We start from the raw sequence: 144,179 nt of genomic DNA, 5'->3' as shown, positions 1-144,179 counted from the left end.
AAACGATGAATAGTTTTTTTTTCGCTAAGACAACGTATACGTTTAATTACAACAATTTTTAAGACGTTTTAAACATTCAACATTCCGACGTTGATTCAACACGGAATCAACGTCGGAAAACTATTCATCACGGGCTAGCCGGGTCACGCACTCAAGGATTTTCGCCACGCAAATACAAAACAAAAACATGCTGTTTTTGTTTTGTATGTGCATGCGAAATTCCTTGCGCGCGTGACCCGGCTAGCCTGTGCTATTCATCGTATAGCAGTATAAATCAAATTTCACCAAACCTTTAGAAAAGTCGTTGACAAAATATTTTGCCGATGGAGGTAATAACGACGCTTATAAATTACGAAAAGTTGAAGTTTACCTCTATGGCTTGGAATAAAGTGATTTTCTAAAGCGATAGCAACCGTTTCAGTAGCCGTTGGGCAAAAAACAGTTCGAATTAACAGTGTTGCGTTCGAGTTATATAGAGCCATTTATTATTGCGTGGGAACGGACCAAGCAAATCCATTCGAGTTAACCATGTGTTCGCTATATCCGAGGGCGAGTTATCCATGTTTCACTGTATTTACTTTTGCCAGGTTTGCTTCAAAATTAACTTGTTAATTTTGAGAAAATAGTGAATATCTCAGCAAATTCAAAGTAGTTCACTACTTTTGAACACCCACTGTATATCACATATATGTATTTTCAATTATCATGAAACTTTATTATTACAGATATAAATAATTGTTGTCTCATCACCGAAATAGGTTCACTTCAGAATATGGCATCTGCAGGGCCAAGTGGTCATCAGCAAACAGACTGCATCTCTCATGGCATTCGGTAAGACGTGATATTGTATCAAATCATCAAAACGTATACAAGGGACTTATCCTTCGTTTTTTTTTCTGACGTCATTTTATCGTTGTCGGCCATCTTTATGGACAACTTTTATCGTTAATACACGAAGCTTTTGCAATGAATTTTGAAAACGTTGCTTTTGTTTGCAATTTTTTTATTATATTATCAAAACCACACCAATAAATACTATTAAATAAAAGAATAACGATCGTTTTTACAAATATGGTGACTTTTTCTTGAATGTGCAGACGACTTGATGACGTAAAAAAAACAATGGATACCTTTATTTTAGGAATAACACAATATTGAGGAGTTACAAAGGTCAGCGAGTGAATTAAAGGCAGCTTTAATGTTATTAAAATTTTTTAATGAAATTGAGGCGTGTCAAGTAATAAATTTTGTATATTGATATAACAAACTAGAGTTTTATTTTGTAAAATTACAAAGCACAAATTTTTGTACTAATTATATGTCTGATAAAATGTTTGCTTCTGGGTAGCTCCCATTGTATCTTTGTACCATTGTTCATATGCTAATGATCACAGTTTAGCAAATTTATTCCAATTTGTTTACATTAGTGAGACTAAAATGAAAAATGTTACTTTGTTCCGTGAACTTTCAAGGAAACGAATAAAAATTTTTGTGTTTTGGCTGTTAGTTATGAAAAACGGTTTTTCTCTTTTTTTCATAGTTCTTTCACATGTACAATGATATGAAATCTTATCCAAATGTATATTGCTTTGCTAGTAGATAGTTCATAGTGACTACATGTACTCTGTGGTTTTACCAAATGATTGATTGAACAAAGTTTCCTAATCTACCTTGATAGTTATAGTAGATTTAGCGTTAGGATTGTTAGTGTTGTTACTCTTTTTAATTTTAACTATAATCTGACATCACAAATAAGTATTATTTGTGGACATGAAGGGGGACTTCATTTGGACTGGAATGGTTCAAGTAAAGTCACATCTCTACATATGAAGGTCATTTGTTCTGATATACCGTTTGTTTGCAATGCTATTTGCCAAAATCTTTCTAACAATGAATGAAAGAGATAAGGTGCTCGATCTCGCTCAGTTCGGGATTATTTGTTACTAGTTTTAGTGAAAATGAAACCGGAAACAGTTGAAGTCCAGTAAAATAGTTAAAAATACATGCTAAACTTAGTTTTAAGTGTGTGTTTAGTAAGCTAAATTTATTGAAGTTAAATTCAACACTTATGTTACACATCTGCCTTGAAGGTAAGAACTCCCTACAGTATGTACTGCACATAGTACATTTCAGCGTTCCCTTTTATTGCAGATCATAACCACTAAATACACTAAAGTTACTGTAGGTAACCCATAGTTACTAAGGTCAACATGCTACTTTGTTACTAATTTTAATATCTACAGTACCTATATAAAATGTTGACGATTTTTCTTAGGGAGTGTTTGCATTAGATTATTACTATGGGCTCATTACTATTACCCCACTATACCAAATTTTCGCCTTACGATGCAACACTTGAACGAATTAAAATTTTATGGCTAGGGTCCTCTGTATCAGGAGGGTCACTATATCTTGGAGCACATATTCCTATAAGAATACCAGTTAGAGATGATATTGCACAACAGTTTAGTAGGTTTTATCAGAAAATATCGATATTTTTCTATCATTTGATATATACGAGGCAATATTTGCTTCAAAGATAACCGTATTAAAATTATAGTAATATAAGTAACATCATTGGTTTATTACATTATATGATTGGCTATTAAAATTATGAGGTTGAAATTTGTTTGTTAGATGGTATTTGGTTGGTCAGTGAGTAGGTGGGAGTACATTTTACTTAGCTGTATATTATTTCCATTGGTTGAGGGTTACGAGCATCGATTTTGCCCTGAGTAGTTGAACAACATGCCATGCCAAATACTACACTAGTATATTTTTTCTGGATCCTTTTCCTTATCTGGTAGTAATATACTTTCTATCTCAGACAAACGCAGCTGTTTTGTGTTGAGAGGGATATAAAGTTTATAGTGATATATAACACAATTGAGCTGAATATTTTTAACCGTGTTTCACTAGGGTACATCCAGAGACACGATGTCCGGACAGAGCTTTTAGTATGCTTTCTGTGGAGAAAGAATTTAAAAAGACAAAGAAAATCAAATCGATAGGTCCAGGAGTTCCTATCACTTCTGATAACGTAAGTACAGCTCGTATCACTTGTTTAGCAAAGGTTCCCCAGTCTGATATCTTCATACATGGTGGTGAGGGTTGCATGTATGATTGTCTAGCATTCAAAATCAACTTACACAAGATATCAGAAGTTATCGGTGCAGTGGATCCCTTGATACAGCGGACTTTCGCCATACGATTTCAGTTCATTCCAGTGTTAGCATCGTAAGGCAAATCCTGTTTAGAGGGATATAGAAACCCACATTTTGTATACAGAACATTGTATATACAGATACCCTCAGGATTTTAAGTTGTTCCAGTGTTGGCATCACATGGTGAAAAAATTGTAATTGTATAATGCAAACTTCTCCTGGTAAAGATCGTCCAAAATTTTATATAAGCGCTGTATATATTACAAATTAGTAACAAAATACAGTCAAACATGGATAACTCGAACTTCACGGGACCGAGCGAAAGTGTTCGAATTATCAGAGCGTTCAAGTTATCAGAGCATTGTCACAAGTCCATGCATTTACTTATTTATTAGTAGATGCATGTACATATACAAACTATAATATAAATCAAAAGCACAAATGGCTTGTTTCAAATTAAATGCTTCTAATGTAAAGTTTGAAACGTTTTTATCAAAAAGTATAGAGATTTTTCTATCACTTGAGATTGGTTTGTTGTTTGAGGTGATGTTATTGCCAGGACGCTTTTTAGATTGACATTGGCAAAACTTGATCGTTGTTGAAATGCTCAAAAGAAAGGACATCTTTTTCTTTTGAGCGTTTTACCCACGATCAATTTTGCCGATTTTTCTTGAAGTTTATGCAAAGATTACCTCACTTTACCTTGCTTCCGAAGGGTGATCGCTAAGCGGATGTTTGGTATAAATCAAATTTCACCAAACCTTTAGAAAAGTCGTTGACAAAAATATTTTACCGATGGTGGTAATAACGATGCTTATGAATTACGAAAAGTTAAGGTTTACCTCTATGGCTTGGAATAAAGTGATTTTCTAAAGCGATAACAACCGTTTTGGTAGCCGTTGGGCAAAAAACAGTTCGAGTTAACAGTGTTGAGTTCGAGTTATCTATAGCAATTTATTATTATGTGGGAACGGACCAAAGAAAACGTTCGAATTAACCATGTGTTCGAGCTATCCATGGGTGAGTTATCCATGTTTGACTGTAGTATGTTAACCGTAGTAACTATAGTTACCGACAGTAACTTTATTATATTTAGGGGTTATGAGCCCCAATAAAATGTAATGCAGTATGTACCGTGGGAGTTCTTACCTTCGAGTAACCCATCGGTTTCTGTCTTCGCTTTCACTATAACTTTTGGTAGGCCTGTTTAAGAAAAAATTTCAATCTGATTCGGCAAAAAAGTCCGAACGCTACTGTTTTCGTAACGAAGTAGATTTTTGTTAGCAGGTAGTAAAGGGAAGTTGTATGACCACTAACCTGTTTGAAGGGATTGCAACTCCAACTTTGCTACAGGTTTAAAGGGAATATATTACCTTTTTACACACGAAAATTGCCGAACTGGGAGAAATCTGTCATCGTCTTTCTTTCAGACGTTATGAGTATATTTTCGGCGAACAGCATTTTGGTGTCTTTGTTATTTTGACATACACGTGCGTAATAAGCGCATTACGGCTGGCAAAATTTGAACTCAGACGAAAATTTTGTTGAATTCGTATGGTGAAATAAGATTCGCATGATGAGGTGAAAAATCATCACATTCCACTTCGTAAGGTGAAAAAATCGTACATCAGGGTAATCGTATCCTGAGGGTGCACTGTACATACAAAAACTTGTAACAAAATAATACGTTAACTTCAGTAACTATAGTTACCTACAGTAACTTAGTGTATTTATTGGTATATGATCTGCAAGAAAATGTAACATAATGTACTATGTGCAGTACGTATCGTGGGGAGTTCTTACCTTTGAGACAGACATAAAATATAAGTTCCTATCTTCAAGGCAGATGTGTAACATAAACGTTGAATTTAACTTAAATGAATTTAGCTTACTAAACACATACTTTAAGCTAAGTTTTAGTATGTATTTTTAACTATTTTACTGGACTTCAACTGTTTCTGGTTTCATTTTCACTAAAATTAGTAACAAATAATCCCGAACTGAGCGAGATCGAGCACCTTATCTCTTTCATTCGTTGTTGGAAAGATTTTGGCAAATAGCATTGCAAACAAACGGTATATCAGAACAAATGACCTTCATATGTAGAGATGTGACTTTACTTGAACCATTCCAGTCCAAATGAAGTCCCCCTTCATGTCCGCAAGTAATACTAATTTGTGATGTCAGATTATAGTTAAAATTAAAACGAGTAACAACACTGACAATCCTAACTCTAAATCTACTATAACTATCAAGGTAGATTAGGAAACTTTGTTCAATCAATCATTTGGTAAAACCACAGAGTACATGTAGTCACTATGAACTATCTACTAGCAAAGCAATATACATTTGGATAAGATTTCATATCATTGCAGATGTATAACATAAACGTTGAATTTAACTTAAATGAATTTAGCTTACTAAACGCATACATAAAGCCAAGTTTCAGAATACATGTAGTTTTAGCTATTTTACTGAACTTCAACTTTTTCACCACTAAAATTCTACCACCTATCTGTTTCTGGTTTCCTTTTCACAACAACCACTAATGAATTGCACCGAATTGAGCGAGATCAAGCATTTTATTTCTTTCATTCGTTGTTGGAGGGATTTTGGCGAATAGCATATCAGCATATTTGTGATTCCGAGGTAGTCAGCACACCGACCGCCAAATTTTGAATTTCAAGAAGATTTTCATTGATTTTGTATGCCGAAAAATATTTCATATGGAAATGGTAAAAATCCGCGTGTTTTACATAGCAGGGCAAAAAAATCGTATAGCAGGGTCAATCGTACCCGAGGACGCACTGTATTTCTCTATCATTAGTGATTGTTTTTTATGTTTGAGGTGATCTGACTGCCAGGGTATTTCAAGATTGAAATCGACAAAACTTGATCACGTTAAAAATGCTCAGAAGGAGTACGTGCGAAATGATGTCACTAGTTGCTATGGTTGCGATAGACGATATCAGCTATTGTGTTCAAGTTACAGCATTACACATCTCTATTCTGTCAGTCTCTATGGAATTCAGGGTTGCACTTGTGATCGGAGCGGTTAACCGCTATTCGTTTTGTCAATTTTAATCTTGAAACATCCTGGCTGACAGACCACCTCAAACATATTCTATCATTTCGCAAGTGAAAGAAAAATACCGATACCTTTTGATAAAATCTACTAAAATTTTTGTGCAATTTTATCTTTAAGCCTGGCGTGTCCGGGATTTCATTCGTTTTTATTCAAATAGTCCGCAGGTGGATGTTTAAGAGTCTGGTTTTCAGAAACCTGATGGGGGTTTGAGAACAAATATTTATGGCAATCTGGCAGAGAGCACACAGCATATGTGTGTGAAGGTAGGATGAAATCGGGCTAGAAATATTGAAATACACACACAAATGGCAAAGTGGATGTATTAATATTGATATAGGCAAGGGTGAATAAATAGTTGAAACTATAGTGCAGATGAGATTCGACACTACATGCAGGTGAAAATTGTATACATTTGACAGTGCCTGCAGGTGAAAATTGCATCCATTTGACAATGCCTGCAGGTGAAAATTGTATACATTTGACACTGCCTGCAGGTGAAAATTGTATACATTTGATTCTGCCTGCAGGTAAAAGTTGCATACATTTGAAAATTGTATGCATTTGACACTGCCTGCAGGTAAAAATTGTATGCATTTGACACTGCCTGCAAGTGAAAATTGTATCAATTTGACACTGCCTGCAGGTGAAAATTGTATACATTTGACACTGCCTGCAGGAGAAAATTTTGAGTGTATTGTAAAGGAAACTGGTAGTTCCCTTTATCCTCCACTAGGCAGTCAAACAACTACACTGAGTGTTAAGTGCCAATGAAATATATATTTACTAAATAAATATATAAATGTACATGCATGGCAGGCAATAAACCGCATTTGAATCATGCAGAGATAGTGCACATACCACTCTGCCAAAACGATCAATCCTTTTATACTTTTGTTTCCGTTTTAGGATTCGTCCCTCTTTTGTTTTACGCTCGGTTTCTCTTTCACGGTTTATCAGTCTCTTGATTTCTTCTTGTTAGCCCGAGCACCCTAATAGTGGCCAATCCTTCCTCGGCGTCTCGAAGGCTCGGCTCTACGACAGTGGTGACCAGGTGGCCTATCGCTACGGCCCTGGTCACATTGCCCTGTCATAACAGTATTTGACTCTGTTCGGCAGGTGAGGATTGTATGCATATCAGACACACACTCTAGAACCAACCGCCTTGATGTTCCAGCAGGAGATGTTCTAATACACGCTGGAGATTTCACATTTCATGGAGGGATGGGAGAGGTGCAAGCTTTTGCCAACTTTCTGGGTGAGAATATGTAGCGATTGCTAAGTTTTTAGAGACCCAATGTTCCTCAAATATTGCATCCCACCTTTTCTATAATAGCCTGTGTTACACTTGTCGCTCAAGGTCAGGTTAGCATCACATTGCAATTTTACTAATCATCAGATCGAACGTCTTTACAGCCTATGATCCATGAAGTATGTAGCATTAGTTCTTTGCTATCAAATTTAATATATCCTTCAAATGAAATTAAAAAACCAAGTTTTATGAATGAATGTTGCCTTTTTTCAAATTAACAAGTAAACTTTCTACTTAAATATTTGAAAGAAGTTCCTGTCTCATCACATGCATATTGAACAGGGTTGGGGTGACAGAAATTGCAATAAAATTGATAATTAGTTAGTAGTTTAAAACAGCATTAATAATTAAATGAATTAATTTTGGGTTTGTGAACTTGCATTGATAATTGAGTTAACAAATTATTTTCTTTTCTGTTTATTATTTTTTGTTTAAATTTAATCTAACATTAAATCATCAAATTAGTTTGAAGATTTGTTGCATTAATAATTAAACTAACAAATTAATTCAAATAAAATTATGCAACTAATTTATGTGTAAAATTATTGAGTGAATAATTAAATTACCATAATTTGTTAAATTAAATTATAAAACCTTTATTCGAACATCACCTCTAATAGAATGCCGCTATAGGGGAGGAGTAGAAAAAAACAGTGCCACCCTTTAAATGAACATCACCTGTAATAGACAACCACTTTCACATATTTTAATCTTTATGAACCCATAATAATAAGTGATCATTAGAAAATTGTCCAAAAAATCGTACTAACGATGACTCGGTTACAACAATAACAATCAATTCTTTCATCCATTTATGCTGTAGCGGTTGCCATGATTTTAGTGTCAGTGTACCTGAGAATATCGATCATCGCAATCATCAGAACTACACTATGATTCAAAGTCACTAAGGTCTAAATCCGACCAATCGTTTTCAGATTCATCCATAACGCGGTTTGCAATCTTACCTGATGACTTTGAAGTGTTTTGATGAATGATAACATATTCTTCAGGAACTCTGTATGATGTAATAGCAGTCATTCTTATGGCGTATCGAAGTCCGTTTCCTAAATACAAAGCTTTCCAGATTTTTTCTCAAAACTGAAAGCGACACCATCAAGAATAAGTAGTAACTGTATCCGTCTAATATGTTTTTTATATAATTGTCCACAGGAGAAGAATTGGCCTTGACCCCAAATATAGTAATTGACCCTTACGAAAAATATTTCTTTACAGGGGCATCGTAACGCGTGGCCGCATTGGTAAAATAATCAGCGTGCGCTATATCTATAGCTGGACGCACCTACACACTAACACTGAGAAATATATACACTATATAGATTAGGCTTCACCCGTGAAATGGTTAAATTTATCTTCCCAAACTTTTAACTAGCTGGTCGAAAAGTGCAGCGCCACCCTTTATTTGAACACCATCTCCAATTATACGCCACTATAGAGGAAGGGTTGAAAAATAGTGTCATGGCGTGCAAATCAAGGTTTTATGGTAATTAATTCAATGGAGATTAAATTGAATTATGCTTTAAATTACCAAATTAGTTTGACAATTAAGCACAGTAATAATTAAATTAATGAATAATATATTTTCAAAAGCTGAATTACGCGCTAAATTATCAAGCATTTAAAGAAATCTGCATTAAGTTTTAAATTAACATAATTATGTAAAAATTGGTCATTAAGTTAATTGCTAGTTAGTATATTGCTAGTTAGAATTGCTAGTTATTACCAATTTTACCAACCATTGCAATGTACCGCAACTCTGTACCGCAACTCTGTACCGCAACTCTGTACCGCAACTCTGTACCGCAACTCTGTACCGCAACTCTGTACCGCAACTCTGTACCGCAACTCTGTACCGCAACTCTGATTATGAAAGCAAAATTTGTAAAGCAACTTACCTAAAAACAAAAACCTTTGTATGGTTCGTATGGAATATCAGATGATTCTCCTCACTAATTCTTGTTTTGTATGTTATTGCTGTTCTTGTCAGTCTAACGGAAAGTAGCTTATTATTCAAATGCTTCTAGTTATTAAGGGCATGCTGCCTCATAGCAGTTTTATTTGTATTGTTAGTGGCCACTTTTGTCTCCTTCATTTTAAAGGACCACATCACTGGCATTTATTATTTAGATGAGCCCCTAACAGTAAACCTTTTTACATTTTAAAAAAATGTATAAAGTGTATAAAAATTGTTTATGAATGTTCTCAGCTTGTTTTTGCTTTCGTTAAATTTTGTCATAGCAGTTACCGTAAAACCTCTATTTGAACGCTATGGCGCTCTATTGTTCAACCCTTTCCATATAGTAGGTCAAATAGAGGTGGCGTTCAAATGGAGGGTGGCATTCAAATAGAGGCTGGCGTTTTATTTTTCAAATAGCTTGTTAGAATTTTGGAAAGATAAATTTAACCCTTTTACGGGAAAAGCAAATGTTGTCTATATTATATGATGTGTTGTATTATATGTATTGTATTATATGTTGTATATATATGCACACTCTTTTGGACGGAACGACATTAACCCTTTTGGATGCGATAAATCTGCTAACTCGCCTCCAACTTGTCAAAGATCTCTAAATAAATATGCATTGGGAAGCCAAGAAATTATTCTACCAGTTGATATCTATTGCTTGCAATTAACCTCCGATTATATGATAGCCTGTGCCCTGCGTTGCAATTCGCTACAGCTTTCAAATTTTTAATTTTATTTTAAATCTGAAGGCATATTTTGATTTTATATTCAATATGCTTTTCCCACTTTTCACCAGTTATCTAAACAGCAATTTAAGAAATTGGAAGAACAGAACTAAAGAGGCACATTGAACATGGAGGTTGAAGTTACAATGAAGCTTTATATGATATCTTCAGTTCTATTCTTGACATTTAGAGAGCTTCTCAAGTCGTTCTTTCCCTTCCTTTTAGCAACCCAGCCTCATAAACATAAGGTAGTGATAGCTGGAAATCATGAGCTCTCCTTTGGCTACTGTGATGGTTTCTGTGATATAAGAACATTCAAAAGACTCCTTGGCTCTACTGGTGTTGACTCTATGAAACAAAAAGTAAGAAATAATGGTTTAATTATGCCGATGCTGAAAGTGGTCTCTCGCAGTTCTTTATTCTTTCAAGTGATAAATTTGAATTCATTTGTTGTGGGTTTGTAGGAAGACTACTACAGGATATCCTATTTATACAAACATTCTGGAAGATTTTGTATAGTCACTTACAGTATGAGGAAGTTTTAAACATGAATGATTCGGAGTCGTCCACTCTGTTATTCACCTAATTAACTGCAGCTGTGCTTTGTGTAGTCTACACAGATGTCAACTTTGTGTAGACTCTACAATCATTCATGTTTAAAACTTAAAAACAGCTATGGCCAAATGGCGGATCTAGATCCGGATTCGGATCTAGATTTTTGAAGTATTTTTGTTTAATTTGTTTTAGAAAAGATTTTTGTAAACTTTTCTCAAAATTTTTGTAAATTCGTTGTTTTCAGCCATGAATTTTGTAAAAAGTAATCATAGAACACGACTCACAAATACTCATCTTCGTGAACTTTGAGAGTCGTTGCAAGTAGCAGATAACTGCGTTTTGATAATATTGTGAAGTCAAAGCCCACTCATCATTTTCCTCACTGATATCAGACATATTTATTACAGCTCATTCATTCACTGATTTTTAGTCAAATTATGTAGACAAGCAAAATTTTGTAAAATCATATTTGACACGCTGTTTAAGATGTACATAACTAATTGCATGTTTATGTATGATTAAAAAGAAAAATACACTTCTTCAGGTTGTTGTGGATCTTTCATTCGTCAGATTTGTCTGTAACGGATCATGGCCAAAATCATTTTGCCATCCCTAGTGTAGACCGTATGAAGTTATCTGCTAAAATGTGTATACAGTATTTGTAGTTGTCTACTATTTGATTCATCTAGTTTATCTCCACTCTCCTTACTCCTTGGTGTCTAACTTATAAATAGTTTTTAGTCTTATTCAAAGTTTAAGTTTGCTAGGTAGTCTCTTTAGTGTATCCTGTGAGTCGGCACAGCAATAAGATCTTTGTTAAAGTTTTCCATCTGGTTGCTGCTATTGGTTCAAGGATTTTTGCAGGGTTGTTTGAGTTTGGTAGCTTTTCTTAGGCACCATAGGACTCCTTTCTACAAACTATTTTATATTTCGATAGAAATATTAATTTTTTTAATTATAATATTATGATGTTCATCCCACGACCAAACACGAGCTATGCGATTGTTTGGGAGATTTATGATAAACGCAAATGTGCACACAACTCCTTTTTACAAACTATTTTATATTTTGATATAAATGTTAATTTTTTAATTATAATATTATAATGTTCATCCCAGGACCAAACACGAGCTATGTGATTGTTTGGGAGATTTATGATAAACGCATATGGGCACACAACTCCTTTTTACAAACTATTTTATATTTTGATATAAATTTAATTTTTTTAATTATAACATTATGATGTTCATACTACAAACGTAATGTTTGCAATAATACCAACATGTTATTGCTTTTAAGTTGTTCAAATGTTGTATTGCTTGCCTTTATTTTTTGTATAAATGAGAGAAGACAACTCAATTGGTATATTATTCAGCATACTAGAAAAACCTGAAAATTTGTAATTTATTGTTGGCTGCCGCTATGTGTCGAAAAGCCTCAACTTTTGTTTAGAAATAATTCCCTCGATCTTGTAGATGCAGGAATTGAATATTAATCATCCTAGGGAGCTCCTGCCAAAAGATGTCGTTTACTTAAATAACAGTGCTGCCACTGTGTGTGGTCTGAAAATGTGGGGGTCTCCCTGGTAAGTTTTATGCAGTATCTAATTTCTGCTATATTTTACACTTGATCAGTTTTATGGTTTTATATATTGCTGGGAAAAGTCGGGGAGTTACTCATAGACCCACTTGATTAGATGGTTTTAGGCTACAGAAATTACTCAATAGTTTTTTTTCAAGTAAAGAAATATTCAGATGTGCCAGAATTCAGATGTATAGCAAATAATGATCCCACGAACAAACGAGCGGAAGCGAAGTATGAGAGTATTTAGGATAAATGCATGTGCACACAACTTGCGAAAATTATTCATCAACAATGAGCCTCGAACCCTTACCTCGAAATTTCATCAACAAATTTAACCATCGTTTTGTAGATTAGTTAAAGTATAATAACGACACAAAACACATACAAACCTATTTAAATATATTACTAAGTCTTTGTAAATTATCGAAATTCTCTTAAAACTTACCCATCTGATCGGATTATACACAAATAAACAGATTAATTTGGCCGAAAATCATCACAAAACGCTTGAAAAGCTTGGTTTAATACAGGTTAAGACCGGAAATTGAAACGCCGGGCGACAGAGATTATAACGATTAAGTCGTGCGCATTTCGCGAAAAAAAACGTGCACATTTCACAAGTCTATAGCATTGTCGAAGGTTTCTGTAATTAACGTGGGAGTACTGAAATCGTTTCATTTTTGCCGATTTCAAAGTAATTGACATTTTAGACTCTTGAGTACTTTGGTATTTTAGCTGATGTACAACGCAGTGTAAGTAAAGGAAATGACGATGATATTTTTTTCTAACGATTCTTATGAGATTTTAAGATTATGAGATTATACTTATGAGATTATAAAAACTATGACATTTGTAAATGTAAACAAAATTGTGTATTGGTTTTATATTATTACTATATTAATAATATTGGTTATTCTAATAATATTCGTTCCTTTTTGCTTCTAATATTGGCCAATATTGCATTTCTCCTATTGCAGGGGGAGAGATATAAACATATAATATTTTCCTTTCATTATTGCTGTTTGTTGTATATAATAACACCCACACCCAGTACATTACAGCTACTATTGCAGTTATCCTATTGCACAGCAGTGCCATTTGACTGCTAATATTGCATTTCTCAACCATCAGTACCCTTTCTTTTTTTCAATATCACTTTGGTCGTGGGCTGTATGACAGTGGAATTTCTAGTACTAGTGACAGAATCGACAATTTGTTCTGTGTCAAGTGTGGACAATCCCTTGAAGATCGAGTGCTATGTCTGCTTGGCTTACTGCAAGCAGTGGCTATACGTGTTTTTAAAAACATGATTACACATACAATGACTCTATGATCTTGGCTGGAGTCTGAGTCCAGTGGTAAGGGAACCTTGGGGACTGGAGTCATGCCCTCTTGCAGAGAGCAATTTAAGGTTTGATGCCCTTCCTGTCATCAATGGTGGCCTTCTCGGGAATTGAACCCCAGTCTGGCATTTTCTAGATCACCAAGTCTTACCTTCTTTCACATTTAATACTTAATAAATTATGCACAGAAAAATATTGCATCTCTTCAAGAAGATAGGACAAATTATTTGGCAGTTTTGCGTTGTAATAATAATTATATTTTTATGAAAAACAGAACTTGGATTTGCCTTAGATAATTCAACTATACCTGAAGGTGGTTGATGGTGCAGGTATTAGTGTCAGTCTTAGAATCCGGTAGTTATGAGTTCGAATATGGTGGGGTGCAGTCTTTTTCCAATCTCTAACCACAGCTTCAAACATGGATCGGCTGGACACAGCTCTTATTATAGTATGACTAGTACCTTGGTAGTCACCATGAGAGGTCATCAGGTGTAATATCAACTGTACAATTGTCCCTAAAGACGACAAGACTGTCAAATGGCCTAGGTGGGGAGTGTCGGTCTGTTAAGCCAAAAGTCATGAGTTCGAACCCTATTGGAAGCAATCTTTTTCCTAACTTCTAAGGTTGGCTTCAACCGAACAGACACATTATAGTAATAATAAAACACATAAAAAGACATAACGTAAAATAAAAGTAAAGATTATAAATAATTTTTACAAAGTATAATTTTTTATAAATTTTTTTGCATTTTTTCTGTGAATGCATCATATAGAAATGTTAAAACATCGAAAAGTCAAAAAGTTCTTTTACAGCTGTAAAAAGACGTTTTTGCTCAATTGATTTGGTACACATTTTGTTATCTGCTTTTGACACTAAACTCTGCTTTGTTACCTCTCTAGACCTCTCTCTTTCTGACTGATAAGATAGAAAAAGATTTTGTTATGGAGGAGTCTGGATTATAATTTTTTCCATACCTTGTCTGTCCCTCCGCTATTAATATATTGTTTGCTCTAGGTCTCCTTATTTTCATGGCTGGGCCTACAACGCGCAGAGAGGGAAGGAGATATTAAAAATATGGGATGGGATACCTAGTAATACAGATGTAGTCATCACGCACACACCTCCAGTTGGTATGTTGAGCCATTGATTTCAGAGTACAAACCTAAACAGCAAACCTAAACAGTACCTATTACTGATGGATTTTCCACTTTTCCTCAAAATTAAATTTGGATTTGCTTCCTTTTAGCAAAGGAAGAGGAAGCAAATGGTAAAATTCAGTTGTGAAAGTTACCGCATATTGAATTATTGAATAGTTCCATATGAAATATGGAATTATTCATATGAATTACGCTGTATTCAATGAATATCTGTTATTATCAATAATTCAATATGCATTAATATGTTTTTCCCACTTTTCACCAGTTATCTAAACAACAATTTGAGAACTTGGGTGAACAGAACTAAGGAGGCGCATTGTACATAGAGGTTGAAGAGACAATGAAGCTTTATATGATGGTATATTTACATGTAGTTCTATTGTTATGAGTAGTTTAAATGAGATGCTGCCGATTTTGCACTTTCACTGCTGCCATCATTAGCGTAATTGAGTATCGATAACAAGTTTTTAAATGGTTTGTTACTTTTTGTGTCTAAAATAGACTTTGCTTGTCTTGTTTTTAATCTTTACTGTAATAAGAGCCGTGTCCGTCTGTCCCTCTGTTTGTCCATCTGTTTGTCTGTCCGTCTGTCCATGGTTGGAGGTTGGGAAAAAATTTGCTTTCATTAGGATTAAACTTGCAACTTTTGGTAAACTCACAAAGCTTGGGTGTCCGAGTTTTGTAGCCAAGGTCACTGCCAACTGCGCCACTAGACCACCTTGCAGCTTCATGGAATAGTTGTGCTCTTACTTGTTACACATGATCATCTCCCAAGTTGTACGGGACTGCTAGGAAGCAAGTAGATAATGCGATAGAAATTGTAAATAAAGTAGCAAGAGACGGTTGTCTTTAACTTGAAATGATAGACAGCATCACATAGTGGTCTTACATATTCTTTAGTAAGGCATCCCTGGGAAAGCAAGGTTCATTTACAAACTATCTGTAATTGTATCGGTCGTATTGTCTAATATTTACTTTTTTTCAAGGAAGATTATACAAAAACACTGGGTATAGAAATAGCACATTATTAGTACAGGAAAATATCATGAAGCTGTTCAGGGGGCTTTTTTAGCATTTGTTATTGCTAGTGGGAGGCGTTACACTACTACAAGCATGCTAACTAAATAAAATTGATTTTAAAAATGAAAACAATGGTAAAAATGAAGCTGTTGGTCTCTTAATATGCAGACTTGGCTGGTGTGGCACCTTGATTCCATCTTGTTGTATGCCTTGTCTATACTGTATACCTATGCAGCTCATGTAATAGTGAAAAGTTCATTCAGGAGCACTATACCTTGCTTTTTTAGTTTTTTGTGCCACAAGCTAGTAAATTTGAAAAAAACTGGTTTTAATTTACCGAGAAGTTGTCTATTCACTTTCGTTTTGTTCTACCCTCACAATAATACACACGGCAGTAAAGGGTTATATTCGACATGTTCAACTACTATCTAGTATGAATTTAGATGTTTCTGAATTTAGGTGTCGGTGACCAGATCTCATCGGGAGATAGAGTTGGCTGCGTAGAGCTGTATACAACTCTGAAGGAGAGAGTAAGGCCTCAGCTGCATGTGTTTGGACACATTCATGAGGGTGGGTATAGGTATACGTCTCGTAGCAGTCTGGAGATGTAGGACATTCGTGTTGAGCTGTCTGGATTTTCAGTTGATCAACTGCTGAGCTAAGCGGCTTGTGCTGCTAGGCCAAGGTCTTTCTACTCTGAAATCACCTGTTTACCAAGTCTTAATGCTGTTTATGTGCAAATAATATGCATAATTGCTTGGCGAGTTAGCATACATAAGTGTTTTATAAATACTCGACATTGGATGGTCATAATTCAGCAATGCAACTATATATATTCTTGTGCATTGTATATACAACACTCACACTTCTCTCTCACTACTTCGTGATTCAGCTTTTGCGGCTTGATAGAAGTATATATTTATATAAATTTTTTCTATAAAAATTTTTTATAGAAAAATTCTGTATGAATTTTTATATTAAATTGTTTTCTCTTTTATACTAAATTTATTTTATCTAAAATTGTAAAGTTTTAAAAAATTTTCATAATTTTTATATAAATATATAGGCCTATATAACTTTATATAAAATGTATAAAATTTTGCGGGTAGTAAAAATATTCTTCAAAAGTTGAAACAAAAAATAATAAATAAAAATTAAACAACTAAAATGTATAAATCTCGCTCTTATATCTATAAAAATGTGATTTCTTTCTCACAGCCGAACCCAGTTAATCACAAGTACAACTATTCAAACCCAATGAAGTCCAAACTACACCCGTAGTATGTAAGCGCATTCTCTGGCTTAAAATACTGGGACTGATGTTGAAATATAAACTAAAAGCCAATCAAGATAACTTCAATTTACTTTTTATATAAAAATGAATACAATATGCTTAGAGAGCAATTTAAGTGTTCTGGTGTTAAAATTACAGCTCATACTTTAAAAAATTTTCAAACTCCAAAGATGTTCGCAAACTCACAACTTTGGCCCTTAAAAAGGGAAAAGATTACACCTAATGTTTCAATGACTATCCAGTAACTATAGTATTATTGGTTTGCATTGACAACTTTTCTCGTTTACTTTCCTCTTTCAGTCGGTCCATGAGCTATGGTAATTTTACAATAAGTTAAGGGAATGCTCACCTTCAATGGTAATTTGAATTGATTTTTTAATTTTTTATAGAAAGCAAGGTCTACTCTGCAAAGGAAAAATAATAGAAACCATTGCGTTTGTCTAAAATAAAGTAAAACAAAGATATATCTTTACTATAAGTAAAAGAGTGGTATCAGTCTGTCCGTAAGTTTATTCGTCGCCAGGGCTTGAAGTTATGATAAAAAATAGCTTTCAATTATACTAGAACCCATGACATTCAGCTTGGTATCTCAAGACTCTATCGTCTGCACCGATCAATCATCTTTAAGCATTTCTGACCAGTAATTGCACTGGTTACTTATTCTCTATGCTTTACCGACACGCCTGATCATCTCTCCCAGTGAACTAAATTGCCCAAGTACTCATATATAAATAAAAATGACTGTTTCTATTTATACAGAAAAAAGTTATTTGCTAATACATGTATAATACTCTAATATAATTCTATTAATAATATATTTTAGAATAATATTAGAATATAATAGAATATTATAATATTCTATTATAATTATTTTATTATAATATATATATTATATAAATATATATATTATATGTATATAATATATAATATTTTCTATGATTGTATTCGATAATATATATTTTTATTCTCTCTTGCCGCACTTGGTCGTTTTCTCTCCCCAAGTGTGGCAAGAGAGAAAGCGATATTTGTAAGACTAATTACGAGGTTCTCATCATTTAAATCAAATTTGAGAATTTGAAACAACTTTACATTATATAGAATTTTTTTCCTAGTACAAAGTAAATAACTTTACATAAATTTGGAAGTTAAGTGGAGTTTACGTTATGGGAGCATCTACTAAAATGTACTACTAAAATATTATTCTACCAACTGGCCATGTCAGATTGTTGTCCCTTTATACACTAGGTCTGCTATGTAGGGAAATGTTACAGGTAGCTATATATGGGATATAGCATATAGCTATATGGATTTATATGTAATGGAATTGTTCATTCAATGATCTCTTGTCCCTTGAAGGTTTACTTGCAACAAAATTCACATTACGGTTATTTGGTATCAAAAGATTTACCATGTCATACTCTGCTGTGTTGTACGTGCAAAATATGTGAAAATGTGATTACAAGCTCTTAAAAGCTCAAAAACGGAAAGTTAATCATAGCCATCACAAAAACGCTGTAGTTTGGTATCTCTTTATTTTGATGAAGTTCTCAGAAATTGAGGTTATTGTTTTAGCACATTATGTTATCACGTGAATTGAAAGGCCAATAAAAGGCTCAATATAAAACATCTCGTAGCACTAGTTTATCACAAACCCTTCGGGTTCTACCGGAAAGCCCATATCAAATATAGATGCTCGCTATTTTACAGTTTTGTTTCGGCTTGGTCTAATCATGAATTGTCGTAATATGATCATGTGACCCATACTTCCTGTCAAACAGTACGAACAATTTCTGCAGCATTTTCTGACTATCACAGGTGACCAACAGGCTCATCATGTTTACCAGATGATGATATGCACTCTTTCGAGCTAAGGTTAAAAGAATTAAACAAAATTTTATGGTAGGTTTTGAGATATCAGTGCTCAAAGTGACAGCATTACGATGATGATGAAATAGGCGCGTAAAGACAATAGACATGGTTTTATTGAATGCATGAAGTATATTTGTGAAAATATTTTGACAAATGAGGTTGCATGAAAGTGTAAACAGAAGCCATCACGAAGCCATTTGAGCCGTTTTGGAAAGGGATTCCAATCTACGGCGTTTCCGTGATGGCTGCGATTTTCTGTTGGTTTTTGAGCTTTTAAGAGCTTGTAATCACCTTTCCACATATTTTGCACCTACAACATAGCAGAGTAAGACATAGTGAATCTTTTCATATCAACTAACTGTAATGTGAATTTTGTTGCAAGTCAACCTTTAAGGTTACACGGTTATGCTCAACTATAGTCAATTAGTAGGTTCTTATTGCGCTTAAGAGGTCAACGGGTGTTTAAAAATTTTAGAATCTTGGACAATTGTCGCCATGAAAGTTAGAAAGTGTCTGATGTGTTTTGAAAATGAATTTTTTCAATCACATATTTATTTCTACGCTTCGTAATTGAGTTTGACAGCCCAAACGCAGATTAGAAATAAGAAAACGTAGAACACATAAAGTAGGCTCTTTTGCAGAGATTCTAATTGGTTCTGACTCCAACCTTATGAGTAGGAGGGTAGTTGTGAATCAGATGATGATGTATGCCATTGGCTAATGTAGTAAGAGCAGGTGGAGATAAGACCTGGCAACCACATGACGTTACCCCTGTTTACAATTGTTGTCAAAAATACACATTAAACTTCCATTTTAGCTCGCCTCGAATCAAAAATTACAAAACTGGAAAATTATACCTTTTCATGAAAACAAATTGGCGGTATGACAGTGAAAGGCTTGTGAATACTGAGTCACACTTAGCTGCTGACAATGAAAATATTTGTTCTGTGTTACAGGCTACGGTCTCTACACTGATGGCACAACACTGTATGCCAATGCATCTACTTGTAATATTAATTACAAGCCCATCAATAATCCGATATGCATCGATCTCCCGCTACCAGAGGGCTTTTCTAAGGAAGATGTTCGAGTCGAAGCTGGAATGTCTAATCACGAAGTCAGCAGAGAGTTCTTGCAGCAGCAATCCAACGTTAGTCAATCAGGAGGCTGCGCAGGGTGCTTTCAGTGGCGTCTGTGACATCGTCAAATATTTTTGTATTTGAATCGGCATCGATAGTTGATACGAGATGCAACTGCAGAGTCATAGGTAATTTATAGGCATATGTATTTGTCTTCGCTTTTGCATTAGAAATTATATCACTTTTTTAGTTTTTAAATTTAAAAAAAATTTTTTCTCATTTTGTTAAACTTTTTCTTATTGCAAACCATTTTCCATTATATAGTAGATTTGAGTGTTAGTAAAAAATCTTAAAGTGCTGTAGTGCTCTAACCTATGGGAAGGTCACCTGTTTCATGATCAACTTTTTCTAGAACACAGTCTAAACTAAATTTTACAGCCCTCAATTTTAATTCAAAATATAACATTTTTCAATTCATATAATTGGTTTGCGAAATAAAATTTTTTTAGAAAAATTTGCACTGAACTGGAGTTGCTTAATTCTGAGATTTTGTGAAAATAAATTTGTATTCGTAAGATGAAACATCGTAAACAAAAAATTAATAGTATAAACTGGCGAAGTTGATAATCAAAGAGTTATTCATATTGCGCTAAAAAGAGTTGATACACTTCGGTGTCTCTTTTACCTAAGTAGTGGCAACCTGGCCACCAGTGGTGGCAAGGCCTTCCAAAGGGGGCCATATAGTTGTTAACTTGGTAAAAATTGATGGTAGAACCTTGCAATACTCGTGTATGTTGTCATAAATGCATACCATAGCCTTACAGAGTATGTTTTTGAAATGTTGCTGTTGCTAACACCGCAGGTAGATGAGTATTCCATAGTATACAATGATTAGTTGATGTTTGTTGCTATAGCTGTTGTTTTTAGATGACTACACGATACATTAACTATTTTTGTACGTTCCGACTTATTTTCTGAAAATATTTGCACCTATGCTATTCTAACCGCTCTATGATTATTGTACTTTTTGTAGGATCTCAGGCAATCATGTAAATTGTCAGGCACCACGTAAATTGTTTTTTATTTGATATTTTTGTTAATACTTTTATTTGAAGATGGGCATTTTTGTGATGTATTTATATATTTATTTGTTACAATACTTTTTCAAAATAAATTGATTTATGATTTTAAACCCTTGGCCTTGCAGAGTTGGTGAACTTTATAAACAATCTATTTCAGAAGCCAATCACAGGGCGTTGTCAATTTCGTAGCCAGTTTCAGATTACCACAACATAATCAAGTCAATGTCATCCTAACAACAAACGACCCGATCTCATGGGATGTAGGGACAAAAGCCTGACATCACTGTTACAACTAATAATCAATAATGTGGTAACATAATATATAATAATAATATGTGGATTAATCAGTAAACAGGATCAAACATTTAATCTACGATATTGCATTTTAGTATTACTTGATACAAAAATCAACATCGTTTTTCACTATTTCAATTGTATTATCTTTTTTGTAATTTTTTATTTTACAACACCAAAGGAATGAAAAGCAATTAAATCAGAAAATCATATTGAGACCCCTTACCATCAGTAACAAGCTCAAAACATGACGGTTTTCCGTTTAACAATAGGTGGTCAAAGCTTCATTTATGCTGAAATAGATTGTTTATAGATTTCACCTGCAGAGTTATGATAAAGCAGACATTCATCTGCTCAAATTTATAAAACTTCTGTCTCTTTCCTTCTGCTAATTTGATAACAAATGAGCTGGTGTCTGATGAATAATATTAATTTTTTAATTAAGCCGTAAAAAAGATCATGATGAACAAGTGGAACAGGTTGTTCACTTACTTGAACACAAGTGAACGACGGTACTTGAAAAACGTAAAGGATTTGTGTTGTTGTTACGTACAACTTGATGTTTAGTATACATGGCAGATTCACTTCAGCTTAAACAGCTGGTTTTGTGAGTTGCTAAACGCAGCAATGCAACAGTTATTTTAGCCACTAGAAGTCTGCTTATAACAGGTGAAAACTGCTTGTGATTGTCGAAGCTTATAAACTGGCAATCTTTACTATATTAATTAACTTTAGGATATTAATTTAATGTCCTTCAGTCTGTCCTAAACCATGCTCAAAACGTTGGAAAAAATATCTGCATCTTGTGAGAATTGAACTACAAGTTTCAGCTTATTACACCGACACACTAATCGTGCCACCCAGCCACTTTTCCATTAATTGAAATAATTTATGTTGTTCTTTCCTATCTCTCACGAGGCTGGCAGTGTACTAGATGCAATGATATGCAGCATGATTTGATCATCTGCTCATGTACCGTGAAACCTTCTAAATTTTTCTGGCTGTTTAATACCTTCTACAATGTCTTCTGATTTCAACTCTTTTTTTCTGGTGCTGAACTGGTCGATATTAGCGCCTCAAAATTTTTAGCAAAGCAAAACTTTTACGTGTTGCTATTTAAAGTATTTTCGTGGAAATAACGATAAACTTTTATTCGAGTGCCTCAAAGTTCCATCGTGAATGATGAACGGTTTTTCCACATATGTATGTTGAAGTATCAAGACCTCGTTACTTAAACAAGGAACTTCTGTTAGCCTGTACAGTTATCAATTATTTTTATGATGTTGATTTCAAAGTTTTAACAAAATCTGTAAAACTTTGGAGTTAGAAAACAGACATCGGTACGAACAGCAACAACCAAAGAATTAATTGTTGTTGTGGAAATTTTCACTAAGCACTTGAGAGCTCGTAAAAACAAAAAATGTCAAAGTGGCGTCCAAATAGAGGTTGGGCTCCATTAAAAGGTGGCGCTCTATTTTTCAACCCTTCTTCTATAACCGTGCTCAAACAGGGATAGTGTTCAAATAAAAGTGGCGTTCAAATGCAGGTGGCGTTCAAATACAGGTTTTGCAGTATATTTACAACGGCCAACAGAAAGTGCCGAATTATATCACTAGTGCGTGAAAGTGTTAACAACATTACTAAAATGCTTTTTTTATACAAAAAATAGCATTTGGTTATTTTATAGATAAACAAACTGAATGAGATGCTATGTATTTATAGAAAAACTTTATTTGATTCCGATGTAACACTTACATAGCCTTCAGGGATCCTAAACAGTTGAAAAAGTTACTGCATGGTAGGAGTGACAACTCCTTTTTCAAAGAACTTGGATGATAAACATTCATTGACTGTTGGACAATCACAAATGTAATCAATTGACTTGTAGTTCAATATTTTAAAATTTAACCCATTGTTTAGCCTGTGTTCCTGCTTTCTGATATCCTACCAGTTAATAATGAGCAATTGGCCAATATCTAAAAAGTACTTTATAACCTCCAAACTTTAAGCAATAGTTGGGTGTACTGTTTAATTTTTGTTTCATGATTTAGAGATATAAACTTTAACAACCCAATCTAATTAAATTTGAAAACAGTTTCAACTTTTTAAATTTTAGTTTGTTAGAAACAGTAGTGCTGTTTTTTTTAAACTACTAAAATATTCTTAACAATTTGAACAAACCTAGCAACAATATATTTACATACGTATAACATAAGCCTATTACATCTCAGTGTTTTATAACATATTTATAGTGAGATAGGCACTTTAGATTATAATTAGACTATGATTTTTCCCTATAATATGTTACAATACTATAATAAATGTAATTAAATATTGCTACAGTACTATTGTCGAGTCTGATGAACGCTTTCAAGAAAAGTTAAAATGAAAAATATAAAAGGCCAATAGGATTTTATAGGCAATAATAATAAACAAAGGTCAAATTTTTTGGTGAGCTAATTTTTGATTGATTGACTTCAAAATGAAGAAGATTCAATCGGATATAGCAAACTAAAGTCAATGCTAGCTCTCACCAATTTCCGACACTGATGTGCTTTACAAGTGCTTTTGTTGGGATGTATCAGCATGCTGATGCTTTTTTGGAACACTGTTACATTGCCCTTGACAGCATTATTGAAAAACAATCTCTCTTTTGCAGCCTGTCATTTCTACAATAATTGTCTTACGGTTTGGGATTTAGCGCTGAGTTCTATGCAGCTCTATTTTTCATGGTCTCTTACCATTTGTTTGTGTCTAGTTCCCTCATATTCATGTTTTTAGTTCCCTCAACGTTATGTTACGCTCAGCTACATCTCTGTATCTCAGTCTAGGTCTGCCCTGATTCCTCTTTCTTTAAAAGAGTTGTGAAGATAATAATTGTTTTGGTAATCGCTCATGACCCACCCTGAGAACATGCCCTGGTCATCTTAGGTCGTTTTAAGCCTAAGATGGTCTATGATCTTTGGCTAGCCTATTTTAGGATTTCAGTATACTCGATCCGTAGCTTATCCAAAAACAGTGAGTGCACTTAATACCATGTAAAGAAAACATTAGCATGCATACTCAGATTTTGTACTGTATTTTTGGAACTCTGATCTACCTATGACCATATTATTGAAAAACAGTGAGTACATGTACAGCATTATGAAAAAATGTCAGTTCGAGTTTTGTACCTGCTAACATGTTGATATTATGCACTTTGTCGAACTCCCGCTGCCCTAAAACATTAGCTTACGCAACCACTCAAGTCTCCCACAGATGCAAGGCATAGCAGAGCCTGAATACGAACCAAATACATGAAAAACCTATGAGGATGTTAGCCTCTCTCTGATAGCGGTCATACGGTAATGTTTACATTAATAATCGTACAGCTGTTTCATAGGCTATTGTATAGCGAGATAGTTGGTGGTATGTTAATTGGTTATTACACTTGTTGTCGAGAAGCTCGAGGCAATAAACACCTGAGTTCCATCATACAACTATGCCTCAAAATAGATCGACTAACAACAAAATGGGAGTTATTTTTATTTTTAGCTGGGAAGTTTACATTTTTATGTTGAGTTATAAAATGCTGAATGCCGAGCTATTGTTGCAATATATTGTTTCTTTTCTACAAGCAGGCTGTGAACATTCACCAAATAACCAACGAGATGTTTTTAGAACTAAATATATTGCCGAATGGAGTGTTGTACATTGTAGTATGGTCACACTTTTACACGCAAATCTAATTCATTTTAAGATTTGATTTGCTTGCTAAAATCATTGTAGGCAAGTCGTCTAATAAAATTTCTTATAATTTGAGAACTGCTTTGATTGGGTGAAGGGCGTCACAACCTTGCTTGGTTTTCCAATATTTTTCTTGAAGCATCTTCTGCATATTGTTCATAGACTGGGAACCATCAACCTGTTGTGTTGGCAATTTGTACCACCAATTGTATTGTGTTATTTTCATATCCGGAAGGCTATGAGTTAGGTATTGATGGAAAGCAGCCAGAAATTCCAACCTTAAACAAAAGCATTTGAAATCATGAAATGAACCAGTTTTGAATATGATGCTAAAGGTGAATGGTGAAAATTCTTTATGAGCAGTCTTGGTTGACACGGTGAAGGGGATGGGGTCTCCAGATATTTATCTGTTACAAGCAATAACGTCTTTGCCTTATCTGTTGTCAGTAAAAAGTGAATTTCAAAAAAAATGTTACTTGGATTGTTACTGGAAATAAATAATAATAAAGAAATAAATCAGAGTTGTTCCATATCAATATTTTCCTTTTCGAAAACAACTCTTTTGGCCAGTTACCTATACATTCGTCTTTGTTGTGACGAGTGCAGACATATGTGTTTGAATATGCTGCATTAGCCAATTACTGGCTATGTGTTGTTTATGCACAAACCATATGCTATAGCTATGTGCCGGTTACGCAGATGATGCCATCGATAAATGGGATTTCTGGATAGCCTAAATCCTCGTGCAACTATGATGGTTGTGAAGTCTATGTAATTCCATGACTCTATCAGACTAGAAAATTTTTTCTATGCATAAGTTACCCACTTTATGTATCTGTGCAGCCCTGAGTAACTCTATGGCAATGTATATCTCTATGGTTTTCTGTAGCTCGAACGTCACGCTTAATCTAAAGACCCAGTTTAAACTTCATTGATCTGTATAACATGGCTCTATGGGTCTGTTTAGCTCTATGATCCATTTGTCATTCAGTGATATTGTGAAACTTTTAGTGCTCCATTGTGAAACTATATTGTGTTAATTTCTAGGAATTTCTTAAATTTATGGCTAAGAGTAACTCTATGAATCTTTATTACACATTGAGCTAGAGCCACTCTTGTCCTATGGTAACTTCAGATATCTTTATGATTCTGTATAGCTCTATGGTTCAAACTCTATATAAGCCTAAAGCTCCTTTAATTTATAATTGCTAATGATTTTGCTTTGAGGGAAGAAGGGTTACGCAACAGGTATCCGGCCACCTGTTGGCTTTTTAAAAGAAGGTAATTATCTATTCAGCCTGTCAATGCCCTGCAACTTTCAGCAGCGCATTGACCGGCCAGGCCACGGCTTAACAAAAACTGCATGAGCTTTCTCCTCACGATAATTATATTAAGGAGAACACATTATATGCAGCGCAAAGCTCCAACCAATCACGAAACCTTGTTTCGTAGCGTGGGTGGCCTTTATGAGTCAAATAGGCAAGTTGTTCCTAATAGGGAAGCAAACATCTTACATAATTGTTTGCGCTATATGGGAAGAGGAAATTATGTCTTCTAGGAATTTCCCGATGCCATATATTTCCACAATCTGCAAAAAACAGCAAAATAAACCCATTAGCAAGTTGGTTACATAAACTCATATGAATTGTGAGTAAATTATTCTTGGAATGTAGTTTATCTTTACACCAGTACTAATAATTAGTTATCACGCTGTAACAACTGATGTGGGAACTAAAACGCAGACAGTAAACAAATTTCCGGTTAAAGATAATACGAACAATAATAAGAAATGCTGACGGATGCTGCTTTGTTAAATATCAACATTGTTTTATGGTTCCATTTCAGCAACAATTTTACTCATTTCTGGAGGTAGTAATTGATAAAATGATTGCGTGGCTTTTTATAAAAGAAAGTAGCACATGGTTTGACTGTTTTTGCAAACAGGTTGGTGTTTTTTGTAAGTGAGTTGTGTTTGTTGAGTTGAGAGTTAAAAAATATATATCACAGCGTATACCAAATCCTACATAGTAGGCTGGTTTATTCTATGTTGTGAGTGTGACTCAACTCAGCCTACACCAAATCCTGCATAGTAGGCTGGTTTATTCTATGTTGTGAGTGTGACTAACTCAGCCTACACCAAATCCTACATAGTAGGCTGGTTTATTCTATGTTGTGAGAGTGAGTCAACTCAGCCTACACCAAATCCTACATAGTAGGCTGGTTTATTCTATGTTGTGAGTGTGACTAACTCAGCCTACACCAAATCCTACATAGTAGGCTGGTTTATTCTATGTTGTGAGAGTGACTCAACTCAGCCTACACCAAATCCTACATAGTAGGCTGGTTTATTCTATGTTTTGAGTGTGACTCAACTCAGCCTACACCAAATCCTACATAGTAGGCTGGTTTATTCTATGTTGTGAGTGTGACTCAACTCAGCCTACACCAAATCCTACATAGTAGGCTGGTTTATTCTATGTTGTGAGTGTGACTCAACTCAGCCTACACCAAATCCTACATAGTAGGCTGGTTTATTCTATGTTGTGAGAGTGTGTCAACTCAGCGTATACCAAATCCTACATAGTAGGCTGGTTTATTCTATGTTGTGAGAGTGAGTCAACTCGGCCTACACCAAATCCTACATAGTAGGCTGGTTTATTCTGTGTTGTGAGTGTGACTCAACTCAGCGTATACCAAATCCTACATAGTAGGCTGGTTTATTCTATGTTGTGAGTGTGACTCAACTCAGCCTACACCAAATCCTACATAGTAGGCTGGTTTATTCTATGTTGTGAGAGTGACTCAACTCAGCCTACACCAAATCCTACATAGTAGGCTGGTTTATTCTATGTTGTGAGTGTGACTCAACTCAGCCTACACCAAATCCTACATAGTAGGCTGGTTTATTCTATGTTGTGAGTGTGACTCAACTCAGCCTACACCAAATCCTACATAGTAGGCTGGTTTATTCTATGTTGTGAGTGTGAGTCAACTCAGCGTATACCAAATCCTACATAGTAGGCTCGTTTATTCTATGTTGTGAGTGTGAGTCAACTCAGCGTATACCAAATCCTACATGGTAGGCTGGTTTATTCTATGTTGTGAGAGTGAGTCAACTCAGCCTACACCAAATCCTACATAGTAGGCTGGTTTATTCTATGTTGTGAGAGTGACTCAACTCAGCCTACACCAAATCCTACATAGTAGGCTGGTTTATTCTATGTTGTGAGTGTGACTCAACTCAGCCTACACCAAATCCTACATAGTAGGCTGGTTTATTCTATGTTGTGAGAGTGACTCAACTCAGCCTACACCAAATCCTACATAGTAGGCTGGTTTATTCTGTGTTGTGAGTGTGACTCAACTCAGCCTACACCAAATCCTACATAGTAGGCTGGTTTATTCTATGTTGTGAGAGTGACTCAACTCAGCCTACACCAAATCCTACATAGTAGGCTGGTTTATTCTATGTTGTGAGAGTGAGTCAACTCAGCCTACACCAAATCCTACATAGTAGGCTGGTTTATTCTATGTTGTGAGAGTGACTCAACTCAGCCTACACCAAATCCTACATAGTAGGCTGGTTTATTCTATGTTGTGAGTGTGACTCAACTCAGCCTACACCAAATCCTACATAGTAGGCTGGTTTATTCTATGTTGTGAGTGTGACTCAACTCAGCCTACACCAAATCCTACATAGTAGGCTGGTTTATTCTATGTTGTGAGTGTGACTCAACTCAGCCTACACCAAATCCTACATAGTAGGCTGGTTTATTTTATGTTGTGAGAGTGAGTCAACTCAGCCTACACCAAATCCTACATAGTAAGCTGGTTTATTCTGTGTTGTGAGTGTGACTCAACTCAGCGTATACCAAATCCTACATAGTAGGCTGGTTTATTCTATGTTGTGAGTGTGAGTCAACTCAGCCTACACCAAATCCTACATAGTAGGCTGGTTTATTCTATGTTGTGAGAGTGAGTCAACTCAGCCTACACCAAATCCTACATAGTAGGCTGGTTTATTCTATGTTGTGAGAGTGACTCAACTCAGCCTACACCAAATCCTACATAGTAGGCTGGTTTATTCTATGTTGTGAGTGTGACTCAACTCAGCCTACACCAAATCCTACATAGTAGGCTGGTTTATTCTATGTTGTGAGTGTGACTCAACTCAGCCTACACCAAATCCTACATAGTAGGCTGGTTTATTCTATGTTGTGAGTGTGACTCAACTCAGCCTACACCAAATCCTACATAGTAGGCTGGTTTATTCTATGTTGTGAGTGTGACTCAACTCAGCCTACACCAAATCCTACATAGTAGGCTGGTTTATTCTATGTTGTGAGTGTGAGTCAACTCAGCGTATACCAAATCCTACATAGTAGGCTGGTTTATTCTATGTTGTGAGTGTGAGTCAACTCAGCGTATACCAAATCCTACATAGTAGGCTGGTTTATTCTATGTTGTGAGTGTGAGTCAACTCAGCGTATACCAAATCCTACATAGTAGGCTGGTTTATTCTATGTTGTGAGAGTGACTCAACTCAGCGTATACCAAATCCTACATAGTAGGCTGGTTTATTCTATGTTGTGAGAGTGACTCAACTCAGCCTACACCAAATCCTACATAGTAGGCTGGTTTATTCTATGTTGTGAGAGTGACTCAACTCAGCGTATACCAAATCCTAGATGGTAGGCAGTTGTTAGGTACAATCCAACTGTTTCTTTACACACTCTATTGATGTATAGACAAATATCTACTGAGAATCTCTTTAATGTACAATATTTCCTCCATTTGAGATAAAATTCCAAAAGATCTTTGGTTTACATTTTATGTAAAGTCAGTATAAAATGTTTGAAATTATTTTAAACATTACAATTTAGAAAATAAGAAAAACATTTTTTTTAAATTGAACAAACCCAAAATAAGTAAAATTATATATTTCAAGTTTAAATCTTTAGTTAGTTAGGGTAGTTAGCTAAGTATATCCTATCCCCACCTTTACAGCGGAACCAATGCACTATTTAGCTTAAACTTCTGTTCCCGTGTCTATAAAGTAAAGTAACAGTAAAAACAATCTAAACAATCAAAAATCTAGCATTTAGATATACATGTAGTGCAACTTTATATTTATTTTTTGCATACCTTAATATAATGCATTTATTCTAAACCTTTGTGTAAGAGGCATTTACCATAAAATTAACATAGGTTGTTGGGGTGTGAAACGAATTATACTAATTACAATGTATTATGTAATTATTATTGTAATTATAATGTTATTATGTAATTGCATTTACAATGCAGTAAAGATATATATTGTAATTATAATTACAATGTATTTACAAGAATATCTACACTAACGTATGACAATTTGAACGTATGAAGCAAATATTTGTTTTAATTTGACATGTAATAAAATGTTTGTCGTTGGGCCCTTTGAGCTGTGGAATGAAATAAGTAAAATATAATGTATTCTTATACAATTATTTGCTCTAACATACGAAGGTTTCATTATATGAAGTGGATCTCTAGACACAATGACTTTGTATATAGAGGTTTGACTCTAAATGTCAAGGCGCTGTTATTAGCTAAGCATTATTTTAAAAGTGCTTTTATGTTATTTATATATATATAATATAAAACATAATATATATAATATATATAACATAATATATATATATTTTATATTAACTAGTATATACTAGTTAATATAAAATAATATTGCATAGCACTTATAGCACTGTAAAACTAATATATTAGCTAAGTATATACTTAGTTAATATATTAGTTTTATAGTTTTACTATAAATCCTGTATAAACAATGATTTTATCATGAAAAGTGAAACTAAATATATACCTATGTACATAATAGCTAAACTGGTATGTAAGGTTCTGTTTGTCTCTGTTAAATTTTCTAATTTGATAGTGCACTCCGCAATCTAAACACCCTGTATGATTCACTGCTCCTGCCCAGAATAAATGCCAGTTGATCTGTTGATCTTGTGTGGTCTGTCTGACTTGCCATAGTGCCATACGTTTGATCAGGTGTGCTTGAAGTCATTTTTCTGTCAGCCTGTGAGCCAACGACATGTAGTTTTTCAGCTCCGTTTTTCCATACTAATACTTTTTTATTTGTATTAAGTTTCATCATTACAGCAATTTCGTAAACATATATAATCAAGAATTAACCAGAAGGAGAATCACATACTATTTAGCAATCTTTTAGATGTGTTATTAAGATAAATAATATATCTTTCATTTTATGTGTTTTAATTTATATGATACCAATGCTTCACAGATGGCCAACTGTATAATTAACATATATTCAATAACCTTTTATCGGCAATCAATTTATTGTTTTATTGTAGTTTCCAGTGTTGACAACATAAATAATAAATTTGAATAGAATATACACTATGCTGCATCACCCGTATGTGACAACATAACTGTGAACCAGAAGATCCGCTACAAGGTAATTGACTCAACAGCTTTTTATATTACTACGACATAAAAGAATAAATCATGACGAAATACTTGAAAATAGTTATTTTTTGATCATTTTCAGCCTGTAATGAAATGCCCCATTTTTACTTTAAACACCTGTTGTAGTAACAGCCAACTAGAGTGTGATTCCGTTGCTTCTCTGACCCAGCGTAAGCACGCATTTGAAGCAGAGACAACACAGAATAATTTTTAGTATGTCGATGTTCAATGGAAGCCAGTCGTACAGGACGATTTTTCTGAGAATTCATTACTTGTAAATTTTTTAATTTAAGATGTGATTACATCATTCTATCCTCCATCTTTTTCTAAATATATAAACCTCAAAGTTTATAGCGATCGCTATAACCCCAGTTATAGCGATCACTACAAATACCTGTTTATTCCTATCTTTAGATCATTATAACCCCAGTTATAGCGATTTAAAGATAGGAATGAAAAGTCTACATTGCAGAAGATTTGATCTCAGAACCTCCCGCGCTCCTGACTAACACCTTACTAACTAAACCACACGGGTTTGATAGATTAGCTAGGCAATATATGTCGGTGTATGCAACAATATAAACCCCACCCCCACAAGGATAGGCGGCGGCTATCATATGGGTGGGGTTTAATGATCGATCTTTGTTAGGAATTTGCTAGCTTGGGTTTCGGGGCTAACACAGTCCTCGCGGGGTGGTCACATTACCTTGTTAGGTTTGGAAAACACGACTCGCTGTTATCGTCTCATTAGCTCATTCAATCAGTAGATCCCTGTGCTTCACACAACAAACCTTGAATTTCTACAGCGTAGGAGTAATACTTGACAAAAATGGATCCATCGAAAATAAAACATTTCAAGTCACCTATTTTTACCAATTTTAAGATATGTAGGGGTAGTAATATATGCCTAAAGAATAGAGAAAGCATAATATTATTATGCTTTATTATTTATCTTGCGGTGTTGACTGATGTTCTAAAAAAAGAATCAAGGAGATTGACCAACCAGAAGCTGAGATATAGCCAGCCAAACACAGGTCTACCAAAAACAAGTGTTTTGGTAATCATCAATATATGGCATATGAAATCGACTTGTGTGCTATTGGTCAATTAAGCCAACTAATGCGCTCTCCTATAAAAATCACGGCGTTTTAATTGGTTTAATCCCTGGAAGTATAGAACAATCAAATTGGGCCTAACAATCATTGCTCTGAGAATTCCGAACCATTCCCGCTGACGTGTAGATTAGTTTTAGCATAAAATAATTACATGCATCTATTATTTTGCAACATTTCGCTATCTTGCTAGTTCAGCTCAGTTTTGTTGTTCTCCCACTTAGCTTCCCTATTCAGACTCATCTTTAGCGCTGCTCAGATTTTTTTAACTATAGCTGATAAATGGAATCAATTAAATCAATCATCAATCTCGGTTATCATTTGGAATTTTCTACAAATTATATTAGTTACATCATTTATTCTATACGCAGTTATATTATTATTTTGTATAATATGCATTATGATTATTATATTAATCATAAAAAATAATCATAGATAAGATAATAGATAAATAGAAAAATCCAATCAAAAGTTATCGTTTTCTTTTCTTACAGCAAGAGCAGCACGATCAAGTTATTCTTTTTAAAATTATGGCTGTAGTGAACTTCCAGTCTGTTAATAGTGACGATAATCATGAAAATCAACTGAATGCTGCAGTAGGTACACAATAGAAAAATGATGAATGAACAAAAATTCACATTCCCTTTTCTTATTCTAAACAAACTGCAAATCGCGGATGTCGCATATAGACTATACACGGTCCATTCGTTGAACAGAGGATTTTCAGAGCATATCCGTGGAGATCGAGTTAAAATTTGAAGCACAATAGTCAAAATCTGCTCTTCTGTTTTGAAAAATCATGCGAGGGGTTGTGGGCAAATGCCTTTACCACACAATGTTTGCTTGATTTTCCTGAGAAACCAGAGCTAGTCTGTAAATTCTTTACTATTGCGAGAAGCGTTTCACATCTCCTAGCCTAAAACAATCATTATACGTAATGGCGGTAAGGGTGTGCACCTCCGGCACATGACCAATAAGTCGATTTCATATGTCACAATTCTCGGGATTCTCGAAGGGTTTTCCTCTGATTCGTTATTAGATAGATCTGTGTTTGGCTGGCTATATCTCAGCTTCTAGTGGTTCAATCTCTTTGATTCTTTTTTTAGAACATCAGTCAACACCTCAAGATAACTAATAAAGCATAATAATATTATGCTTTCTCTATTCTTTAAAGTTAAATATAGTTAACCCAAAATCACCCAAACAATGTCATTTTTTCCCTAGTTTTGGATTAATATTTTGCCACCCCTAACATAAAATTACAAAGTCTTTTATTGTTGTCACATTGTTTGGCCTGGCCAATAATATGGGACAGTAGGCAAAGCTGTGCAGTGTAGTTTTCATAATCAAAATCTAAATATAAAACCTAATTTAGGCCAATTCGCAATGGCGACTATTGATATCACGAATGCTTGTGAATGGCGGCTGACTGATCATAACGGTGACAACATTGGGCAACTACATGTATATTTATTTGACAACAAAATGAAACTAACAGATCAGTAAAATAACCACCATTGTTCATAATATTTGTAAATTTACAAGGGGCTTTATTCAGCATATTTTTTTGTTCTGGTGCTATGTTTGGGTTCATCCCAGCAGAGCTCGATCAATAAACCTCGCCCATATGATAGCTGTCCCCTATCCTTGCAAGGGGTTTATATCGTTGCTATATGGGAGCAAATACGCTATTGCTCTCCGTCACGACGCAAAGTGAAGGCGTAATGTCATGAGAAGTGGTAGCTCTTTTTAGTAAGCTTACTAAAATGATCCATTCGCAGTGTGCCAGACTAATAGCAAGTGGCAGGCAACTCTCACTACCTCTCATTGTTTATAGGCTGATTTTTAATACCCGGGCAATGCCGGCATCCAGTTAGTTATATATAAATATCAATGTTTGTCGTCTGTCCACTTATAGCAATTGAGTTCTAGAAATAAAAAATGAGTTTCGTACTAGAATTGAACTCGGTAAGACTGCAACAACCAGTTTGAAAACACACGCTTAACCACAGGGCTAAGCCATTCTTATCATTCTTAGCCATTTTATCTATAGTGTCTTTATCGCTAAATGAGGATGCACTTTTTATTATTAATATTACCTTTTGCGTTTGTTTTGCATTTGAAAAAAGTTTAAAAACCATTTCAAAATTCGTTAGGCCTACTTATTTTTTCAACTCGTAATTTTAAATGTGACGTTTCATTTTCAAATGTCCTATTACCAGTTTTAATTTCCGGTTCCTCCCCATGATGATTGCTAAAACGCGTCAAATCTAAAACTTCTACACATGGTCTGTTGTATCTCGAGTAAGAATTGCTTCTGCGTTCCCTCTCCGTTCGGTCAGACAAAGCATCCGGACAAAACAGTCCGATAACTCATTTTTACATTTGTGACAGTATTGAGAGGTACCACTATCATCGTATTCAAAGGTTGGATTGATAGCTTCGGTTACAACAATAACCTTTTTATACACACACTTCTATGTAATCATTGTTATCATTAATTCAACGTATTCATGATTTTTATTTTGTTTTCTCGGTTCGTAACAAATGTATCAAATGTGTCAAATTCGTTTTTCATTGTAACCATTGTAGCAAAACAGACTATCCAACCATTACTTGCTACTAGTTAATTATTTCACAATTAAACACCTTTACAGTTGTTTTATTTTTCCCTTAATTTATTTGAGCTGCATAAAACACTTTTTTCATGATATGAAGTTTGAAAGTTAGAATGATAGGTATAAATGTTGTATATGTTACTTACATATAGAAACAAATTTTCTGTCCATAGGCTATTTTATTCCTCGGGCAATGCCGGACATTAATTAATCATTCAATAAAACTATCTTTGTAAGGCTATTTACAGCACTTTTTACTACTTTTATTTTAAAAGATTAATTATTTTAATGACAGACTACCTAATATTTTCAGTAATTTTTATAAATGAAAAAGTTACATTTTCAATAACAAAGTTAGCCAGTCAGTAAAGTGCAAGAAATCCGAAATATTTTGTCAAAACACCATGTTTGTCTGTTTGCTGATCAAAATTAGGCAATTGGGTGCAAAACATATTCTTTGGGCGCTACACTTTTATGTCTGCTAATCTTTGAACCAGTTTTACTGGCCTAAGCATTACCTTCACCTTTCTTGACCGCTAATTTCTCTGCTAATCAACATTTTTTCAACTTTTTGTTTTCTCAGTCAACTGAAAAAAAAATTTGCTTATAACTTTTTGCAAAATAAGCTTTTACTTTTTTAAAGTTAATCATCTATAAAGGTCGGAACACACAAGCACAAAATTCATCAAAACGATATTTTGTGTTGTAAAAGACTGCGCATATGCCGTGATGGATTCGTAGTTACGCATTTTTGTATGTGGATTTGGTCACCAGGGTTTGACTCACTTGAAAATATTAGTTTATAGATGTGTACTGTAGCATTCAATCAGTTTCACTGGCAGCAAAAGTATGTTAACTTATATGCACCTAATATATCCAATGAATATCCTTAGCACCAACAACAAAAAGCCTACCGTTTTGGTATCCTATCCCATTAAAACACTAAGCGAATGTTCATTGCCATGAATTCTATATGATCCTTTGTTCCATATCGAGATCTAGTATTTAGGCCATATCAAAATTTCATATTTAGTTCTATTGATTGTTTGGCATGTCTGCAGCTATCACAAAGATTTCGAAAACAATAATGGACAGGTCTGTTCATGGCTCCAGAAACACAGCAACAAATCTTTTTTTACTTTTGCAAACCTGGTCTCTTTCATGTTCAACTTTTTGAAAAATATTTTTTATGATGCACTATATCAAAAACAAGATCAAAACATAGTTTATACGCAAATCAACAGCATGTTATTTTTTACACTACAGCAAATTTTTTTCAAAAAAAACCTTCTCAAAAGAAGATGGACATTCTTACTGTTTGGCTCACAGAAGCCGCTATGTTGTAGATTTATGAGGTTAGAGTACAATTGAACGGATGCCTGTTTTTGCTTTAAACAAGGATCAGATGTTAGGCGACTAGATTAGCTATTATTCTAAGCTAGCAGCGAATGCATAAGCTTTCCTTGTTATCGATAGTCTATTGTCTGTCTGGCTTTTTGCTACATAATTGATAATTAAAACAAGAACAAAAGCAACTTCTTTGCACAGATTTCTTTGAGTAACTGGGTTACGCTTTTTCATAGTTTATACTCTTTGAATGTTAAACTGTTTCTTGTATACTCCAACCCTGTAATATTATAAAATTAATTTGCTAAGCTTTACAAACGCGTTTGATTGGACAATGTATTACTATTGTTGGTACTCTGGCATTTCAGCGCCTTGAGAGATCGTCAGGTGCAATAATTTTCTGCCCAATTATTCCACTACGCAGCAAGGTGTTTGATTAGTGAAGGTGTTGGAGTGTATGTATGCCAAGCTGAACTGAAAGTCATGGGTTTGAATCCTGTATGATGTTATCATTTTTTTCAGCCTCTCGCAGTGGCTTTAGAAGTTTAGACGGATGGATGGTTAGGCGGACATATCTGTTATTCACTGTGTCCGCAAAGGCAAAAAATATTTTACAGGTTGACTTGCAACAAAATTTACATTACAGTTATTTGGTATCAAAAGATTCACGATGTTTTACTCTGTTGTGTTGTTGGTGCCAAATATGTGGAAATGTGATTACATCTCTTAAAAGCTCAAAAACGAAAAGCCGCCGTATATTGGAATCTCTTTATTTCTCTGACATCGTCATGAAATTTGGTTATTGTCTTGTCACGTGTTGTTCTCAAGTGAATTGAAAGACAATAAAAAGCTCAATATAAAACTTATCGTAGCACTAGTTTATGACAAACACTTCGGGTTTTACCGAAGACCCTGTATTAAATATAGATGCTCGCTCTTTTACAGTTTTGTTTCGGTTTGGTCTAATCGGCAAGTCGTAATCTGATCATGTGACCCAATGCTTCGCAAATAATTTCTGCAGCGCTTTTCGACTATCGCAGGTGACCAACAGGCTCGTCATGATTATCAGACAAGGATACGTACTCATTCGAGCTAAGGATAAAAAATTAAACAAGTTTTTACGGTAAGTTATAGGATATCAGTGATAAAAGTGACAGCATTACAATGACGATAAAACAGATGCGTAAGAACAATAGACATGGTTTTATTGAATGCGTGAAGTATATTTGTGAAAATATTTCGCCGAATAAGGTTGCATGAAAGTGTAAACAGAAACCATCTACCACAGCTACGTCGCATTTGAGCCGTTTTCGAAAGAGAATCCAAACTAAGGCGGTCCCGTGTGGTTGCGATTTTTTGTTCGCTTTTAAGAGCTTGTAATCACCTTTCCACATATTTTGCACCTACAACACAACAGAGTAAGACATGGTGAATCTTTTGATACCAAATAACTGTAATGTGAATGTTGTTGCAAGTCAACTTTTAAATTATTGTTACACTAAGTTATTGTTTCTAATGCGAATCAGAACGCAACAAATGTAATCAGACAACCATAAGACTGGAAAAGGCAGAAATGACATTAGTTTTCTGAGTTTAAATTTAGGTAACCTTTGCAGCTGCTCCTTGCAATTTTCCACTTATTATGTTTCCAAGATCCACATGAAACACATCATGCGAATTTGGAGTGGTGTTATCGTGCGAATTAAGTGTTTCTATGGACATTCACATAATGCGGATTGACTCCAGCGCTTTGTTGAAAAAAGTAAGGAATTGCACGCTATAAGTTAATAATTAATGAAGCACGTGTGAGCGATGCAAACACGAAAAACTCAATCGAGAAAGGACGAGGGAAGTATTAAAAATGTTGAAAATTGAATAGTTGGTGCAGTGCGGTATTTTAATGTGCATAATTTGCAACTGCTGTTTCCATAATTTGCAAGCTTGATGTATTCGATAAAGTTTGGGAATCGCAAAACTCACTTAGCTTGCAGATTTATGGCATTTCTATGATGCGGTTATCTTGCAGATTTGCTCAAATTTGCGCATCATGGGTGTCATGAAAACATAGTGAATGCTTTGACTAAGATATGCACTTCTCGGAAGCTTGAGAATAACAACAGTTACGATAACAGTGAGTCATTGAATGCTGCCGGCTTCAACTGCCGTGACGCTAGTACCGGGTACATATTTGATTAGTGCAATATTTAGCTGAACTCAGATGAGTACGACAGCAGAGGATCACAGTGGGCAGTTAATTTACCTTCCATTCAGAGTAATTTACTCATGGAATAGCTTTTTAATTAATAGCGGAGCAGCTATTTAATCAATGACGAAAAAGCAGTTGCAGAAGCTTCTCTAGCCAATGATATCATAAGGACCTTGTTGATGGTTCCTGAGGAATAAGCACGTGTTCGTAAGCTACCAACTTCTAAAAATCAATGCTTGAAGCAATAATCACTGTCTTTGCAAACAATGATATATATAGAGAGTAAGCAAATAGTTCTAAGTTTGTTGGTCAACTAACTTGGTGAGCTACTTGCATCCAATTTTGAAAAATTTGATCAAAAGGTATCAGTAAATCTTTATCATTTGAGGTGGTTTTATATGTTTGAGATGATCTGACTGCCAGGATGTTTCAAGATTAAAATCGACAAAACTTGGTCACTATTAAAATGCTTGGTCGAATAATATGTCCCCAAAAGTGATGTCAGTAGTCTAAAATCTTGTTTGTCCCTCTCATTACAGTATCAGCTATAGCATTGAAGTTGCAGTGTTGTGCGTTTCTATTTGCACGTATTTCATTTTGTATTTTCTCATGATTGTTAAAATCGTACTTCAAATATCGCCTGGATACATTCCTATAGATGTTTCCAATGGTTGAAATCTATGTTGGTTAGAAATTATCATATTGTTTCCTGTAAGTACAATGTAAACATGAGTGCCTGATGCCAATATATGACCTTATATTTATCATTTGTAAACAATAAACACACTGCTGACACAATTTCTGGGAAGTCTTGGCATGTCTTTTACTTTTGAGCATTTTAACTGGGACCAAGTTTTGTCAATTTTAATCTTAAAACATCTTGGCAAAAATTTTTTATTGTTGCTTCGGCATTGCGTAGCAAACCTACCCTATGCTAGATAATTTAGCAGGGCAATTCTTTACTTAATTACAGATAGAAGATTAGAAATAAGATGCAAACATTTCTACTGACAATTTGCATTGTTTTACTTTTGAAATCATGTTTTCATTTACTAATTTTTAAAGTCAAGTTAAATTTTAAAATCAGTTTAAATCTTTGTTTGAAGCTCTCAAGCAGATATTGTCATATGACAACATCTGCAATGAAGATAATGGAATCGCCATTATCTTCTATTGGCTGTTTTACTGGATCAAACCTGTTCAATCTAGCATAGATAGACTGTTGTCTACGGTTGTAACAAGCAATAAAAAAGTGCAAAAATTCATTGAAATAATCTTGACTACTTTAAACATGGAAGCTAAAAATTCAGCTGCATCTGCGTGTTGTAAAAAACTGCAAAATTTTCAACTCACTTTATTTCTTGATTATGCTGAAGAGACCCTTGTAGAATTCTTGAAAGTACAAGAATGGAAGTGTTGGTTCCGTGATGCGTAAGTGCAGAGGTGGTGGTAGAGACAGTGTAATTCACTCTAACGTAGACTAGCTGAAGTTTGCACAAACGTATACTGCATAATCTTTAATTTTTATATATGTATTTTTTCTCTAATCTCTATTTTTGTACAAAACTGCATAGTTTCAAAAAACTTTGAACATCATATGTATCATAAAAAATACTTCACAGATTATTGTTCAAAAATGCATAGAATGTTGGAAAATTTGTATGATGAGGTGATCGTAGCAAATGTTTGACTGCGTGTTATTCACTCAAAGAAAGAACTATGTTTGCTTGGAAAGTTCAGCATAAATAATTTTCAGGTGATGCTGTATATCTGGTGTAGTCACTGCAGCCTGATGTGAAGATGTGACACTTGAGCATTACATGATAAGCTTTTGCGCTGGTCATTGAAGTTGCGCTTCATTATAACGATTTTTCAGAGAGCTAACGTCATCGTCTGCTCTTTGCTCTTACGACGGTTGATCAATATGACTATAGTATAAAAAAAACGAGAGAAAAATAAATGGGGTGAAACTACGTGATAGAAAGACAATTGCTTGGAGTCAATTAGCACACAGAGGGCTGTAATTGGTTGCCTCATGCCCTCAAGGAATACATGGAATAGCAGCCTATCCATTCATAAGCTAATTGTGATTGCACGGCATCGGCAGCAATTATAGAGGCGGTTCAAAGAAGAGTGTTTACAAAAATTATGAGATATTTATTACAGACGCTAATATGAGTGAGCACTAAGGTAAGCTCTGTAAAAAGAAGCATTCAGAGGCAGCAAACGCTCAACTGCGTGTGTTATTGACAGCAGCGCTCTTGTATCAATCTGTTGCTGACAGGCATCACCTTTTGCATTATCGACAGCATGCTTTGAAGATCTCACTTCATTTGGGGTAGTTCTAACGTACGATAACGCAGGAAGAAAAATGACGACACATTCTAGGAAAGGAATTAACGTGAGGTCTTTGCGGCGCCGACAACTCTTGAAAAAAGGGCTGAAGGTTGGTACAAAAGATGACATCTCGATGACGTCTGCGAGCTCTACGACTCTCGCAGATTCTTTAGCGAGTGCTTTAAATCTTGGACTGATCACTATGGCGGACACAAAAACTGCCAAAAGGGATCTGAGGTAAGTCACTAAAAGTATAAAAACATTTTCAGCGTCAAAATCGATCCACAAGTTTTTTTTTTGTTTAGTACTAAATTTTTCAGCGTTTAACTAGATTTCAAATTTTATTTCATGTCTTTTAAATAATTTTAAGTATTTGGCACTGATCTAATTTTGCTTGTTAAACTTAACGGTTTTACCTGGCAAAAAGCAAAGAAAGTATGTTTTCTGACAAAATGTAAAAAGGCCTATTGGCAATAATTTCTCTAAACAGCATCTTTCATACTCTTATTATGATCATTATTCTCTTCTCCTCATTGTTTAGTTGTAAAGATAATATTTTTTTTACTTCCACTTTTGCTACATGTTTTTATAAAATTAGATATTTTAAGACGCTTCCATGCACTGAGTATTAACTGCAGTATACTTTGTATTTGGGTTCAAAGTTAAGTCTTAGTCAGTTTTCTTGACTAACAATCCAGTTTAACTGATAGAAGCATTTTTAGGTTATAGAACACTAAATTAAACAGTTCTATTGCATATCTAACATCCCATAAACATCATATCTAATATCACATTGCATATCTAAAAGAAACCTTTAGAATCTAACGTAATATAATGAATTTAATGTAAAATCTCACATGAGCCAAACAATCGGAGTACCTCCGCAAAGACAATATCAACATAAAATATGGTGAAGTGTTTTTATTAAACGTTGCTTTGTTATTATTAATTTTTTTGCATCCTTTATGGGTCACAAATAAGCCTCACTGTTTTATTAAAAGAATATTATAAACGCAAAGCTTCAAGTTTTGGATTGTTAAGTTTTACCTCATAGAATGGTTAAAAGATGCAGCAGGTATTCATTATTGCACTACTGTGATAGAACCCATTGAATGATTATACCCTGTTACCCGTCTGTGAAGCATGCCACCAGGGGCTTTTATGGGTGGGAACATTGAACTAATTGTACAATTGACAGAAGAAATCATCATACAGTTATGTTGACAATATACAACAACCCAACAAATTATTCCTTATTGTGATTGCGGAGATATGATTTCACAGTTTAAGTAAGTTTGAAGCTTTAATGGCATCAGAGTTATAACTTTATGGTCAAAAATACACTTACAAAAGTTGATTTGCTGTCATGATTTTAGCTTTTATGCCATATTTGCGCAAACATTTTACTCTGTGTCTTTTATGCTTCAATTAACTATATTTAACTATATTTATATAGTGATTTATTAATATGTTATATAGTGATATTTATATATATATTTATTTATATATAACTCAAAGTATATTTTTATGTTTTACGATTAGGAATAACTATTCCTACATTAAACACGCTTCTTCGTTAGTAATATGCTAGCAATCCCAATTTTTATATATATCATAGAAGCTCTGATATTTAATAAAACCTAGCAGTAGTTGGCTATAAACGTACTTCGCATTCTTTATTATTGTTATTATTATTGTTAGTAAGTGTCAGCTTTTGCATAATCGGCTTTGATAAGCTTTTAGTTAGTTGGCGGTCTAAACAGTGCCAGGTTTGTGCTTGGCAAGGTCAAAATAAAGCTAAAACGCAGTTTTTTTGCATTAAAAACTAGACATTGCCTTTGTTTAAAAGGTTTCCAGATAAGGTTATTAGACTAATCAGCAGCATTAACCAATACATCTTCATATTCAATAAGCCATTGTGATGAAAAATTACAACATTCGGACTTTAATGAAGTATGTTAAATGAATATTTTTGATTTTTGATTTGAATTTTGATCTATTTTCATCAACAATATAGTAATTAAACAAATAAAAAACAACCTGCATATATGTAATTGACCTGCTAGTTGAAATACAGTTTTTTTATAAAATAGTTTTTGCACATAAATATTATCTGAATCTATATTAGGAAATTTCTACAATATTGTCAGCAAACAAAGTGGAATGTAAATTGTGTTATTAAGGCAGATAGATACTATATTATCATGCCAAAACGTTAGCAAGGCTACACTAGAGCTGCAAACAATGTAATAAAACGATGAGCAATGCAAGTGCAGCGTAGCTTGAACACACCTGCTATCAGTCTCAGATCATATCTGACACCGAACCACTTGCATCAAAGCAAGGTATTTTCTACATAGCAGTCGTCTTCACATCTCACTCCTGTACAGAGGTATTCATAATCAATTGTGCACAAAGGCTCAAGTTCTCGACTTAGTGTGTGGTCTTGCACTCTGTTGAACTTGCACTCTGTAAGTAGAAAGTAGGAATTTCTACTAAAATCTTTAATGCGCTATGCTAAATGTCAGGAAGATTTGGCCTGATATTTGATAAGGTAATAAGGAAGATGATTTTTAGAAGTGGGCAAGTTGACAGTTTTAAAATCTGACATATGATAATATTCAGTTTTAGTATTACTGTTGATGTATTTACTAGTGTTTTTGTGGTTTTGTGGTTTGTTGTAAAAACTAGTGTTAAGCCTATTACCCAGGATTTGTTTTCTCAAACAGATAGTCTGCAGGACTTTTGTAGATTGTTAACGAAAATGTTACACTGGTTTTAAAACAACGATCTATGAACATGTTCATAGATCTATGAACATGTTCATAGATCTATGAACATGTTCATAGATCTATGAACATGTTTTTAGATCTATAGAAGTATTCATAGATGTATGAACATGTCCATAGAACATGAGGGCAATTGTTCTTAATGCATGCCGGCACGTTCGTGTTTTTAAGAGGCTATTTTCCAGAAAACAGACAAAGTTTTAAAATCAAATATTTTTAGCAACATTGCGGAAGGCATGGAGTATATGGATGTGAAGTCTGGATGAACTCAGCCAAAATATGTAAAAATGCTCAGTGTTTACACAGACAAACAGACATACACACAATGTGAGATTTATTAATGGAGATACTGATAGCATTTATATTTGATACGGGCTTTCCGGTAGAACCCGAAGTGTTGGTCATAAACTAGTGCTACGAGACGTTTTATATTGAGTCTTTTATGGTCGTTTCATTTCACCTGATAACGTCACGCGTCAAAACAATAACCACATCAATTTGAGTACGTCATCAAAATAAAGGGATTCCAACCTACGGGCATTTTTTAACTGTTCGTTTCTGAGCTTTTAAGAGCTTGTAATCACATTTCCACGTATTTTGCACCTACAACACAGTAGAATAAGACATGGCGAACCTTTTGATACCAAATTGCTGTAATGTGAATTTTGTTGCGAGTCAACCTTTAAGTAAAACATTCTTTTGAATAGCATAATAATGATAATTACAACAATAACAGTTTAATTGTAAGTAATAGTTATATCAAATTTATGTATCTTAAAATCTCAATTTGGTTGCTACTAAATTTACATAAATAAAATTAGAGTATGCTTTGTTGAGAGTGGAAAATAAATTAGCACAAGGATAGATCAAGTTTGTTACATTCAACAGAGGAAAGGCAGACAAACCAAATTATTAATCTTTATAAATATAAAGATTATTAAAGTCATTATAAATCTTTTTGTATACAAGATTAGGAAACCAAAGATAGAATATACTAGGGATGGGATAGCTAAATAGCAAATCATATATCGGAGTTATCACATTTTGTCTAAACTTACTAGTTATTTGTTTGTACACTCTATGCTACGCTCTTTGCCCTAAAACAAAGTAGATATAAGTAAAACCAAGTATGTCGGAAGAAGACAACTACATTTATATGGATAGTACAAATGCAAATGGTTGGTTAAAACCAAGATTTGTAACCTAAAATGATCTATGAGAATGATTTAAGCCTTTTCCATTGAAATATACTTGAAATATTATAACTTATCAGATTGTGATCATATTTATTGACCTAGTCATGTGGATTAAATTCTGCTTTAGATTTATCCTCTCTCATACACCAAAAAAATTCATTGCGAGAAATGGGTATCATTATGCGCTATAGCTATTTTATAAGTAACCAAATAGCAGTTTTAACATTATTTATAGAAGAATGTAAATTCTATGGCAAATATTTTGATAAAGTTGTTATCAAGTTTGGTCTGGTAAAAGCTACAAGGGGAATACCATTCAAACAGCATCATTTAGCATGCTGCAACTCTGCTCTATAGAAAAGCATTTTTATGATCTTTAATAAAATTTTGGCTTCAGTGCATAAGTACTATGGTATTATATTGTATTATATTCTGTTATCATTACAACATCAAATCATTTACAATTTTACAATTTCACCGTATAATATTGCATTGCGTTGGTATGTCATGTATGAATGCATTTTATTATGGTAACTACAAAATTAATTTATATTAAATAAAAAATTGAAGTTTCTACATGCGTGTAAGCGTTTTACTTTACACATCTTTTTATTTCACGTTACTTCAGCTAGTTCAACAAACTTATTATAGCTGCTTGATGATAAAAAGGGCAAAATATACGACAGATTAACTGCCTGTGCATATTGATTTATAATTTAGCTGTAGTGTTGTCTAGTCCAGACACAATCATTCTGTTTAAATAACACAAATAAAATAAGTAAAAATAAATAAATAAAAATGCGTTTGAAGCAAAAAGAATGTGAATAAATTTTGTAGCAGGATAAGCTTACTTCTAAATTAGATGAAGTGGTGAATTTACATCAAGTAATACCAGCATTCACAAATAATATTTACCGTGGGCAGACAACTCTCACTCAATGTGATTATGGGCTTACATAGAGTCTCATAGTAGTTTAGTCTTTAGCTTATTTCAGATTAACTGACTTGAGTTCAAGGGGTGGCAACTCTGTGGTTTTTTTAAATCGGGTGCGATGTCAGGTCAATATTTCTGACATCAGAGGGCTACTGTGCAGTGTACAGAAACCGTGCAGAGTGGCATGGTTACGTTTTCGGGTTGAGGAGAGCGATACACACTCCACTCAGTTTTACCAATAGCCTAGTGCCCCCTAGTTCGTAAAGTAGCCATAACGATTTTAATCTAGTTGACCTTATTGCAGAAGACCGATATTTCTTCCGGTCGATTGGTTTGAGGTTTGAGCCAATGTACTGTACTGTGAAAAAGTATACAGTTAGCAGAGCGCATCGTAGACCAGACAAACAACTAACACCTCGGCTTTGAGGTGAAACAGGCTAATAAAAGCGACTATGATGTTGAGTTAATTGGAACTTGGTTAGCTAGTTGGCGTTATCTTACTTTATGCCTAACAGCATCTCTCAAATGCTCTTTATTCATATCGTTTTGCCAGCTATTGGAAAATAATAACTAGTCTCTGGAAAGAATGCGATATTAAAAAGTGTACCATTAGTTGTACAAGAAGTATATGACCGTTTTATGGGAAGTTGGTCATCTTTCATTCATCTACGTAATGTTGATTTTTGATTGGCTAATTGAGACACTCTTGTGCTACCTGCAATAAAAGCACTAAGAAAAATGTAATCATAGGCAGCTGTTTTGTGTATGAAATTGACTACAACTAGTATGTACTCTCTCCGACAAAACAACCAACAGAGAGAGCTTTCAAAAAATGCAGTTGATCTTAAATGCTGACTGCATATTTTCTGCTTTGGAACATTCTGTCCAAGCAGACAAAATATGATTCAAAATCAGTGAATACATATGCTAAGAGGAGCAATGAGTAATGTTCAAATCACAGACTTTGTCTCAGGTTTGGCTATGATTTACTAAGTTTTAGAATCGAGTTGGTCGATAAAAGTTCTTAGAATTTAATGGGCTCTTAAAAATGATATGGTTTGTGTCAAAATAACCATTTTTTGTTGAAATTTCCACACTACATTAGCATGTTTTCATGATGCTGACCACTCAAGTGCACTTATTTCATCCCAGATAGAACTAATAGCAAGAAATCAAAAAGTGTAATAGCAAAAACTAACATAGAACCAAAACATAGACATAACACATAGACATAGACATAGACTAACATAGAACAAAAGAACCATTTTACCTATTGCTCTAAGGACATTTAACCTGAGTCCAGCTAGCTGCAAAATTAAGAGCTCTAAATACTGAGGGGTATTCAGGGGTAAACCAATAGAGATTAGGGTATATTGGGTGTGGTCACAACAGTGATTACAATGCAAAGGCAAGATCTTGTAGCTAATTTTAAAAGTGTCCCTTCAGCTTTTGTGTGACCGCTTTTAACATGTCATCAGTAAACCACCATAAAAATCGCCATAAATTAACTAATTTAAAAAATGTAAATTCTAAAATTAACTAAAACATTTTGAATGTAAATGCTGGCCACATGATTGGTTCAGACATGAGTATCTCGGTTATACGATTGGTTGAAGTAACACTCAACACTTAACAGGCTGAGACATTGAGCAATGTGGCCATATAATACATTGAGACAAAAACTTGGTAAACAATAGTCAATAATTATGGGTATCATTAACAAGCTTTTTGCTCAAATTTAAATAGCTGGATTTACTTTTGTATACTAACAAAGGAACAAAGTGACCTTTACTAAACTACATATGTGTGTTTACCTAAATAGATCTGATGAAAGGAGGCTGGTAAACTTATCAACTTATGTGCTTCATTGACCGAGGTTAAACTCCTCCTAAGGGCAGCCAATAAATTAGAATATTCCAGCAAGATGGCGGTTTTAAACTTGTCAGAGGTTAGATCTGAGTATTGATCAGTGGGGACGTAGTGGTTCTCTTCAAGTGCCCTTATGCTAGAGCATATGAACTGAAAGATTAAATTAATTAAATATCTAGATATCATTCAAGTATTGATTGTACTGGTATGTACTACCTCTTCTCTTTCTGTTAGAAAGAGCCTAGAAGTGTCTTGACTTGGTTCAAATTGATTTTCAGTATAGTTAAATCTTTATCAGGAAGCAAGGTCAACTAATTATTCTCATCAATCCTGAATTCTGAAGCTGTGAATACGCACTATGATGGTACCTCTAGGTCGGTATAGCAAGTTTGTATTGCAGCCACCTACTATGGCTAAATATATCAATATAGTTTGGTGATGGGTGGTGTTGACAAGCTTCTAGTCCAATGAGGATTGGGGTCAGGCTGTAGCATAAAAACTGGACTTTATAAAAGGAACGTTTACACCAGAATGATTTGTCAGAGCTGTGTTTCCCTGAGAGTTGGAATAGTTTCTAGTCTGTTTAAGATTTGAAACACGTTTTTTACAAAGACTTCACACCTAACCAACTTAAACTGTGACTATACAAAATTGGGTCACCTTTTTAGCCAATGAAATACCACATTGATATCCATTCCATTTTGACTGCTTATCACCATAAACACAAAAGAAGGTCACACTGTTGCTCCATGTCATGTTCATATATGTGTAATAATTGTAAAAATTATTAATTATTATTAATAGAAACTCTTTTGATTTTAATGCTTTTTTAAACTGTCTCTTTGGAAGATCAGAATGCACTACCATTATGCTTGTATTTTCGGCGCTGCTGCAAGATATGGTTGGTTAATTCCATGTTGTACTCCGTCAATGTAGACTGTTTCAATCAGACAAACACAATAGGCTATGCAGCATTTCACCGATCTTATGTTAGTGACTGGAAAAAGCCATTTGTTACCTACAAATTTTGGCCAAAACGTTTTACGTGAATGTACAAAAGACAATTATTAATGTTGATGTTCATGAATGCAGCTCTCGTGAAAAAGGTTCCATTTCTCAGTGTATTCTCTCACAAGGATTGCTCTCATTCTGATAAATTTTATGTTTCTTGGGTGATACATCATGCCGAGTGCAAATACCTATGGAATGTATAAAAGTATAATAACTAAGTTATAGACATGACATACCAGCATCATAAACACGTCATATGCTCAGCAGTTACGCAAGCGATGCCTTTTATTGGCTCATATAGTCACAGCTTTAAGGCTGTTTAATGACTACCTTCTTAAAAATCTGATTCAACTGCATCAATATGAGCATGATCCGAAATACCAATAACTAGCCTTAGCTCCATGAGGAGCAAGCAGGGGCCCACTACATCTGCCCATATAAAATCTGAAGTGCAACTTAATTTCACTACATGGATAGTTCTCTAACACTAAACTTCTTTGATCTTGGTAAATTTTTTATTTTGTGTTATGAATCATTACTGTGTTTTAAATTTAAAATAATAGTTGAAGTGTTGAGAATTTAGATCTGGTTCTACAAGGGTATAAAATTATCACTATTAAAATCAGTTACAAATTAAATTTGGTTCGTGATGCACCTCTATTCAATTCTGGATCACAGGATAGTACAAAGGTAAACAAAGAGAAGAAGACTCTCACTGAAAAGCTGACAAACTAACATCACTTCCCTTACTTGTTGTTTCCCATTTCTCACATGTGAGCAGCTGAGAATGTAAACAGTAAAAACAAGATTAGTGTTACTTAGTGCTGACCTAGCAAAGGTTTCAAGAAACATATTATTACAGCTATACCGCCCCCTCCTTTTCTACTGTTGGTACTTAGAGAAAAACTAAGAAGGTAGCAAATAGTAAGCACTCGCTTCCTAGAAATCTTTTTGACTCTCATGGCAGGCACAAATGTGAACTATGAATGAACCTTTTTGTAGATATAAGAGAAGCCCTGGTAACAACAAAATAAAATATTGGTAAAGTTAATACCCTGTAATAATCAGGCTTGTATTCCCAACTCTTTAGTGATTTTTGGCAGCTAAGTACTAAGAATTGCAGTCTAAGCTCATTTACTAGGAATTTCCAACAACTAATTTCCTAGTGACTAGCGTTTTATATTGTCTCCGTGGTGTTTTCGCCAAATGAGTGGTCTTGTGAGACTTTGTTAATATTTGGAAACTGAACTTTATTGCTTATAGTGGGGGTGTGAAGAAGACTCCCACACTTGAATTTTCCTTATGATAACATAACCGAATCAAAACATCGATGAGGAGCACTATGGGGCAGGCTCGTCTAAATAATCTTCTAATATTACACATATATAAAGATGTTCAAATATACACAGAATTAGCTGTAAAAGATTCCTGCCATAGACACATTGACAGAACAAGAGCTCTTGCAATAAAGAAGTAATAGCTCTTGTTCTGTCAATGCCCCTTGCAGAAATCTGTAGTGTCATGAGTTTTATATCGTTCGTTGAATAAAGAAAAAGTTTTGCTTACCATGAACCATAAACAATATATTTTTGTAGATTTTGATGCTTACAAGTGATTTCATTTATGCATACTTTGAGGGTTGCTGATGCTTGAAAGGTCCAGAGCTTCGGGGCTCTGCCCCGAACCCGTTAGGGAGCTTACACCTCCCCAAACCCCCAGGGGCTCATAACTAGTCGTCTAACATTTCCCACCTCAACTTGCAACTATATGGGGAATACAGGCCTGGCAATAATTACAATAATGATAATATAATCACTAAAATAATCACTAAAATACTAATAACAGTGTTGAGTTGAGACAGAAGCTAGGCAAAAAACTAAGTGAAACTGTTTTCAATTTTTCGCTAGTTGAAGGCTGCTTTTATATCTATCAATTTTTACTATATAATTTTTACTACGTGTATATAAGATCTATAATTTTATAAGATTAGCAACGATGAAATACTAATTGCAATTATATATAATTATGTTCTACAATTAGGAGCTGAACCAAGAAAATTAAGTGAAAAATGCATACGATTTCGAGCAGATTTGCATTTTTATCCGAGTAGAGCAGCCGGAGAATGCTGAGTGAATATGAATGCACTCTTTGTGCTCATTCGGTAAGCGTCTGAGCTGCGTCTATTTGACTCAAGCTGTATATTTAGTCTTTATCATGTACACATTTAGGTTGTATCTATTGCTGTGTCTATTGTTGTTTAGATACTCAGTGTTTTATTAATATTTCAGGTATTTTTAAGGGTAAAATAGATCAAAATACTTACCATTGTTTATTATGGGAAATTGGGTTTCAGTTTTCAAACAAATTTCAAAATAAAGACTGAATGAGTTATGGTTGAGCATCATGGTGCCGCTGTACATCCTGAGTGTTGCACTGTTTTCTCTTTGCTGGCTTAAAAGTATTTTTGATTTTACCGATTTTTTTCTTTACATCTGGTAAACAGTCTAAATTAGTGCAACCAATGATAAGGAGGTATTTTTAATTGCAAGTGCTTTTTAAAAGCTTGAACCAAATGATGCGTGTTCATGTTAAAAATTTGTTAAGTTATACAGTAAAATTGAAATATTTAATTTTAAGCAGAATAATTCAACTTCTTTTAACTTTGTAAGAGTTGTCGACTCAGTTTGCAAAGTCAATATACTTATGTATTAGAAACAACATTGTAAAGGTTTCCGGTGTAGACATCTCACAAAGCATGAATCAGTAGTAGTCATTACTAGTAAATGCAAATAGCGAATATTTGCCAAGCATTCATTTTATCTATGACATGTGTTATCAAGCTCGATTATAATTAGCTCCTGTTTGATATTCATTCCACACACTAAAGGCTGCAAAACCATGTTCATATTTCAAAACGCCCGAACTAAAAGGAGTGTTTACATTCAAAATTTCTTTACCCTTTCTAATAAAGTAGAAATATTTGGCGCCTGGCCAAATAGTTAAACTCTCTACGCTTTGATATTCTCGTAACGATTGGGAGTTGAGCTTTGTTTAATGGCTGCCACAGGCGGCACAAGAAAGCGGATGGAGTGTTTTTTCTTGAATTGTATGCAAATAAAGTAAAGCTTGCTAATAAAGTAGATAATTGCAAAGAAAGCTTGGATAAATTAGAAAAGCACCCGTAAATAATTGATTACAGCCCTAACGATCGAGGGAAAGAAGTTATTACTAGATGCATTTGCAGCAATTGAAAGTGTTTTAATTATGCAGGAGAATAAGGACAGCGATTCATTAATAAAGAGGTTTATGCCTATTGGCTAGTTTACGGCATCACTGCAAAGCATTTAGTCTAATACGATATCGCTTGCTGGCTGCTGGCTTAGTTCTCTTTCAGACTAGATTTACCTAGACTTCAAACGCCATGCTCAAGGCTGCGGAATTTAGCCTCGTTGTCAGTGTTTGAAGAAGAGATTGTTTCTTTGGCAAACAAGCGATTTTACTTTAAAAATAGAATGGCTTTCTTAAAGAATAAATGTTACAAGATTATTTGTTGTACACACGGGACCGGCTATCCAGAGTTACCTCCGGGGACGGTATTAAAACTCCTAGGATTTGATTTAGAGAGGCTGAAAAACACAGAACCGTAAGTCATTCTTATATAACATAGCATTATACCATATTATAAAGTTAAAAGTAATTCATACTCTCATAAATGAAGAACAATGATAAAAGGAGTTCTATTTCTTTCTAACAGTTCTTTCCACAATCCTATTAGCAATGTTTTAAAGATATATATCTTAGCATGTGTTCTATTGCGAGGCTCACTATCCTCTTTTAGGGCAGGAGCACACCACACTTCATTCAGACAATTTTTAAATAGTTATGAAAACATTCTTGAATTATTTACACAAACAATCTTGTTTGATACAGTTTAGTAAAAAAAGCTTTCCTAGTACATCTACTTTATAGCAAACCTTCACATTCAAATGGTGGCCAAACTTTCTATGAAGATTTAAGCTGCCTGTAGTTGGTTGTCTAAGCCAATCATATAACTACGGCGCTATTATTTTAACCAATTATATGCTCAACATTTATCTCTTGCTAAGGCACATAGTTTTAAGACTACATAGTTCATCATGTACTCAGTAGTGCTTAGCTAATGGCGTATTAGTAGCCATGTCGATAACAGTTTATGCTGTGCGCAACCATCAGCTACATGCTTAAAGAGATTCTAGTTAAGCTGTTTATTGTCATCATCTGCAATCATTTAACATAACTGTTTGATCTCTAGTAGAGCTCTGCCTGTTGAGACTACATTGCACTGTGGAGCCCTGCGAATGTGCTCAGGTGTTTATGAGGAAAACATTAAGACAGCCGTAACAGCAAAACAACATCTAACTGCTATTAAAAGCCAACAAAATTAAACATTACAGCAGGTTTAATGTGACACGTTAGTCATTTTTTTGGCAACTAGCCTAGTTATATCAAACATCAAATGTTACAACAGATGTAATGTGGCGCGTTAGTTGCTTAGCGCGTCATTTTACTGAAGGGAGAAAGGGAGCATGCATGTTTTCTGTTTCATCTGGGAGATTAGAATGGGAGAAAATAAGTTTAGTTAACCAATGCTTCACTATTTTTTACTTATTACTCTAACTTCATGCTATGATATAGTTGATTTGCCAAAACTCTATTTCTACAAATAATGGACTGTTTTGTGTCATCAAAGAAGTATCTCATAATGCAGCAGCTACAATTTTGAGGCTAGCTATATTGTAAAGATGAAGGGAAAAACAGCTACAAAAACGATCAATAGAAATCATAAGAACATCTTTAATAATTCATGCCATCAAAGTAGTTTTAAGTGTTTCCTGTGTCATTGTTAATCCATTGATCTTCTCTTCAACTTGTTTTCCTATAATTCTCACAAATAATTACATCTTTTCAAGCATATCTATTTCATGGTATAAGAAGTGCGCACATGAATAAATTCAAAAGAGCTGACAGATAGGCAAGAAAGACCGTCAGAGTGCATTGCTCTTAGCATTAGATTGGGTATATAAAATTGTTTGAAGAAGCTAAATACGTTCGGAAAAAAGCTAAGATGCATAAAACTCATTTTTTATTATCTTGCTGCAATTTCGTGAGACCATAATTAGCTTTGAGTTTTTGCCAACCTTCCAGACTTTCCAACCTTACTTTGTGTGTAATTATGCTAGCTATAAACTTACAGTATATATAGCTGTAATCTTTACCAAAATAAGAGCCATGTGTGTCTGTCCTTCTGTCTGTCTAAAGACAAGAGAAGAGAATTATAAATAATAACTATAGGTAACTAGACAATCTTTACTATAATAAGAGCCGTGTGTATCTGTCTTTCTGTCTGTCTAAAGACAAGACAAGAGAATGATAAATAGTAACAATAAGTAACTAGACAATCTTTACTATAATAAGAACCGTGTGTGTCTGTCCTTCTGTCTGTCTAAAGACAAGAGAAAAGAATTATAAATAATAACTATAAGTAACTAGACAATCTTTACTATAATAAGAGCCGTGTGTATCTGTCCTTCTGTCTGTCTAAAGACAAGACAAGAGAATGATAAATAATAACAATAAGTAACTAGACAATCTTTACTATAATAAGAACCGTGTGTGTCTGTCCTTCTGTCTGTCTAAAGACAAGACAAGAGAATGATAAATAATAACAATAAGTAACTAGACAATCTTTACTATAATAAGAGCCGTGTGTGTCTGTCCTTCTGTCTGTCTAAAGTCAAGAGAAGAGAATTATAAATAATAACTATAAGTAACTAGACACTCTTTACTATAATAAGAGCCGTGTGTATCTGTCCTTCTGTCTGTCTCAAGACAAGACAAGAGAATTATAAATAATAACTATAAGTAACTAGACAATCTTTACTATAATAAGAGTGGTGTCCATCTGTCTTTTGCGTTTAAAAAATTGCCTTGTAGAGAAATAGAACTCGGGTACTTTGGTTTCCAGTCTGACGCTCCAATGACTACAACACTCAGCCGCCTTAGCATGGACATAGTGGTTACTCATTATTATCTCTCATGGTGCACAGGACTGTCAAGCTATAAAATATATATATATATTTTTATAGTTATATTTATATATATATAGTTTATAGTTATATTCATAGTTATATACATAACTATGAATAAAACTATAAAATATATATATTTTTATAGTTATATTTATATGTATATATATAGTTTATAGTTTTATTCATAGTTATACATGTATATATAACTATTATAAAATAATACTATTTGTTGCACTAATCATAGAGTGCAGATAAATTAAAGCAAGCTTGAGCTACAAGTTTGCTTCACGCATGATGACTTAACTATACAAGTACTTGTATGACTTAACTATACAAGTACTTGTATGACTTAACTATACAAGTACTTGTATGACTTAACTATACAAGTACTTGTATGATTTTACTACACTGAAATGATGCCTATATGACATGACTACAATAAAAGATACTGATATAGTATGTGTACACTGAAAAAGTACTTGGCCATATAGTATGAGTACACTGAAAATATTCTCATATAATATGAGTACACCGAAAAAGGACTTATCTAGGATAAGCACACAAAAAAGTACTTAGGCCTATTTAGCATGGCGACATGCGAGCATTGGTTTTGGTTGATGGAGAATTAACTAAGTCATACATTTGGAATAAGCACTGGAGTCAAGCAGAGCTGTGTTTCTGCACCAGACGTTGGTCTCCATACATCTTCAGGCAGTGCTCCATATACGTAGTTGAAACCCACACATCATCCAGCATTGTTATCAGATGGCGGTCTTCTCAACCTTCAGAGACTTAAGGCCAAAACTTGCAGTGCTTCAGTAAGCCATCAAATGAATTCATTGTGCATGCTGAGAAAGATCTACTTTGCTCTTGGCCGACATCTCAATACTGAAACCCCACTAGTACTTTATCGGCAAAGTCAGCATGACATAAAGATGAAATTGCGGAGCCTCACACTCAGATAACTGAAAGGTATCTAAAGAATGTTAGCCATTTTACATACCTATATGGAACCTTTCTTAAAAAGACGGCAAGACAACTCCAATCAGTAAAAACTGATTATAGCCTACTAAGAAAGTGAGCGTTTCAAAATCAAAATCTGACAACTGCTGCTAAACTGCCAGTATACAAGGTGTTGGTATCGGCAACCCTACTTTACGGCTCAGAAACGGGTGACCAACAGCAAGAATCTCAAAGCCATTGAAGAATATTATTGAATTAAAGATTGGCCTCATCATCAGAAGGGAGCGATTCTTTCATATGTATGTAACAAAAGCGTTGAAATCAACATCGGCAGACGATGCTTAAGAACCTTCAAAAAGGAATTTCCCAAAAGCCATCCGCTGCACACCATATTCAACAAGAACTGTCGCATTCCAGGATGGTGAAAAAAACTACATTGGCCTCACAGAAACTGCGTTTAAAACACGCTGTAACAACCGTAAAGTGTCGTTTGCAGAAACAAAAGCACTGCCACTAAGCTCAGCAAATACATATGGCATTTAAAAGACTCCATCACTGACTATTCTATCAACTGGATAATTGCAACTTTCTGGGTTGCAATAGCAACCCAGGAAGTTGAAGATTCATATTATGCATTAATGTTTTGTTGTGAAACATATGTGACCTCTCATGTGAAAATCAACCAAAATGAGGGATTTTCAGATTTTGAGTTAGTAACACAGCCAGATGCAGAATTTTGTGGAGCATTTAAAGCATTTTGAATTTTTGAGTTAGCTTAAGTAGTTCATGAGATATTGCGACTTTTTGGAAGGCACGTCAGCCAAAACTCCCAAAATCTGAAATTGAGAAAATCGCGAATAAAGACGCGACGCACAGAAATAGGTTGTTTACGTTAGGTTCTCCTTGGATACGGCCATTTGTATTTCACTGAATGAGGTGAAACTTGGTCTGTAGGGTAAGTAAACATGCTGAAACAGCTGGTGTACATCATTTTAAGGTCAGGACAACAGAAGACTGGTAAACCCGGCTCTCAAATTGAAAAAAATTGTCATTTTTACACATCTGTACTTTACACTAGCCGCACTTTAGGAATAAGATGAGAAGCTCCTAGGTATATCACCACTAACTGATAGGCTTCAGGATTTAACATCACATCTGAAATCCACACTGAGGTTTATTTTGCCAAAACACTGAGTGTAAAAAACACAAGGGGTATCAGACCCAAAACCCTATGGCAGTATACTTGAGATATTAATATTTTGTTGTGAAACATATCTCAAGTATACTGCCATAGGCCGTTCAGTATAGTGTATCTGACCAACTGCATTGTAAAATTCAAAGCTAAACTCAAACAATTGAAGTTGATTTATTTTAAGTGTCAAAAGTTTCTGTGAGGCCAATGTAGTTTTCTTCACCATTCTGGAATGCGACAGTTCTTGTTGAATATGGTGTGCAGCGGATGGCTCTTGGGAAATCATAAAAAATCGGAAAAGATAACATTAATTGTGTTAAATATGGCCAACGTTTCTACTCTCTTTTACTCTGCATGTGTCATTTTTATTTCTTTACAATATTTTTTTGCGTTAACATGCTTAGTATATGACTAAATGTAGTGATTGGGATCTACACACAACATAACTGCAACTTTATACCAGACTTGTCAGCGAAAATTTCATGTGCGAAACTAAACTATCATAACGAACGAGCGAAAACGCGAAATTAAATAGCTTTGTTCATTGATAGTCCAAGAAACAAATGGCAGCAAGCGATCAAATTGCATTATCGATCTCGGCCACACAATTCTACCTGTGGCTCACAATTACAAACTAGTCCCAAATTGAACTTTCTTTCTTATCGGTGAAGTTGTGAACTGAACCTGAGGAATCTAATTATGTTTGTTCCACTGCATTTATTTTCGCATCACTATATTTTTGCACTCATCAGAGCTGCAAAATTAAGTTGCAGCGGAATTTTACTCTGTATGCTACTCACGAAACTAAATACTAGCGAAATATAAGTGTCCTAGGGTACAAATAAACTTTAATATCCTTAGAAGTCTATGACACTGATAGCTCACTTACCAATTTAGTGAGAGTTGAAGCATGTGGAGAAAGATGGTGGCCACTTCCTGTTTACTAACTGATAGAGAAGACAATTCATTCAAATAGCTCTTTGATGTGAAAAATGCCTTGGCACAACTTACCCCATGGCACAACTTACCCCGCCTTCCCCTATGAATAAAATGGTTTTATAAATTCTAAAAATCTGTCTATAAACTCTTCTAAAAAAGTTTCCAAACTTTAAATTTTAAACATGTAAAGCATCCATTACTGATCTATTTTGTAATTCACTGATCTCTTTTGTGAACCGTTTATAAATTGCTGTAGTAAATGTACACGATTGATGTACACAAGTCATGCAAGCTCAGCTGAAGAGGTGCATACAAGTGATTAGCAGGTCAATGCTATTGATTTTAATACGGCAGTTCAATTTTGTGTTAATGGTTGATGACATGTCACTTACAGCAATCACAATTGCTAACTGAATATAAGTGAAGTCAAGGGAGGTTAGTTGTTTCATTACGAGAACTTGTCAAGTTGCAGGAGTTATCTTCCATTTTAACACAAGAATAGCTTGTTTTGATGGTTATAAAACGCTAATCGTCTAACATACCGAAGGACTTTGTGTAAAGACTTATGCAAAATCTTAAATCAACCTAAATTCATGTGTTGTTATACCCCTTATTACAATTTTAACTAAAAAGTTATAACAAAGTAACTCTAGTGTTACAATATTGCATAATTAAAGCCTTGATAACAATATAGGCAATGTACCTTACTGAAAGGTGTGGTGTCATGAACCTGAAACAATCAGTACACTGTAAGAAAGAAGACAACTCCTATAATAGTGATCAACTTACGTTTTGCCTATGCTTCATTATAGTCATATTCATTATTCATCAACATTAACATTGTTGTCTTTATGTTTTCACTATAGAATAGTGCATTCTTTTCTGATTTTAGAGCTAATTAGGAGGTCAAGTTTAATGATCACCCATTTATTGATTCTTTTGTGCACTCCGCAATATCAATCCATACATTCAGGCTTCGTTCTTTCATTTCGGCATGCTTTCATTTTCATATGTCAGCGCATCTCGACGATGCTACCACGGTACTTAGATGATCGTCGATACTCCGGTGATCGTCGATAATAACCATGATCACACTATCATAAACCCATCTGCATTTGCATCATCAAATATTTCGTGACGTAGTGTTCTCATTTTTCTTTATAATTTTTTTCAAAAGAATTCTTTATTTTTCGTCCTCGAATCAAATACTAGTCCCGCAGCAGCTATCATAAATAGAGATAGATAAATCGCGTCATCCACTACTGCAAATTACTATTGCCGACATGGTTCACACTGTACAGACTGTCGTCGATACTCGGCGAAATATCGGGAAAGTTTGACAGCTGCATGCTATCGGTCTCCGGTGTGCATAGTCGATGAGCACCGAAAGGACAACTCCGACATACGGCGATATAGTGTATATCAGTGTATACCAAGGACTACGCCAAAGTACATAGCCTGGTTTAAACGAGGTTTTAAGGATATCACAATAAAGCTCTTCAACTTTATACATAAACATGTAAACCATCACTGTTTGGTTAGTGTACCAATCTTAATGCAAACCACTTTGTAACTGTTTATCGTTATATTTTTTAAGGTGTCACACCTGGTCTTTGATAGATTTATGTAGTAGAACCTGGCAGTAAGGCTGGCAATACCCAGGATGTCTTTCATTATCAATCAGATATCATATAAAAAGGTGGTTAAGAGGCTGGTTTTCAGGAACCAGATGGAGTCTTGAAACCAAAGAATTTTAGATGCCTGCTGAAGGCGCAGAGCATGTGTTTGAAGTTTGGATAGTATTGGCCAAAAACCGGAAATGCATAGCGTTTATGCAGACATACAAAATAACAAAGTGACATTTATTAATATAAATAATTAAAAAAATTATATTTGACTTCTTTAGTCGGTATTAAGTGTATGGTGAATTCTAATGCTGCCAATCATGAATCTTTTTGCAGAAAAATTGAAAAAAGATATTCTGTTTTAATATTTTTAGGCAGGCTAACATAAACTGTTTGTATCTCAAATGTTTGACAAAAAACTAGTAACTGAAATGCAATATACTTAACTAGTTTTAAAGTATTGTGTTTAAGCAACGCCTGAAAGATCGAGTGTGAGATATGCTTTGGTTTCTATGAGCAGAGACTATGTGTATTTTGAGAACACTGTCGCACAGACAATGGCTTTGCAATCTTTGCTGCTCAGAGGTGAGGAAGCAATATAAGGTTGAATGCCATTCCTATCACCACCAGGTGCCTTTTGGAGAATTAAACTTCAACCCGCTGTTTATAAGTCGACACTCTAGACCATTGACTCACTGGTGCTCTGCTAGCAATATGATAATTTCTGTAATAATGAACAAGTATAACTTAAATGAGCGATTTATATCGAATTTCAGCTTCGGTTGGCTGCGTATTTTTACAAAACGAGTAGACTTAACCGTTCATTGTTACACCTTTGGTTAGTGTATACAACTAGCGATGATAATACATATATACATAATATACATAATACATATACAATAACTGGTGTTGTCCAGGATTTCATTCCTTTTTAACCAGATAGCCTGCAGCACGTGTGTGCATTTTCAACACACGTGCGTTTTCAACACGGCAACAATCCATGAATGCAGTCATTGAGGGCAATTGTCCTTAAAGCTTGCGCAAGCACATTTTTGAGTTTCTCATCAAATAGTTCTAAAATTACCTATTGAGCCCTGCGTTGCTTATCACAATAAGTAGGTAAGCTATGGGTTACACGTGGAGCTCCGTCTGTCTGCTGTTATAACTCCTCCCTCATGCTAGAATTTTATTACTTCACTCAACACTGCTTTCAGAATTCATCCGCCTCAGCATTGCTGCAAGGCATGTGAATTAGTCCAGTATCTCTCTCCTAAGGTAAATGTCCTGACTTTGGGCCTCATGAAAAGATTCCTTTTATTACATTAAGTAGTACAATTATTTTGAAAATACTAACAACTATTTTGAAAATATCATTGCTCGCTGCTTTAACAATCTTCCACCTAATATCCGTTCTCTTAGCAGAGAAAGTCATTTTAATGGTTAACTGTTGCCTTTTTTTGTTTTGTTTTACTATTGTTTTATGGCCTTATTTAAAAAACCTTTCTATTTTTTATAATGAAATTATTGCCAATAAAGTACTATATATATATATATCACATAAGCACTTCAATTACAGCTTATATTATTTATTCAGTACAATTATAGTATCAAGCAAGATTATGAGACAATCAGAGTTTTATAAGTACTGTATATCTATATAGCTCTGTTTGAAGTAGCGTTTCATGTTGATGAAGGTATCACTATTCCAAGAGTTTGTTAGCAGAAGCTGAGATAATTTGTGTACAAATCTCTCTATTGAAATACGATAGAACTCTGCAACATTTTTTTTAGGAGCTCAGGCTGGCAAATTGTTTGTAAAAATGACTTCTACTTCAGGCATAAATAACTCATACTTTGACATGATTTTCAAACACGAGGCTTGATGACATCCTGCAGATGCGGGTGACAGGATACTTCTAAAGGGTGTCAATAATATTGGAACATTGTTTATGTAACATGTGACTCCATCTCTAGCTGCTTCTCTGGAACATGTCGGTATTACGGCAGCTGTCACCGCAGTTTAGCTTTCTGTAATTGTTTATATTTTTGGCAAGTAAAGTTGTTATTCATCAAAAGTTGTTTTATAGAAAGTAAAATGCTCCAAGAGTTTAAGGTTAACTAAATTCAAATCTATTTTTAGTTACATGAATATTAATTATTTGAAGAAAGCAGTAACTTCTTAGTTATGACTTTGTTTAATTTCAATACCCTATGACACTTATGTATTCGCCTCATCTAACTTTCGCGTTTTTGCAGAGTCATCCTCTCGCGAAAATTTTATGTGCAAAACTAAACTATCATAATGAACGAGTGAAAACGTGGAATTAAATAGTTTTGTTCATTGATAGTCCAAGAAACAAATGGCAGCAAGCGATCAAATTGCATTACCGATCTCTGCCACACAATTCTACCTGCGGTTCACAATTACAAACTAGTCCCAAGTTGAAAATTTGTTTCTTACCGGTGAACCGAACTTGAGGAATCTAATTGTGTTTGTTCCACTGCATTTATTTTTGCATCACTATATTTTCGCACTCATCAGAGCTGCGAAATTAAGTTGCAGCAAAATTTTACTCTGCATGCTACTCACGAAACTAAATACTAGGGAAATATAAATGTCCTAGAGTAACTAGCTTCATAATTGCTGCAAATTTAAGATACTTAGCACAATTCTGGGTAATATTGCATAAGCTCTGCGTGAAAATCTATGGTATAAGTCTGCATTTCGGTTGTGATTATGTCACTAAAAATGTATAACGTATCAATCAATCAGAGGAGGTAGCCTATAATCCAGCCTGAAATCTTCTACGGAACACTAACATGAGCTGCCCAACAAATGATATATAAAGGTACTGTAGTGCGCAATAGATAGTCTTATATGTACGGTCAAACCTTGACATATATATAGTTAATCTATTCCAATATTTACTTTGTAGGCTATGTTGAACCTTTCATATATCGGAGCATATATTTTTAGAAGAATATATAGTATTTTGCGACGTTTCGCAGCAATAAATACTTTACATAACTACATATATCATCAAGACAAACACAATATATACCACTATAAAGAAATATTAAGTGTAATCTAAATTATATGCCAAAACTAAATTAATGAAGTAAGAGATCAATGAAAAAAAGGTTTTTGTTCTCCAAAGAGTCGCGTGAATGGAAGTGTTGGCTTGGCGGTAGAGTGAGTCATAGAAATAAGTATAGTGTAACTTGTTTAGTTTAAACAACAAACAGTTTAGAATAACTTTAGCAAAGTTTTTATTGTTTTCAAGTTTGAAGTTTAATTTGTACTCACTTTTATATTCATAAAATTGTTTTGAGAAATTTCCGATGTCAAATATAAGGACTGACTTTATATGCGAAAAAAACATCTTTGGTAGACAATCGTAGGTCGAGGTGGCCATAAGTCAAGATTTGACTGCGTAGTATAAACTCTTGCAGAATTAGAGCCTGTAGTTTCATATTTTTGAATTGTAATCTAATCTTATGCATATAATACTACTTGAGGAGGTTTGTGAAACTTCTGTAAGTTTGTAGCTATTGAAATGCAACTACATGTAAGTTTAACTCAGTTATACTATTAAAAAGTGATACATATATGTAGAACTCTTTGACATGAAGAAATAATTTATTTGCATCCTGTAAGATCTTTAGTTCAAAATTGTAACCTTATTGTATAAATTCATATCCTGTTAAAGCAAAAGGCAAGATTAGCCACGGTGTTGCTAAAACAATGAATGCTTCAGATATTTTTTCAGTGATGTGTTTCAAACATTCAGTTTGAGCAAGTTATGGAGATTCAGACTTGTTTATTGATTTTGAATAGACTTTGTGTTAATGCATCTAGTTATTTTGTGTAGTTTAAAGCTTTTTTGCTATAGTTGCTAACATTTTTGTTATGCAGCTCTATGGCATTAGTAACACAAGCATGGTACCTTAGTTACGAAGGGTTATCGAAAAGAGGTCAGCCAGTCCTGTTGTTATTCAAATATAAAAAGCACTCTAATGTGATCTATTCTCTGAGCAATCATAAAGATTTTTCTTCATGAGCTCAGCAAATGTGATCATTGCTCAATCAATTGATCGTTTATTAGTGTGAGATAGAGAGCACTGATAAAATATTGTTGGAGAGCAGCGCAACAGACATCGACAATTTGTTCTTGATTATCCAGTTGACATTAAACATGTCGCAAAACATGTTTTGGTCCCACTGCTTACAATTTTTTGTCATACCTCAGCGAGTGTCTGCAAGTTGTTTAATGGTATGGCATGCAGGCTCTTTTTATGTTGGCCTTTAAAGTGACAGCTAAACAAAATTTTTGCTATAGTACAGGTGTTTAGCATTTTTTGATGACTATGTAGATAGACTCTTTTATTTCAAAAAGCAGGTTCTACCTTTTCCTTTAGCTATAACTTGTAGAGATGTGCAGGTCTGGAAGGACTCAATAGACTATGTCTAAAATCTTTTGGCAAAAATCGAAGAACAAGTTGAGCCCTAATAAATACAATGTAAAATTCAAATGTTTTTACATATTTACAATGTAATATATGTATATTTACATATATATGTATATATACATGAGCGACAATTAACACAAGTGAGTTGCAGAAAAGTGTGCTATTAGGAATGGTCAAGATCTCGAGGCAAGTAATCAAACACCCAGGCCTCTGGAAATACCCACTTGGGAGAAAACAATTTTTGTTTATATATATATACGCACACAGTTAGTATTACCAAGAGGCAAATCTGAATAAAGGATTTCTGTGAAGTAATATCCTACGCTAGCTCAGGTCTTCTACCAGAGACTTGGTAGTTTGAGTTCTCCCATCAATATCTTAGCCGTTCTCAATATCCCACCTTATGGATTCACTTGAGTTGATTGTTGACAGTATTTAGGCAAGCTACATTTGATGTGCAGGTGTTATTGCAGCCATTGCTCCAATGACTACCGAAATTACAGTTGTTCTTACATGCCAGTTCATTTCAACCTCCTTTCAAACTGAGAGATATTTATCCACTTTTTTGTTTTTTAATACTATTATATGTATATACAAAATGTATTATAATATATATATTTATATTAATACATATGTTATTCATACGCTGCAGTATGGATATATGACAGCATATGAATAATACAGCCGTTAATATATGTATATATACATGCATATATATACATGTATATATATACATATATTAACTTCAATACATACATGACATACTGTTCCAATGTCCGTAGAGTACATATCCAATCAACAGGCAGAGGAACAGCTTTACATGCTATTAGTATGTTTATGATACAGCATGCAAAGTTAGCTCATTGTGCTGGTCAGGCCTGGCCGGCTAAGTACAGTTCTGTAGATAGTTGCAAATACCTCTTGTGTTAACAGTACTATTCAAAGATACCTAATTACTATAATATATTAGCTAATAATACGTTGCCTAAATGCAATCACTATGTACGCAATTAGCCTCAGTTTCTTTACATTGTAATTCAGTTCCCTACGTGGTTGTTAGAGATAAAGGTTGTGCTACGCCTTGAAGAATATTTCAGCATTCAAAGGAGCTAATTTTGTAAAACATTGATAAAACAAGAGCTCAGATCAATTTGGGCTTTGCATAGAATGTCTCCACTATTATCAGCAATCAACTTGAAGCGACGGCTTATTAAAGAAACCCCTTGAAATTTCAAAACGTATCCTTTACAATTAACTGCATATCCCAAAACTAGTATTAAAGTTTTTGGTGAGCTTTCTTAACTCAAAATACTTTTTAATAATAAACAGCTTTAGAAAAAGATAAAGCAAACGTTGCATGTTTGTTAATAAAGTGCGAAATAAATATTTTCACTGTCGCTCGCTTAACCTGACAGAATACGACTGTCAAAGATAATTTCATATGTAGGCAGAGTTAGTTGAACTAACTCTTTTTTTGGATCTTCCCTTTTAGTGGTCAAGGTCACCACTTTATTTTCTCCAAACCGTTGTGTCCATTTTATAGTCTAGTTTGTTGTTGATGCACGGAGTGAGAGAGCCCAGCTATGCAGCTCTACTGACTCTACTTCTGTAAACATTATAGTCTGTAGTATTATAAATATTTATACCATTATAAATACTACAAATATATATACATGTACATGTATATACAGTCAAACATGAATAACTCGAAATTCACGGGACCGAGCGAAAGTGTTCGACTTATCAGAGCGTTCAAGTTATCAGAGCATTGTCACAAGTCCATGTATTTACTTATTTATTAGTAGATACATGTACATATACAAACTATAATATAAATCAAAAGCTCAAATGGCTTGTTTCAAATTAAGTGCTTCTAATGTAAAGTTTAAAACGTTTTTATCAAAAAGTATAGAGATTTTTCTATCACTTGAGATTGGTTTGTTGTTTGAGGTGATGTTATTACCAGGACGTTTTTTAGATTGACATTGGCAAAACTTGATCGTTGTTGAAATGCTCAAAAGAAAAGACATCTTTTTCTTTTGAGAGTTTCACTCACGATCAATTTAGCCGATTTTTCTTGAAGTTTATGCAGAGATTACCTCACTTTACCTTGCTTCCGAAGGGCGATCGCTAAGCGGATGTTTGGTATAAATCAAATTTTACCAAACTTTTAGAAAAGTTGTTGACAAAAATATTTTGCCGATGGTGGTAATAACGACGCTTATGAATTACGAAAAGTTGAGGTTTACCTCTATCGCTTGGAATAAAGTGATTTTCTAAAGCGATAACAACCGTTTCGGTAGCCGTTGGGCAAAAAACAGTTCGAGTTAACAGTGTTGAGTTCGAGTTATTTATAGCAATTTATCATTACGTGGGAACGGACCAAAGAAACCGTTCGAATTAACCATGTGTTCGAGCTATCCGTGGGCGAGTTATCCATGTTTGACTGTATATATATCAGAAAGTATATATATATATATATATATATATACTAATATATCTAGTAGAAATCTTCTGACTAAAAAGTGCTCAATGCCATAAAGGCAGTGCATATAGAATAATTTAAAAGAAGATACAAATTTTGACTATTATATTTACACTACTAATAGTTTCGTGTTAAAAACACTCATCAGGTGTATATATATATATATATATATATATATATATATATATATATATATATATATATATATATACATGTATAAGTATATATATCATATGAAATCAGTTTTATTAGGTACAATAACGTACATGTATTTGTTGATTCATCTATCAACATGTAGTGTAATTGTTTATAACTACAAAGGCTGACTCAATTATGTCCTAATTGCGCTGTCATCCTGATACACTACAGACTCCTATACAGGGTTCCCAGAGCCGACACTTTCCTTCACTGCATCAGAATTCTGTTAGGTCTCATTTCTGGCGATTCCATTCTTAAAACTATTTTCCTATCTACTGTTCATCTCTCCTAGAGATTGTCCTTAGCAAATCACTTCTGTCTCTACCTGCTGTTCTGCTCATTTACTCACTCCTGAACTCGTTTATTCTTGTCAACCTCAAAACAAACCTAATGATCTGCACAAACCTTTAGCAGATGTTATCAAAAGGTATTTCTCTATCAATTTCGGTTGTTTGTATGGTTGGAGTGATTCGCTTTAAGATTAAAATCGGCAAAGCTTGATTGCGGTTAAAATGCTCAGAAGAACAATACGTGCAAGATGGCATCACTAGTTGCTTTCGTTGCTATAGTTGATAACGGCTGTCGTGTTCAAGTTGCAGCAATACGCACTTTTATTCTCTCGATCGTCTTTCTCTTGACCTGAGCATTTTAATCACGATCAAGTTTTGTCGATTTTAATCTTGAAATATCCTGGCAGTCAGATCATCCCAAACATAAAAACAACCGCGATTGATAGAGAAATACCGATTCTTTTTAATAAAATTTACTGGCATTTTGTGCAGGTTCATCCTTTAACTCAGCGACATCGACATCGACTTTCTCTCTTCTGCACAGTGTTGCCATCCCCATGCTGCAAATCCTTTACAACCGTGTTATGTGATCCATCCATGCTTTTAATTTACCTGATGCCTTCCTATCAAGGATAAAGGTAACCAAATGTGTTTCAATAAAACACACATAGCAAAGAACTAAGGCTATTCGTTTATAGATCTTAAGCTTCAGATGGTTACTTGGTTGAATCACATTCGGACACATACCCGGCCATCAGAAACCATTATGCGCATACAGATAAGACAATAAAATTTTCAGAAATCTTCTACCTTGAAAATTTGTAGCATTCGGTTGAGCGCTAGCAAATCATAATAAATGTGACAGATCGTTTGAGGTGTGTCGACACAAAAGAGTTGTTTATTTTTTACAGCAATATCTCTTGAGGTTATTCTTATAGTGCACTACAAGAAAGCTTTGATTACAGAAATGTCCAGTTTGGGTTTTCCTTGCTTTGTGCTTAAACATTTCATCTAGTGGACTATCAAAAAATTGTTAGCAGCAACTTGGATTTACTCTACGACCTCCGCAATAACAAGCTCGAAAATATGGCTACATAGACGATTAGTACAAATATGGGCAACAGTGTATTGAGTTCTTACTTTTGTTAATATTGTCATGTTGTTTTGTTTAAAATGTTTTGCCGCTGCTCACATTTCATTGGCTAATTCTGGTAGTGATGAGCCCACTCTTTTCATTTTCAAAATTACCAAAGTCATGTTTATCACTGGCAAAGAAAATGGTTGAAAATTGTTCAAACGTGTAACTCAGGTGGCAAATGTATAACTATAGTGGGCAATATTGAAAAGGGGTGTATGAAAACCATCATGACTATAACACTTTCTCAGTTTTTAGTCACAAATGAGTTTGAAAATGTGCTGTAAACTACCCACTATAGAGCAAACCCTTTAATTTAGCTATTGAGTTACCAAGAGCAATTTAGACATTTGCTAAACAGTGCACGTTAGGAGGCAGGTTATTTTCATCAAAGTTCCAATATTAACCCATAATATTTTTTCCATTTTTTCTTTTATGTTTTTGCTACAGAATAAATCTAGTTGAAAAAGCGTTCAAGTAGCTGAGCCTTTTTTATTAATACGGCAAGTGACTTCTAGTCATTGAACTATGGTAACTAGCTTCTAAAATTTTCTTTGGTATTTTCACCGATTACTTGAGGTCAGTATCTTCAGACCCGTGGAAATGAGTATAATGGAAATTCTGAAACAAACGTTTGAATCAGAAATGCACAACAAGTTAGTTGAAACTAGAGTGATTAGCATCAGCGAATAAAATAGCTTGTGTAGTAACTTCCACCTACAATATGCCACAAGAAATGATTTCGTTTGTTTTGGAAAATCAGCAAACTAAAATCAATGTTTAAAGGGCGTTTGTCTTGCATGTCCTAAGAGTGGTAGTTTGAGTCAACTTCCTAGCAATGTGATCCAATTCTATCAGAGGTTTGATAGGTTATTGACCTCTTTATGAAGTAATCTTAGACTCCACGCAAAGTTTTCACCAAATATAGATCATCATCAGTAAATTTAGGCTTGTATTGTTTTCTAGCAGTAAACAGCGCTGCCCTGGATGTTTTTCATTTGCAATCATTTTTAATTCATTTGTTTGAGGGGTTTCTTCTCCGGAACCAGATGAAGTTGTGAAACAAAATATTTTTAGCGACTTGATGAAAAGCACTGAGAATATGAGTGTGAAGTTAGAAGAACTTGGCCAACAAATGTAGCAAAGCAGTGTGGCGCACACACAATGACGCAGTATTTATTAATATAGATTTAGATAAGAAATAATTAGAGAAGATATAATTTATTTTATAATTTATTTATATTTTATAATTTAAGTTATTTTGAGCAACTAGTAAAAGTAAAAGGAAAAATATTAATGTTCAAATAATTAAAATTTAAAAAGGCTTATAAGAAATGCTTGGCTAATGCTTTAACGCCCAAAGTGAATTCTTCTTTATTGAAAAATATTCTAGTTTATAATAATTTTGCGTCTTTGTTCTGATCAGGTGCAGAAATTCTTTTTTCTAATAAAGTTGTTTCGTTTGTGAGCCTGATCTGTATGATAAAAACTAATTTTGACTAAGCAGGTTCTGTATTGTGATGTTACGCATAAACATTGGTAACGAACGAGTTTATGATGTTGATTAAACTAAACTATATTTTAAATCTAACTAAATGAGATTTTTAGCAGCTAGCTGACGAAAGCGACTTTGTTTTGTCTGGAAAATAAAAGTCTATGCAGCAGTAAACTTGTTCCGATTACTGGTTTGGTTCATTATTGAACGATGCTTTAGACAGCGTTTGAAAATGTGTTTTTGTTAAAGATTTTTAAAATCGTTTAAAAATGTTTCGGTACATGTGTATTAACGAGTGGTGCTGTTTTGAGGTAGTTATTCTAATGGCTTTTTCTTTAATTTTGTTATAAATATTCATTGCAGATTCAACTTTTAGGCAAACATTTTTTACAATGAACCATAGCTAACCGATAATGGCACACATTTAGTTGTTGGGAGTTGTGTCATCATGAAGATTACATAATTTTTGCAACACTTTTATTAATGCATTCTAATCTAATCTTACAGACACATTTAAAAGGTGCAACTGCTGCTATCTAGTTGTTATTCAATGTTTCCTATCAAGGCCCAGAAATGAGATTTCATCGAACTCTGTCTAACGGTTATGTGCGGGTGAAATTGGAACAAAAAGTAAAGCTATAACTTCCTGTAATAGATCCTCTGCAAAAACAAGTGTCGGTACAGCGCTGTGTGTTTTACATACAATACTTTTAAAATATTGATTTTCGGTGCAAGCTATAAAACTGAGGGCACAAAAACATCATGTAGGCATATGGTCCATTTTAGTTCCATACCTGTTAGCATGAGGTCGGCATAACTTACAGATGAACTTACACAGACCTTTAGTTAATTTTATTAAAAATTATTGGCATTTTTCTATCATTTGTGATTGTTTTTATTATTTGAGGTGATCTGACGGCTAGGGTGTTTTGAGATTATATGAACAATATATTTAATTTAACTTAATTTAATTTAATAATATATTTAATTAACAACATATATTAATTATATATATACTATTTAATAGTATAAATATACTACTAAGTATAAAATAAACAAGTGTTATACAAATAAAATAACTTATTTTGTCAAAAACTGTTTTCTGCCTACCTGTCTTACATCGGGGTTAACAAAATACATTGCACAACTTTAGCATCAACAAAGTACAAGCCTAGTTTACAGTGTTGGTGTGTATGACTGTTTCTTGTCAGTGTTACTTGTCGCTGTCAATATACATGCTTATATAATAAAATATTATATTATATATAATATATTGAGCAAACGTCGTGTTTTATTTTTTGTCATAAAACTTGATATTTTTTAGTTGTACTGATAAACTTTTAATTCAGTAGTACGGTATTTTCCATACATTTGAGTGAACCTTATCATGGGGCGCAGTCTAAATTCCATGCTTTACTTCTTTACCTTAATATATAAGGTCACCATATTATGAGACACGCGTTAAAACATGTGAAAAACAACAAAAAAGTCGCAACAGTCAGCTTAGGCAACTTCATTGGATAAAGTATTCTTCTAAAAAGCCCTCAAATTTTTGTCCTCAATGCCCAAATTTAACAACTGTGCTATTTCGATGTCACCAATCGGTTGCGGTTCAATACTGATGCCGGCTTTCTTTCTCAAAGCCCTAACAATAGTTTGGCTTCACCTTTGCCCATGTATCCACAGTCTACTCCCACCACGCGCCACTGTGACAGTCTCCTCGCACACTGTGACAGTCTCCTCGCACACTGTGGCAGTCTCCTCGCACACTGTGACAGTCTCCTCGCACACTGTGGCATAACTTGCCAGTTTCAACTCATTAGCATGTTGCTTTACTGATGCCATTTTAGGAAGTTTATTGAACGAGTAAATTGAACATAGTAGCACACTTGTCTAGCAGGAATTGTGATTATCTTAGCTGTGATTGTAGTGTAGCCACCTTTAAAATTCAGTTCACACACAGGGCTGTCGAATGAAGCTAGATCAGAATGAGTGATAATACACTTTGTATTGCAAAACAACAAGAGCACAGAACAACCAGCTCGATTCAACCTATTCAAAATGAACACTAGCTATTTTACGTTGTGTTTAACGTAATGCATTGCGTCAAGCCTGACCCTGTATTATGGAAAAGCAAGAAGCAATAAATGGCGCATAGACAAAGGTGAAAAGCCTTCAAATGTAAATATAAAATATGCCTGGTTAAGGCGTGGTCACACGAGCACCGAACCGACGTAGGATCGGTTCGGTTCAGAAGCTGGCTCGGTTCGTGGCACATGTCACACGGCATCCGAAGTCACTTCGCTTCTTAGATACCATACGTATAGAGACAGGACACTGTTTCATTAGTAGATTTTATGTATTTAAGTTAAATATTTCTATTGTAAACAAAAAACTTTGAGGAACAATTATAAATTATAATTACACAGCGATTTATCAGAAGATCGTTCAGCTGCTCAAAATAAATCACTCGATACAAAAAATTTGCCAACCCTTTCCATCAACATAATTATATTATTTTATTAACATATGAATGTTTTTCTATGCTGAGTACATAACAAACAAAAACAGTCTTCATCATAGTACTGTGGTTTTACATAAATAAATAAATCAGTCAACGATACTTCATCAGGATGAATATGACACATTACTTATATTCTACACGAAAGAAAATCACAACCATTCTCTTACATTTATGCAAAACTTAAGTGCAACATCTTACATTTATGCAACACAATCGCAAATCCGGGTGAACCTTGTCGTAAATTGCTTCATGTTGTTTATTTAACGAAATAAAAGTATCGTCCAATTTCTTTTTTAACTTTGCTCACACGCACGTAAGGAAAAATGTGACGCGTGCTCGCTAGAATTCTAGAATTTTAACCAGCCAATAAAAGCAAGGGTTCGGCCACGAAATTTCGAGCAGGACCGAAATAGTTCGTTTCAGCCAGAAATGTCTCCGGCCGAACGTTTTACAGCTGAGAGCGACGTTGTTTTGCGTCATTTAGTTCGGTTTGGCGCTCGTGTGACCACGCCTTTAGTGTTTTAAAAAACTTTAGGTTTTGAAGTGTGCCGATAGTGCAAAAATACGGTAATTGCTAAAAATGCCTGCTTTATGGTTGGGATGTGGTTTAAAATGAGCTATATATGTACATATAGATACTGCATGCAATGACCTGCAATACTTGCAGCATGCCCTTTTAGCATTGCATAATGACTTCAATAGGTATGAAGATCCGGAGAGACTGATGACTTGCAGTTGTGGGGCAATTGGCCAAAACACGCCGTATGATGTTTGAACTTTGGTCTAACTCAGGTGTTTTAGGCAATAATACTTGACTCACTTGATGTTATTAGATGTTATTAAATGCAATTGGACCTGGATCTGAAGAAAAAAGCAAACACTATATAATAAAGCATAATAGAGTATTGTCGATGCTTGATCCAATGTGATCACTGGCATTGAAACCTTAAGATGGTTATTGATTATTTCTTGATTATACAAAGCAGCAAAACTACCGTAATTCACCAATTATTCTTTGCAAATTCTTTCACTATTTTACTATGTAATTTAAACTGTCACTAAATTTAGTTATATTTACATAAAAAGTTATGCCCAAATCGATCTTTTTTTTTTGTTTCTGTTATGGCAGTTTTTAAAAAACTGATAATGTTAAGTTTAGTGCAAAACGCATCCAAAGCGAATAAAGAAAGTTGTACAGTGATTGTGAATCAATCCTTTTTTTACCAATAGTTGGGCTTTGACAGTGAGTAGTGCTGTGCTGTTAAAGAGGGGAGCAGATATTTGCTAGTTGTTTTCAAAAAAGATCATTTTTACTTTATCCTTTAGCGTTGGTGTTAGTTTCTCACTTGTACCATACGAGGATGCCAAAATCTTTACAGAATTTAAGAAAAAATCGCTTTTTGCTCCGTATGCTAAAAAAAGAAAGTAGCGGAAATTTGAGTTTGATCAGCTTTGAACCGAAAGCGGAAGAAGGGTAAGTAACATGGGCATCTCTGACTTATCAAAATTATGTGACCTTAATTGAGAAGCTAAAATCTGTATATATTTAGGATTGCGTTTTGTTTAATCAATACACAACTGTAAAACTGTCCATGTTTAACTTAGTATCCTAGGACACTTATGTATTCGCCTTATCTAACTTTCGCGTTTTCGCGGAGTCATCCTCTCGCGAAAATCTCATGAGCGAAACTAAACTATCATAACGAACGAGCGAAAACCCGAAATTAAATAGCTTTGTTCATTGATAGTCCAAGAAACAAATGACAGCCAGCGATCAAATTGCATTATCGACCTCACCCACACCATTCTATCTGCGGTTCACAATTACAAACTAGTCCCGAATTGATTGTTTTTTCTTATCGGTGAACTGAACCTGAGGAATCTAATTATGTTTGTTCCATTGCATTTATTTTCACATCACTATATTTTCGCACTCATCAGAGCTGCGAAATTAAGTTGCAGCAAAATTTTACTCTGTATGCTACTCACGAAACTAAATACAGTCAAACATGGATAACTCGTCCACGGATAGCTCGAACACATGGTTAACTCGAACGGTTTCTTTGGTCCGTTCCCATGTAATGATAAATTGCTATCGATAACTCGAACTCAACACTGTTAACTCAAACTGTTTTTTGCCCAACGTCTACTGAAACGGTTGTTATCGCTTTAGAAAATCACTTTATTCCAAGCCATAGAGGTAAACCTCAACTTTTCGTAATGCATAAGCGTCGTTATTACCACCATCGGCAAAATATTTTTGTCAACGACTTTTCTAAAGGTTTGGTGAAATTTGATTTATACCAAACATTCGCTTAGCAATCGCCCTTCGGAAGCAAAGTAAAGTGAGGTAATCTTTGCATAAACTTCAAAAAAAATCGCCAAAATTTATCGTGGGTGAAACGCTCAAAAGAAAAAGATATCTTTTCTTTTGAGCATTTCAACAACGATCAAGTTTTGCCAATGTCAATCTAAAAAACGTCCTGGCAATAACATCATCTCAAACAACGAACCAATCTCAAGTGATAGAAAAATCTCTATACTTTTTGATAAAAACGTTTTAAACTTTACATTAGAAGCATTTAATTTGAAACAAGCCATTTGTGCTTTTGATTTATATTATAGTTTGTATATGTACATGTATCTACTAATAAATAAGTAAATACATGGACTTGTGACAGTGCTCTGATAACTTGAACGCTCTGATAATTCGAACACTTTCGCTCGGTCCCGTGAAGTTCGAGTTATCCATGTTTGACTGTACTAGCGAAATATAAGTGTCTTAGGGTATCGTGAGCAGTTTTGTTGAGAAACCGAAACTGTTATAATCAAACCTACATCAGTTTAGCAGAAAGTTAGTTAAGGATAAAAACTCACTTTCCTTTTCAAACAGCCATAAAAAAACTGTTCTTTAACCATTTTCGATGCTTTGCCTCAGTACTATCGTAAACTGAATCTCTTCTGTAATAATATTACAGATGATGATAATATATTATCATCTTATGGAAACTTGATAATCGTGTAGATAAAAGCATTTGCTAGATAAGAATCTCTTTTTCCTAGATTGTAGGAATCTTCATCCTTTGTTATAGGGTTTGTTTGATGTTAGACTAATATATTGCTCTAAGCTATAACTCCTATGCCCAACTCACAGCTATCAGCGATGTGCATTTTAAAACGCTAGCAAATACGCTAATAGACTTCCTCTTAGGAAATTTAGTTCTTCCTGCTTTACACATCCTCAGCATGACTGATTTCGTCATAAGGTGACATTGCAAGGTTTAACACGTAATGCTGCCTGCATGCTCTTGTCACTGAAACGGTCTGTTTTGTTAGTGTAGCAGTTCTTCCTTATCACTGTTGCATGCCAGTAAAACTTTTTGAGTCTATCACAAGCTGCCAAGAGGAAAAACAGATGTTTTTTTCTAAACATTTCACATTAGGCTATTTCATTCATCCTAGCGCAAAGCTGTCATTGATAATATTTATCTCTTGGGAGCTAGGTATTAGAGCTATAGAAATCTAAATAACTTTATGGTATGCTAGAGAGTGTGACTAACCAGGCTTGTATTTGTAAAGAAGTATTTTTGTGAATGGCTAGTCGGAAGCTCAAAATGACTAACACATAGTGAAATTTCCAACACCTATGCATTTACGACTTGCTTCACAGATTAATGTTCGTTTGCTAAAAACTGTGAAGGCTTGTCACCTTCTCTCAGCATAGAACGATTATTCTAGCAACTTGTAAAATAGGTGGTCAGATTTGAGTTTAAAAAATCATAAACTGGTTTCAATAATAACCTGAGTGAGCCAATTGGAGTCATTGGTTTCAATATAACTCTTTTTAAAATTAAAATGGTTTTGCTAATTTAAATTTCATCAGTTTTGCACTATAATAAAAACCATTTAAAATTATAAAAACTAACCTACCATTTTCACTTAATTATCCAAAAAGACAAATACAAAAATTGACCTACCAGAGATCTACTCAAAAAGTTGAAACAAAAACAGTAAATAATTTGACCTGACCAAGGTACATTTCATAAGATTATTCGGGCAGCAAAGACGTAAACCGGATTAAAACAGTTAAGATTAAGGCAGCAGGCAAGTGTAATCTTTAGATTAGAGAGCAAACAAACAGAGGTTCTCTACAAAACTGAAGTGATTTGCAAATATTCTTCATAAACAATTGTGTACCCATGGAGACAAACTGGGGTAGCAGGTCATATCAACCTCAGTTGCAATACTCAATGACGCAGGTAGCAAGAAATAAGCTGTGTCATTCATATGATCATTTACTCATCTACTTCATATGGTATATTCATATGGTATATTTACTCATCTCACCGTGCGAGCAAGTTCATTTTTTAAAATTTTCAGTAGACCACTTGCTGAATGCCATGCATTGCACAGGTATTAAAATATAACTTATAAACAGTGGCAGGTAATGTAGTTGCCTGCCACATGCCATTAGCCTGGCACATTGCCAATGACGAATACTCTAGTAAGCTACTATCCGTATTGATAAACCTACTAATAGTGCGAGAAAGCTTTAGTGACGTTGCATAACGCAGAGTGCTATGCGTATTTTAACCGACATAACGACTCATATCACCCAATGAATCCATTGCATCTCGCGCAGCTTCGCTGGTTAGATTATGAAGCGATCTTTCCTTCCTAGATTTTAATAGGTATAGCTGGACAAACCGAATGTTGAACTTGGAGATTTATATATATATAGGTATAGTAGCAAGGAAGACAAACCCTCATCATGATGTTAAGAAACTTGCTTCACAATGTCTATCAACACTCTAGAATAAACAATCTGTAAAACTCTAAAAATATGAAAGAGAAATGGTGAAGTCTGAGATTGTGCTCAGCTAAGGAAATATGAATAATATAACAAAAAGCATATGTTATATTAATAAATCCTACCTGGTCTTTGTGTGTCTGTCTGTTAGTCTATGTAAATGCTATGCGTTTCCACATTTTGTGCCCAATTCTGTCTAAACTTTACACGCAAATGCTCCGTGCCTTCCACCAGGTCGCTAAAAGATTTATTTTCTGAACTCTGCCTGGTTCCTGAGAACTTGCCTCATGAATACCAACCTGCAGGCTATCATAAACCTGAGGCATCGCCGAGCATTAGTGTTATATATAGTGCAATACATATAATATACATTTTGTATATATATATATATATATATACTAGCTATAAAGATAGCAGCTAAGAGAACAAGCTGGAAAGTGCATTCATATTGAGCAGTTGTGAAAGGAAGCCTGTGAAATAAAATATCCGCACATACAAGTGATTTGTAAGGAATTATTTGTTTAGCTTTGACATTAGTCAACATAATGAATTATGGAACAGTCAATATTGTACCTCGGCTTGTTGGTTGACTTTCAAAAATATTTAGTAATTAAAGCTGAAATATTCCGTAACATAGACAAGTTGTAGAGCTAAACAAACGGTAAATGTGTAATCACTGAAAACCATCTAATTTTTGCTACCAATTGTTTCACTGATGGATTGCTTTGGACTAGGATGGGTAAATTTGGTATGAAATACAAACTCGGAAGCCGTGAAGTTATTTAAGGAATCATCTCTTTAGGAGTATGATGACGCTGCCTTCAATGATTAGTTGATGGCCTTTATCTTTGTGTCTGTTTATTAAATGTTTGTTTCGCGATAATTATAGTTTTCAAGATCTTGTATGGTTTGTGCGCTCATTTTGTATATGACAGTTACATGTTTCCAACTCATTCGAGCTTGTGTGATGTGAACAAATTGTATACAGCCTCTAACAACTATTTCGAAAATATTATTGCTAGCTCCTTTAACAATCTTCCATTAATATTAGTTTATTTAACAAAGAGAGTTGCTAGAAAGGGTACATGCCAAAATGTTAATTTGATTTGGTTAACTAACTGTCGTCCTTTTGTCATTTTATGATTCCCTTATGGCATAATTTAGAAAGCATTTCTGTTGGAAAAAAACTATTGCCAATAAAATAACATATATATACCAGCACTTTATATATATACACGCCAACACTTTACATGTATGTATATTATTTTATTGACAATAATTTTTTTTCGAACAGAAATGTTTCCCAAATAATGGGAGAAAGTGAGTGCTCAGACTCCCAGGTCTCAGGTAAGAGACCCGAGTTTAAGCAGACATTATAACTGACTTGAGTTAAATGGTTGAGGAAACAATTTCTTTATAATTGCTTTGACTCTGCAAGCGATGAAGTTTAAACATCAGCCCTCACTAATCCTTTTACAGGCTTGCTTTGCATCTTTTAGAACTATAAACTAAGGAATGCTTGAGTGTGTGTTCATTGATTGCAAGGCCACTTTGTAAAGCAAATAGAAACAACAGAGGCTGTTGACAGGCAAGAATTGCTTTAGTTCCTCCTTTTCGAATGCCTTTAGGTAATCACGTAACGTAAAGATGTGAAGCTTTGACATTTATTTGTTTTGTCTGCATGTATGTAAAATCTCTTAAATTTTTCATTCTTCCTTTTGTTTGCATTCTGTTTGTATTGTGGTAAGCTGAGGCGCCACTTGCAACTCAAGATGCTTTAAAAAAACATCACAATACTTTCTGCGGTTGGTCCTGTATAAAATACAAGATCTTAGACAAACTGCGGCGCAAAGAGTAATAATTTTAACATGTTAGCCTTTAGATAAGCTAATCGGTATGGAATAAAGTCTAAAGTTGCAGGACATAAACTTTATAGATTAATCATTCAAATACGCTAAAATTAAGAAAAAAATGTCAACTGAGCTATGGCTTTCGAACTATATTGTTCATACAATGATCAAGTTGTCAGTTGTCTAAATTAAGTAGGTACTGTATTTTTTGTTAAAACAATCATGTATGTGGTGTTTATATTTGTAAGCTTAGTACAAAGTTGATTTTTATTATTTTAGTTTTATTTAAGCTTGAAGATAAATTTTTGCAACAATTTTGAGTTGCCTAAAGAGTAAGTTCAATTCTAATTTTGAAAACTAGGTACGTGTTCATTGATGGCAATTGTCCTCAACTCTTTTGCTACCGCCTTAAATTCTTACCAAACGATTATTCTGCCCAAATTAATTCAAACAGAGTGTTGAAAAACCAACATAGCGCTAGTATTTAGGCAATATCTCAAGAATAAAAACAGATATTATTTCACTGTAAAATGCATCTTATTCAGAAAATTTTTTTACAAGATAAGTATAATATTGTTTAGTGAATCTCACTTTTGTAATTTTTCTGACGCTTTCTTCGCGTTGAACGAAAGCATTGTGTTTCTTATTTCCATGGCGATAACGATCTGGTTTTGCCGTTTTGAAAACTAATTAGAAATGGAAATGTTGAGCCAAAAAATTTTTTATTAGTCGCACGTGATTGGCAAAAAAGGTTTTTTTTGTTAGAGACCAAATTTGAGTAGTCTAGCTAATGTGTAGGCTTCGCAATAAAAAGAAAAGTGAAACCTTATAGATAAACTGATACATCGGCTAATGGTCTGTACTTACATTACCGCGAATTGTTGGAATTGGCGAACCAAAAGATTTTCTATTGGTTGCTTGTGATTGGCAACAAGGTTGTTTTTTTTGAAGATCAAATTTGATGAGTCTAGCTAATGTGTAGGCTTCGTAATAAAAAGAAAAGAGTAACCCTATTGATAAGCCGATACATCGGGTTACAGTCTGTACTTACATTACCGCGAAAGCCGATACGTTGGCTTGCGGTAGCGAAAGAGTCAATGCATGCGAAAGTACATGCTTGAGTTTCTAATCAGGTAGGTTTTTAGGAGCCTGGTTCTCAGGAATCAGATGGAGTTTTAAAACCAAATATCTTTGGCGATCTGGTGAAAGGCGCCGTGTATATGCTGGTGAAGTTTAAAATCAGCCTAAAAATTTTGAAATGGCAAATGAGATTTTATATAAAGGTCAAATATTAACAGTTGCAATAATATAGTTTTGCTACAAAACATCCAGGAGACTAATGAAACTTTACAAAACAGCCATGTCTGCAAAAAAGCTATCAGTTTGAACACGCAGCCGCGTCATTGCGAGTTTTACTAAGAAAAGCTAACCTTGTTGAAAGTTCAAAGGTACCATACATCAATACTAGCAATAAAATCAAAGCATGAACTCTACTCATTTACAGGACAAAAATGTCTGCCATTCAGTTAGCTCCCACTTTATTTCCTGATAGATAAAAGCTTTTTCATCTGGTCTTCCTGTTGCAGCTAAAATGAACGACAGTTCAATTCAGACACTTTTGAAAATAATGGATAGTAATCCCATAAGGTAGACAGGATGCATGTCCCTTCTAAATGGTTCCACTTTTATTTTTATACACAATTGTCATCTGATTTAGTTCAATAAATCTGACACACTTGGGAGTTTCAAAAATCTGAAAAAATCAATTTTTCCGGCAGCTGTTTTAGACGTGATAAATATCTTCTTAAATTTGGAGTTATGTTCTACTTTTTATGTTTGGAGACCCTTAACATTAACAGTTTTTAACCATGTTTGTGGTTTCAATATGATGGTATACATGAGCCCAATACTGCCATGAATCCGTCCATTTTTCACAAGCAAAGTTTGCTTGTGAAAAATGGATTGTGAAAAAAACCAACCATTTAATGGTTGGTTCAATTAGCGCATGAGGTTCACCAAGCAGTGGTCTGTCCAAAATTCTTCTTGGCTATAAATATAACAGAGAGTAGTCCAAACAATATTCTGTTAAGAGACATCCGGGTTTTGCAGCTGGGGTATCACTGACACACTTTGTGTTTTAAGTCGTACAAACTTTTGTACTAAAGTCAGTATGTCGAGAGACTATTTGCAGATGTTCTGTAAGATACACACCTGAAATACAAAGATGCTATGTTAATTTTAAATATCATCGGATGTGCCAATATACCAAATTATCTATTTTAGTTGTTCAAAAAATATCCTTCCAACTAGAAGCACAAAAATAGCCATTGGCAGAATTATTTTAAATGTTTAAAAATTTCATACTATTTTTACTCTCGAAATACGATGAGATGATAAAGCTGTGAGTGACACTAGCCAATCGGGCATATTTTACCGCAGTTACGATCGAAACTTAGATGTTTAGCTTACGATGGAAAGCCTTTATGCTTAGCCAACTAAAAGTATTCTCAAAATTTGTGTAAATTGCATTTTTGCTTATTTAGAACCATTGAAGGCCAACATATCATTATTTGAAGGTTTATTCATAAATAGCAACTCAGTGTAGAGTTATTTTAGATTTCAAAACTTCATGACCGGATTGGTCAGGTTACCATTTGTTAAACTTTTACAGTTGTGATAAGAAAATAATTTGTAAAGAAGTTATATTTAGTTGCCTAGCAGACCTTATGGTAGTTTGTATAAAACAAACAAGTTTTTAGATTTCCAAACTTTCTTGCAGTAAATAGCAGTAAATAGTAGTAAATGACCATCAAGTACAAAGCATGTTTTTACCTACTTTAACCACAAAAAAACCTTTAAGATTTGTTTTAATAAGAAGAGCTTGAACACTTTTAATACATGTAGCATCCATCATCTGACTTTGACTTACTGCTGCAGTATTACCAATAATCAGCCTTTTGCTTGTTTTGAGTTTTGCATGAATCAGTTCTGATAAAATGTTTCATCAATCCTCAGTTTTTCCTTGTTGTGCATGTCTTGAAGAAAATTTGTGAGCTTAGACTATTGAGACAGTCAGCAGATTGTTAAAAATATTGCATGAATCACCAGAGACAAGCTCTACAGGTTGTATGAAATGTCAAAAAAAGATTGTTTCTTCCTTTTTCCTAGCGTCATGAGTTGCCAAAAACAAAAACTCAGTTTGGTAACGATGTTTGAAGTACAGGAAATGTTTATGCTGGTGGCAAAGGTGAAGCTATAGTCTGTCTTGGGTTAGTAATGAACTCGCATTAGACACAATGAGAAGCCAGGAGCATTTCATAAAAATAGTACTTTATCTCATTAGCGTGACAGCTATATACTAAATAGAAGTACGTAGTCAAATATTAGCTGGGCTATAAAGTTGGTTCTTTTTCAAAGGTTTTGACAGTTGTAAATGGAATGCTTGAAATTTTTTCAGCTTGAAAGTTGGCTCACAAACTTTTTAATGCTACTTGCGTTAGCCAACCTAAAGGCAATAAAATGATTCCATTTTTTAGAATTTGCCAACCAAGTGGGCAGATGTAAATAAAAGCTTACTTTTGCTGTAAGAAATAACAACTAAATGAGCATAAACCAATGTTGTATGGCTTGAACGCTTGTGCCAATCAATTTTACAAAAAAATACGTTGTACTTTTTCAAAGAGAAGTTGATATGACTCCCAAATTAGCATGTTTCAAGACCTGGTCAAAGCCACAGGCTGAGTTTTGACTAAAATAGTAGATTTCTCCATCGTTTCTCCCACAATAGTTGAAGCAGTACATCGGTGATCAAGTTCACAATGCCCAGAGGTATCCTCTACTTGTAGTAATTTGGTATACTGTATCCTGTGGCAATGCCTCAACTAGTTCTTGCTTGGAAAATCAAGCAGAAGAGTAGATGCGCAGGCAGGGCGAAGTTTGACAGCAACTGATTTGAGCGTCAATGATTTGTTTTAGCCTGGTTCACATTTTATCGCTTTATATCAGGGTTGTCCTCTCGGCCATTATTCGTCAACTATGTGCGTCATCAACTGATGATATCGCAGTCTAAACCTTGCAGCTGTTAAACCTTGATATTTCACAGCGCATCCATGACATTCTGCACTCTGTGCACCATTTTGGCAATGATAATTGGATGTTGCCGATTACTTGATCTATATTTTCTTTCAGGATATTTGCTGCGGGACTAGTATTTTATTGTTTCAGCGACCACATTGTATAATCTAAACACTATATTGTGGACTATTCGAGGGTGTAAACACAGATGAGTTTGTGATAGTGTGGCCAATGTTATCACAGACAATCGCCGATGATTACGGATGATATACTGTGTACCAACTAGTGAACTCGTTGGCTGCACTGTTAGCTAGGTTTTAAGGTCGACTAAAATGATCAGCACATCATTATAACAATTCTATTAAAGGGCTAACAAAAGCGTTTTTGATAACTTGATTGACCATAATAGCCAGTCTGACTAATAGCAGTTCATGTACACCTTTATGGACAAAATCATCCTCCATTCATCTAAGCTTATGTAACTAACACCTAACATCAGCTCTCTATGACATTGGTTTGTCTAGCCATCTCTCAATTCTATACACTTATCATTGGCTTGAATGGTTTACTTCACGCAATACCAATTAAATAAACACTTTAAAGGGTGACTGTATTAGTGGAATCCCTGCGGTGGGTGTGAAAAGCTCTTTAACAAGTAACTTGTCAGTTTGTTTTGTAACATCAGCTTCCTATAACATTGGTTTGTCAAGCCATCTCTGAATTTCAACCATTTGTCAGTGGCTCAAATAGTTTGCTTCACACAACACCAATTGAATACATAGTGGCAGTATTCGTAGAATCCCTGCTGTGTCATGTGAAAAGCTATTTAATTAGTAACTGGCCGGTTTGTTCTGGTTTTCGTTGGTTCTCCTGTAGCCTAAGAGGCCAATCTTTTGCACTTGATGCATAATTAAAAATTGTGACCTGAGATCTTCACAAATAGTTAATGGCTAAAGATAGCTGACTGCTTTTTGAACATCAGATGTGTTCAGTGAAGTTTTTATTTTATTCATATGGGGTCATCCTCAAATCAAAATAGAATAAGTATTAAGCCAATCGCATCACTCAAAATGAAATATGAGTGATAACTCCAAGTTTTTGGATACAATGATTGCTCATCGTGTAGTCCCACTCAATGATGGATATTCTTTCACTGGTTGGAATGATATTTGAAAGTACTACAAGTGACCTACAAATCACTAGTCTTACATCGATTACATAAACTTACACTTTCACTTACACGATATTCTAGGTATAGCTACTTTGACGTAAGTCATTCGGGTGGTGTTACACGGGCCCACTTTTTACGATTTATTAGCTGCAGCGACAGCTCAATTGTTATATAAGGATTAGAAAAGGCTAACAAACCATTTGCAATAAGCCCATTGTTCTGGGCTACTAGTGCACTCAAATTGTAACCAGACACTCGAATAACAACATAACCACTCTATGCTTTCAAGTTTAGTTATTGTAGCCTTCAAAGCCAATGGAAATAAAACAAACAAGCTATAATCCTCGTCACATTACTGCCAGATATATGAGGTTTTAGTGCTTGTTGCTTTTCATGTACCTTATTCTTAAGTTTTTACCCCTTTTTTACCATGTTTTACCACAGGTTTTAAGCCTTGGTCATACGGCAGCCAATTGGAAGCTTCCGGAGCACGGGTCAAAACTAAACTAAAAAAATTAGCTCTGTTCTAGCTGTTTTCTATCTGGGAGTTACGTGATTCTATTTTCTGCCTTCTGAATAACTATTCAATCGATTGTTTGTTACGAAATAAAATAAATTTTGTAATCGATAAGAATACTTTGTCCAATCATATGCGAGTTTCGCTTACGCCGTGAGCCAACCCAAATTGATCATGACCGAAACTGTTTGCCGGCAAGCCTTTAGACTTTGGTCGCACTGGCTGTCTCTTGCAACTAAAGCTCTTGACATCAAGAGCATATGGCTTACTGTGTAGCCACACCTTTGGGCTTATAACCTTCATAATCTTGTAACAGACTGATGAAACCGACAACAAAGAGACGCTAAACATTGCCGTGGCAACCGTATACCTCGCAGGTTATGCTTGACTACCCAAGAAATGGCCATATAAATAGTGCTGGTCCATCCCTTCCCATAGTCGCACTTATTTGTTCACAGTTCACGGTCACACGCGCGTTACAATGCTCAGGAAATATTTTAGACACGAGCTCGTAACACCAGACTTGCTTGACCCTGACACTTTAGACGAACAGTATCAAGAGCCTCGAACTTTTATTGATAAGCTACTAAGACGGCGCAAATTTCGTTTGGAAGAGAATTCAACTAAAAAGAAAAAACAATCAAACTTACGAACTCAACTAGCCTTACAGCGAAACTGTCGGTATGTTTGGGTTTATCTTTCTGACTATTTATCTGAGATCTTCGCAGACATTCTTTTAGGGAATAAATATAAGGCTGCATTATAGCTGCCGTCACTCGCTAGTAGATGCAGCTAAAAACTGAACAACTAGGCAGCTGCTAAAAAAATGGTTAGCAAATTCTATGATCTTTCATATAAGTCATTGTGCGTCTAAAAACTAGTTATGTTTAGAATTCATTAAAAGTTAATCTAAACAATTTTTTCCTTAGATAGTAACAGCTATCTAAATATGTCACACTAATCTATACTATATTTTCTTTAGACAGTAGCAGCTATCTAAATATGTCATACTAATCTATACTATATTTTCTTTAGACAATAGCAGCTATCTAAATATGTCATACTAATCTATACTATATTTTCTTTAGACAATAGCAGCTATCTAAATATGTGCCATTTCTATGAAAAGTAGTATGTTATTTTAATCGCATTTTGGTTGTAATGGCTTCTCTCAACACTTACTTTTAAAACCGGCGGTTTTAGTGAAATCATTTTTAGCATTTTTAAAAATGTACATTAGGTCTCTAGGTGCATCATATTACACTGCATACTAACACAATACATGCTTATATTATCTTTTTACCAAATTACAAAGTATTAGTGTTGTTAGTTAGATTAACTAGGATTCAAAGTAAGCATTCATTTGATTAAGTAAATCTACATAATTGTATACACTCTTTTAGTGCCAACCATGGTAACTAGTAAAGACTACATTTGCTTCTAGAATATTCTTTCTTGAGCATCTAGACGAAGATGAAAACATAGCAGTAATTAACTAGCCAAATAGGGACATTAATCTTAAAATAATCATAGGCTTGGTAATTGCAAATAAACATCCATTTGAATAAGCAAGTCTATATAATTATACACATGCTTTCAGTACCAACTGTAATAACTAGAACTAAAAACTTCCTTTGCTTTTAGAACATTCTTTTTTTTAATATCTAGCCGTAAATGAAAATATACTAGAAATTAACTAGCCAAATGGGAACATTACTTTTGAAATAATTATGGACTTTGTAATGAATATAATGACCTAGTGGTCTGATAATATCTACCCAACCGTTAATCTTCTAATTGTCATTGTTTCACCCTCATTTTACCCTCTCACGCATTCATTATACTCATCAAGCGTAGAAGAGGATTTTTTGTGGGTGGATATTTGACAGGATTACAGTTGATTACTTAGATGAGACTTCAAAAGACTTGAGTAATGACTTTTCAAATCACTGCTAATTAAATGTTTTCAACTATGAAAATCAGTCAACTAGAGCCCTAAAAGTTAATAGTTATTCCAGCATTTTGGTGTGACTTGAGGTTATTCACCCATTTGCACTCATTGGTTTAATATGAGTGCAAATAGGTGAATCAAAAATCAAAAATTATTCAAAAATTTGTGAATTATTCAGGGGGTTTACTAGATCTAACAGTAAAAATTGGTTTGATTGGTGTACAATAAGTGTACTGACAAATTAGAGTCAAGCTCACTGATGTGATTGTAAAAATTGTACGTATTTTGGTTTTTTATTTACAGCCTAAAATACTCGGTTCATGCAATAGTAGCAGTTTATCTTGTTTTTTTTGCATTTGCCACATTAATAACAATACACAGCTCTATCACTTATTAGTTTAAATAAGGGAATAAAGAATTATCTATAGGAACTACATTGAGATAAGAATATCTTACAAATATATGACAAAAACAGTTTTAAAAAAAAAACAAAAAGAGTGAAATGACATCATCTTTGAAGTATGGAAAAAATGGACTGTTTTTACAGAATAGTCATGTATATATAATATAAATACAACAGTGTACTTTTTAAATTAGCAAAATATATCATCATGAAGACATATTGTTAAATATAACCAGCGTTTTCAAAATAAATTTTTTTCTTTTTAACAGTTTTGTTATAAACACTATGATCTTTTATTGGTTGCTGTAAAAAATATCAAAAATTCAATTTGAGATAGAATTTAATAAGCTGTTATTTACATTAAAAAATAACACAACTTGAAGGGAACTTTATTGGCAATGTTTTACAATGTGAAAAAGTAACAATTCAGTTTTGCAATCTGAAAAGTAGCCAATATTTTGTTCAGTCTAAAAGCAAATTCCTCAAATTTTAAAAACAATGTTCAGTCAATAAAACCAATAAACTAGTCTTCAAAGCCAGTAATTGGAAATTGAGTGGTCAAATTTTTTGGATGAAAAAGAGGCTAACTTGTAGACAACCCTTTTTATTCGCAGTTTTTTGCTTATGTCAGTTTATCTTTTGATTGATCAAATATACTTCAGTTTAAGCATATTTGTATGCATTTATCACCATCCCTCCCCCCCATGGTTTCAATCTCTTCTTGGAATATTTGGTAAACCAAAAACAGTTTTTGCCCTCTATTTTATAGGCTTCCACTAAAATCCGCTGAAGAATGTATACGAATTTAAGCCTTATTAAAGGCTACAGAATGTATTTAACAATGGCTGGTCACGAGACTGCCGGAATTTTCTACAAGTAGCTCCCTTTGTACTGTATAATAACCCTCTTATGTAATTGGTGTTTACCCAGACGTTCTAAATAACGTCACGTCGCTCGTTGTGACGTGCAGCTCATAATGCCGTAATGCCTTCAGTTGTATAGTTATTATACTCTTCTTAAAATACCAGAAAGGTTATTTAACAGTAACTTTATGAAAGTATAATAATAGGATGCACTCCAAATAAATTGTCCGTGAGGTATGAGGTAATTGCAATTGGAGGTGGAATGAATAGGCTTATGAGATCTTGAGATTATTCAGGTACAAGCAAAGTCATGACATGCGGTGTCATGTCATGCACGCGTCACTCCAAACTTCAATGATTTGGCATATTGGCCTGTTTTTATTCGTCACACGCAAGTAATCATATGATCAACTAAACACATGACTGTAGAAAAAAGTTTAAAAACTAAATGAAAAAAACTACGATGTCTCCTTATTGAATAATATGAAGGCACTAGAAGGCAAAAAGTAATACAATAACACTTGCTACTTTGTGGTTCAACTTTCGTGGCTTCATACTGCGCATGGTGAAAACATTTATTAAAAATATTAAAAAGCAAAAAAAGTTGAAAAAATAATGAAACACTAAAATACATACGTAAATCTTTCTTAATAATAAATACAAATTTAATCTCTCTGCACGCTTCACTATAACAGCAGTCGTCAGAGTTTGCCGTTTTCCTGTTATGTTTTCCAAAGTGTAAAAGTGCAAAGTGCTTGAGACGCCCTCCATCATGGTTCTTAAATAGCCTCAATACTCAAAATTGTCTAACAACTCACACAAAAAATGAAAAATGCTTGTAATGAGTAAAAATCATCTAATGAACTCAAAAAAAAGGAAAAGGTTTACGATTAATAAAATATGACTATTAGATATGAGTTTATTAGTTTCTATTTCACAGTTTTTACACTTTTCACAGGGAGTTGTCTGTTCATTCCGGATTAAACACGACAAGTGAAGGATTATTATATACACTAACACTATGTTGCTAACATAACCAAATCTTTTATTCAACACTTAATTTTTTATAGGTTTAAAAGCTATAAAATTTTTTTATAGGTTTATTTTTTAACGTTTTCTGATCTCTACGTTTTTGGTATACAGTGCGTCCCACAATGCCCTGTTATACGATTTTTTTGCCTCACAATGTAGAACACAAGCTTTTTTGTTTCACCATTTTACTTTTTTTCGCAATAAGATATCAACAAAAAGGTTTCTCAAAATTAAAATTTGGTATTCTGTTGATTACGTCGGAATAATGAAGATGATGATATGCTATTTGCTGAAATACTTCTCACAATGCCTGAATGAGATACGACACTTGCTCGTTCTCTATCTCAGCTCAGCATTATTCGTTATCAGTTATAGTGAAAACAAAACCGGAAGCAAATATGTGATGAAGTTTTAGCCGGTGATAAAATTGAAGTTTAGTAAAATACATAATAAAACTTAGTTTTAAGTATATGTTTAATAAGCTATACTCATTTAAGTTAAATTCAATGTTCATGTTATATGTCTGTCTGTCTCGAAAGTAAGAACTCGAAGTAAGAATAATTTACTGCAAATCATAACCACTGAATACACTAAAGTTACTGTAGGTAACCATAGTTACTAAGGTTAACATACTACAGTACGTATATAAAATTTTGATTCCTACTAGGGGGTGTTTGCGTTAGATAGTTACTGAGTTTTTATATCCCTCTATATGGTGATGTATGGTACATGTACAATATCTATATACGATACCAGCACTGAAGGAATTAAAGTCATATGGCAAGAGTCCATTGTATTGGCTCTAACTTCGAGATCGCCGTAGACAGCTGACGAATCTAAAGTAAACACACAAACATAAACATGCGGGCCACTAGTCAAGGAGCGCGTATATATAAAAGTTAGTAAATGGGTCAGTCAGTAAGCAGAGCTGTTATAGTGGTGAGCTGTGACCACCTGGACTAGCAATCAACTGTATGAAAGGATAATATGTTATTGTTTCTTGAACCTGCCAGTTGAACCAAGATAAAATTAAGTGAGTTCAAATTTCAACCGCAGCGTTATGAAGTAGCCAAACGATGCCTTATTATACCACAACTTGCCTTCTGAACCATACAGAACCCTACACTGATACCTCTACTATCACAACATTCTATCCCCTCTCTCATTAGTTATTTAGTGTTTTGAAGTCAACTAATCTTTTAGTTTATATACATTTCAATTAGCTGGAATTTTAGGGCGAAAACAAGCATTTTTACCTGCTGTCTAGATCAACACTGCTTCTGAGAGACTATAAGCCTGGTTGCCAGGTGGATCATAACTAAGTTAAACTATACCCTTGAAATGAAAGCATTCCGAGTTTTATTAGTGTCCAGATGCCAAATACAGGACACGTTTTATATGAACAAACAATGTTCAGATCTATCTCAACCCAGCATTGATTCACACTGGCTGCTGCTTATTCAGTAGTATTTGTATACTGGATTACTTCATTGGCAATAATTTCATTTCAAACAAAAATATTTTCCAAAGTATGTCATACTTGAATCATAGAAGAAAGACAGAAGGCAACAGCCACTAAAATCAAATAAATGGTTTGACATATAGCATTTAAAATACTTTTCCAACTAAGAGTGCGGTTATTAGAATATCCATAAAATGTTGATAGGATGTTAGGCATTTTGTGGTTGTAAGTGAGTAAGTGTAATGTAACAAAGCACAACATAGCCATGCTAGTCAGCAGATTCCTGGTCAAGCCACAAATTACAACAGATGCAAATCACTAATAAAACTTTAAACCAGATATGAGAAAACCATAGAGTTATCTTGATTAGAAACGTTAGACATTAGGTTCGCTGCTTTTTTCTATCGCAATGAACTAGCTCTAGTACTTCTTTTTTTGGCAACCTGAAATTGGGTCTTTGATTTTTGTCAGCGAGACTACCGGGTAAATGAAATAGCATTCTACTCTTGAGACCAAATGGCACGCCAAATGGCACCTGAGTCAAATGGCACATCACTTCAGGAATGTTCCAGAACAATCTCTACACATGGCATGGTCCCCCCCCCCCCCCTCCGAGTGGGCCATGTAATAACAGTAAACATGCCTCTGGCACCAACCCACACCTAGTACAGTTTTAGTTGGTGCCAACACACTCTCTCTGTCCAATATATGCCTAGTTTATGCTCATAAAACGGCTGTTCATTGTCGTCACCCTTTGTTATTGCCTCATATCCAACAATTTGCATCAGCATTGAGGCTCTTTCAGACTAGTGCAGAGAATTTCAGGTATTTGTTACGGTTGATAGTTTGATTATCTGCAGATTAATCTAGAAATTAGTATTTACAGTAATCAACTACATCAGCTTTGAGAGATGACTGCCTCTGCAAAAACATAACCAGTTTAAAGATGAACTGCACACAGTTCCAAATTTTATTAGAAAGTATCAGTATTTTTACCATCTGCAATTGTTTTTGATGTTTGAGGTGGTCTGACTGCCAGAATATTTCATGATTAAAATTGACAAAGCTTGATCAGATCGAGCGAAAGCGCAATTGTGACGTCTGTAGTTTGAAGTAGACCAACAGAACTCAAACAGAATAACGCTGCAACTTGAACGCAATAGCCAATATCAACTATATCAACGGTAACAACTAGGGACGTCATTTGGCATGTATTTTTATTCTGAGCGTTTAAACCGCAATCAAGTCTTGTCGATTTAATCTTAAAACATCCTGGCAGTCCGATCACCTCAAACATCAGAAACAATCACAAATGATGGAAAAATACCAATACTTACCGATAAAATACCAGATACTTTTTGATGAAATTTACTAAACTTTTGTGTAAGCTCATCTTCATCTTATAGTTGTTTGACAGAGTAAATCTAAGCAAAAATCTTTTGGACTTTGATTGTTTTTATTATTATATTGCAACAGCAGACCCATTTAGCACTAATCCTACTTCACCTGGTGTAGTTTACACGGCGTTACTAATTGGATGTAGCGGTAAAATTAAATGTCTTCTTTATAACCTTTTGGAATATCTAGTTTGAACTTACATTTGACTTATGTTTGAACTTGACTTTGACTTAAATTGAAATAGCTAATTAATGGTTAAATTAATTTTATTCATATTTTATTGAAAATGTGTCAATTTTGTTTTTATATCATTGGAAACAGGTTTCGCTATACTAGATCGTTATGGTTTTGACCATGCATCAACTTTATGCAGATCTACATAATATATCTAAAGATAGTATGAATAATGCATGGCCTACGTTATAATGGTAGTAATCACCGATACTTGTTTAAACTTTTATAAAATTGTGTAATACACTTCGATATACGAAGTCAATCAATTTCAAGGTTTGCTAGATTGTTGACATCTTCAAATATTTGAAACAAATATTCATGTAGTTACATGTATTGCATTAAATATTTAAGTAATTATGCACTAAAATAAATACATTGTATGATATTAAGCAAAATACCAAGTTTGAAAACCTAGTTTATAAATAAAACTAAATTATTAAAGAAATAACAAGTGAAAATAGGTTCTTATACTTACTTCAGCTTAGAAACAGTTGAATAGAAGTGTAGGTTTGGTTCATTGACAGAGCTATTTGATAGGCCTGGCTGACAATTTTCGGCATTGTAGAAACATGGTATAATCTATAGGAAACTGACTCAGTTTTTTAATCAAAAAGTCAAATATTTAAAAAAATCTGTGAAATTTTAGGGCAAATCTGAATTCAACTCCAATATACACAACTACCTTAAAACACTAGCTAGTATTCCAAAATTGCCTTTTACGACGTTCATAAAATCATTGTTCAAAACACAAATACTTGAAGAAAGTTACAATAATATAATTTGTGTTGATAGTAAGAACACAAATACAACATCAGCGCATCAATAGAAATATGGCCATAGAACGATATCGGCCAAGTAAGTCTTTAAAATTAGATTGACACAATTAACTCGACCCAAATTAAAATACCCTCCTATTGAAAAAAGATTTTCGTTCATAAAAAAGTCAGCATCGGAAGATTGACCCAAAAGTAGTTATTAGCTCCGAAGCATTAAATATGGCCGAAATTTTGCAGACATACAACAGACATACAACGTTAAGTCATCCCTTGTGGTTTCTGACCTTGACACACATTTTTGGATCACTACAGCTATGACTGCGACTTTTTTTTTTCAAAACACGATTGAGACAACATGAATAGATATAAAACCATATCGGTATTGTGAAGTGTTATTGACCAGTTACCAAATATCGCAATTTTTCGTTATAGCAAAATCGATCTTATAACAAATAGATCAAATTTTGGTCATAGACCGGAATTGGATCATGGAACAAATTTTGGTCATAGACCAGAATTGGATCATGGCCCAGAATGGTCCATAATAATAACTACGTGGTATTCTGGTCATGTCCCAGAATATCATGTAGTTATTATCATGGCCCAAAATGGTCCATGATAATAACTATGTGGTATTCTGGTCATGGACCAGAATTAACTTGTAGTTCGTCAATCTTTACACTGGTCTCTTACAGTAGCCTAGTTGAAGGTTCATAAACTGGAGTCAGTTTAGCCAGTTGTGCCTTTAAAAGCAATCATTGAACAGACCATAGACATGTACCCTTTTATAATGTTGAAAGCAAAGTTGGGGTTTTTTGTTTAACCACACGGCGACAAATATTGGTTTCATATAATACTTTCACAACGTATTTATGTGGGCAAAAGGCCCCTAGTCTTGTTAGCATACACATATCATGTCATGGAGGGCAGTTTATGCCCAACTAGTTTCACCCTAGTACGTTTAATCATGTATCATGTGCTCCACAGTTTCAGTAGATGTTGACCATGTCTTTAGAGTACATCCTGTTAAATACTTATGAGTCTTGCTTGCTGCCAAAGCGGCAGCATAAACCTTCACTACTTGCGGAAGCATGTGACGTCTAGCTAGAGTTAATTATCTGCAGAAAATTAAATTGTTTCGGCTTATGATGAAATACATTCAAAGTTAATTTGTGTTTTATATAATATAATAAAACGGAACGATAAAAAGAGGATAGATATTCAAACAAGTATTGTTTTGCTCCTAAAAGCATCGCTATAGGGAGAGGTATATCACAAGTAGAGCCCAATTGCATGGTCAGCAGTCACTAGGGTTAGGTTTAAGGTTGCCATAGGTCCTTATGTTTATTCTTACTTTTGCTGAGAGAAAATTCTAATTGTTCTCATGCGGGCTCTGTCCCTAAACACCGCTTTTCCCCTCGATATGTTCTGATAAGATATGAAGTGAAGATAGGATCAAATGCCACCTTTCTATTTGACTGAGGAACTAAAACCTCATAAACCTGATTCAGAGAATAAGATCATTTTGAGTTCAAACATTAGATTTTTACCAAAAGTTAATTTTTTGCGCCGTGATTCATTAATGGGGACATCATGACAGTGCATGTTTATTTAATCAATGCCAGTTTTGAAAAATAAGGTCATTTAGAGGAAGTGAAAACCACAATTTCTGCATTCACATGGAAAGTGACACAAACAGATTTCAAGGCTGATTTCAAAGTATTTGAATGAACTCGATATTTAAACTCCTTCGTTTTTAGACTTGAGTTGAGAGATCAAGGGATACAGGGTGTTGATGCAAAGTTGCTCAGAGAGTTAGATGAAGACAATGTTGAACAATCCATCATCGGAGAAGAGATCGCTCAGCTCTCTGAGGAGTATGATCTGCGGGCGATCACGTAAGTGTAGCTCCTAGCTATAAGATTTAACATAGCTATTAGCTATCAGAGTTATCATAGCTACTAGCTATCAGAATTGTTATAGCTACTTGGTATAAAAGTTGTCATAGCTACTAGCTATCAGAGATATTATAGTTACTAGCAATTAAAGATATTATAGCTACTAGTTATCAGAGTTATCATAGCTACTAGCTATTAGAGATATCATAGCTTCTAGCTATCAGAATTGTCATAGCTACTTGCTATAAAAGTTATCATAGCTACTAGCTATCGGATATATTATAGCTACTAGCTATCGGATATATTATAGCTACTAGCTATCGGATATATTATAGCTACTAGCAATTAAAGATATTATAGTTACCTGTTATCAGAGTTATCATAGCTACTAGCTATCAGAGTTATCATAGCTACTAGTTATCAGAGTTATCATAGCTACTAGCTATCAGAGATATCATAGCTACTAGGACTGAACATGCAATCAATAACTCATCAGAACAGGGGATGAAATTTACTTTATAAATTCATTTTATTTACAATTAGACATCTTGGTACAATAAACCATGAATTAGTATAAACAAGAGAAATGCCTTTAGCCATTAGATGCATTTATACATGCCTATGTCATTTTACCTTCAATTCTCTTGAACCTGCATTACTCTGCCTAAGCAGGCTTACATATATAACGCGTTGAAACTAATGTCATCATTGAAATAGCAATGGAGTTTGGAATTACTTGTTTGCGTCTGTTATGCTTGCCAACCTAAACACAGGGTTAGGTCGAATGTTGCCACTTGTAGCCTTCACAGCATGGCAATCACTGAGAGGCTACTTGCTTCATCTCAAATCTGCCAATCACATTGCAGACCTACACATGTCCTTTTGGAAAAAACTTCAATCAAACTTGTCTTTATATACTTGTATTTAACTTGTAAGGCAATTAGCTCTTCTAATGTTCTTACAGTTGTATCTGTATCATGTTTCTATGTAAATGTCAGGTAACAAAAAATTATATAGATTATAATTAAAATATATATTAAAATATTAAAATTATATATTAAAGTTTCAAACATGTTTGGACAGCCATGTTCAAACAGTTTTTCATATTGTCTAAGAAATTATTATGTTAAACATCTCAGCACTAACTTAGACAAAATATTTGCCTCAAGCACTAAAATTAAACTTTGCACAGTGTATGTCTTTGTAAATTTGTATGTAGTGACACATGCCCACAACGGAAAGTCTATTTTTGCATAGACATAAATTTCATATGTTTAGATATAAGAACCACACAAAAATAAGGTTTTTGAAAGTAAATCTTTGTCTGTGATAATATATTCATCCATATTTATGATGAATTATCAGTTCAGCTATTTTATTCAACCTTCGGAAAGAAGACAACTTCTGAATGGAAAACAAAACTGTTGAAATGTTTACTAATCGAAATGCAAACTATTAGACAAGATCTTTAGTTTTTGTTTCAGTCTTGTCATTTTAATAAATTAAAATTCTAATTTAATAAATAATCATGTTACATTTTGCTTAATTTTTAAATATTTAAAAATTGGTATGTAATGGTTACAAGCAGACGATTCAGCACACATAAATATAACTGAGTGCATCTCTGTTCAATGCTTTCAAGTTGTGTAAAATTAGTAAACAGTAATCTCGCAGACTGAGATTAAAATTTTATTTCTTTAAAATTTAAAAATGTGTTCTTTAAAATTTATTTAACTTTGAACCTTTATTTTACATCAAATTAAACAAAAATGACATCACTAAAGCTGTAATTTATAAGGAGTATACAAAAGAGATTCAATTATCATAAAAATTTACCTATCCTCATTCAATGGTGACTAGTTTATAACAAGTACTTAAAGATACGATATTTATACTTGAAGGTGGAGGCAGAGGATGGTACATTTTCTGCATACGATGCCGGTGGAGGTGTTTATGATGTTTCTCGTGGTTCTTGATGTCTTCATCATACTGAGCATGTTTGTACTTGACATGTATGTGCTCGAAGGTGGGTAACTCCAAAGATTGTGACTACTACCAGAAATATTCATAATAGTGATTTACTAACTTTTCATTGTTATAGTTTTAAAAAGAAATTATCGGATTGTGTAATCCTTGGCATAAAATCTTTGTGTTTGTAGTTGGATTTAGCATTGCTAGAAGTAAGTGTGTAAGAATGCAGTAAGTAATCCACTTACTGCATTTGACACTGCAGTAAGTGGATGAACCCATCATTGATTCGCTTTCAGTATAATATGTTCAAAACTAGCGGAATATCTGGCGTTGCATGGGTGTTAAAAATCAGTTTATAAACAGTGAGAGGTAATGTAGTTGCTTGCCGATGGCTAATTTAAGTAAGCTTACTAACAAGAGCTGTGAGAGTAAGCATAGAACTACGTTGCGTCCTAACAGAGAGCGGTAGCGTATTTTCACCCACATAGCGACATATATCGCCCAATGAATCCATTAATTCCGTGTAGCTTAATTGGTAAGATATTTGCCTGGCGAACAGGAAGTTCCGAGAACAAATTTTCTGCGATATAAATTTTTCATTCCAATATTTTGATAGCTACTGCTGGACACACAAACTTTGAGATATGTATGCATGTATATAGAATATAACTATGGCTGCGATGGTTAGCTCAAATTTCGTTAAGTTTTGCTATAAAGCTTTGTCTGTCTGTCCATCCGCCTGTCCAAATCTAGGATGAAAGGTTCTGATGAAAGATGTTTTCCTTTAGAATTCGAACCCATGGCATTAAGTTTCACAGGTGACACTCTAACGTCAGGGCCAATCACCAGCTTTTCAGCATTTTGCGTTAGTTGTGCACACATTTATTCTATGTGATTAATATGTCAGCATAATCCACTCGCCTTCACATGGCTTGGAAATATTTAATATATACAGTATATATAAGGGGTGTAAGGATGGACAGTTTATATAACTACAAAATCAGTTGATGTTAATGATAAAATATAGGTAATAGCTTTTAGCTCGCAGAAAAATGTTTTCTTTTTTATTAGATTTATGAAAGAATTTTATATTATAAAGGCCTTACATACTTTGAATGTGTCTCATGTTTTTCTTTCAATTCTATTGGCATCACCATCTATTGACTTACAACAAAATTCACATTACAGGTATTTGGTATCAAAATATGTCTTACTCTGCTGTGTTGTAGATGCAAAATGTGTAGAAATGTGATTACAAGCTCTTAAAAGAACAGTTAATCGCCGCCATTACGAAACCGCAGTAGGTTGAAATCAGTTTACTTCTCGGACGTAGCCATCAATTTTAGTTATTGTTTTGTCACGTGATGTTTTCACGTAAATTGAAAGGCAAATAAAAGGCTCAATATAAAACTTCTCGTAGCACTAGTTTATGACAAACACTTCAGGTTTTACCGAAGAGCCCTTACCAAATATAGACGCTCGCTAGTTTACAGTTTTGTTTCGGCTTGGTCTAATCGTCTAGTCGTAATCTGACCATGTGACCCATACTTCCTGCCAAACAGCGCAAACAATTTCTGCAGCATTTTTCAACTATCACAGGTGACCAACAGGCTCGTCATGTTTATTAGATAATGACATGTACTCCTTCAAGCTAAGGATAAAAAATTAAACAAATTTTTAAGGTAGTTTTTGAAATATCAGTGCTCAAAGTAACAGCATTACAATTATGATGAAATAGACGCATATGGACAATAGACATGGTTTTATTGAATGCGTGAAGTATATTTGTGAAAATATTTCTACGGATGAGGTTGCATGAAAATACAAACAGAAGCCATCTTGTTCAACTACGTCCCATTTGAGCCGTTTTGGAAAGCGAATCCAAACTAGGGCGGTCTCGTGATGGCTGCGATTAACTGTTCGTTTTTGAGCTTTTAAGAGCTTGTAATCACATTTCCACATATTTTGCACCAACAACACAGAAGAGTAAGGATATTGAATCTTTTTATACTAAATAACTGTAATGTAAATTTTGTTGCAAGTCAACCTTTAATAAAATGCTTTCAATGTCAGCTACAATATGGGAAATTTATAACCAAGTATTATAAGATTATTTTAATAGCTTCTTACTGTCAGATAAGGTGATTACCCTTTGCCAGACATGCCTTATGTTAGAGTTAAACCATTTAAATATAGTTGAACCTGATTGATGATAAGTACACCTAGGATGTTAGTATAAAGCCTAAAGTTATACTCGTAACAAGAAAAACAATAGCATTCAGTTGTTGCTGACTTGATGTGAATGTGGAAACATTAGCTTCTGTTTAATAGTAGATTTTTTAAACTGAGAAGAAAAAAATTTGTGACCAATTTGCAAGGAACTATTTTACAATCTTTGTCATTGTCTTTTTGATGCGAGAGTAAATAAGTCGGCCTATATATTTAGATGGATTGAAACATGCTGCCAACCTAAATCAGAGATTTTGAAAACTGTTTTTTTAGCAATATAGCATTCTAAAGCTATCTTGAAAAAGAACTGAATACTTTTGAGGCAGACATCAGTATTACCTACATTATTTTTTATAGTTTTCAGCTTATAAATGATAGTTTCTATTGGGCTGAAGATAAAAAGCATGCAAAACCTGGTAGTGTGTGGTTTTTAGCAAATCAACTATTATTTCTGGAAAGTTGTACAAAATCTTAGAGGGGTGTCACGTTTTCTTTAGTACAAGCTATTGTTGCTAACAATAATACCTGGCAGTACTATTAGATAATTATATCAATATACTAGCTGTGCCACCTGGCATTGCCCGTGTAATAGAAGAGTCTTTGGACAGAAAATTGATTTGTATTTAACATATAACAACATTTGCCATTATAACTTTCAAAGTACATATCATGAGAGAAGTGTGTCGTGTAGTTGAAATAAATTAAGAGAAAAATAAAAACAACTGTAAAGGTTTTAAGACTTTGTCAAACAACTGTACCTTTCAAGCTAGTAGCCTGGCATATTGCCAATGGAAAACTCCACTAAGCTAGTTAATAAGGTTAGGCTTCCAATGACGGTAAGCCATGACTTTGAGTCTGTGTTGTCGTCCAGCTCAGCTGTTCTAATAATAGCTATAGCCGGATTTCCAACCGACGGAATTCCAACACACGGACTTTGAGAAATATATATATATAGATGTAGTCTACTTAAATGTTTATCTTGAAATGAAAGACAATTAAATCAATAGGCAGATAATAAAATTAGAAATTAATAAATTAAAATATAACGAAATAACTTTGATTAAGAGTTGATTAATTAATCAACTATTAATCTTGATATATATTTCTTCTTTGTCTAAATAACAATGATAAACATATTGATAAAAACAAAAATAGAACAATGAATTAAAACACATACAAAAAATTATAAACCTTTGAAACCTTGTTAAAGGTTGCTTGCTTCCTTTACACTTTCATAACAGAGATGCTACATGTATATAGAACTTATATACTTATACAAATGCCTTCTGTCATGTATTTTTAAAATATATTAAGCTTGCGATAAGCCCGGGATTGCACAGAACTTTTGTGTTTCCAATCAGATAACCTGCAGCATGGGTGTCAATTTTCAATGCAAATTGTTTCACTACTTTAGCAACAACAATCCATGAATGCATTCATTAAGGGCAATTGTACTTACTAAATATGAAAGTGCATTCTTGAGTCTAATCAGGTAAATGTTCAAGAGGCTGGTTCTCATGAACCAGGTGGCATCTTGAAACCAAGTATTATTGGTGACCTGACAGAAAGCATGGAGCACATGTGTTGGAAGTTTGGATAAAATTGGCTCAACAAATGAAAACGCATAGCGTTGACATCGCTGCGTTGCACACCCGTCTAATTATTTACACGTTATATCTGAATTGGTATTTTTGCAGAACAAAATCAGCTGTTGGACAAGAAAGGGAAAGAAATTCTCTCATATTTGAACCATTCATGGCCCGACATTCATCGCGAAATTCTGTATCAAAGCAATATAGATGGTGCCTACCAAACAATGGTGAACGCTGAGAATTACTCATATTATTCAGCAGGTGAGTTTTTTGCATTCTCAATGTTTTTAAAGTCTTGCAAAAAAATATAATGTTCTCATTAAAATGGTAAAAGTATTTATTACAAAATACCATATGAGAAGAATCCATACGTGTAGCTGGTTAACTGTAATAGCAGGGAGAGAGAGTTGATCATTCTATGTTATTAGTCAACACCTCTGTTATTACAGAAAGAATAACACATTTGAAACCATTTCAGTTGTTTTTTGTTTAAAAACTGATTTGTAAGTCGCTCAGCGTAGAATGGTAGCTGATGTTTTTGCTCTAATTCCCATTTATTTCTAAACTTTCAATATGTCTAAACATAAAATTTGCTTTTATTTCTTTCAGTTTATCACTACTCTTTCTCTTCCCGTCTCATTCTGTTCATCTTTAAACTCCAATTGTCTTTAAGCATTATATTTGCTTCGTTTTTTAGCTCATTTTTTTTTTAGTTCCAGTACCTCTAAACATATTTTCTTTGTTTTTTTCAATTAATCACTCTTCCTCTTCTCCCCTCATCCATTCCATCGATCTCTAAACATTATGTTTCTCTGCTCTACTAGTGGTTATCTCTCTTCCTTCACGTCCCTTCTTTTCTCCTCACTCTTTTCTTTTTTGATTAACTCAAAACAGCCAAGTACATACATTACTTCGGTCTAATCTGTATTTCTCTTACAATCGAGGATGGTTCATTCCATGATCAACTTCTTAGCCTAAAACTGCTATATGCTGGAGCACATATTCCTATAGGAATATGCTTTGATCCACTTAGTTCATTTCATATCGCATAATTTAGGATAAGCAATGATAAATACTTTTTGTTCCAAAAACAAATTCAGCATATAATCTGATGAAAGGATAACTAAAGTATTTGTAAAAAATTTTACTGAAGTAAACAATAAAAAAATGTGTCTTTTTCTTACACCCAAAAGCTTGCTATAACTCTGCTACAAGTAAATTTGGTGACTACAAATACATTCGGTGACTATAACTACAGTCGATGACTACAAATACAGTCGGTGACTACAAATACAGTCTGTGACTACAAGTACAGTCAGTGACTACAAATACAGTCGGTGACTACAAATATAGTTGATGAGTACAAATACAGTCAGTGACTATAAATATAGTCAGTGACTACAAATACAGTCAGTGATCACTAATACAGTAGGTGACTATAAATACAGTTGGTGACTACAAGTACAGTCGGTGACTACAAATACAGTCAGTGACTATAAATACAGTCAATGACTATAAATACAGTCGGCGGCTACAAATACAGGTGGTGACTACAAATACAGTCAGTGATTACAAATACAGTTGGTGACTACAAATACAGTCAGTGATTACAAGTACAGTCGGTGACTATAAATACAGTCGGTGACTACAAATACAGTCAGTGACTATAAATACAGTCGGTGACTACAAATACAGTCGGTGACTACAAATAGCAATAAACACAAGCCTTATGTTAAACTATGCAAAGGGTTAAACAGGGAAAGGGCATAATTCAAAACTACTAAATTTTATGTGACGAAAGCAAAATTAATAAAATAGCAATAAATAAAACAGAGATGCTTATAGCTATCTTTTTTACAACCTGTAAACGGAAATATAAGCTCAACGTCGTGCAGTTTGGAGTTAAAGAAGGTGACAGGTACACAGGATATCTTATTTCTGGACTTTGCTTCTATAGTTGATAGCAAATAACAGTATTTGTTTTTATGAACCATATTCTGTCTGTTGTCAGTTAGTTGCATTGGAATCATTTGAATTTTAAAATAATATTTCATGCGGTAACATTAACTTGGCATTGAGTGTTGACTATGTATATTGATTTTCTGTAATTGTTACCAGCAGGAGAGACATTACCTGCGCTAGATTTATAGACCTGTTTCAGTTTTCAGCAACCTATTGTTGGTTTTGTTAGAAATGAATCATGAGAGTTCAAGACATAATAAGGGAAGTGTTTTTATTTTTCATATCATGTATTTTACTCATTGGAAGTATAACTTTTTATTAGCATTGATAATTATCAACAAAATGATGTTTTTCATTAAATACCAAAAGAAAGAAAAAAATGAAAAGACAGAATTCAGGAAGTATTGAGGGAGTTGAACCAAAGGGTTTTAAAAATTGGTAATCTAATAGTATTGGTGAGGAGTCGGGATAGTGAATTGTAGGGTATGGTAACAAGAGACAACTCTCAAACTAAAACAGGTGCATTATATTGATAGTGATTTTGATGTGAACTGTATCCAAAGATCCAAACAGATCACTACTGGCATCAATCATATGTATCATATTCTGCTACTAGACTAGGTAGAACACAACTGATAATACCAACACTATGATACCATAATGTTACCTAGTACTTATGTATAACTTTTACTTGGCATTGGCAAATCATCAAAAAAATGATGTTTTTCATTACATGCCAAAAACCAAAATGAGAAGAGGGAAAAAAGAAATTGTTGAATGAGTTGAACAAATTTGTTTTAAAAGTTGGTAATCTAATAGTATTACGGAGGATAGTGAATTGAAGGTTGTAGTAACAGAAAGTTCATAAACTAAAACATACGATGGTGGATGTAGTATGTTGATGTCACGGAATAGAAAAGGATGTGGAAGAATAAATACAAGTACTCTGGGCATACTTGAGCAGAACTTTGAAACCTGTAATGAGTAAAGCTCAATATGGCCCTTAACTAAAGGCTTAACTAAAGACTTAACTAAAGGCAGTCAAATCTTATCTTGCATCACTCTCATCCTGTCTGTTTTAAACAGACTTGCTTTTTGTACATGATTTAGGACACCGACTACTAGCGGGTTAGTAGCTGCAAACTAGTTAAGAATTTCAAAATGACAGAGAAAAAAATCATAGGATTATCTACATTGTGTATGAGTTAATCTTTCGACTCACATCTTGTGGTCAGTTGATAGACCATCTGACAAATCCAACGTTAACTATTAATAGCTCTTTTAAAAGTCCTTAGCTCAGGTATTTCACCGATTTATGACAATGAACCACTTATCCTATATGCCTCTCGCAATCAATTCTCTATATATATAAATAAGCTTGGGGTTGAATGGAACTTTTAGCTACACAGTGGTACAATAATAGTGGTACAATAGTAGTCTCTGCATAAAATAAATATAACAGCTGCATATAGAATTTGTTTTTAAATGACAGAAAGTGTTCAGCTGCTCATTTTTTATTAGTGGGTGATCTATTAATGGTATAGCTAGTGGTAGTGAGGGACGGTCACGATTAAGACTAGAAAATGACCCCAAAACTGAGAGAAAAACCAGCTTTTCAACTCAGTCTTTTTGAATCTCTCTACATGTAATTTAGAATGAGTTTTTTGTTTTTATTTTGATTTTATCTAATGTACAAGCACATGCTCACAGCTGTCAAGCATGTTGACACCATCATCCGAGTGATGAAACCAGCAAGAGTTTTGTAAGTTTCATATATGTTTAAACTTTGTCTATTTATGAGTGACAGAGTTAAAATATCACCTATTCTAGACTTTTATAATGTAGACAGGAGAGAGTGCGATTAAGTGAAAAGAATTTATCTGCGATTTTAACAGCTTCCATAAACTTGTGTCATTGCCAAGAGCAAACGATTCCGATGACGAGTGATTTTGCATTCTCAAACATGATCAAACTTGATAAAACGTCAAAAGCAATCTATCATCAATTGGGATAGGTTATAACATTCGCTTGGTCAAATGCGAATCAATAAACTTGGAGTTATCCTCTACACGCTGCTTTTAGCGATATGATACCAACACCGTAACTATTCTTTTGATTACCTGCAAGTGTTATATAGCAAGTGCTGAATTATCGTAGCCTAAAACATTAAAATATTTATAATAATTATGGCTACATCTTTGTGGATTCTTTAGCGAAGTGGGCATGACAGAAGAGCATACAAACACCTATCTTGGAATGGGGCTCCTGTAACCATTTGTTTAGCTCAACTCACATCGATAAACTTAGGCACCCTTTCTATGTGCTACTTTCACCGAAGTGCTATTGACATGGTAGTTATTCTATCAACTACTTGTAAATGAATCCAATCAAACCATTTTAGCACCAGGTTTTTTACATCGAGTAAGCTTGCTATATAACAAGTGTTGGGTTGTCATAGCCTGGAAACATTAAAATATTAATTAAAGTCTCGGGTCACGGATTTTGGTGATAGATCAACATCCGCTTGCTCACTATCAATAAACCCACACACATATTCCGCAAGCAATGCGATAAATTTCATAACTTTATTTCAATTGTGAGGAGCATTTAATTAAAAAACAAACATCACATATGTAAACCATTATCTACCTGTTATACATAAGGAAGTCTATAAACCTGCTGCTCAGTTATAATAGAGAAAAGACGACTCACGAAAGCCACACACGCAAGAAGCCACACACCGAATCTTACCTAGCAGCTTTGTCAAACTACCAAAGGAGAATGAGAGAGCAACTGATTCTCTGGTTGCATCCAACAAAACAAAACTATGAAAGCAACAGAACTTTGAAAGCGTAGCAATCTGAAAACAGAACTATGAAAGCAATTTGAAAACAGAACTATGAAAGCATTTTGAATGTTTGTGGTGAATGAAAAGCTCTAATGTAATACTTGTTGGTCAGTTTTTAGCCATTTCAGTTTTAGCAACTGAGGAGAAATATATGCAACAAAATCTAAATTTAGGTAGCGCAGTTCAATAAACCGCATTAAAGTACAAACTGGTTAGCTCTGAATCCTTGAAAACACACTTCTTTGTCATGTAGATTTTTTGTTATGAAACGAGTATCTTTATACAGAATGTTTATGGTTGGGAATGCTTTTAGTTAGTCATTTTTGTTGGAGAGCCATAAAACGCATAAGCTTATTTGAAAACCACGTTATAATTTGGCAATGCGACTCAGTAGAGTTTAAAGTGTAAACATTAAATTAGCATAAGGTTTTTTAATAGAATCATTATTTTATGTATGCCAACATATTTTGCAGAAAATATATTGGCCAAGTCACACACATCAGGTTTGCAGTCATAGAGTTGTTGACCATCCTTTTTTTATGCGTTTGCACAGCTTGCTTTATGCTATCCATGTATCACACATAGGTATTTGGGAGTTATCATTGCCTTTCTTAATAATCATCCCTTGTGCCTGGTAGGTCTGGCTGATGGATATGCTTGAACTCGCTTAAACATGGTGGCAAAGAGCTAAGGCTATATTTGTCAGTGCATGAAATTCTTCCAGTAGATGTCAGCTTTTCTTCATTTTATGTTCACTTGTGAATGGAGATTAAAATTTAATTGTAAAATTTACATTTAAAGCTAAAAAATACGTTTTTGTGAAAACCTGTGAAACCTGATTACAATTTCGATTGAAAAACTAGTGGGTAGCAGGTCACAAGATAACTAGCACTTGTGAGATGTTTTTGCAGGGCTTGCTGGAGGAGAAAGCGATGATGTTCACAATATACAGAAAAGAGCATCTTCGGGTGGAGCAAAACCTTATGAAGGAAATTTTGGACAAAAGCATTTGTATGACGCCGCCCTTCTTATCCATAACTCAACCAAGGCTAACTTTATTCTGCACTACTGCAGTGTAGCCATTCTATCTGTTTTTGTCATAGAGGTAAGACAACTCTGCCTTTACTGCAAAACTCACCATAATTTCATTGCTCATATCTTTAACTCACGATGAACTAGTACCCTGGCAGTCTAGCACGCTGTGAGAGATCGTCAGGTATGCCAATAAAGTACAGAGAATAAGTATGCACACAATTATTCATATATCCTGGAAGCCGGAGAACTAACCCAGGTGTAAGAGTTAGGGCTGTCAAGCCAAATGTAAAGAGTTCGGAATATAATATAGTTATAGTTATGTAGTATACAGTTAATACTATAGTATAGTCAATAGGTCTACAGTTGAAGCTTTTTAAAAATGTGCTACTTCTGCAATTGTTTTATATTTAACCTCTGCAAAACAACATTTCATTAAGATTCCTAAATCTTGGCGATATGGCGAAATTTAAAAATTGTGAAATGGCTACAAAGTATTTTAATTTCTTTATGATGTATTATAAAAATACTTTAGTAGCTTTAGTGTGTGTTATTCATATCCGATATTATTATGATATAGGATAAATATACTAGAAATTCCACTGTCATACAGCCCACGACCAAAGAGATATTGGAAAAAAAGAAAAGGTACTGATGGTTGAGAAATGCAATATTAGCAGTCAAATGGCACTGCAGTCAAATAGGATAACTGCAATGGTAGCTGTAATGTACTGGGTGTGAGTGTTATTATATACAACAAAGAGCAATAATGAAAGGAAAAAAATATCATCATTTCCTTTACTTACACTGCGTTGTACAGCAGTTAGAATACCAAAGTACTCAAAAGTGTCTAAAATGTCAATTACTTTGAAATCGGCAAAAATGAAATGATTTCAGTACTCCTACGTTAATACAGAAACCTTCCTCAATGCTATAGACTGGTGAAATGTGCACATTATTTTTTCGCGAAATGTGCACGACTTTATTGTTCTATTCACTGTCACTCGGCGTTTCAATATCCGGTCTTAACTTTTATTAAACTAAACTTTTCAAGCGTTTTGTGGCGAATTTCGTCCAAATTAATCTGTTTATTTGTGTATAATCCGATCAGATGGGTAAGCTTTAAGATAATGCCGACAGTTTACAAAGACTTGGTAACATATTTAAATAGGCTTAAATGTGTTTTGTACCATTATTATACTTTAACGACTCTACAAAACGATGGTGGAATTTTTTGATGAAATTTTTAGACAAGGGTTCGTCTCATTGTTGATTATTAATTTTCGTAAGTTGTGTGCACATGCATTTTTCATAAAAACTCTCATACTTCGCTTCCGCTCGTTTGTTCGTGGGGAAAATTTATCTCTTCCTTTCAAAATTAGTATGTGGGTTCACTAATAACGCCGGGCGGGATAGTCTGAAGTGCGAGCAACCCACTTAGGTTGAAGTTATGGGAAAGCCAATTTCTGGAGATAGGAATTAAATTCCTATCTCTGGCATCAAATGGAGTCAGACTTCATTTAACGCACCCGAGTGTATCACTGATTTCTCACTTGGCAGCTCGTGCGCGAGATCCTACATTTGGGAGAGAAACACTTGGCCAATAAAAAGATCAGTCAAGCATGCTTTATGTATTGGCAGACCATATACTGATCTCTATAGCTTGACAGATGCTTGCTTAAACTAAATTAACTGAGAAAGCAAAGAAGCGCTAGAACAAAAATGATAACGACATTTTCTAAGCGTGTTCTTGATTTGTTATAATTAGTTCAGTTGTCAAGTATAACTGCAGCCAAGGCCATAGCAGTAGTTAATCACCTATTTACTAATTGGCTTAGCGTGAGAGTATTTCAGTAAAATGTGAATAATTTTAATTTATGAGCATCATGGAAGGATTAAAAATGAAATGAGTTTACCTTGTCAGTTACTCAGGATGATAAAAAGTTTTCGCTTTACCGTTGTTCTTCGTCAGACAGGGAACAACATTTATAATCTATATATATACAAATCTCAATGTTTGTTTGTCTTTTTGTTCTCATCCCTGTGTCAAGTTACAGCGATTAAAGTCTAGCGGTGAAAAATCCGCTCGGCAGAGGATTCCAACTCGCGACACTCAAATTGCAAGTCTACAACCGCGCGCATAACCACTAGGTTAAGCGTATCATTCTTCACCTACGGCTTTTCGTGATGGCCGCGATTACCTGTTTATTTTTTAGCTTGTAATCACATTTCCACATACTTGGCACCTACAACACAACAGAGTAAGACACGGTGAATCTTTTGATACCAAATAACTGTAATGTGATTTTTGTTGCAAGTCAAATTTTAAACAGCTCTCTGGCAATTCTCTGGCAATGGCAATTCTCTGGCAATTGCCATTGCTCTCTGGCAATGGACGTAAATTTATTTACGGTTATTAAAATTTGTGCCTTTCAAGCATCTAGAATAAGGATCTAAATGTTTTACTATAATAAAAGCGGCTATGGTGTCTGTTTGTCCAAAGTCAACATTTTTTAGTCTCGAACTCCTGACATTTAGCTTAATAGACTAGACTGATGTCCCAGTCAACCAACTTATGGTGTTTCAGAAAGTGAATGTGCAAACAGTTATTTTGTAATAAAAATAATTGTACAGACAGTTATTACCTGTGATTTATAATAGGAAAAACAGGATTAAGAAAAACAAACAAGATTAATTTAAATTAAGTTAAATAAAAAATAAATAAAAAAGACCATTTATTGATAATTTCTCATGGCACACTTGATGATCTCCCACAACACACTAAACTGACAGAGTACTAACGAAAGACCAAAAAGAAAGACAACTCTCACAGTACAAAATGGCTGCGATCCAAGTTGGATTTGGTACTTCAACATTCAACGTTTGAAGCCTCTGTATGTTGGTTATCGTATACCTACCTGTATCAAAGAGTTTCAGATAAAGTTAGAAAATTCTCATTTAAAGAAGCAGATGTGAATGCCAAGGTCACTAAAAATTTTCCTTTTTTAAAACGAAAACTTGAAAAAATATAAAGCCCGACAGTATTAATTTTGTGTTCTGTCAGTGTGGGGAGTATACAGTACCCCCCCACCCATTCAAACCTTTTCATGTCGTTTAGAGTAATAATCTGATAGTAGCTATATTTGTAAAATTTTATTTTTTCCTTTCTGGTGGTGCAGAGCTTATTAGCAGCAGATCATAAAGGCTTCTTTCCAATTCCCCACGCATACCATGAACAAAATATAAAAAATATCTTTCTTGTAACAGAGCTGTTGACCATCCTTGTTTTTTATGAGTTTGCACAGCTTGCTTCATGCTATCCATGTATCACACATAGGTATTTGGGAGTTATCATTGCCTTTCTTAATAGTCGACCCTTGTGCCTGGTAGGTCTGGCTGATGAATACGCTTAAACTCGCTTAAACATGGTAGCAAAGAGCTAATGCTATATTTGTCAGCGCATGAAATTCTTCCAGCAGATCTCAGCTTTTCTTCCTTTTATGTTCACTTGTGAATGGAGATTGAAAGATTATGAGATTATGCAATAAGCAGTCATTTAGTTTAAAGCGTATCCACAAACTTAGATTTATCTTCTACAACTACAATAAGTACAGCTAATGCTGTAATTATTCTATCAATGATCCGTGAACAAATTCAATAAACATTTTTAGTATACGCCCAATCTGTCTGTTACAACACAAGTGTTTTATTATTATATCCTAAAAACACTAAAATCGTTACTATAATAATAGCCATTTGTCTTTTTCAAGTCACGGTTGGAGGTTGCGAAAAAATATTACATTGTGCAGGGCTCGAACTCATGACTCCGATGTTGACTTTATACATTATTCAAACTTATGGCACTCGGTGTAGCAGTCCAGCACTTTACCAAGTGGGCTAATTGACATCCTTCTGGCCATTCAGAATAGTTGTGCACACACTTATTTTCTGTACTTTTTCGGCACACATGATGATCTCTCACAACAAACTGGACTGCCAGGATACTAGTATATATCAAAATCACAACCTACAGCTTTTAATGTAGCATTTATCTACTCTCACTAGACCTGACTTGACTCAATCACGGTCTAACATCGTGTACCTCAATGAAGACAAAAACTACCGCTTTTTTTCCTAAATAGAGGCAGCTATGTCATTGGATTTTCGATGTCTCATTTTTATCTCAATCACATACTCCCTACACATAAAACTTCCAGAAAACACCCTAACATATCCAAATCTATTGTTACAGGTTGCACTCAAAGTGATCGGCTATGGAAAAAGCTATTTCAAAAACAAGTGGGAGGTAAGAAAATTTTACAGTCTCACAACTGATACAACAATAAGCTGGCAGATTTTCAAGTGCACTATATTGATATGTTGACATATTGATATATTGATATATCGATATATCGATATATCGATATATCGATATATCAATAGTTTAGAGGTTCAGATAATTTTTAGATTTAATATATATGAAATCTGAGTAAATAAAGATGAAATGAAAAGTGAATAAGTAAAGATATACTGTATATATATTGTATTTTTACTGCTTCTTGAATCTACTTACATAAAGAAATTTTACATTTAGACACAACCAGACAACAGACATGAATTTGGGTGTTATTTTACCTTGTTATTAACAACTGATAAATATATTATCTATTACGGCTAATTCTGTTTTATATAAGAGAAAAGTCTCAAACTTAATGACACTCATTGGCTGATGTTTGTAATTGTTCCATGAAGTTACTATAGCTATCACAAGTTTCATGTAAATATGGTCTTTTAGTTAATCTGTGTTGAACGCATCTCCATAGTTGAATGAAGGTGGAGGCGTCTCTAAATTATTATTCAATAAGGATTAAGCTTCGCTATTCAACTGTGTAGCGAACTTTATAGATTTAAATAAACATACATAAAAGCGGCTTTTACAGTGGGTGAACAAATCTTACTCTCCATATTCGCTAAAATTCAGCGAGATGGGAAGATTTCTGTTTGCGCCTTCATCTTGATAATGTTACCAGGGGTTTCAGTTGTCATAATCTAATTATCCATTATCAGAAAATCATTTACAACAAGGAAATATAGAAGTGCTTTAGCGAAACGTTATTATGCAAGGCGCCTTAATTTGCCTGCTATTTCTTATGCATCATTACAATGAAACAAAAAGAAAGGTTTCAATTTGTGATAATTGGCTCGGAGCCAGCTATTACGATTTTCTTGCTACTCATTTGCTTTTACAGTGAAAGCTCTTATTTTCAGGCACTACATAAATGAACCCTGGACAGAATATTTTTATCGAAAACTTATTTTTTGTAAAAAACTTAATTCTGTATGAGTAATCTGTGTTTGTAAAAACAAAAATACAGTCAAAACTCTGTTTACGCTTGCCTAAGCATATAAATTGTTCATTATATGATGTAAGATTTTGAGCAAATTTTTGAATTTACATCCAAAGTAACCTTCAACATGTGAGATTAAAGGATTTCGAAACACTGCAGTTTCACAAACAAAAGGACGAACTTGACAAAAATTAAAATTTTATTTAATGTTTAGTGATTCTTGTATGACATAATTTGGAAAACATTTCTATTTGAAATGAAATTACTTCCAATTAAGTAATTTATAATATATATAAATTTTAACCATATTTAAGAATGCTAGAAAATATATAAATTAAGTTAGTTTGAACTTTACTTACCGTAGTTTCTCATATCTCAACCTCTGAATCTACCCATCCATGTTCCCCCCCCCCCTATTCATCTGTCTCTCCTTTGGCAAAGTAATAAAAATCTCTTTTGCTGGTCTCTAGTGAGGTTGCTGTTATTTTGAACTAATTTGAGCTGTTTCATATATTCACATCATATCTTATTTAATCCGGTATTTTCCAATCGAGAAACATAAGTCACCATATTCGGTTTCTTTTGATAGCAATATTAAAAACCGTTTAAAAATCTGTTAATATTTGCTTAACAGTATTAATAAAATATTTTTTTCTCAACTTGGATATTCTAGATAAGATTTTCAGGGGAATAGCGGGTAAAAATTAGTTTATGGAGTTGTCTTACTACCTTTTACCACTATTGTAGACCAGCGCCTCCCTATTAATTTTTGTCGCCCTTTATGACTGATGAGGTAATCTCACACCCTTGTTTTGTATAAAACAAAAAAGGTTAAAAACATAATAAAAATAGACATATATGAAATATATGGAAACAATATGTTATTGGAAAGTCATTCTAAAAAGGTCTAATGTTTTCACACAGCAGAACATATAAAAAACTCATTATATGATCTTTGAATTTTTTCCTGCCTCTTTTCCGCTATTATCTGATCAACACGGGTTTCCCTTGTGGGTTAGGTGAAATGTGCAGATCATTTTCCGGATTGATGCCGCTATAATATATATTTATTTATATTATATATATAATTAATAATTATTTATATTATATATATAATATATATTTTGGCCTATAGAATAGATGAAAATTGAGACTCACCTAGGCGAGTTGTTGTGATGACAAATACACTTACTGTACTTACTTAAATATACTTACTGTACTTACTTAAATACACTTACTGTACTTACTTAAATATACTTACTGTACTTACTTAAATATACTTACTGTACTTACTTAAATACACTTACTGTACTCACTTAAATACACTTACTGTACTTACTTAAATATACTTACTGTACTTACTTAAATATACTTACTGTACTTACTTAAATATACTTACTGTACTTACTTAAATACACTTACTGTACTTACTTAAATATACTTACTGTACTTACTTAAATATACTTATTGTACTTACTTAAATATACTTACTGTACTTACTTAAATATACTTACTGTACTTACTTAAATACACTTACTGTACTTACTTAAATACACTTACTGTACTTACTTAAATATACTTACTGTACTTACTTAAATACACTTACTGTACTTACTTAAATATACTTACTGTACTTACTTAAATATACTTATTGTACTTACTTAAATATACTTACTGTACTTACTTAAATATACTTACTGTACTTACTTAAATACACTTACTGTACTTACTTAAATACACTTACTGTACTTACTTAAATATACTTACTGTACTTACTTAAATATACTTACTGTACTTACTTAAATATACTTACTGTACTTACTTAAATACACTTACTGTACTTACTTAAATACACTTACTGTACTTACTTAAATATACTTACTGTACTTACTTAAATATACTTACTGTACTTACTTAAATACACTTACTGTACTTACTTAAATATACTTACTGTACTTACTTAAATATACTTACTGTACTTACTTAAATACACTTACTGTACTTACTTAAATATACTTACTGTACTTACTTAAATATACTTACTGTACTTACTTAAATATACTTACTGTACTTACTTAAATATACTTACTGTACTTACTTAAATATACTTACTGTACTTACTTAAATACACTTACTGTACTTACTTAAATATACTTACTGTACTTACTTAAATATACTTACTGTACTTACTTAAATATACTTACTGTACTTACTTAAATACACTTACTGTACTTACTTAAATACACTTACTGTACTTACTTAAATATACTTACTTCATCTTCACGATCTATTCTTGCACAGCGGCGCTCAACAGCTCGCACTCCTCAGGGGTACAAGCACACCTAATCGGGAAGCCCTCATTGTGGACAATAATCTCTAGATTGGTCTTGTCTAAATGTAATTGGATTTCTCTAAACTAGACAGTCAAAGTTCAACATACAAAGTTAATTCGTTGTGATATTTGCTTTATATGTTGTGTCCAATGTTGAAACGAATATGTTTAAGATAATATATGGTACTTTGTTTAAAACATTCCAGGGTCGAAAGAGCAACAATAAATATTTCAAATAATTACAGATAACATTAAAATTAAAGTTTTATGTAGAAATATGTTAAATACTACATGTAAACTGATAAACTTTGTGTAAAAACTCCGTTATCAGAAAAAAGCTACAATAAAAGTAAGTTTTTATTGGTTTTTCTCTTAAAGACAGATTAACAATGGTTCTCATCAATGCAAATGCTCAGCCGCTTAGTGAGTGATAGAAACATGCAGCCTATTTTATACTTGCATTAAATATAGTTTGAATTAACTTAATTTAGATATATTCTGTATTATTGTTTTACATTTTTTTTAAAATAAACTATCTTTTTAGTTCTACTTACGAACTATAATATTTCAAAAATAATTTTGTTACCCCGTAGGCTATATTGAAAGTTACTTTGTATGTTAAAAGGAATATTTGCTCAGGTTTCACATCAAATGTTCAAATATTTGTAGAGGTGATTGTAAGCCGTGTTTTACCTGCGGTACATCTTTCAAAAAACGCTGCTTATTTTAGGTTATAGACGGGGTCGTCATCATAGTATCATTCTCTCTCGATGTTGCTGTATCTGATCAGAATTTCTCTCATGAAGTCGGAAAAACAGTTTTAGTCGTCCTTCTCATATGGCGAGTTATCAGAATATTGAACGGTAAGTTAAATATTTCAGGACTTATCTTCTTTTGTACTGCTGTGCCAAAATAGAAGATAACTCCTAATAAATTATTTCAAGTTATTATCAAAGTTATTTCTTTGAGGTGACTATCAAACTTTTCAATGAAAGACTTTAGTGCCTTACAATATAGAATAACTAGTTTAATAGTAAAAGTTAACAAATCACTGTGTTTTTTCGTTACAGCGATGGTTCTGACATCAAGGGCAAGGACGATGTTTAGACTGAGAGTTCTCAGAAAGTCTAAAAGACTAGCGGAGGATAAGAATAAGTAAGTTTACAAATAGGACACTCTGATTCATATAGCGATGGCAAGGTATTTTAAAGTCATATGAGTAGTTTGTTATAATTTGCACTTTTAAATCCTTGGATTCAATGAAAATGGCTTATACGCAGTTACACTCTTCCAAAATATAGCTCAGCCACAGTGAAGTATCTTTATGATTTTACTAGCAATAAGTTCTGCGCTGCCTGAATTTTGTTTCATTTTCAATCAGATAGTCAGCAGGTGGTTGTTTAAGAGGCTATTCCTCTGGAAACAGACGAACATTTAAAACCAAAGATTTTTAACAACTTTGTGGAAGGCCCGGAGTATATGCATGCAAGTTTGGATGAAATCAGCAAAAGATTGTGAAAAGGCAAAGTGTTTACGCAGACTAACAGACAGACATAATGACAATGTGAGATTCATTAATATAGATGTTTGCTTTTGCTTTAAAAAAAGCCAGCAGCCTATGTCAATTTTTTAATGAGCACCAAAAATTTTTATTTAATGAAATTAATGACTGTTGTTCATGTATTTCTGGAGAATCATGATTTAATCACAAGTTTAAATATTAATTAAATCGTGATTTTAAATCTAAAATCACGAATTTGAATTAAATTTAAATTTAAATTAAACCTTGGCATGAGGCTAAATTTAAATTTAGATCATGCCAAGACTTAAGTTTAAGATTAAATTTAAATTTTGTCTTAAATATAAATGAGATCACTTATTTAAATTTAACCCAAGCGATTTAAATAAGTGGTCACATATTTTAAATTTTGACCGCTTATTTTGATATGCTTAGTATTAAATATTATATTATGATATTTATAATAACTTATATATATTTATATAATATATATATATTAATAATATATTTTTAATTAATTTAATATTATTGTAATATAATTAATACATAATATATAATTATTTACATATTTTATAAACAAATAATTATTTATTATATAATAAATATAATAATATATTTAATATTAATTATGTCTTTGTTATTATTGCACCGAATATTCACAACCCAAAAAGATTTCGAATCCAAAACGGCTTGCTGTAGTTCTGGAACAATAACTCTGTAACCTGTCGTCAACTTCATCAGCAACCTTTATTCTTATTTTCTAGACAACTATCAGTTGACATCGCTGACTTACAAGCGGAAGTGAAAAGACTACGAGACTTGGCAAAATCTTATGGTGCGGACGAACATGAAATCGTCTCAGCAGAGGTGCTGAGCAAGACAGCCGTATCTACTACCAAAGCAGGCCTCAAGAATATGATGGCACAGTTGCTACAAATAAACACTAAAATTGCTACGTAAGTAAAAAGGATTTTTCCGTGTAGGTGTAATACTGTTGCATACAGTTCATACTAAGTATGTTTACTTTAAAAGATTATAATTAGGGCAATAGTCACTTGAATCTTCCCTATTTAATTTTTTAAACTATATTTTAATTTTAATTTTTAATTTTTTAATTATAAAACCAGATCAGAATGATTTGAAGTTCATGAAAAATAATTAATACTTTGAAAGCTAAATGACTCAGATTTATTTCATGAGATTACACAGCTAGGCATACAATCTCTGCATACACCTGGACCTCATTTAGATAAATACATTGTCAGCTATTTTGACCGGTTGTTATTACTTCAATCCTGAAGTACCTAACTACAGGCTAAAATGTCGTTCAATTATTTTTGAATTTCCTAAAGTTCATAACAAAGAAATGTAACAACTATCAACTAATTGTAAAATCACACAAAATGAAGTAGTTTTTGCCAATCATCAAAAATATATGTTGTGTTTTACATATTAATAGGAACAGTAGCATGCTAAAACATGCTAGTCTGTCTGATTTGCTGACGTTGTGAAGGCTGACAAAGTTCCTTTAACATCGGCATCAATTTCTGATTAGCAGAGATAAAGTGAAACTAATTTTTAGAACAACTAAACATGTCTGTGTTCCAACATGTTTACTAAATAAAACGAAACTAACTTTTAGAACAGGTGTTCCAACATGTTTAGTTTGTATATTTTGTTATGATCAATATAAGTGATCAGCTGCTCTGATCTGGTGGATATATATTTCTATATATATTTTTATTTATATATTTCTTATTTGTTTAATAATAGGAGCAAGTGTGGACAGTGGTAAGGATGTTTTTGAAGTGTTTGGTGGCAGATGAATTTACCTATATATACCGTTATTGGTGGTAGATTGCATAAAAATGTACAAGTATTGTAACTCTATCAGTGTTGGAGACAATATTGTCATTTTATCTGCATAGACATCTACCGCTGCATCTTTGCATCGCTGACCCAAATGGTGACAGGTTTAGTTTTTAAAAGATCTACCCGTGGTAGCTCTGTTGAATATTTTAAAATTAGTCGGTTTTTAGTTGTTCACATTCAACTTGTTTGTTTAGGAGTGTTGAATTTGGAGAGCAAAACGTATTATCTGTGTCTGCTTCCAAAGGCTCTGTTAAGTATGCTCATTATAGTAAGCTACACGTAGAGCTCATTGCCGTATATTGTAGCATAAATCTCAATGCTCTCTTTAGCTATCCCACTGCCTTTCCACCAAAGTAGTCATTGCTGAGGCAAGACTCCGTATCTAATCATTCTATGATTTACTAACCTTTATTTGCTAATTTGAAGTTGCCTTCTTTTTCTATTAAAGCAAAGATAACTCTTCAATATATTTTCTGTACTGACGATCTTTTTTCCTCAAATTTTAAAAGGTGAAGCGCTTTGGCAAAAATATTTTACTGTTTCACTTTTGCTAACATAAACATAGTTTTGCTGATTGATACTTGGCAGCGAAAACATTGTTTGCTGTCATGCTCAGCAGTTTTTCAAACAGATAACATTTTAAAAAATGCAAATCTTTTTTAGTTTTGTGAATAATTTATCCTTTACAGTCTACTTACCACAAATAAACTTTAGAGAAAAAAAGAATTTTCATAGTTGTCTGCTATTATCGAGCTGTACTTAAAATATTTACTGTGTATATTTACTGCCTATAGGAAAAAGAAATGTACACTTCATACCAGTCCAAGTCAATGCTCATGCGTACAAACAGATGTGAGGTAACCATCTGCACTTTAACTGGGTTTTCCAAGTTATGCACTATACTTTTCTCTTAAATATGCATTTGTATTCTAACGCTTTCATTTCAAACAGTATTTAAAACTAAACCTAGCCTACTTTCACAACTTTAGTTGGTTAGCCTTGAATCTGACATATAGGTGCGTCAGTTTCAGCGCTTAAACTTTTCCATAGATTGATGAGCGATTCATTCCATGATTTTGCGAATGATGCTATTGCTATAGGCTTGTAGAACCTCGACTTTCATGCTTATATCAGTATATAGCCAGTTTAGTTCAAATCTTGTGAAATTCTAGCCGAAGCTGATGGATTTCACATGATTTGACTTGATTCCAGCTTCCAGATGCTCCTCACTCTTTTCTGAGAGCTGTAACATAGTCTCTCCTTATTGCTATCTATCCATCATAGTATAAGTTATTTTGTATTGATCTCTGTGTGCATCACACATTTTTACCTCAAATATAAAATAACGACATAGTTCGAAGTCAAGAAAATTGTGCCAACTAGTGAAATAAAGCACCTATCTTAGTCTTCTGCTTGAAAAACTGAATCTGTGGCATTCAAAAAAGAGTTATTGACTACATCGTTTAATTTGCTAGGAGACAAAGTTTTAGTAAAAAGATAATCAATTTTCAAAACAAGAAGTTGTCTTTTCACGATTATTATTGGATTTGCTACGCTATAGCAAGCGTAAGCTGATAAAAATCTGTGAGAAGGTCTTCATTGCATAGTAGATTCTTTTTATCTGATGAAAACAAATTTATGGTTAAAACCAAATAATTTTTTATTGAACTTAAGTTGCCAGAGTTTGTTCCTCTGATCTCTTAGATCCATACCAGTTGATCTTCAGTGATTTGCTATACACAATCTCTAAGTGATGCCTTACTTTGTTGCAGCGTGTCTTGTTCAAGTCTAAACAAGCTACGGGTGGCCAATGGGTACAATAGGAATCGACGTCCTTCCATGATTGGCGATGAAACAATGTGCCATGAAACCAAACATGCGACAGACATCTCTCAATTAACAGTATGTACATCTAGTGTTGGTCACATGATTAGATTGAAAATTTCACTCAAGACGTAAGTACGTTTAACAACAGAAATGCTGTTACGCATTTCTGATGGCACACCAACTTCCCCTTTGCCATCAGCCTCCACCATCACGAGGATACACGCCCACAGCAGATTGCTGTCACCAATCTTACGGCAGTCCGTAATGCCAACCTGTACATAAGCAGAATAAGCAGCCCCGCGGCTGTATGATGGTCGCTTATGCCCAGACCACCACATCCAGATTTTCTGTCAGTAAAACCTCGACAAATCGGTAGTTCAGCTCACTGGCTCTCCTTGCTGAGGATTCTCTCGCCGAGCACTGTATAGGGAGACCAGTTAGATAGTTTCTGGCTTTCCTGTGAAAAGCTAGCTTTTCAAAAGCTATGGCTTTCAATGAAAGCTAGCCCCTGCATTATCAGCAAATCACAGGAAAGCCTCAAATATTCACACGATATCCCACAACGTGTTTTATTATTACTAGTAACCTGGCAGTCTAGTGCCATGAGAGATTGTCAGGTGTGGAATAAAATATAGAAAATAGTTATCTCCCCAATTACTTTGAATAAATGAAAGGAAGCAGGTTGGTGCAGGTAGAGGAGTGTCAATCTGACAAGGTCTGTCAAAACTCATGACATCTCCGATTGGCATGAGTTTGAGTCTCGTGCAAAGCAATCTTTCATCTTAACGTCTGACCCTGGACACACTCACACCACTCCCTTCATAGCAAAGATTTGTAATGCCTTGCTCGGCTTATAAAAATACAATAAACTAGACTTAAGCTCACCTTCACATACAAATTCTTTTTACACATGACATAAAAAAATCTGCAAACATTTTTTATGTAACGCAAGTGATTTTCGAAAAATTTTCAAATGTTACAGTTTTTAAGCAAAGGTAGAAAAGGTTGTAGATATTAAATTTACCGAGTAAAAATAATATATTATATAAAATAAGTCCATTGAAATTTTACTTAGTGTTCGTTATAAAATACAGATAGGTCTAAGCTACTATCACGCATGTCATCACGTGACTTACTCATTGCCGAGCCAAAACTTTTGTTTATTTATATATAAAAATCTCAGTGTTTGTCTTTTTGTTTTTGCTTAAAGCACTTGCCTCGGGTTAATAACTGACACTTTTGACCATTAAGCTGGCCCAAAACGCGGGTATTATTTTAGTAAAGATATTAGTCAAGGTCTAGCTTTCTAAGTAAGTTACACAAATTCATTAGGTAATTATTCTATTACTTGTTCAACGCTGGGCATTTTGTTACTCTGTCTTTAAAGTAGAGAAAAAATAAAAAACTATTCATTATTTGTTAGCATTATATTGTTTTGGTTCCTTTTAATAAGTTTTATTTAATGTATTTGTTTTAATGCTATATGTAATTACTTCAAGTATTTACCATTGTTTGTTCAGCAATGGAACTAATTAAATACAATGAATTTTTTTATACGATTATTTGCTCCAACATACGGTAGCTTCAATATATGATGAAATAATAGAACCAATAGTTAAATGAAGGAATAATCTTAAACTAGGCGTTATTCTCTTGATGTAGAGAGAACAACTTCATAACACGTTTTAATAGGTAGTGTTTATTTTAAAAAATAAAATCATCTGTTATGCATAGGCGAAATTTAAATCTTGTTTTCATTGCTCTCATACTGTCTTGTTGTATTTATAGCCTGAGGTTCAAGGCCCTATGAGGCCTCGAGCAGCGAGTGATGCAGGGGGCATCACCGGGTATAGCAGAAAACTTAGAGACAATATAACAGAACTGAAGAAAAAAGGAATGGGATCTGGAGGAATCACTCAGGTAATTCAGTGCTGACTTCCATGAGAGTGCTTTTAAAATTTCTTGACATTAGTTATATATGTCTTTGGGTAGTGTTGCATTAAGTTGTTTGCAGAAAAACTTTTCAATTGAACCAAAAAAAAACAAAGTAACCTACCTACTCATTATTTTTAGTTTTTTGTTGTTTTATTGACTATTTATCTAGTTAAAAACTTCATAACACTTGTAGCCTGTTTAAGCTGTCCTGGTTCGATGTCTATTTCAAATAAAACAGGAGGTTTTGCACAAAGCGGGTAGCTAATACAAAATAATATAAAAAGAATTGGATTGATTATTGTTTATTTTTTAAATACGTACTTTGAAGGTGGATGAAGACATAAACGAATAAATAAGGTACTAGCATTGTTTGGTCCCGTAATGCATGCCACTTGACATAGGAAACTTGTTAGATTACTTTGGTTGTGTTTTCTTATTAGTGTTAGTTGGCTGCATGAAGGTTTTGTTTGCTGTGAAGGTTTGTTATAGAACTGTGACTGATCGCTCTATGAACACCAGCAATCTGAGATTAAAAATTACAATATAAACATGATCTACTCAACCTAAAGATTACTAGCCTTAGAATATTTAGTTATAAAGATCAACTTACAAACAATTTTAGTAGATTTGATCAGAAAATATCAGTATTTTTCTATCATTTGAGATTGTTTTTTATGTTTACAGTGATCTAACGGCAAGGATGTTTCACGATTAAAATCTACAAAACGTAATTGCGGTTGACACGCTCCGAAGAAAAACACGTGCGAAATGGCGTCATCCAAAAGCTAATGTTGCTATAGTTGATATCGACTATTGTGTTCAAGTTGCAGAGTTACCCATCTCTATTCTGTCGATCTCTTTGCAATTATAGACATCTTAATCGCACTTTTGCTTGATCTGAGTGTTTTAACCACAACTAAGTTTTGTTGATTTAAATCTTGAAACATCCTCACAGTCAGATCATCTCAAACATCAAAAACAATCACAAATGATAGAAAAATACCGATACTTTCTGGTAAAATCAACTAAAATTATGTGTAAGTTCATTTTTGAGAGAGCAAGTTTTTACTTACAATGAAGTTTCTCTCTGGTTAATTTAATAAACTTGTGGTTCTCAGTGAGAACATCTGCCCCAATGAATTTTCTTCTTTCCTCTCTCGAAACAATAAATAAATGTTACTTCGCGAAGTATAAACTCCTTTTGGTTAATGATTTAGAGTAAAAAAGAATTGATTTAAAAATGTTAAAAATTGATCTGTGTAGTATCGCCCTTTAAACCATAACTGTCACGAACAACTTTTATCGTATTTTATAGGTAAATCAGAAACGCTGATTCCGATATTGTACTCAAAATAAAGATTGGTCCACTAACTTTCAGAGTATTGAATTCCTTTTTACAGCGTTAAATATCGGTCTCGAAAACAACACAATCGGCATAACAAGCTCCACCCATAAATATGTGACGAAACCTAGCTTTTTCAGGAACGGAAGTTAGTGATGTTTAGTCCGATTTAGAATAATAGAGATGGGTGTCTTAAAACCCATTATTAACTAAATCCAGCCTGTAAAATAATCTCAGTCTTGTATGAAAGGTATATATACTATTTAAAATTGCTCGTAGCTTGTTACATGATGTTCAAATGAGCTGAGCGCCGAGAAAAATGAGCTTAAAAAAGCGCGATTTTATCACGAGCTAGCGTTGTTAACGCACTTTTTTGAGCTCATTTTTAAATATGCAATTTTAAATAGCTTATTTACCTTTCAGAAAAGACTGGGATTATTTTTAAGACTAAATTTAGATAAAAATGAATTGTAAAACACCCATCTCTATTATTCTAGATCGGTCTAAACATTCCTAAATTCCGTTCCTAAAAAGCTAGGTTACGTCACGTATTTATGGGCGGGGCTTGTTGTGCCGATCGTGTTGTTTTCAAGACCGATATTAAAAGGCTTTAAAAAAGCCTTCAATACTCTGAAAGTTAGTGGACCAATTTTTATTTTGAGTAAAAAATCGGAATCAGCATGTCTGATTTACCTAAAACAAACGATAAAAGTTGTACGTGACAATTATGGTTTGAAATTGATGAAATGTAGTTTTGAATTTTTAAAAATGTCACTGAAGTAAATTCCATTTTAATGTGAATTGTTAAAACATTTTTCAGGATGAAATCGGCAGCAATCAGAGTATGGCCTTTGACGTGTTTGATGGCAGCAGCAACGACAGCGAAAGCAATTCTCTGGTAGAACAGTCATATGAAGTTGTAGATGAATTCAGTGAACAGAAAGGAGCAAAGCGTTCTACTACTTCTACTACTACCATCGATGAAGACTCAGAAACAGAAACAGCCGACAAATCAGTTGATGAATCTATGGTTTGCTCGGCAAGTACAAGTGCCAAAGGCCATACTAACCCTGCTTTTACTGCTGATGAAATGAGTGATGACAGCGGAGGAAGTGAAGGAACCCGTGAAAGTCATTCAAGTGAGGATAGCGGTTACTCACCCAGCCTTGATACAAAGGCTAACATGTTGCCTTCAAACAACCTTGAAGAAGCCAATATAAACTCATCAGACAAAAGTCCACTTTCTTCCACACAAGAGAACAATTCATCTGACAGCTCAACAGCCCCGCAATCTTCAGAAACAACTGAAGCTGCGAAGGAGCCGGAAAAACCTTCTAATACCGAACGCGTGCTGGAAGAGTTATATAAGGAACCAGAAGAGGACTGTGACGTACCTCTACCACAATCTAACCGCCCAGTGCTAACCCTTCCACAAATAAGCATTACTTGTGCGGACAATCTTACTACTCAAACCGTGCTATGAATATACTCTGCCTTTTTTAAGACAAATACTCACAGACTTCGAACTCTACCTAACTGCATGTATAATCGGTTATTCATAAGTCAATGATACAAGTATTTGATCCCTATTGTAACACTTTTTGATACACGGTATCATATGTGGAAATGCTTGAACGCATTAAAAGGTTTTATATTTTTCTATGTCTTCGGATACTCTTGCTGGTTTCACAGATTTTACTGTAATTTTTTAATGCAGTGTACAGATATATTATGGTGGGTGGTGCATGCTTCATTTTTATATATAGACAATTGTATGAGTTTATATCATGTCATCCAACTTTGCTAAAAATATTACTCATCATGCTTATGAACAAATACATCATTCTATCATCTTTGATTAGATTTATGATAATTATTGTAAACTACAAACAGAAAATTTGGAGTTGTCAGTTTTTGATACTGAAGGGTAAGTTTGGAATGCGAAGGTTCAAAATGGCTGTATAATAAATGGTAGCAAAAGATAGCTTCGGCCGTTCTGAGTTTCAGAAAATCTGTGACAATTTGTCACACAGTAAAACTTTTTAGCACCTCACTTTTGGTAATCTTTTTTAATTATGATGTCTAAAATAATACATTGCTGAGTAAGACATTGAGTATTAGATCGTATTTTCATGGTTTTGATAACAATCCAGCACTTGATTTAATTACCTGTTGAATTATTTCTTTAACTGGTCAATACGCAATAATTTCATTTACCTTTTAAAGTTTTTGATCATATTATTAGCAGCATCAGATGCAAATTGTAAAAGTGTATCGCAATGATTACAAGATTTTTACAAAATTGTCATCGTAAGTTAAGGCGCCAGAAACAACTGAAAACATTTATACATGACCAGTTTTTCATCTGGCAGAGATATCTTACGAGAACAGCAGAAGTAGCTCTTGTACAATTGTTTTTCTCAGTCTACTGAAATTGTATATTTTGTTTATAATATTTTATAGTTCGACTAACTATAAAACTATATAGCCCTTAATCATGCTATGACGCTTCCCTAAACCATCGATAGATACGTAGAATACTAGAATATTTTGTCGCATATAAGTTTTATCCTTTAAAATCAAACTACTTAGATACCCTCGTACAGTTATTCATCAATAATTCATCCTCAGCATAGTGCCTTACTACTAATCTTATCACGGTGCTTTGCATCAGAAATTTTTAATACCGGAGTAGTCCGTCCTTTCACTAGAGCGTATTTTCTCCCTTCCTTTTTCTATCTTCGTATTGGCATCGTAGTAGGTAATGTAAATAAGTACACGTGCTGTATTTTAGAAGTAGGCGTAGATTAAGATGGGAGGGCGTGGTAATGTACTAGAGTCTGTTCTGTCCGACCTTTGATTATGTGACTAACAACAGCTGCTCGGCCTATCAGCTCATCATAAATTTAGAATCCAAGGCTGGCGCTTTGTAATATAGCGATCTCAAGCAGCTGGGCGCATGCTACTTCACTTAGTTTCTTCATTCATCGATCGATTGAACAGCAGTCTCGCGTCGTACATTCCTTAATGCCATTTCATCGTGCTTCCTGTTGTCTACCATATTTTACACATTACAAGATTTTTGGTGTTGTCTTAACAATACAAGAGCTGCCAGAGATACTGTTACGCGCTATATAATTGTGCCGTTTGCCGAGGTTAGTAAACGTTCAGTCGATCAATATTATTTTATTTTCCGCTTTGTTTTGATTTGAGAACTTGATGAATATCTTAATCATAACGATTATGGCTGTTAATGCTTTGTTTCCTTGCTGTGTTTCTTTGTTATTTTTTACCTTGTAAGGACATCTTTGTTTAGAGTTGGCCAACTAAAGAACAATTTTCAAAATTTTCTACGATTGTTTACGCTATCTTATGTTCTCTGAAATTCCATTGTATTGTAGAATTGTACTGATAGTTCGGAGGTAGACAGTCTCTACAAAGTTTAATATGAGCTAAGGCTGACGCCATTATAATGTTTATCTGGAATAGATGAAGCTGAATGCTAACAGTTAATGAAACAAGTTTTCTCTGCTAGAAACATAATTACATTCGGTTCTTCAGGACCTTTAGCCAATCCACTACTGTCTTAAGACATTTTGATCTATAGTAGAGAATGGAAACAATCACGGAAGCCTAAGTATATTAGTGGCCAACTCTATGCAGTACTTAGTATTTATTTGTTGCCTGGTTGTTCCTGGAAAAGTGATATCTTGAACAAGCGTCTTTATGGAATTGTAAGCATATCAGTAATCTTTGTTCATCGGTCTGACCCGTCTCCACGTCTGTTCATATTTTATCATGCTCGTTAAAGCCATGTCTTTGCTGTTCCATTAGTATTCAACACATTAGCAATAAATGTGTCACTTCCTGTCTGATGATTCTCCACTTAGAAGATTTTCATTCCGGTATTCAACTCCAACTGCGCAATTACAATTCTTGTCTGCGGTATGGGTTGACTGCAAGCTCCATTACTTTGAAATAATTAGGCAGCTGTTTAGGAAAATATGTGCTCACGTCAGTTAATTCACATTAACCGGTCTGTGGTTAGCGATTATTTGCCAGTCGTACACTGCTAGCAGGAGTGACGTGTTGAGTATTACACTGGCTTACTCTAGCTCCTAATCAACCTTTTGATCTGGTCTGAGTGCATTCTGTGGTTTTCCTATGCACAGTTTGGTATGTTCCCATTGACATTATGTGGTATTACCGGGGCTAGTTATTTACGTCTGTTCGTATACTACTCATGTTGCTTAGTGCTATTAAATGGTTGGTTGTGAATGTGTCTATTAGCTTCTGTTTATAACCAAATTTATATTGATGTTCTACAAATATGATCCTCTTAAAATGTAAAGTTGGAACAGTTGGTTCATGATACTTGTATGAATTCTTCTCATTTTCTGGGATAAAAATGGTTGAAATAATAGCTGTAACTATTACACATGCTGTGTCAATGTCGTTGGCAAAGATAGATAACTCAGCCTCTTGTGTATGTAAATTATCGACTTAATTTATTATCTTGCAGCATTACTTCTACTTTTTGGCACAATCGGGTCGGTTTTCAGGAATGCTTTTATGGGTAATGTGTCCTTGACGAACTTGACCTTGCAAATTGTATCGATCTACTTGTGTCAATTTAATTTCTGTCAGTTTTTGCTGATATGATCGCTTTATTCGTAGCAATCATCTAATTAACTAAATTTGTGTCAAAGCTTTGACTGTCATAGATTTTTTGTTTCATACATATATGGAAACAATAGATAGTACAATGATGTAGAGAGGTATATTCTGGCGCTTTCCATTTTTAAAGAAATCAGTCCCTTATGTAAAATATGTGCATGTTTATTTGCTTTTAAGATATTTGACTTTGGCTATTAAACTTTGTCATTTTAGATTTATCTTGTTTTGTATCTCTCTAGAGAGGTACTGTTTGTCCTTGACAGCTGTTTGTCCTTAATACTGATTGATAAGTATCACTCGGAATGCTTCAATTAGGCTGATAACAGGGAAATCTATGAGTAATCCATGCTTATCACTTGTCAAACTATTTCATTTGTGACAAGGCAGAAGAGTTTCGCTTTGCTCTTTCCTCTTAGAGTTAGTAAACATGAGTCATTGTTTACCTAATGACGCAAAATGTTATATGGAAATCAATTGAAAGTTTCATTATGGTAGACCATTTAAGCTAGGAATTAATCACTGACATTGGTGGGCTTTTAATATGTCCGCATTGACACTTGTGTGACCTTCAGAGACCGCTGCAAACATGCGCACGTGGTATTCAATAGCGCAGACAACTATGTCGTTTAAGGACACGGCACATGAAAGTATAGAATTTATTTTATTTCCTGTTCGTTAGATGTAGTTTTTAATAACATACCTAATCGTTGAAGACGAGACAGTTGAATTGCCTTTGGTAGACAGAGTACTCCGTAAAAATGTTGTTCTTGGCTATGAATATAAACAAGTTTATGTTTGTTCGCAATAGTGATTTTGGTCAATATAAACAGGTCTTGCTATCTGGTGACCTTTGCATTTTGCTTTTCCAAATGTAATGGAAGTAGAAAATGTTAATTACAATTGAATCTGCTAATGTTTGCATTGTGCAACATGATGAAAACTTGCAAATACCGAGGTTTGTTTTACCCCATATTCATTACAGCTCTCGATGAAAATCATTCGCTACAACTATTCATGCTTGTGCAAGACTAACGTCTCCCACCAGGCCAAACGTCTGCATATCGTGCATAATGCAAATATTCCATGCCCACACACCGTTTCGCCTTGATTGTTATGCTGCCTTGCGTCGATGCCTTTCTAAAGAATGACATGAAGAGTGGATCAGGTATACCTGTAACTCGATATCGCAAATCAATCTTTTGTGCTTTGACTTGATTACAAAAAGAAACTGTCATGATGATGCTTAGACAAGATAATCACTGTGTTTCCATGAGGCGGATTTGGAGTTATCCACCCGTTGAGTTACCGTGCGATTAGTAGTTCAATGGACATTCGCATGGTGTGGACTAATCTGGACCCTTTGTTAAAAAAGATGTCAACAAGAAAGTCAACAGAAAGCACGAAATGAGAGCGACTGAAATGTAAAAATGTTTAAAATGGAATAGCTTGCACGGCATTTTCTTGTGCATCATCCACTAGTTCTGTTTCCATCACTCGCAGGTATGAAACATTCGATAAAAATTTGCCAGTAACGAAACTCGCGGATTTGCAGATTTTTGCCGATTCCATCTTGCATATTGACTCAAATCCGCTGATTAACCGCATGATAGGAACATAGTGAATGAGGAGTCGTTTGCACTTTGATGCATCAATGGAGCTAATTTTTCATCTAAGATGAATGGCTGAAGTTTTGTTGAAAATATGTAAGGAGATGAATCTGAAAGATTGAGCAGAATAAGATGTAAGATTGTTGTATTTGCCAGTTTATCTTTGATCCCTAGCACGGTTGGCTTTTTGCGATCAAATTCATAGTATCTCAGTCTGTTTGCCGATGAACTTTAAAGGAGTAACAATAGCGATTATGGAACCAATCAACCGCTTTTTTTGATGTCATCAAGTCGTTTGCACATGCGCTCGTTCACGAAAAAGCCGCCATTTTTGTAGAAAACGATCGTTTTTCTTTGATTTATTAGTACTTTCAAGAGTTGTTTTGATACTATAATAAAGAATTGCAAACAAAAACATCGTTTTCAAATTATCATTGCAAAAGCTTCGTGTTTCTAACGATAAAATTGTCTATAAAGATGGCCGACAACGATAAATTGACGCCACGAAAAAATGAAGGATATGTCAAGGTCAGCTGCAATGATAGATTGTTCATCCTGGTGTTTCGGGTAATCTTCTGGCCGTGTTTATTGCTTTGCAGGTGTTACGGCTACCTTTTGGAACAATTGGATTGGGTCAAGCTTTGGGGCTGACTTTATTCCATAAGCAATATTTTCGCTATTTCAAACTGTGATGAATTCATTTCGGTCGATTTTCACTGACGCAATGTCGGTCCACGGCTGTTTTTATCAAGTTTACCGATGAGCGACGATCACTAAGTGAGCACGACCTGCGTCTAACTTATTGTTTACATCAACAACTCTTGTGAACTACTAACCGCTAGTAGCGGTCAACTCCGCTATGTTTCATTCTCACCACATCTAGCGTGGGTGGAGGTGGCAGGGCGTCGCTTGTTAGCTTGTTGACTCGCAGATAAATAAAAACTGCTCACTTCGTGTCTTGTATTGTAAGTGTATAATTGGTAGAAATAGTTCCCTATATTCCTCCAACTTAATCATGCGTGTCAACTCAGTTCCCAACCATTCTGTTTCCCTTAATGGATTGAGTAATCGTGGGTGTTGCATGGAGTGATGTTTACACAGAGATTTTTTTCAAAAGAGAAGATGTTCATGTTTGGATTACATGTTCTCATTTTTCGCGGTTTGTTGGGACCGTCCTACTTAGGGAAAAGTGAAAATCAGCGAAATAGCAACTAATAAACTCAAATCTAATTAAGTCACTTTTTTTATTAATCATAAACATTTTCCACTTCTTAGGTTCATTAGACAATTAAAGTTCATTCAAGAGCCATGATGAAGGCTGTCATTGGCGGTTTGCACTTTCACAGTTCACACAATGTAACGGGTCAATGGCAAACCGTGATGACTGCTATCATGGTAATGCTCGGTGAGGGATCTCATTGAGCCAGAGTATAATAGAGAGAGAGAAAGAGATTCATTATGAATTTATTTTTTCAACATTTCTAATGATTATTTTACGCCGTGAAGTACTGAGGCCATGAAAGCTGAAAGCTGATCTACAAAGTAGCTAGGAAGTACTGTAGCTTTAAATATTCAATTACTGTTTCAGAACTTCACCTGTTTAGTTTAAATCTATACGCTGACTATAGCAAGTTCAAGATGTACTTGCACTAAATTTTCATTTGATTTTATCAGAAAGTATAGGTATTATTCTATCATTTGTGATTGTTTTTAATGTTTGAGATGATCTGACTGCTAAGATGTTTCAAGATAAAAATGATAGAATAATTACCTATACTTTCTGATAAAATTAATTACAATTTTGTGTGCCGGTACATCTTTAAAGATAAATTGTAGTGTTATAGGTTACAAAGGGAAGCAATAAGCTATTCCGTTTTATTTACCGCAACAAATAGAGCGCGGTATTTGCATTTGATGCTTGCAAACTCGAGAATAGCTTTGGTCATATACAAACTTTTGCAGATTGCTTCGTTTTTGTACTAATTCATGTGATCCCTGAATCTGGAAAATTTAATAAAAAATAATTTTCTAATATGTTTGTTATTTAACAAACATATTAGAAAATGATTTTTTCAAGTAATCGCCTCTCGTTTACCTTTCAACATTGAGTTTGATAGCGTCTGCATATCCATGTAAGTTTATATTCTCTTTCAGGCGACAGGCATGATTGGCTGGAGCATCGTAAGCATATTTAAGCCATGGTATTGGTTCACGAGGCTGTGGCCAACGACCAATGGCGGTACAGAGTCTCCTCTTTTCACTTCGACAGACATGACAGACACGACAGACACGTATAACATAACCCAAGATTCATGCTCCAAGTGTAACAGGTTCCTATCTTATCATAGCAAGAACAATGGCTACTGCAGTTTCCACAATGTGGCTTGGACTCTTGGAAGTGAGTCAATGGATACACTAAAGATTTTAGAGTGTCTAGGGTGGCTGGATGAGGTTTAGGAATGGGGAAAAGTGCAGTTTTTAATGTACAAGTTGGCATGACATGATTATAATTTACAAAACTAGATATTCTATAGACATAGATGTTTCACGATGGACAAAGTGATTTGTCTGTTTGTCATCGGTCAAATTAGACCATTTTTGGTTTTTACAGCGAAATTAGCTGCCAATGTTTTTAACTATATTTTTAATTTAAAAGTTTTAATATGGTTTAAACTTTCTTAATTATTGAAAAGAATTGCATAAATCATTATTTGTCAAAATTATTACAGTAAATAGTTGCAGTTAAGTTTCAATGCAATAGCTTTGTCAAACATATTACAATATGGTCGTGCAAAAATCGCGTAGAAGTCCAGCAGCGAACGTCTTGTAAGAGTGCCTCTAGGTAGGTTAAGGAGTTATCCTTCAGTGAATATGTTTGCTATGAATGTATCTAGAGGGCCAACTTTATGAGTAACTCTATGAATTTGAGTTCTTGCAGGCTAAATCACTTGTATAAATATCACAACCGCCCTTATGGCCCTCATCAGTTTGTCAGTGAGAGATTAAGTCACTTAAAACTACCAAGTTGACGGAACAAACACCAATCATGAACGTGCTTTATTTGTATCACTGCGGACCATTTCTGTTTGCACAAATTTTAGTTTGTTTATTGGTTTTTTTAAAGGAAACTGGTACGCCATGCATAAATTCTGCGCTGTGATTGGCCAATTGATGTTGAATTTTATTGGATAATTCAAAAAGTGAAAAAATAGCATGTTAGAACTTGCTTAGTATAGACGATCAACTGTCAATCTTCATTGTTAGTTTTTTAAAGATTTTGACTTATAAAACTACAGGAATCTCTCACTACTTGGCAGTTTTCGAGACTTCAATACTGGATAAAAACAATAAATAAAAAGTAAGAAGTATTAAAAAAATGAAATACATAAATTTCTCTCATACTCTGGTTGAGGGAGATCTCTCCACGAGCATAAGTCGTCACAGTTCCCTGTTTTCCTTTGTTACCCGTTTGTGAAATTTAAAAGTGCAAATTGCTTGTGATGCCCTTCATTATCCCTCTAAAATATTCTCACTCATCAAAACTGTCTGATAAACCCAGAAAAAAGAGGAAAATGCGCACAACTAAGGAAAAAGTTGCCTTATAAAATATAGCTTATTAGTTTATGTTTTACGAATTTTCACTTATCGCGGAAGTCCGCTGGTGCAGACTAATCGCAAAAAGTGGTTACTGTATCATCATTGCGACACTTGTCAACCTTTTTTTAGGTTTTTCATTTCATCTCTTTAAGTTATGCATTTAAACATGCAACACGGCAGTTAAATAAAAAAATATTATAAATGTTTGGATATTGCAAACGCGTGCTGCCATTATTGGTTATTAACTGACAAGTCATTGTAAAGTGGAAACAGAAGCTGTGAAACACAAGATAAGGTGTGTTGTATCGGTTAATAGTCTGTAAGCTGTGTAGGTATTGCTAACACTTGTTCAAGTGTGATACTATCAGATACGTATCATTGAAGTTAATGGTTCATATTGTCCGTTGCCATGGTGAGCTGTCAAGCGGGCATCGTGGCAGCCGTGATTGTCTTTTGGTTAAATTATATCCTAACTCGGGGATGAGCTTATACAAGATGGTTAGTAGATCTTATCAGAAAGTATCAGTATTTTTCTATCATTTGCTTTTGATTTTTGAGGTGATCTGATTACCAGGATGTTTCAAAGTCATGCCTTTAAATGCCCAGCAACTGGAGTCCTTGTGACTGTATCGATATGGGAGCTCTCTATACTTTGCAGCAATACTGGTAGATCGGGCAGCAGCCCTAATGCTGCCTGCGTGCCTTCACTGTTTAGCTATCTAATTTTATACAGAAAGTGCATCGATTTGGTATACTTGGTTATTGATTACTAATTTGTCACTAAACGGTATACTCATTGAACCGTTAGCAACACAACATTCATTCATCTGTGCTCATTGATTATTGATACCTAATTGATTCGGAGGCTCTGCGGGCCAAAGGTTCTTACAGGCCAGTTAGTTCAATCCATAGCGGCTGCAAGCTATTCAACAAAGCCACACGTATGATGTTTATTAGGTCCTTGGAAAGTTCGGGTCAATAGGGTCACACCCGCTGCTGTGGAGTGTTGTTAGTACAGGGTGTAGCTTTTTTCAGGGTGTAGATAGACTTTTACAGGGTGTAGCTTCTTTCTCTGACTACTTGGTCAGGCCCAGTATGTTAAACTTGTTCCGTGAGAATCATATGGCGTGGTGTGACTCAGATTAAGTGGGTGTGGAAGGTGGTCCATCCATCACCTGCTCTAGGAATACAAGAAGATTACATGTTTCATCATACTGCTGTTATTCGCCATGTCTTCTTAATTAGTACACCAACTTTCTCAATAAGGTGTTGAAAATAAACTTACTCAAAATCTAAGTAGATTTTATCAGAAAGTATTGGTATCTTTCTATCATTTGTGATTGTTTTTAATGTTTGAAGTGATCTGACTACCAGGATGTTTCAAGATTAAAATCAACAAAATTTGATCACGGTTAAAGCACTCCGATAAAGTGAGATTATGATGTCTATAGTTGCAAAGGAACCAACAGAATAGAGACGCGTAACGCTGCAACTTGAACGCAATAGTGGATATCAACTATAGCAACACGATAGCCGATATCAACTTTGGCTATGATAGCAACTAAATGACATCATTTTGGCAAGTATTTTTTCCAACCGTATTAACCTCAATCAAGTTTTGTCGATTTTAATCTTGAAACATCCTGGCAGTCAGATCACCTCAAACATTAAAAACAATCACAAATGATAGAAAAATACCGACACTTTCTGATAAAATCTACTAAAATTATGTTTAAGTTCACCTTTGAACCTTCTTTTACAATTTTACATTTTTTAAAGTCAGCCAAACAAATATCAAAGCACTACTGTTCACTGGAAATGCTGACTTGTACAGTAGTGATAATTCACTTGTTTATGTCTTGCTGGGGATTTCTGCATTAATTAGAAAGTGCCGGAAACTAAAAATCCCCGTTCTCCTCATTCAATGAATGAGAGCAGGAAGTAACTAGTTAGTTGTAGACAAGCTTGGTATTTATGATAAAATGACCTACAGAGGAACAAATACACATTTGTTGGGTATTATGTTGAAATAAAAAATAGGTCACATTGCTTGAGTATTGTAATTCGTTCAATCTGTTTCCTGGTTGTCATGGCACTTGCATGACCTTTACAATATAGTTGCAGAAATTGTTTTGGTTGGTATACAGCAATTCCTATTGCAGCTGAAGTTCTTGGGTAGCCTGTGAATGAATAAATGAAAAGTCTTGCCCGACATTGCCTATCAATGAAATTGATACTTTGAGGTAATGTAAGTGGAGAGGTGTTGCAGTAATTGCAAAGTTGCAAACCCAAAATTGAACTAGCAAATAGTTATGTGCTGTTTGAGATGAGGAAGTGAAACTGCTGTTTAAGTATCTTGGTAGCCTTCAGTCAATAAAAGCTGAGTAACACAGGGTTAATCATTAAGGCGACAGGGTAAGATAACTCCTATATAGATATGTGAAGAGTGAGAAAAATGCTTTAGAACACGGCGGTAACTAGTATGGAGTTTCTAAATAATGCGAAAATTGCTATTGTATAGGTAAATATGTCTGGAGATGAATTTAGGTGACTACTAAATGTGTATTTCTGTAGCAACAAACCGATCATTCGAGATGTTCCGAAACCCATTTGAAATGTGGCTGAGGTCCCGCTGTGGAGGCGATATGGAAGAAGGGCAAATCAGTACTAATCTTCTCACGCTGTCCTCATTCATGCATTACGCTGAGACGCACTCTCAGGCTCATGGTAATGCCTATGACTTTTGTGACGAGTCGTTCTGTGACTATAGGATGGTGCACGACTTCCTGTTAGATATGAGGCTACAGGCCAAGGTGAGTGCTACAGACTTGGCATTAGAGCTAAAGGTTAAATTCCTAAAGTATGACATAATATGGAGATGTGAGAATAATTTAGCAGAGTTGTAGGTGACCATATGTTTGTTTAACCCTCTATTAATGCTTTGAAGAGTCAATGAAGAGTTGAACAGGAAATTGCTTAGTAGTTTTTAATCAGTGTTTTATTGGCTTGTGTTAGCCTAACCTCCTCTAGATTTTATCTATGAGCTAACAGTTTTAGCATCTATATTATTATTGTCATTATTATTGTCTCAAAACAGGAAGTAAAGATTGTCACTAATCTTTTTTTTAATTGTTAGAAATGCCTTACAAAAAACTTAGCATTTGTAACAATTCAGTGATAGTTTAACGACCTGGGTGGGCCAGTGCTGAAGTGCTAAACTGGGCACAAGCAGGCCATGTTTCCATAGGGCGCTATGGTATAGCGATGGTTGTGTGTCACCTGATGTCAAGATTGTTTTTGCAAGAGCCCAATCACGTAGTCGAGGAACGTTTCAATTTCAGGGTTCGTCCATGCAGCTTTCTCTCATGTCATTTTTAGTTTCAAGTAAAAACACATAGATTAGAGCAACAACAAAAATTTTAGATTCCAACAACAGAAATTACTGCTTATTAAGCAACAGGAACGCAAGACCTATGCGCGTGCACAAGTGTGACGCCATTGGTTGCTAAGGCATTTTTGTGCCATTTTCATGGCACAAAGATGGCACTCTGTGTGGGTGTTTTGCTTCCTAACAGCGACACTGAATCAGAATGAGAGTTTCCTGTTTCCTGTTTGTAGCGGCATATAGGGGTGTGTCACTATGCTATCGCTGCATGGCAACTTAGCAAAATTCACTCAATCGGTTAGAGTATCAGTCTGATAAGCTGAATGTTCTGGGTTTATCATTTCTGACAAGTCAAAATTGACTCAAAGTTTCCTTTCGTTAAATACGAATCTGAGAGTCCTCTTAAATGAATCCCAAATGAAGCTGATTTCAGATAAAAAGAATTATAATATAAATTGTAATCTGTCCACTGAGGTCCACTCATTTCAACAAATCAAATATATGTAAGTTATCTCTCACTCATCAATTACGAAGGCATCATAGCGTACATTACAATGCCATGGTCTTGTTTAACATAACCTAGTATTTACTTCAAAGTTTTAACATCTGGATATGTTCAAAAATCCAAGTTGTCCACCAAATTCATGCAGGTTAAGGAACTGCATCAGAGTGTCACATTGCTATTGCTATTCTCTCAAAAATGTATTGAGTATCAACTTTATCAAATTGTTGTCACCAAAATATTCTGGCAATGACCCTTTTTATTCTAACATTATCTGATGGTAATGCATCTTTTTAAGGTTAAAATTATATGAAAAATGACAATTTTATTCACATGAATAAGTTCTTGATTAATTTTTAAATACATTGAAATTAGGACCTTTTATTGGCTTCTTTTTTGGTAAAATAGCTTTTTTCTTGTTATTTCTGGTGTGTAGGCTAATTCAGAGATAGTCATAATTTTAAAATGGTAATATCATAATATGCAGCTTGAAGACCATTTTATAAATTCATATAAATAAGGACTTTATTATTCAAATAACTTAAATCGGCAACTATCATTGGCTACTTTTTTGTTAAAATGATCTTTTTTTTATATAACATATTATATATAAATATGTTATATATTATAGGACATATTTATATATGTCATTTGCTACAACTGATGTATAACTCAGAGATAGTCATTCAGAAATAATAATAAAAATAATAAAATAGCTAATTCAGAACTAGTCATAATTTTAAAATGGTAAATGTGTAAATTGAAGATTGGTTCTTTAGCATCAAAGTAGAGCATCACTTGCTTCTTAGGAATGCTGCATCAGCCAGCACAATACTGACTGTAGTACTCATCTATGTTACACAATTGTTATGTTCAGGGGAAGTCTTGCTTCCATAACTAAATAACAATCAGAAACTACATTTATAGATTCGTGCTAATGTTCGCAGAGGAGTTGAGAAACTATTTGTGGTACTCTCATCGCATAAGTTGCACAAATGCACCCGCAATATGGAAGCTTCTAGAATTGTTGTAGTATGTAAACTAATAGGATAGAACTCATTTCATATAAGGCTCTAGTACTGTATGTGTATAAACCACAAGTTATGATTAATTTTACAACAGCAGGCGTTGTTGAAAAGTTGGAGTTGTCTGCTTCCGTATTCAATAGGAGACAATTATTAGTTTCAAGAATCTGTATTACAACAATGCAAGGTTTATCATTTCCCATTTAAATGGGAAATGATAATGGAGTACTTTTCTATTTATAATTTACTTTCTCATACTTGAAATGGATAATACAGCATATTGTATAAATTAGTATAGCAGACTTTGGGTAACGCTAGTATTATGTATGATATAGGAAGGTGACACACAGGTGAGTTGGCTGCACGGAAATGGTGCTGTACGCAATGCTTTCCAACCGCTTTCAGATTGATGTCGCATTTTAAATTATTTTCTTGTTCCTCTACCAGGTCTAGTGGGCTTGTGTGTTGTTTTAGTTGCAAAAATGTAGCTATTCCAGTTTTTGCATGATTCACCATACTGTAGGAGTAGAAAACCCCCAAATATCATGGAATGCAAGCATGATTTATCTGTTCTACTAATATTTTTCCTTTAGCTAACAATGATGTGCAAGTCTGTGGCTGTTAGTTGTTGCCTCTTGCACATAATGACCTCTGTGGCGCTCCGTAGCTTGGACTCACTTGATCACTTGCTCTAGTTCCATCAGTAATAATAATTTTTAAGGCACTAAGGCTACTAAAACTGTCGTCGCATTTGACTAACTAACTATTTTTGCTGTGTTCAACTGGGTCAATCTAATGACGTTGTCATTGGCTGAGCATACAAGACTTAATGGTAAAAAAGTGCAGCTTGTTTCTTTAATTAGATTAAGTGGGATGTATTTCTATTACTTTAGCATAGAGGATGTCAGCATTGAAGTTCAGCGAAGTGCTTCTTGGTTTGGTTAATTAGGGCAATTTTAAGGTATTTTCACTACATTATTCTAGTATACAAATGATGAAGAGGGCAGACAAATCTCAACTTTTTAAAATTTTTTTATTGTGTTCTCCGATTCATTTTATCACGTTTCGTAAATTCTATAATTTCATTGCCATCTTGATTGTATTTTGGCAGTCCTCGATCAATTTTTAGCTAGTAATTGTTATTCATGACGGTTTTTGCAGGAGAGACACACAGTTGAGACAGAGCTGAGGATATGTGACGCTATGCAGCGGTTTATTGAGTTTCGGAAATTCCAATTGCCAATCAAAGGTAAGAATTAACTAAATATTTTTCAAGAACTTTTTAGCTGCAAGTTATTTAGTTGTAAATTTGTTTTAAAATTTGTTTACTAATATTGTTACGGTTCTGCGTGGTCTGGTAAGTCAGAGGATTGAGGTAAACTGGATGATTTTGTTAGTAACTTTGCGGTTTCAAACCACTTAAGATAAAAAAAACCATGTACTGTACTTTTCGGACTATTAGCCGCTACTTTTTGCTGATGTTTCAGCGGCTTATATAAGAGTGTGGCTATTCGCTAGTTTTTTCTTTCACCGCTAGGGTGCATCAACCGGAATCTCCAATCAGTGCGCCTTTAGCGGTGAAAGAAAAAACGAAATAATGCCTAACGGGACTGTTCCGTTTTAACAGCAAAGTTGCTACCGTGTTAAAAATCACCGTCCTGAGTTCTGCGGCCTATACAAAGGTGCGGCCTATGTATAAACATGTTTTATTATCGTTTTTTTTTAATATAAATCAGATCCGGCTTATATAAGGGTCTGGTTAATAGTCTGAAAACTACGGTATTTTGCCAAGTTCACCTGTCATATTTACCAAAGATTTATTTGTACAGGCTGCAGTACAGAGAGCATACAGTCGTAGCAAGTAGCATATAGCCATTTCTCATTTTTTGCATTTGTGTTAGGACATGACTAGTTAGTTGTAGAGCACTACTGGTATGCTTACTGCCGTATTTCTGCCAAAATAAGAGTACTTGCGTACATGCTTTTGAAAGATAACAGAAAGTGACAAAATTCATATAAGCCATCGTTAAACATGGAAAATTTTCTGTTAAACTGTTAAATTCATTTTTAGTCCCACAGATATGTTTTCATATTTTTGTTTTTATAGTATTTTTGAGTTTCTCGACTACCCTAAATATCGGTAGCTGTTTTTGTAACACTTTATCTATTTTGGACAGTTTTATTGCAATGGTGCTCATAGATTATCTGGGATGGTTTGGAGCCTTGTCTAAAAGTATACCAACTGAACTGTTTTTTCTAGGAATAATAGAGAACAGATACTCCGCCACCGAAAGAGTTTTGCAGACATACAAAAGTCATCTCTTGGCCAACAGTAGAGGAACTGTAGACCTGCAGAAGATAGCAATATCCTCTGCAGGCGTAAAGGCGGCAATTGGCCATTTTATGCCTCAATTCGACATCATCATAGACTATCTCCAATGCTGTCAAAATGTGCGCTCTATGGAAAATGGCTGTGACATCGAGTTTACCACCTCTTTTCTTTGTCTCTTTCTGTACAGTCTCATGCCAGAACATTTGTCAAGCCTTCATATGCTTCGAGTTCGTGACCTTCACCTCAATTCTGACAGTGACGCTGTTTGTGATGATCAACGTTCTGCGTTTACCGAGTTGCCTCAGTTTGTGAGTAGGAGTTGCGAGGACCTGGCCAGCCCTATTGAGGCGTCCGCCTGTATCGGAAAGCTGCAAAAGTGCCTGACCTTGGATGAGCAAGTGAAAGCTGTAGTAAGCTCTTACGTAACCTTCATACGACCTCGAATATCCAAAACTAATGACTATGTTTTGCTTAGTAGCTCGGCTCTTGGTCTAACCTGTGCTGAGGTGGAGGAGCGGATTGTGACTCTCGTCTACAGAGTGACTGGCAAGGTAGAAACTTAGGCAATCACTGTTATCTCAGTATATGAAAATACTTCGCGATCTCTAATTTGTGCTTTGTTGCAAATATTATTTTGAATGCCTAGATATACATAGTAGCATAATCTGGCGAGATTTCATCATTATGACAATTTTTTTTAGGTAACAAATTTGGTAGGAAGGTTTGAAGAAGAGATTGAGCCGCTACCAATGAGATCTCTACCTTCTCCATTAAAGAGAGGAAGGGTAACTTCAGTAACAAAGAATTTGACAGTTCCTGTGAAGCGACAAAAGACAGTTGTAAGCTCATCCACACCTAGGCGAAATCGACGACATTTCGTTAAAAAGATTTTCAACAAATATTCCATGAGTAAAAAGTGGAGGAAAGGAAGGAGGTAGAATTATTGTCGCAGCTCTTTAGACAGCCTCACTTAGCAACCGGTGTCGTCCTCCAATCATCGCATAGAAATCAGCTGGAAGCACGAAATGATTAGTTGGACTTTGGCCTTCATGACTATGTAGTAATTAAAGACTGTGTGACCTCTATTGTGTAATATAACTCCATTCTGCTTAATCAATATGCTCAGACTGTAGGTTCTCATACCAAACTATATATTTATTAGATTGTCTTTTTCTACCATGACACTAACATAATTTAATATGAAGCATTTTTGTGCAAATCAAATCTCTATTTCTGTAGAATTTATTAAAATAATATAATATATGTTTGATTTTTGTTGCGTTGCGAATATAATTGTATAATATTTTTGCACTTAATTTAGATAGTGGTGTTATGATCAAACCGTGAACTGCCAGCTATATGTATATTCAGAATTTCTTTTCTAACATTGTCAGTGATGTTTTCAGATATTTTTGTAATAACAATAGATTTGTAACAAAGTGACAGCCTTGTGATGCCCTGGATTTCTTTTATGTTTAATCATATAGTCTGCAGGAGGCTAAATCTCAGGATCCAGATGCTAAATTCTCAATCGAGTAGCCATTTCTAGGATTTCTTTTATTACCAATCAGATAGTCTGCAGGCGTGCGTTTAAAAGGCTGGTTCACAGGAACCAGATGGAGTTTTAAAACCAAATATTTTCAGTGGCGTGACGGAAGGCACGGAGCATATGCGTCAGAAGTTTGAATGAAATCGGTCAAATTATGTAAAAACGCATGTTTACGCACAAACTAACACGCAGACACACACAATGACAAAGGATTTATTGGCATTGATGCAGCTCAGAAGTAGTAATTTTGTTTCTTCAGATTTGTCGTGCAATTTTTGGGATCTTTCGTGTCAATTCATTGTTTTGTACAAAATTATCAGGTAGTACGCAAGCAAAGAGAAAATTTATACCTTGTACGTAAGCATCAAATTAACAAGGAAATTGCGTTATTGCGTAAGACGCAAATGCATGGTGTCTATTGATCAACTGCTAGATAAACACAATCATGTGTAAACAGCAGTTGAAGTACAAACAAAACCCTTTCTTAGGTGTGTTAAACTGTGTACAAACAATAATATTCATGGTTAGCGATTGCTGACGGTAATGGATCGAATAAAAGCAAAACCACTTAGGTAGCTTTTAGCAAAAGCATTCATTGTTGGCAGGAGTGGCTGTAGCGTGAGTTAGAGCAGGAGGTTCTACTTGTACAGGCAGATTGGAAAGTTAGCATCAATGGAAGGACAAAATGATCAGTGTGTTTCAGACTCTTTTGAACTTGGTAAGTTGTCTTCACTCTAAAAAAGCAGGTATTTTTATATTAACCATTGATAGCATGTGTAATGGTAAATAGTTTTTATGCTAGATGCAAAACATTTTATTTGGCAGTGATAATAATCAACAAAAGAATTTTTTTGTTACATGCCAAAATAAAAAGGAAGAAAACCAAGATAAAGACAGAAATCAGGAAATGTTAAGTAAATTGAACAGACGTATTTTAAAAGTTGGCAAAATAATAGTGTGTTGCAGAAGTTTTGGGAAGGAGCATTGAAAACTGTAGATATTCTTTACTTGAAGGTTGTTAAAATGCAATTGCGTTGAAAACAGTCATGCGTTCTTGGGTTTTCTAGTTTTTACACTTTATTATAGTTGGTTTGTAAATAAAATAATCGCAATGAAAATGTATAATTTTATAAAAACAGCATTTTCCAACAGGATTTTAAATATCAAAAGTTTTTAGCTAAACTATTAATTCTAATGAAATTTGTCAAAAATAAAGTTCTATATAACCTTTACTCTACACATATTATATATAATGAACATTTTTTGTAGCCACATGGGAGTTATTTTCTCTTCATTTAAGAACATTCAACTCTCTAAATGTTACGGAAACACCTGGCATTCAGACATTCGCTACATGTCCACCACTATGCAACAACTACAGCGACATTCACAAGCAGGTGTTACAAGGTACTTGTTTTGTAAATGCATTTATGTGTTTAATTCTTTGACAGTTATGTTGGCTATCAGTAAAATGCTACAAATGGGTTTGCTTCAGAAATGAAAGAAGAGGTCATTCAAACCAACTTTCAAGAAATAGAATCATACAAAAACCATGAGAATGAACTGATATCACATTCTAACACTGGTGGTAAGTGCGGCATGCCAACTCTTACTTATTACTTTAAGATCATAGGCTAATCTCTGTGTAGATGTGTGCATTGATGGTGATTGAACGATAGGCTATAGTGATGTGGGAGTGCAGAAAGATATGCTGGATAAAACATTACGAACACCTTGCACAAGTTCATTCAGTTATGGCGCCTTACAGTGCCTCGCGTTGCGTGTTTCCAACTCGAGTTGCTGTTTAAAGAACTCGGCCTGGGTTTTTGATGAACACGAGTTGTGTTACGCAAAACTAACACGGGTTTGTAAAAAAAGCAAAGTGAGTAATTGGGATGTTTCATTTACAAAACATTTACAAAAATTTAATAATAATTTATATATACATATTTAAATTATATATACTAGCGATATTTGCGCATATTTATTTCTATAAATATAAAGAGACAAAAACAATTGTAGAATGTAAAAAGCAAACTAAACAACAATCTATGTGGGGGCCGGGCCACTTCTTTTTCAAATGAAAAAAAGAATTGTCTTTCTAGAACCTGACAAGAAACTGAATGAATGCCGAAAATGAACAAACATAGAAAATATTTCAATGGCGTTTAACGATGCACCAAAAAAATTCCATATAGAAAATCTAGCTAGAGAAAATGAAATGATGAGTTGTTTAGTACAGTGCGCCCACAGTGCTTCGCGTTCCATGTTCTCAAGCCGAGTTGTTGAACTCGAGCTGCTGTTGAAAGAACTTGGCCTGGGTTTGTGATGAACTCGAGTTGTATAACTCGAGCTGTATTTACAAACTCGAGTTTGTAAATATAACTCGAGTTGTACAACTTGAGTTGCAAACTCGAGAGAATATAATTCGCCATTAGCTTTAGTTTTACAGTACATACATAGTTTAATTTCTATTAGCTAACGGGTGCCTATTGATATACCATTGTTAATATAACCAGATCTACGGTTATGCTACCGTAATACCAATATATTGTACCATACTTTTACAAACTCGGGTTGCGTGTTCACAACTCGAGTTGCACAACTCGAGTTGTGAACACGCAACGCGAGACACTGTAAGGCTCCATATTCAGAAAATGATGAATAACTTCCTTCGAAGACCAAGTTTCACTTAAG

General features: G+C 34.3%; 3 protein-coding genes across 9 annotated transcripts; all 3 read left to right on the top strand.

Moving 5' to 3' along the window:
- The first annotated feature begins 730 nt into the window (after positions 1-730).
- On the top strand, positions 731-20,367 carry LOC137404173 (metallophosphoesterase MPPED2-like). Its single transcript, XM_068090330.1, has 8 exons — positions 731-831; positions 2,920-3,040; positions 7,369-7,507; positions 10,496-10,632; positions 12,301-12,410; positions 14,768-14,883; positions 16,390-16,500; positions 20,050-20,367. The coding sequence occupies exons 1-8, from the start codon at positions 773-775 to the stop codon at positions 20,289-20,291; spliced, it is 1,035 nt and encodes a 344-aa protein (XP_067946431.1). The 5' UTR covers positions 731-772; the 3' UTR covers positions 20,292-20,367.
- Positions 20,368-41,268: 20,901 nt separating this feature from the next.
- LOC137403851 (voltage-gated hydrogen channel 1-like) lies at positions 41,269-124,666 on the top strand. Of its 6 annotated transcripts, XM_068089933.1 has the most exons (15): positions 41,269-41,614; positions 94,862-94,999; positions 96,901-97,025; positions 100,897-101,052; positions 106,513-106,706; positions 110,886-110,939; positions 115,044-115,176; positions 115,384-115,468; positions 116,597-116,788; positions 117,606-117,623; positions 117,899-117,958; positions 119,477-119,606; positions 121,320-121,451; positions 121,795-121,823; positions 123,629-123,764. In XM_068089933.1, exons 1-14 carry the CDS (start codon positions 41,412-41,414, stop codon positions 121,816-121,818), a joined length of 1,644 nt encoding a protein of 547 aa, XP_067946034.1. In that variant the 5' UTR covers positions 41,269-41,411; the 3' UTR covers positions 121,819-121,823; positions 123,629-123,764. The 6 variants fall into 6 exon arrangements, with proteins under 6 accessions (XP_067946034.1, XP_067946028.1, XP_067946031.1 ...); XM_068089927.1 differs by lacking the exon at positions 121,795-121,823 and having other exon boundaries at positions 41,274-41,614; positions 123,629-124,666; XM_068089929.1 differs by lacking the exons at positions 41,269-41,614; positions 121,795-121,823 and adding an exon at positions 85,446-85,663 and having other exon boundaries at positions 123,629-124,666.
- A 1,115-nt stretch (positions 124,667-125,781) lies between these two features.
- LOC137404052 (uncharacterized) lies at positions 125,782-141,376 on the top strand. 2 transcript variants are annotated; one of them, XM_068090208.1, is made up of 7 exons: positions 125,782-125,963; positions 131,247-131,490; positions 135,264-135,502; positions 137,937-137,951; positions 138,763-138,850; positions 139,862-140,484; positions 140,635-141,376. In XM_068090208.1, the coding sequence occupies exons 2-7, from the start codon at positions 131,256-131,258 to the stop codon at positions 140,869-140,871; spliced, it is 1,437 nt and encodes a 478-aa protein (XP_067946309.1). In that variant the 5' UTR covers positions 125,782-125,963; positions 131,247-131,255; the 3' UTR covers positions 140,872-141,376. The 2 variants fall into 2 exon arrangements, with proteins under 2 accessions (XP_067946309.1, XP_067946310.1); XM_068090209.1 differs by lacking the exon at positions 137,937-137,951.
- Positions 141,377-144,179: the final 2,803 nt, after the last annotated feature.

The sequence above is a fragment of the Watersipora subatra genome, chromosome 9 (genome assembly GCF_963576615.1).
Source record: "Watersipora subatra chromosome 9, tzWatSuba1.1, whole genome shotgun sequence".
NCBI lineage: Eukaryota > Metazoa > Bryozoa > Gymnolaemata > Cheilostomatida > Watersiporidae > Watersipora > Watersipora subatra.
Note: the sequence above shows the minus strand (reverse complement) of the source record. Positions and strands in the feature narration are given on the sequence as shown.

Bases quoted from the DNA above. Each gene is read 5' to 3' on its own strand.
- LOC137404173 (XM_068090330.1), top strand. From the start codon at position 773: ATGGCATCTGCAGGGCCAAGTGGTCATCAGCAAACAGACTGCATCTCT. The intron at 3,041-7,368 runs GTAAGTACAGCT...TCTGTTCGGCAG, and splicing joins TTCCTATCACTTCTGATAAC to GTGAGGATTGTATGCATATC. The intron at 14,884-16,389 runs GTATGTTGAGCC...TTCTGAATTTAG, and splicing joins CACGCACACACCTCCAGTTG to GTGTCGGTGACCAGATCTCA.
- LOC137403851 (XM_068089927.1), top strand. From the start codon at position 41,412: ATGACGACACATTCTAGGAAAGGAATTAACGTGAGGTCTTTGCGGCGC. The intron at 110,940-115,043 runs GTAAGAAAATTT...TGCTTATTTTAG, and splicing joins ATTTCAAAAACAAGTGGGAG to GTTATAGACGGGGTCGTCAT. The intron at 115,177-115,383 runs GTAAGTTAAATA...TTTTCGTTACAG, and splicing joins AGTTATCAGAATATTGAACG to CGATGGTTCTGACATCAAGG.
- LOC137404052 (XM_068090208.1), top strand. From the start codon at position 131,256: ATGATTGGCTGGAGCATCGTAAGCATATTTAAGCCATGGTATTGGTTC. The intron at 138,851-139,861 runs GTAAGAATTAAC...TGTTTTTTCTAG, and splicing joins ATTCCAATTGCCAATCAAAG to GAATAATAGAGAACAGATAC. The intron at 140,485-140,634 runs GTAGAAACTTAG...AATTTTTTTTAG, and splicing joins TCTACAGAGTGACTGGCAAG to GTAACAAATTTGGTAGGAAG.